Below are 144,179 nucleotides of genomic sequence, written 5' to 3'. Positions count from 1 at the left end.
AGAGCCAGACTCCATCTCAAAAAAATAAAACAAAACAAAACAAAAAATGTCATATAAGATGTGTCATTCTGAGCATAACTTTTCCTTACCTTCCTATCCAAGCAGATGGCAGGTTCTGGGTTCATTGTCTCAGGACGAGTGTTAAAGGAAGGAGAATACATTGTTGAATAAGGTTTATCCGTATTAAGATTATACTATGTGTCTTTGAATCAAATCCATCTTTGTGATAAAACAAAGAGCCTCTGAGGAAAACCAAAATGTTTTCCCTAGGGTTCAGTCCTGGGGCAGCCTAATTGGATTTGGGTGCAAAAAATGTAAAATGTTCTCTAACTTTAACCCTCATCAGCCTGACTTTGTACAACAGTTGTTAGGGTCTTCCTAGGCCGGTGGGTGGCTCCAATACTTAAAACCATAAAAATGGAGCTTCGGTGTATTCCATTGTTTCCTCAGTGGTGAGTTCTCTGAATTTGTTTTCTTCCTGCACTGTTGGGTGATCCTCTTTGCATGGAGACCCCCTGGCTGGACGGCCAGCCATGCCTGCTTGAGGGTCTCACTAAACGGAGAGGCACAGTGTTTTCCCAGCATTACGGATGAAAACGATGTGCTGCTGAGCAGAGGGCCCGGTGGCTGCTCTTCCAGACTTGGTATTCTTATCCTCGCTACTGCAGGAAACATGTTCTCTCCGGCCCATAATGGAGGGTGAGATGGAGACCTGTGTGTACGTGGAGATGCGTAGTCATCTGCCGGCTTGGCTGCTCCCCTGCCACACCCCAAGCCCTCCCTCTGCAAGTTGCCTCAGTAAGCCCCCTCCTGCTCCTGGATTCCACCACTTGCAGCGATGACAGGCTCTTTGGCAGGGGTCCCAACTTTTATGGTAGTATTCTCCCACGCTTGCTAGCAGCATTTTAGGCTGCAGTTTCCCTCTTCAATACGATCCCGTATGTTTTCGTTTTCTCAGAAATTTCTTAGTTTCAGATCCACCAAGCCTTCCCCTTCTTGTTTTAACTTTGCCAATGTATTTCTCTGTTCTTTGTTTGTTTTGTTTTTGTGACAGTCTTGCTCTGTTTTGCAGGCTGGAATGCAGTGGTGCAATCTCGGCTTACTGCAACCTCTGCCTCCCAGGTTCAAGCGATTCTCCTGCCGCAGCTTCCGGAGTAGCTGGGATTACAGTCATGAGCCACCACACCCGGCTAATTTTTTTTTTTTTTTTTTGGAGAGACGGGGTTTCACCACATTGGCCAGGCTGTCTCAAACTCCTGACCTCAAGTGATCCGCCAGCCTCAGCCTCCCAAAGTACTGGGATTACAGGCGTGAGCCACTCTGCACCTGGCCAAAAAGGGTATCATTTCTAAGATTCGGTGCAGGAGTAGGGGTAGGGAGGATCAATATGCTTAGTCCAGTAGATCATTAAAATGTGTTTTTAAAAAGTTTGTCCTCTTAAAAGAGGAAACTGCTTAGCAATACAGGCAATTGGTAAGAAACAGTGAAAGCAACAGCGAACATCTAACATTCACTATCTATGTGAGCTCTCTGCGAGTTAAATTTAAATCTCACCACTTTATGAGGTAGATACTATTAGTATCTTCACTTTATAGATGTGGAAATGGGACACGGGTTAAATAACTTGGCTAAGGTTACACCACTAGCATCAAGAAGAGCTAGAAGTTGGGTGGTCTGCCTCCAGAACCTGGTAGGTAGCCCCTATGCTGTGATGTGTGCTACAATGTAAACCCTCCAGGAATTTAGAAAATGGTTACAAAGGCCGGGTGCAGTGGCTCATGCCTGTAATCCCAGCACTCTGGGAGGCCGAGGTGGGTAGATCACCTGAGGTCAGGAGTTTGAGACCAGCCTGGCCAACATGGTGAAACCCTGTGCCTACCAAAAATCAAAAAAAAAAAAAAAAAAAAAAAAAAAAAATTAGCTGGGCATGGTGGCACACACCTGTGATCCAGCTACTCGGGAGGCTAAGCCAGGACAATCGCTTGAACCCAGGAGGTGGAGGTTGCAGTGAGCCGAGATCACACCACTGAACTCCAGCCTGGATGACACAGCAAGACTCCATCTCAAAGAAAGAAAAGAAAAATGGTTACAAAGTTAGCGTCCCAACTCTGAATAGTGTTTTGTTTGGCAAGGGTCTGAAACAAGGCAAATTGTGGCATGTCTGGGTAACAGGTGGATATGATGAACCAGTTTGGATCTGTGTTCCAGAACCTTGATTTTTATTTTCCATCTCTCCCTTACTACGCCTTTACTCCTACCCAGGTGATATGGATGAGCAAAAACTTGGTAGTCATCACTGACTCCACTCTGTCTTCCACACAACTCATCAGCAAACCTGCTTTTATTCCTTTAAAATATAGCCTGAGTCTCACCACTTTTTATATCTCCATGGTATCTGGGATCCAGAGATCACCGTGTCCGAATCAAAAAGTTGTCCCCAACTGCCTCTGAAACCCCAGGATGCTGAAGAACCCCAGACTGCTGCTCCAAAGGAATTCTCACATCCTGTGACCCTGCTGGCTGGCACAAGACCCACCAGAGCAACAGAAAACCACCCCCCACCCGACCTCTTTCTGTCTCCCAAATCTTTCCCTTCCGTGAACTCCACACTTCTCTCTTGGCTTGGAGATGAATTGGCTTCGATATATTTCTATGTCTCTCTTATCTCATTAGATTACCACTTCAGAGAGGGACTGTGCTCCAAGATTTTCCTGTTTCCAGTAGTACCTGGAATGCGGCATGTAACTGCCACTGGAACAAGGAAGTTTTCTAGAGGAAAAGCTGAAACCAAATGCGGAATTTCAGCATAACTATCTCATGACATAGCCGAAGTGAAATACAGAGATGTGAACACCAAGTTGTTTCTACCTAATACATTGGACATTTCTTAGCATCTGGGTTTTTAAATGTATATATTTTTGAAATCACTGTTTTAAGCACTGTTTTGATTTAGTTGATAATAAATTATTTAATTTAAATAATTACTAGGCCATTTAAATTAGTAAATGACAAACATCATTTGTAGTATGAAGTATAGCTCAAAACCATCTTCTTTTTCTTTTAATTCTTAGGGACTAACACCTCTGTCTTCACTGCTACACTCAGTTAATGTTTAGAGCCAATTCTTGCTTATGTTTTGGAAGTTGATGATTTAGACCCTCCCTGACAAAAATAAATCCACCTACACTTGGTTTAATCCTAGGAAGTTGTTTCAGTTGTAAACCCTTTCAGAAACAATCCTCAAATAGATGACATAAGTAAACCTAGCTTTCAGGAAAACATCTGTCCTATTTTGGGGAGGTTCCCAAATCTACACAAGTTCATTTACTTTTATGTCACAGTTGTATTTACATGATATTATACAATAAACTGATCTACCAAGAGAAAAAGATACTTCCAATATTAAATGCCAGACACACTATATATCAAGATAATTAATAAATACTAATGCTTTTACAAACAGATACGGAAATACTCAGGTTTATTCTTTGGTATTTTATTCTGTTGGCTGGTTTCTATGGTTGTAAACTGCCACAACGCTTCTCTTTCATAGTATTAGACATTCTATTTGCTTTTTTTAAATTTTGGGACAGAGTCTCGCTCTGCCACCCAGACTGGAGTGCAGTGGCGTGATCTTGGCTCACTGCAACCTCTGCCTCCTGGGTTCAAGCGATTCTACTGCCTCAGCCTCCCAAGTAGCTGGGACTACAGGCGCCACCACCACACTCGACTTAATTTTTGTATTTTTAGAAGAGATGGGGTTTCACTATGTTGGCCAGGATGGTCTCGAACTTCTGACCTCAAGTGATCCGCACCGCCCCCCAGCCCAGCCTCCCAAAATGCTGGGATTACAGGTGTGAGCCACCACGCCCAGCCTCTACTGGCTTTTGAAGTAAAAAAAAATTCCTGATTCTGCCCCCACTACACACACGCGCGCACGCACACACACACAGAGTACTGCCTCTAAATACAAAACTCCGCAGAATTACAGTTGAAAGATAAGTGTTTTATGGTCTTAATCTCTCACTCATAGAAACAGGTTTGGATTTGCTCTGTTCCCACCACCCTCTGCTAGAATTTACAAGCTTAACAGTTAATATCTGAATTACTGTGACTAACCGTGTGTATGGGCATAAACCCACAGATGAATTCAAATAATCTTCAAGAGACTGGAAGCAAAGCATACAGTATAAAGTTTCTTGTAAAAATAAACTGTAAATCTATCTTCATCCCTAAACTTTTCAGTAACTAAACACAAAGGGTGAAGTGAGATATAAGACCCCGGAAATCAGACAAAGGTCTATGAGTATCTTGAGCTCAGAATAACCCCAACATTAAAGTGTAGTAAACTTAATTATAAGCCTTCTTCTGCTGCACAGCATGGTAACACCTCCCTTATCTGGTGCTCCTTTTGCAATCTCAGATTATCTAGTATACAGTTAAAAATTATTTTTTTCTTAAAAAAGCCTTTCAAGAGGAAGAATACCTGTCACAAAGCATTTCATTTGTGTAAGAGGTAGGAGGCACCCTAATTAAGTCCACTGATGTACTGTGTACAGAAATGTTACATAATTGATTTAATAAGCTTGGTTGCCTTATTTTTTTCCTTGACCACTTTCCACTCTTCCTAATATACTGTAAGTCAGCAACTTGGAAACAAAATAAGTTAAGGGGTGCTAGAAACAAATACTCAGTTGTATGAAAAGGATCAAAAACACAATTCCAGAAAAATACAGGTCTGCAGCCACTTACGATGGGGGGGAAATAGTTTATGATGATAGTCCTAAATTACCAAGGAAAAATTAAAGTGTTTTAATATATTCTAAGAAAGCACACGTGTACGATCCATTTAATACTTTCATCAAATGATTAAAGTAAAACAAACATTAGTTCTTAGTAAGCTAAGCTTCATTGATCTAAAATATTTACCTACAGGATATGTTTTCTTCCTTGAGAATGCCATAAAATGAACAGACCTGTAATAAAATCAGAGCTCCTAATCTTCACTGAAAGAAAGGGCAATACAAGCTTATAGAGAAGAAATACGAATTTCAATTTCCCACCAATCGTATACATCATAAAGCATCCTGGGATCTAAAACACACACACCACTTAACAATAACGTTGTGTTGCTTGTTAACTTTGGTGCATTGATTAAAAGTTATCTGAAACTTAAGAATCTAGTCACATTCAATATAAATATCCTAGACTTTAGAAATCTGGATTATTTTGGCCAAAGTGTGGTGGCTCACGCCTGTAATCCCAGCACTTTTTTCGGGGGGGGGGGGGTGGTTGGAGGGGGGTTGTGGTGGTGATGGCTTGAGGCCAGGAGTTTGAGACCAGCGTGGCCAACATGGCAAAACCCCGTCTCTACAAAAAATATGAAAATTAGCCAGGCGTGGTGGTGCAGGCCTATAATCCCAGCTACTCAGAAGGCTGAGCGGCAGGGCGATAACTTGAGGCCAGGAGTTTGAGACCAGTGTGGCCAACACGGCAAAACCATGTTTCTACAAGAAATACAAAAATTAGCCAGGTGTGGTGACCTATGCCTGTAATCCCAGCTACGTAGGAGGCTGAGGTATGAGGATCGCTTGAACCTAGCAGTTGCAGTGAGCCGAGATCATACCACTGCACTCCAGCCTGGGCACAAAGCAAGTCTCAAAAAAAAAAAAAAAAAAAATCTGCATTGACAATGTCCCCAAAATCATATTAGAGCAGACATTTAGTGTCCACGGCCTAAACTTTTTAAAGTATATGATAAGATTATAATTAGGACAATTTGGGACACGACTAATATTTGAAAATACAGAACAGTACTTTTCTCTCTTCACAGTGTACCAAACAGAAATATTTTTTGTTTAAAATGTTTGCAAAAAGTAACATGCTATAATAATGAGTGGTAATAAATACATAATAAGAAGTCATAAAAATGTTCTGAAAATTTAAGTAGGACCTTGCCTTTAGATCAGTAGTAGTCTTAAATGTCAACAAAACCTTTTATGACTGTTTTTGTTAAAGATTTTGTAAAAATTCTACTTCCCAGATCACCAATCCTTTTACTACAGCTCAAAATTACAGGGCTGCATTGTAATATCTGTAACTACGGTTTCCATTTTATTTTGGAATGGAAACTTCTGCAAGTCTAACATTACACCAATGTCATCTTGCTTTACATCACCTTATTAGAATGTTAATGCACTTCAGAATGAAAGTGTGCCATATATTTTCATTTCAAAAACACCCACAAACTAAAATAGATATTTAAAATCTTTATTGTTTCATCATCAAAAGTTTTCTTTCCATAGAAGAATGGTAATGTTGTATCAGTGCATATTCTATGGAAAATTCATATCTCAAGTAACTAGCCTAGAAATCAGAGACAGCACTATGTCAAGCTAGTATACAAGGTCAAAGACACAATGCTGCCAACGCAATTAGTATATAGAAAGAATACGCAGCTGTTAGAAAAAGTCTATGGCCAAGTGGATAAAACAGTAGCAGTGCACTGCACTGACATCCAGAACAGAAAATAGGGAAGGACCAGAGAATGCACTTCCTGCAAAAAAAAGTCCAGTAGATCACAGGCACAAAGAGTTCCCAACTGTCTCACCAGCTCTCTAACTCATGTGTACCTGCACCTTCCTCTTGAAGTCTGAACATTATAATACCACAAGCCACTTTCAGCCTCCAGTGGGAAGGCTCCAGCCACACGCCGATATTTCGTCCTGCTTCCTGTCATCTCATATCTAAAAGTCATGGCTTAAGTTAGGCAATAAAACCTGTGGCTTTAGGCATCTTTAGTAAAAAAGCTGAACAAATCCCAAATTTATTCCCATTTTCTTGAGAAATAAACTTCATAAAACAACAGACAGCTGTCATGATTACTGAGTTTTGGCTGATGGCGAAATAATTTTTATGTAAGTATACTGAATAAACATACAAACAAATATCCTTAACAAAATACTGTCAGACCAACTTGAACGTTTTTATAACCCACTCCTGAAAAAAGTCCTGATAATTATTAGATGTAAACGACCACTATAAATTGATCATGCCTGGTTACTGGGAATTTTTTGGTCAGGTATGTTTCTGAAGCTGCTATATAGCTGGACTTGGCTACTTTGCATTAACTCACACAACAAATGCCTTTTATAAGGAAACAGCAGATCTATCATGATGAACTCAAAATCAAAACAGTTCAGAGGTATACAGGAGACTTGTCTTAAAAATACTTTTAAATTACATATGATATAACCTTAGAGAATAAGAACTACTATTACCATGGTCTAAATCTTAAACTGTTAATGCATGAATTATCTGTAAGACTAACAAGTTACTTGTTAATCATGGCAAGGCCTTGCAGGGGAGGGGGCACTCTGAATGTACGGCATAGCAATTATTTTCCAGGTAAGTAAACACTTCTAAGTGTTATTAAACTATATTTGAAAAGTTATTTTATGTAATATATACAACATACCAAATAAGTCAAAAGGAGGAAGCAGAGGAAGGTTTTCTGGCATATATGATGCAAACATACAACTGTCCCTCATCAGTAGTGGTTCCATGTATGTCCATTTTAACAGGGTAAAACATGAAAGGTTGATAGGAGATCACAAATTTCACTTATAAATAGAAACAGGATTCAAAAACTGGAATTTCAATGTCATTTCTTCCCACATTGCAACTCACTCTAACAATAATAAACATAAATAAAAACCCTATCTCAAAAATCTGTTTTTACACCCTTACCTTAAAGTTTAACATAAATTCTTCTAACAATTGAGAAGAAAAGCACTCCTCTGTAGCAATTCCATAAAATAATTTTCAATCCACAAAACATCTGTCTACCAGTAAAACCAACAACCCTTAACGGAGGGCATGGGCATTAACACTTGGCCCCTCTGAGGTATAAATGCAGCTATATTTGCACTGAGTATACAGTCTATAACGTATGCCAACCGTCTGTATGTCTGCATAACATTGGGAGTGATGTCATCCTGACTGATTGAAAACTTATTTTTATAATTTTTTCTAATAATGGAGGCTAAATAATTTTAAGAGAAAAGATGTACTTGACCAGTAATAGAGCCGGCGGAATTCTGAATTCCTAACCAATGCAAATGATTACATTAAAAAAGTGTTTAACATTGCATATTGATTCCAAAAAAAATCAACCTAACAGGAAAAACACATAAATATTTAAATTCAGCAGGACACCACAAAAAGCATACTATAGATAAGTGTGAAATCAGTCAAGCTTTTCCAAAAGAGAAAATCCTTTTAATCCTTCAGCAAGTCTCTGTGAAAATAGTATGCTTACAATAAAAGTGAGAAGGGAGCACCTAAAATACCCCCAAGAGGCTTGCTATACCATTCAGCATTAACTGCTCCATCTCCTGTGTGCGTGAATGGCCAACAAATGACAGGAAGTCCATTTGACAATAGTTCAGTAATTTCTTTTCACCACTGCTGCCAGCTGAAGTCGTCATTGCTTCCAAAGACCAAGAAAAAGCCTAGTATAGTTGCAAAGATGACTGTGTTTCCTGTGAGAACAAGTGCGCAAGCTCCCCACTCAATCTATGGAAATAAGATACACTCAGTCAACAGGCATGAAAAACGAAAGGAAAATGAAAAAAAAAATCAAGGCTCTAGTTGTATCCCAATTATGATCTAAAAGAAACATGGCTTGTAACAATAATTGTCACAGTGCTGAACACATACTTATAAATATATATAGTATAAATATATATAGTATAAATATATATAGTATAAATATATATAGCAAAAAAATACATAGTATAAATATATATAAATATATACAGTATAAATATATTTATAGTATAAAAGTGGTACTTTTATACTAGTATTTTCATTTACCTTTGGTTCCTTTAAAAAGAAAGTCATGAAATGACCATTCAAAAACAAGCTTGACTTCTGGGCTATGAAGAAGCAGCATAAAATTCTACAAGTTTCTGTTTATAAAGGAATGTGCTTACTCTTCCTTAATATAAAAATCTATCTAGAGTAGATTAAATTTTAGCATATCACAGATGGAAACACACCCATGTACATTCTTTTGAAGGGGTGGGAAAACAATTGCCTTCTCCATATGGCTGTCTTCTCTACCTCCCCAGAGATGAAGGCGCGTGGATCAGTGAGTTTGGGAGGAAGAACTGAGTACCCGTAGCCAGCCCCTTCCCCTCTTCAGTGCTTTTCTGCCTGCAGAGCACATGCATCTTCTCAGGTCTTCCATATTTTAGGTTTTACAGGATAGGCCTGGGTTGTTCAGCACTGGGGGAGTTGATATGCTCAACTCTGACAGTTAAGTATTAGCAAGCCAGACGGGTGCGGTGGCTCATGCCTGTAATCCCAGCACTTTAGGAGGCCGAGGCGGACGGATCACGAGGTCAGGAGATGGAGACCATTCTGGCTAACACGGTGAAATCTCGTCTGCACTAAAAACACAAAAAATATCAGCTGGGCGTGGTGGCGGGCACCTGTAGTCCCAGCTACTCGGAAGGCTGAGGCAGGAGAATGGCGTGAACCCGGGAGGCAGAGCTTGCAGTAAGCTGAGATCACGCCACTGCACTCCAGGCTGGGCGACAGAGCAAGACTCCATCTCAAAAAAAAAAAAAAAAAAAAAAGAAAAAAAAAAGTATTAGCAAGCCAACAGCTGCTGCAGATCCAAGCCACGTTCTCCAATATCACTTTTATTAGTTAACAAGAACAAACAATAAAGTGAGATTTTAATCTCTCTCTTCTAGGCTCTTATGTCTTTCACCTCTTTCCATGTCATTAACAAAAACTTTGCTTGAGAAAAATGTAACACATGTTCAATATAAAATCATTAATGGAAGAATATATTCACTTACCAGATGTGCTCTGGCAAATACAATAGGGAGTCCAAAAGCTGACACGACAATGCCCGTTGTAAGAAAGATGGCAAGTTCCTTACAAGCGTTACTCATAGCATCTGTATCATCCACTAATCTTCTTGCTATGCAGTATGGAATAGGTGAAAGGATGTAAAAAAATAGAACAAAGAGGGGCCAGTATTTGCTAGAAAAAGAAAAAAAAGTTAATGTAATTTTTGCTATGTCATTTTCCTACACACAAAATATGGTCTTTTTAAAAAATCAAGATTCAATCGCTTGACTTCTAATGGATGACACCCAACCTTAGCATAAAGCTGAAACAACCCTAAACTTCCCTTACAACACGAGGAACTCCCAAATTACAGAAATCAAAATACAGAAAAGAAACTAAAAGTAATTTTGAATACTTTCAGTCAGAATATGGAATTTATCACAATAAAAATAGATGGCTTTTACTCTACATCTAGTTAACTGTATTGTACCACAGTCATTTCCTGGTTTTGATAACTACGGTTATGTAAGATCTTATGACTCTGGCAGGCTGTGTGGAGGGTACAGGGGACCTCTGTGTATGATTTTCACAACTTCTTCAGAATCTAAAATTGTTTCAAAATAAAAAGTTAAAAAGAAATAGATGCCCTTAAAACTACCATAGAATAAAATAGGTATCATGGTGGAGATCTGATTATACAGAGGCTAATGATAGGCAGCTACTTATGTTTCCTAAATTTTTTTTTTTTTTTTGAGACAGAGTCTCGCTCTGCTGCCCAGGCTGGAGTGCAGTGGCATGATCTCGGCTCACTGCAACTTCTGCCTCCTGGGTTCAAGTGACTCTCCTGCCTCAGCCCCCCTGACTAGCTGGGATTACAGGCGTGCGCCACCATGCCCGGCTAATTTTTGTATTTTTAGTGGAGATGGAGTTTCACCATGTTGGCTAGGCTGGTCTTAAACTCCTGACCTCAGGTGATCCACCCACCTTGGCCTCCCAAAGTGCTAGGATTACAGGCATGAGCCACTGCGCCTGACCATTTCCTAAATATTTTAAGAAAAACAATTAAAAATTGAATATATGCTTAAGAAAAATAATTCAAACAGTACAAAAGCACAAAAAGTAAAGACTAAAAGTTCCAAATCTCCTCTTGCCCACTTTCCTATTGAGCTTCTCAGGGACCCTTCCACATTTCCACATAAACTTTAAAATATGAATGGGTCCCTGCAGTTTTCTAACAATATGTCTTGAACATATTTACATGTTAGCACTTACAGCTCTTCCTCATTCTTTTTAAGACTGCCTAGTATTTCCATTAAAAGATTTACTATAATTTAACCATTTTTCTTTTGAAGGACATTTAGGATGTTTTCAGAAGTTTTTTTGGCTCTTATAAATAAGGCATAAAACAACAAAACAAAAACAAAAACAAAAATATAAACAAGGCTGCTTGAACATCCATACTCTCCCCCACTAAATATATCTTTGTAAACATCTGCAAGTGGGTTTGTATGAGAAAGTCTAACAAGTGAAAGGGCTAACTCAAAGAATATATACTTTGAGAGCTACAAGCAAACTTATCTCCAAGAAAACTATCTATGTGTACTCCCCCCACAGCACAAAAGAGTGCCTGCTTGCCCTGTCTCTTGTCTTTGTCAATAGATTTTGTTTAGTTTTGAGTGAGGCTGGGGATATTTTTATGTGCTTATTAGCAATTTGTAGTTCTCTTTTTGTATTTATTTTTCTATTGAGTTGTTCATCTTTTTCTAATTTATCTAAATGTTAAAATGTTAACTTTGAGAAGTTCTTTCTATCCTAAGGAAAGAAATTTTTTTTTTTTTTTGGAAACAGAGTCTTGCTCTATCACCCAGGCTGGAGTGCAGTGGCGCGATCTTGGCTCACCGCAACCTCCATCTCCTGGGTTCAGGCGATTCTCCTGCCTCAGCCTCCCGAGTACCTGGGACTACAGGCATGCGTCACCACGCCTGGCTATTTTTTTTGTATTTTTAGTAGAGATGGGGTTTCACCATGTTAGCCAGGCTGGTCTCGAACTCCTGACCTCAGGCAATCCTCCCGCCTTGGTCTCCCAAAGTGCTGGGATTACAGGCGTGAGCCACCGCACCAGGCCGAAAAGTAATTGTTTACATCTCTTTTTTTTTTTTTTAGTTAATTGTGTTTTGACTGCTTATGGTATTTTTTTGCAAAAAGACATTTTAAATTTTCTTGTAATTAGTATTATCAATAGATGTTAAAAACTGAGCAGGAGGGCTGAGGTACTGTGTAGCTATCTTGCCACTGCAGACTCAGCAGCAGTGAAAGAGCAGGTAACAGCCAAAAATCTTATTTGCATCTTGGTGTCCTAAAATCTTTAGAAACAAACTTTAAGTGGTGATTTTTACAAAGGTATGTGTTTGGTAAGTGAACATTTCTCTGCATTACTTTTACAGTAGTAAAAAAACATTTTTTTAAGCTTTAAAAGTAGAAAAATTTTACCCTTAAATATTCAGAAAGACAAACATTTTACATACTTGTATATTGGAAGGGCACATCCAAGCATCAAAAACATCAGTCCGATTGCTCCTCCAAAGGACAAACTAATCAAAGCTGCAAAGCAAATAAAAAGTGCAACAGGAATATAAATTAAATATTATTTTTATTAATATCAGCAGCCTGAACATTATCTGTAACCTCAGAAGCAAAAATCCCTCAAACATATTAATAGCAAGTTGCCATCAGAAGTGTAAGTTATCTAGTCTTAGAATAAGTCTTCTGTGGTATCTTCAAGGCAAAATGAAGTGACACTGGCCTTTTTTTTTTTTTTTTTTTTTTTTTTGTGAGATGGAGTTTCACTCTTGTTGCCCAGGCTGGAGTCCAATGGCTTGATCTCGGCTCACCACAACCTCCACCTCCCAGGTTCAAGTGATTCTCCTGCCTCAGCCTCCTGAGTAAGCTGGGATTATAGGAATGCACTACCACATCCTGCTAATTTTCTATTTTTAGTAGAGATGGAGTTTCTCCATGTTGGTCAGGCTGGTCTCGAACTCCCGACCTCAGGTGATCCACCTGCCTTGGCCTCCCAAAGTGCTGGGATTACAGGCGTGAGCCACCACATCCAGCCAGTGACACCGATTTTTAAAGCTCTAACCTACTGCTAGTACCCCACCATATTCCCCAGACGCTGGTTCCCTTTCTAAAGAGTCAAAGTCCACAGGCTCAATGCTCTTCTGGGCATTAGAATTATATTTACTTCACAGATCACTACAGTTTTGAAAAGCAGTATGTGGAGAAACTCCACATGCTCAAGTTTACTGGACTTTAGAAACCTCATCCTATAGGAAAACCTCTTCTAATCAGCTCCTGTTTCTGGCACATACACTCTCAATGTGCATAAAACTGACCAGAAAAAATGCCCGAGAATATCTGTAGTTAATGATTTTAATCAATTAATTTTGTTGCAAATCTTTAAATAGTTTGCAAAAGTAGAGCTGGGTTTCCTTCCCTAATCTACATTAGAAAATCTGTAGGACAATGGGTTATAATCCTTCTGAGGTATCACTACTTTAACACGTTATTATAAGCAATAGATGCATTCTACAGGTGAAATATAGTTTCTAAAGCTACGCGCGCACACACAGACACACACACACACAGTAGTACATTTTAAGGTGCTCTCACATGTTAGTGAATAGAAACAACTTTCTTGAATAGGCATAGTTAACCAATGACCTAGACTAAAGCAAAGAAATAAATGATAGCCGAGTGCAGTGGCTCACGCCTGTAATCCCAGCACTTTGGGAGGCCAAGGTGGGCGGATCATGAGATTGGGGGTTTGAGACCAGCCTGGTCAGTATGGTGAAACCTTGTCTCTACTAAAAATACAAAAAATTAGCTGGGTGTGGTGGCACATGCCTGTAGTCCCAGCTACTTGGGAGGCTGAAGCAGGAGAATTGCTTGAACCCGGGAGGCGTAGGTTGCAGTGGGCCTAGACTGCGCCTTTGCATTCCAGCCTGTGTGACAGAGCAAGACTGCATCTCAAAAAAAAATAAATAAATAAGTAAATGATAAATTTATTTTGAGTTCTATATAACCTGTATTTCTACAGTTACAGTGGCTAAGAAAATAACTCGTTTTGTTGTTGTTAGGTCATTTTATTAAAATTCAAAAGTTAAAATTCGAAAGATTTGTAGAAGGTCTAAAAGTTACCAAAACAAAGGCTAACATAGAGAAACCAAAATGAACAGGAAACAAGTTAAACTTTGCCAAGTACTACTGACATACTCTGCACAACTAAAACGGTCATAATCAAGGACACCCCATGACATAGTGGCTTGGCAGATTTGGTTTTTGGTTAGATCGCTGATGCAGGTCATGGCAACCCCGAACACATCACTTAGTCCTGAATACCATTCTATTTCCAGCTACAGGAAAAGAATTGCATTTTTACTTTACAGCAAACGAGGCACTTCAAGTTTACAGGGGAATGCAATATAAACTGTAAGGAAAACACTGAATTTACCATTTGTTTTCTTCAGTTCCAAATTGGTTCTCATGACCGGGCCCTGCCCACCTCTCCTGTGACGTGTCACACCAGGCTACTACAGTGTCCCTGAACCCTCACTTCAGTTATACTGGCCCTCTTTCCTTTCCTGGAAATCAGCAGACTTGCTCACTCACGTGGCCTGTGCACACTTTGTCCCTTCTGCCTCAGACATTTTTTCATTCAAGAAATATTCACTGAGCACTAAATATGTGACAAGCACTAGGGATACAACAGTGAATGAGGCATGGTCCTTTCCCACTCCTCTCTACTTTCCTCCAACTTAACTCCTGCTTTTCCTTCAGATCTCAGCTCAACCAGTGAAGTGGTTTTTTTGCTGGTTTTTTTTTTTTTTTAGACTGAGTCTTGCGCTGTCGCCAGGATGGAGTGCAGTGGCGCGATCTTGACTCACTGCAACCTCTGCCTCCCAGGTTCAAGCCATCCTCCTGCCTCAGCCTCCTGAGTAACTGGGACTACAGCTGTGCACCACCATGCCTAGCTAATTTTTTTTTTTTTTTGGTATTTTTAGTAGAGACGGGGTTTCACCACATTGGCCAGGATGGTCTCCATCTCTTGACCTCACGATCTGCCCACCTTGGCCTCCCAAAGTGCTGGGATTATAGGCGTGAGCCACCGCACCTGGCCTCAGTGAAGTTTTTCCAAACCTCCTGATTAGACCAATTCCCTGTTATATTTATTTATTCATTCCTCTAACAAACATCTTTGGAGCACCTAACGTGTGTCAGATACTGTTCTTGCTACTGGAGACAGAGCAATGACAACAATCAAAGCTTTCACTCTCACGGAGCTTACGTTCTAGTGGGAGAAGAAAATGATTTTTAACAAGCAAGTGAATAAATGTCAAGTGATGACAAACGTCAGGTAGAGTAAGGGATGGGAGTGCTAGTCTAGATACAGTGGCCAGGGAAGGCATCTCTGATGAAGCACCACCTGAGCAAAGATCTGTATGAGGGGAGGGAGGAAATCATGTGGGTATTTGGGATGAGTATTCCTGGCAGAGACCCGTGTATGCTGAGGTCCTCTGTTCACTGAATGCCTCTCCTTTGCTCAATTATCAGCTGCGATTTCCTACTGGTTTGTATTTTGTCTTTCCTTCTCAACTGTCCATTTCATGAAAGGAGGGAGCAAGTTTTTCTGTTGTGATGATCGTGCCTGGCTCTTAACACTCAACAAATATTTGTGGAATGAATGTAGCAGAGTGGAAGCAGCATGGAACTGAGACTCAGGAGGGTCCAAGGCCCTAATAGTTACTAACTACTTGTCCAAGTAATTTATGAGTCTCAGTTCTTCCTTCTCTAAAATGACAGTTGGACTAGATCTTAAATGCAGATAATTTTCTGAACACTAAAGGTACTGTTAAGACAGCTAAGTCCATTACTATAAATACTACCTAGTAACACCTCATTCATTCAGAAGCCATTTATATGCAACTTAGAATCCTGGAGAAAACAAAGGCCACTAAAAAGAGACAAAATAGATGTTACAAAGCCCATATACTAAAGCCAACATTCTCTATAAACAGACCCTTAAGTTCTTATTTATACTAACTCATTTTCGTGACTCAATTGTTAGATGGGAATTCAGAGTAAAACACATTTTTATTTTAAAGAATCATCTATGCTCACTTATATATATTTTTCAATAGGTAATTCACATACCCAGAACAAAAATTAAGTGAAAAGGAACTTTCTCTTATCAAAAGTAATCACTATTACCTATATACCTTGTGACACAAAATTTTCTAAGTTTATTTTCCCACACTGAAACAAATGGGAATTAGGAGAAATAGTTGCATACGAGCAAGAATTGCCCTTTGAAAGGAGGGAGGAAACAACAAAAAAAATTTAAACCAGGCAGAAAAATCTCAAAAAGCATGTTCACGGTAATCTCTGCAAGAGGCAAGCCACCTTAGGACCATGAGGGCCTCTGAAGGTGGCTGTTCTGTGACAGAGAACAGTCATTCAAGTTTTTATCAAAAAAGAAGGCCTAAATTCTTCGATTACACTCTTACAAAGTTAATGAAAAATGATTCCTTAAAAAAAAAAAAACCAAGGGACTAAAATGAGATAAGGCTCTGGTATCAAAAAACAATTTTAAAAACATAAACCAAGATTGTCTTATTATAAGTGCTATGAATATGAATACTGGAATAACATTTGTTTGGGGGAATCAAGATACCTTGAGATAATACTTCTATTCCATTAAATACTAAATATGTGTGTGTGTGTGTGTGTGTGTATATATATATATTTTTTTGTTTGTTTTGAGACAGAGTCTCACTCTGTTGCCCAGGCTGGAGTGCAGTGGCGTAATCTTGGCTCACTGCAACCTCTGCCTCCCGGGTTCAAGCAATTCCCTGCCTCAGCCTCCTGAGTAGCTGGGATTACAGGTGCCTGCCACCATGCCCGGCTAATTTTTTTGTATTTTTAGTAGAGATGGGGTTTCACCATCTTGGACAGGTTGGTCTTGAACTCCTGACCTCATGATCCATCCGTCTTGGCCTCCCAAAGTGCTGGGATTACAGGTGTGAGCCACCGCGCCGGGATTAAATACTAAATTTTTTTTAAATATTCATAACACAGTTTGATGTGACATCTCATCTTCCAGTCATACCGAATAAGGTAGCCAATTAGAGGTTAAATAAATTGCTTAAAAGTGTTCTCAAAACTTGCAGTTTCTTCAATCTTATGAAATTGGCAACTAGGAAGATTTATATATACACTTCATCATTTGTATATAAGCTGTTTCTTAAATGACACATCAACAAGGCAAGAATTCATACAGTAATTGAGTGATGCAACATTTGGAAGACAAAGCTTAGATAAGTCTGGTTTCTACTCCCAAAGCCTCTAGGCTAGGGATGGAGCAGCCCAATTATCTAGCAAAACTCTCTAGAGACAAGAAGCTGATTCTGTGATTACAAAGAAATTAGAGTAGAAGGAGGGACCACTTCTCTAACCTGGGAGTTAACCAGAAAATCCAATATATCAAAAAGTAATAGACAAATGGCTCAAGAAATGCCTAATGGTCTCTAATTACAGCAACACTCCTTCCTAATATAAAGATATTAGGCCAAGAGAAAGAAACATACTGACTCATAACAACCAGAAAATCCTGCTGAAATCAAAAGTGCAGTTCACCTGAGGCGCCTTCATCAGTTTAATGCAGTATTTCCCTAGGTCTGGAGAAGTAAATTACAAAGCTATTTTCTTAAGAGACCCCCGCATTATTGACACTGAAGAAACAGGGAAGAACAGGGAAACGGGCAACATCCTAAAAACCACAGCAATTCACAATAACTGCCTTTCACATAAGGGTTTAGAGTCTATCATAGTTCAAAAGGAGATTACAAAGTATCCCAGTTGCTTAAATGACAAGGTTTTATATGGGAAGTGAAATGTTTTCAGACATTGAAAATAAACAAGAAACAGTAAGACTGTGACCCTGAAAAAAAAAACTCGATTAAGTTTTCCTTAGAGAAGAAAAAATACAAAGAAAACCACTGCTCCCAAAGTTACCTGCTTCCTGCCTGACTGCCCTTCTACAGAGCGGCAGGTCAAGAAATCAATGTAATTAGTTAAGCAGTAGCTGAAAACTTTGCTTCTCATCACACTGACAACAAAACTACCTAACAGTTGGAACAAATGCAACATTCCTCTTTTAAAAAGAAAATACATGAATAAGCCAGTAGTTTTTCATTAAGTTGTACCAGTATTTTATCTTCTTAAAAAAAGGAAAAAAAGAAAAATTTTGAAATTTGAAAAAGCCTCAGGGTGCAACTGCGGAGAGGGAAGAGAGCCAGGAGCACTTTGGGGTCGCCTACAGGATCAACTCTAGGGTCCAGACACCGCAGATGAAAATGCACCCGTTTCGGGAGCCTGTAAAGCCTCGGGCGCGGGCGGCCGGGGTGGACGTGGGGTCGAGGTTTCGGGCAGACCCGTGCAGCGCCCGCAGACCGCACTTGTGCCTTTCGGTGGGAAATGACTGGTTTTCCATCGCTGGCATCTCCAGCAGCCTCAGCCTCCTCAATCCCACGCTCTGCCTGCCTCTCTCTCGGATGCAAACTCCTGCAAAACGTGTGTGACCGTCCAAGTCGCGACGGGACTCCTCACTGACCGCCAACCACTTCATATTTTGTTCGGGGGGCGATGGGTGGGAGAGAGGCTGCCGAAATCGGCAGAAAGTGGGGGCTGCGGGGCGAAGCCGGGGTCGCAACCGTCCGTTGCCCGAGGGCGCCGCGCCCACCTCCGGGCCAAGCGCAGGGCCGGGGCGGGGGTCGCTTCCCCGGCGCAGGGACCCCACGCGCGCGCGCGGGCCCGGAGGGGAAGTGCGGGGGCCGCGTGGGACCCCCGGCCCATCTTCCCCCGACGGCCCCAGCCCTCCCGCGTCCTGCAACCCAGGCCCACCTTTGATGCCTGCCATGGCGGTGACGTCGCTCCTGGCTCCACGACCCGAGGCGGCGGCGGCGGCGGCGGCGGCGGCAGCAGCGGCAGCCGGGAGACCCAAGACGCGCTACGGCGGCCAGACAACACCCGGAAGTGCGCGACGCAGCACTTCCGCCGGCGGCTCGGGCTCGCGCGGGGGCGCGGGGGACGCGCCGGGCTGGGCTGTGGGGTCGACCCCCTGCCTCTCTTCTCCGCGGGTCTGCAGATCGCCGCCGGCCGAGGCTTGCCGCCGCCGCCCCGACTGGGAGAATGAGCAGGCGCCAGGTCTTGAATTCCTGTCAGGGCCGGTCTGGGGGCTCCCTGCTGAAGCCCCTGTCCCTGATCCCGCAACCTCCCGCGTGCTTGGGAAGGGGTCGCGGGTAGCGGCCGTCCTTTGGATGCACGTGTGATGGCTTTTGGCTTAATTTCACATTGTTTTGTTTGTTTTTTGAGACAGGGTCTCTTTCGCCCAGGCTGGAGTGTGATCACGGCTACTGCAGCCTCGATCTCCAGGGCTCAAGTAATTCTCTCACGTCGGCCTCGCAGTAACTGGGACCACAGACATGAGCCACCATGCCTGGCTTTTTTTTGTTTTGTTTTGTTTTTTGTAGAGACAGGGCGGGGTGTGAGACTCTCATCTTGTTGCCCAAGCTGGTCTCCTGAGCTCAAGGATCTGCCCTCCTCGGCCTCCCAAAGCGCTGGGATTACAGCTTGATACCCTACCTTGTTTTAACCTGATTGACTCTCTCTTAGCTGAGAGAGCGGGACAGACTCCATTTTGGTTTCTTCGCTTGAAGCACCTTGTCCCCCTCCCTTAAGGACATAACTGGTGCAAACTGACACCAAGCACATCCAGGAATGTGCTTACTGATAAGATACTGAGGCAAGCTGTACCAGCAGCTCCTGGGAACGCGCTCGGTTGATGGTACCCAAAGCCCCTGCGTTTATCTCTTTGTGATAATTTAAGCCCCATGCACCTGCAACTGTTTATTTTCCTGTAACTGTTTCTATAACCATTTATCTTTTAACTCTTTGCCTGTTCTGCTTCTGTAAAAATTGCTTCAGCTAGACTACCCCTTCCCTATTTAGACCAAGGTATAAAAAGAAATCTAGCCCCTTCTTCAGGGCCGAGAGAATTTTGAGCTGTAGTCGTCTCTCGGTCGCCGGCAATAAAGGACTCCTGAATTAGTCTCAAAGTGTGGCGTTTCTCTATAACTCGCTCGGTTACGACAACAGGTGTGAGCCACTGCGCACATTATTTTACTGCGCCTTTTCCTCTCTCCCTCCATCCCTCCATCCCCAGTCCCATAATTAAGGTTAGTTGGGTGGTCTGCACTTGGCTCCTTGGTTTCCTACACAGGACTAGGGTTCTGGTGAGGACCCACCTCCAGAGATAGGAGCAGCAGGGCTCAGTAAAGGGTGGATTTAATAGAAATCCAGTCCCTTGGGTGGCTGTCTTTCTGGTAGTAACAAGGCAAGGAAAAAAAAGTGAAAGCCCAGGTTCAACACCTTTATTTACACATCCTACAATTATTTATAGAACATTTACTATGTGTTAGGCACAGGGTTAGACGCTGAGATGTGCAAAACCAGGTACTGTTTGCAGACTGGTGAGGAAGACAGACACACAAAAAATGTAAAATTGCAATAATGATAATTGCTAGTAAAGGGGATCAGAATATGTCACTCTAAAATATGCCACTTTGAAGTCTGGTGTGGTGACTCAGGCATGTGATCCCAGCACTTTGGGAGGCTAAGACAGGAGGATCGCTTTGGCCCAGGAGTTCAAGACCAGCCCTGGCAACATAGTGAGACTCCATCTCTACAAAAACGAAAAAAAAATTAGCCAGGCTTGGTGTGTGCCTATAGTTCCAGCTACTTGGGAGGCTGAAGTAGGAGGATTGCTTGAGCCTAGGAGGTCGAGGCTGCAGTGAGCTCTGATTGTGCCACTGCCTGGGCAACAAAGCAAGACTCTGTTTCCAAACAAACAAACAAATAAATGTCAGGCCTCTGAGCCCAAGCTAAGCCATCATATCCCCTGTGACCTGCACGTACACATCCAGATGGCCGGTTCCTGCCTTAACTGATGACATTACCTTGTGAAATTCCTTCCCCTGGCTCATCCTGGCTCAAAAGCTTCCCCACTGAGCACCTGGTGACCCCAGCCCCTGCCTGCCAGAGAACAACCCCCTTTGACTGTAATTTTACTTTACCTACCCAAATCCTATAAAATGGCCCCACCCCTATCTCCCTTCGCTGACTCTCTTTTTGGACTCAGCCCACCTGCACCTAGGGGAAATAACCAGCCTTGTTGCTCACACAAAGCCTGTTTGATGGTCTCTTCACACGGACACGAGTGAAAATAAGCCTAAGGATTGTTTTGAGCTGAAAGCAAATAAGCAACAGGCATAGGAGGAGCTCTCTGCTCTCTCCTTTTCTACCCAAAGGCCGTGCTTAAGTTCCCTTTGTAAAGATAACATAAAGTTCCACTTTTTGTTTTGTTTTGTTTTTCTTTTGAGACGGAGTCTCGCTCTGTGGCCAGGCTGTAGTGCAGTGGCATGATCTCGGCTGACTGCAACTTCCGCTTCCCGGGTTCAAGCGATTCTCTTGCCTCAGCCTCCCAAGTAGCTGGGACTACAGGCACGCGCCACTACGCCCAGCTAACTTTCAGTCTTGCTCTGTCGCCCAGGCTGGAGTGCAGTGGTGTGATCTCAGCCCACTGCAACCTCTGCCTCTTGGTTCAAGTGATTTTCCTGCCTCAGCCTCCCAAGTAGCTGGGATTACAGTCGTGAGCCACAATGCCCGGCTAATTTTTGTATTTTTAGGTAGAGACAGGGTTTCACCATGTTGGCCAGGCTGGTCTTGAATTCCTGGCTTCAAGTGATCGGCCCACCTGGGCCTCCCAAAGTGCTGAAATTACAGGTGTGAGCCACTGCGCCTGGCCCCCAAAAAATGTGTAAACAAATTTTTCTACTTATAAATATTTACATTTCCGAGACCAGGGAGAGGATGCAACTCCTATGCCCCAGTAAACAGCATTTATTGGAGTCTGTCAAAACATTACTAAAATAGCCCTTATCTTTCATTAGTTTTCCCCCATATATTTACCTTCTTAAAATCTACTGCCCCTAGAAGTCCAAAACCTTTCCTTTGTCTACTTTTCCACAATGCATCACCCTTTGTTAAAATGATACATGCTCCCAGGCCTAATTACTTTTTGAGTTTTCACTTCTTTTCTGTGAAGCCTCCTTGTGCATGCAAAATAAATCTTTTTTTTCCCCTGGTAATCTGTACTTTGTTAGTTTAATTCACAGTTCTCAGCTTCTGAACCTAAGAGGGTAAAGAAAGTTTTTATCCTTTCCTACACTAGGAAAGATGGGTAAATAGTTCTCTGAAAACTTTTGATTGCGATCTGCCAGGGAAAATTTCCCTCAAGGAGAGACAACACAGTGATGAATAAATGTGTTAATAGAGAACGGAAAAGCCATCGCAGGTGGCGGGGTGTGTTGTGTGTGTGTGTTTGCGTGTGTTTGTGTGTGTGCGTTTGTGTTTGTGCGTGCATGTGTTTGTGTGTGCGTGTTTGTGTGTGTACGTGTTTGTGTGCGTGTTTGCGTGTGCATGGGTATTTGTGTGTGCGTGTGTGTGCGTCCTTGTGCGTGTTTGGGTGTTGTGTGTGTGCGTGTGTGCGTTTGTGTGTGCGTGCGTTTGTGTGCATGTCTGTGTATGCGTTTGTGCGTGCATGTGTGTTTGTGTGCGTGCGTGTCTGTGTTGTGGGCGTGTTTGTGTGTGCCTGCATGTGTGTGCGTGTTTGTGTGTATGTGCACGTTTGCGTGTGTATGCATGTTTGTGTGTGTGCGTGTGTGCATGCGTGTTTGTGTGTGTTTTGTGTGTTGTTTTTGTGTGTTTGTGTGTTTGCGTGCGCGCATGTATGTATGTGTGGTGGGGAGTTAGGAGCTTTGGCAGCAAATAGAGCAAGGAACTTGCTTGGTCCCTTGGAGAGAAGAGAGGTGGCCAATGGGGTTGGTCAAGGTTGGGGTGGGGCAGCATGCTTATATAGTAGGGACGTACACAAGCAGTTTTGGGTTTTCTCTCTGAGCAATAAAAATCTTTTGAAGGTTTTAAAAGGAAGTAGGTGGGGGTGAGCTACGTACGATTTGAATTTTTAACTTTTTTTCAGTCATCAGACTAACATAAAGTGGCATGTAAGACTGTGGAGTGAATGTTTAGAAGAGATATTTCCAATATACTTTAAAATGAGAGCAAATGGGAAGCTTGAGGCATTACCCACTTCGCTTCTCTCTACTATTTCTAGAGTTGAATTACAATTTAAACAACAACAACAACAACAACAACAAACAGGTCACTTCTTGAGTCTTAATGCACCAAATGAGTCTATGGGTGTTTTGTAGGAGAGTAGAATTTTTTTCTGTTCAAGTTAGAGCAGAAAGATCTACCATCTCTTTCCTGTATCATGAAAAAAGTTTCCATTTAAGGATGTGGTAACAAAACCACAAGGCACACTTGAACATATGCCATGGAAATACACGCTGTTTACACGGAATCTGTGAGCCACCAGCTCCTTTCCCTAAACTACTGAAGCAGGCATATGCATCCTTCTCCCCAGCCATCTTGAATGGATAGGTAGAATTCCTGGAGAAGTGAATAATTCCATCCCACGTGTCACCTACCACAACACCTTTTCTTGTTTTGTTCTGTGAACCCACAATATGTGAGACAGGTCTCAGTCAATTTAGAAAGTTTATTTTGCCAGGGTTGAAGACGCACCCTTGACACGCCTCAGTAGGTCTTGATGACCTGTGTCCAAAGTGGTTGGGGCACAGCTTGGTGTTATACATTTTAGGGAGACATGAGACATCAATAACTGTATATAAGGTGTACATTGGTTTGGTCTGCAAAGGCGGGACAACTCAAAGTGGGGAGGGGGTGTCCAGGTCATAGGTAGATAAGAGACAAATGGTTGCCTTATTTTGAGTTTCTTTTTCTTCCTTTCTTTTTTTTGAGACCAAGTCTCACTCTGTCACCCAGGCTGCAGGCTGGAGTACAGCGGCGCGATCTCGGCTCACTGCAACCTTCAACTTCTGGGCTCGAGCAATTCTCCTGCCTCAGCCTCCCGAATAGCTGAGATTACAGGTGCCCACCACCACACGTGGCTAATTTTTTTGTTCTTTTTTTTGAGGCTGGAGTGCTGTGGCACCATCCGTCTTCTGGGTTCAAGTGATTCTCCTGCTTCAGCTTCCCAAGTAGCTGGGATTACAGGCATGTGCCACCACACCTGGCTAATTTTCCTATTTTTAGTAGAGACGGGTTTAACCATGTTGGCCAGGCTGGTCTTGAACTCCTGAGCTCAAGTGATCCACTTGCCTCGGCCTCCCTAAGTGCTAGGATTATAGGCATGTGCCACCATGTCTGGCCTCTTCTGAGTTTCTGATTAGCCTTTCACTGAATACACAATTTACAGGTATAGTCACTTATGCTTTAGTCTGGGTTAGTGAAAAAACAGGGCAAAGGAAGCAATCAGATACGCATTTGTCTCACAGTGAGCAAAGGATGACTTTGAGTTCTCTCTGTCCTTTGTCCACAAGGAATATCCTTGTGGGCAAATTGTGAGGTAGGTATGTAGCTTTATTTTTTTCATTTATTTTTATTATTATTTTTATCTTTGTAGCTATCTTATGTGGGATAAGATAGCTACAAAGATAAATTTCCTTTTTTTTTTTTTGAGGCAGGGTTTTATCCTGTTGCCCAGGCTGCAGTGCAGCGGAGCAATCACAGTCATGGTAGCTTCCTGTCATGGCAGCCTCCACCTCCAGGGCTCAAGCTATCCTCCTGCCTCAGCCTCCCGAGTAGCTGGGACCACAGATATGTACCACCATGGCCCGCTAATTTTTTACTTTTTGTAGAGGCGGGGTTTTGCCATGTTGTCCAGGCTAGTTTTGAACCCTGGGACTCAAGAGATCCTCCCACTTTGGCCTCCCAAAGGGCTGGGATCACAGGTGTAAGCCACTACCCCCAGCCTGATTTGCTCTTTTCAGTACAAATGTGTTGGCATTACAGATGTCCTTGACAACATTCATGGGCAACTGGGATTACTCATCAGGTTACAGGAATCTATATTCTTTTCTTCCTTGGTCACAGAATCCTGAGAGATTGTGCTCCTTATCTTTCCCATGAGATTCAGTGTTTCCAGCACAAAAACACTCATCACTCTAAGGACCATTTTTGGTTTACTGGTCTAGGGACCAGTTGTGTCCGGAATTGGTGGGTTCTTGGTTTCACTGACTTCAAGAATGAAGCTGTGGACCCTCACGGTGAGTGTTACAGTTCTTAAAGACGGTGGGTCTGGAGTTTGTTCCTTCTGATGTTCGGACATGTCCGGAGTTTCTTCCTTCTGGTGGGTTCGTGGTCTCGCTGACTTCAGGAGTGAAGCCACAGACCTTCGCAGTGAGTGTTACAGCTCTTAAAGGTGGCGCGTCCAAAGCTATTCGTTCCTCCCGTCTGGAATTGTTTGTTCTTCCCAGTGGGTTCGTGGTCTCGCTGGCTTCAGGAATGAAGCCGCAGACCTTCGCTATGAGTGTTACAGCTCATAAAGGCAGCACAAATCCAAACAGTGAGCAGCAGCAGCATTTATTGCAAAAAGCAAAATAAGAAAGCTTCCACACCCAGGAAGGGGACCCCAGCGGATTGCCGCTACTGCTCTGGTGGCCTTCCTTTATTCCCTTATCTGGCCCCACCCACATCCTGCTGATTGGTCCATTTTACAGAGAGCTGATTGGTCCGTTTTGACAAAGTGCTGATTGGTGCATTTACAAACCTTTAGCTACACAGAGTGCTGATTGATGCGTTTACAATCCTTTAGCTAGACACAAAAGTTCTCCAAGTCCCCACCCGATTAGCTAGACACAGAGGCTGATTGTTGTGTTTACAAACCTTTAGCTAGACACAGAGTGCTGATTGGTGCATTTACAGCCCTTTAACTAGACAGAAAGCTCTCCAAGTCCCCACCGGTCCCAGAAGCCCAGCCAGCTTCACCTCTCACTGGCGCTCTTCGCGGGATTTTGCCGCACTTACCCCGGGTGCTCCAGCAGCCCAGAAGGAGCTTGTCCCAGACAACCAAGAGGAAAAGAGGGGAAGCGAGAAAGAGACGGAGACCCGCCATTCTGGCCAACGACCCTGCGAAGAGGGAATGGCGGTGCACGCACGGGACCCAGCCTCTGATCAAGCCCAGCAGGCGCCGGCCAGCTGCACTGAGTGCTGGGCCCGTGGAGCCCGCGCCCACCCGGAACCTGCGCCGGCCCGCGAGCGGTGAGCGCCGGGCGCAGCCCCCGGTTCCGCCCGCGCCTCTCCCTCCACACTTCTCCGGGAGCAGAGGGAGCCGGCTCCGGCCTCGGCCAGCCCCAGAGAGGGACCCCCACAGCGCAGCGGCAGGCTGAAGGGCTCCTCCAGCGCGGCCAGAGCGGACGTCCTGGCCGAGGAGGCGCCGAGAGTGAGCGAGGGCTGCTAGCACGTTGTCACCTCTCACAGTCACTTGAGACCTTAAAAACAGTGTGTCTAAATGTTGTATTTCAAGGACCACCTAAAGCAGAATACTTTGGGATGCCTTCCAAATTCTTGACTGCTACTCCCGACCTTCTGAATTTAGAACTCTTGTGGGTAAAGCCCGGAATCTGAAAAGTTAACAAGAATGTCAAACGATTCCTGTGCAAACTAAAGCAAAGCTTGAAAGTCATTGTCGGAAAAAAGGTAGAATGTCAGTTTTCTCCACCAGTTTTCCAAGGGAACCCTAAATGCTAGTTAATGTCATATCCTTTAAATGTTCTCTATTGTTATGTAATAGCTAATTAGTGTTACCTTTCAGTTTCAATACTTCTTATATGGATGGTTTTCCATTCTCCAAAGTTAAATGGTGGAGATGAGAATGTGGATGAGAGGAAGGGAATTCTTACTTTTTCAGCAGGTGCTATGTGCCTGGTGCTTTAGCATTCATCTCATTTAATCCTCTTCACAATTTTGTAAACTGAGAATTACTAACTCTTACAGGTTGATTCAGAGAAAGCTCAGAGAAAAAAAAATCTCTTTTTGGGTCAGGGTCTCACTCTGTCACCCAGGCTGGAGTGCAGTGGTGTGATTTCGGCTCATTATAACCTCTGCCTCCCAGGCTCAAGCTATCCTCCTGCCTCAGCCTCCCGAGTAGCTGGGACCACGGGCATGCACCACTATGCCTGGCTAATTTTTTTTTTTTTTTGTAGAGACAAGGTCTTCTTACGTTGCCCAGGCTGGTCTTGAACTCCTGGGCTCAAGTGATACACCCACCTCGGGCCTCCAGAAGTGCTGGGATTACAGGTGTTAGCCACCGCACCCAGCCCCTCCTGTATACTTTAAATAATCTCTAAATTATTTATAATACCTAATAACAATGTAAATACTATGTAAATAGTTGTTATACTGTATTGTTTACAGACACCAAAAAGTCAGTCACCAGAAAGACCATGTGATTAGAGTGTTAGAGGGTTGGAACTTTCAGCCCACCCACCAACCGACAGGAGAGGTGGGGGGCGGGTGGCTGGAGATTAAGCTCTATACAAACTCTTAGACAACAAGATTTCATGAGCTTCTAGGTTGCTGAATACAGGGAGGTGCTGGGAGGGTGGAGTGCCCAGCGAGGGCATGGAAGCCCCATGGCCTTCTTATCTTTGCCCTATCCATCTCTTCATCTGGCTGTTCATCTGTATCCTTTATAAATCCTTTACAATAAACTGGTAAACATAAAATATTTTCCTGGACTGAAGTCTGAATTGGGGCAGTCTTGTGGGAGACTGGGCCCTTAACTTGAATTGAGTTATAGGACATCGCGTTGATGTCCTTTAGAGTTGGTTGGTGTGTAGGGAAATACTCCCCCAGCCCCCCTTCTGGTCACAGAACTGCTCTGTGTTTTGTGCCAGTAGAAAGGAGAAAACAGTTTGTTTTTTCCTTTTACAGCCTCATCATTTAGCTCTCAGCTCAAATGGTAATTTCTCAGAGAATCTTTTCTGGGCCATCCTACTTGTTATAGCACTACCTGTCATATTGCTCTGTTTTCTTCTTCAAGGTACTTCTTATTATTTGAGATAGAGTCTTGCTCTGTTGCCCAGGCTGGAGTGCAGTGATGCAATCATGGCTTGCTGCAGCCTCAACCTCCAGGGCTCAAGTGATCCTCCCATCTCAGCCTCTTGAGTGGCTGGGACTACAGGCACATGCCACCACATCTGGCTATTTTTTTTTTTTTTTTGAGACGGAGTCTCACTCTGTCGCCCAGGCTGGAGTGCAGTGGTGCGATCTTGGCTCACTGCAAGCTCTGCCTCTCGGGTTCACGCCATTCTCCTGCCTCAGCCTCCCGAGTAGCTGGGACTTAGGCACCCGCCACCATGCCCAGCTAATTTTTTGTATTTTTAGTAGAGACGGGGTTTCACTGTGTTAGCCAAGATGGTCTCGATCTCCTGACCTCATGATCTGCCTACCTCGGCCTCCCAAAGTGCTGGGATTACAGGCGTGAGCCACTGCGCCTGGCCACATCTGGCTAATTTTTTAGAAACAATTTTTTGTGGAGATGGGGTCTTACTATGTTGCCCAGATTGGCCTCAAACTCCTGGTCTCAAGTGATCCTGAGCCTCGGCTTCCCAGAGTGCTGAGATTACAGGTGTGAGCCACCGTGCCTGGCCCAAAGCACTTATTTATTTGAAATGACATGATTTGTTGGCTACCTCTCCCACTAGAATGTTTATTATAACAACCTTTCATCTTTTGTTCATGACTGTCCAGAACTGTACATGGTACATGGTGGGAATCTAAAATAACAAACATTCTCTTGTTAAGGTAATTAGTGATTTCTACACTGCAAAATTCAGAGACCAAATTTTGCTTCAAGCTTTCAGCAACAGTGGACACTGTTGACCATTCTTTCTTTCTCTCAATTACCATATCCTATTGTCCTAGTTCTTCCTCCTTCTTCACCAGAGGTTACTTCTCAGATTCTTTCTAGAATCTTCTTCTGCTTGAGGTTCAAATGTTAGTGTTCCCATAGCCTGGGCCTCCTTTTTTGTGGTATCTCAATTCTCTCATGTTACTGTGTCTCTTCCCACATGTCTTAGCTCATTTTGTGTTGCTATAACAGAATACCTGAGACTGGGAAATTTATAAAGTATAGAGATTTATTTCTTATGGTTCTGGAGGCTGGGAAATCCTAGGTCCAGGGGCCTGCATCTGGTGGGGAGCTTCCTGCCGTGTCATTTCACGGTGGTAGGCAAAAGAGAAAGGGAGCTGAACTCATCCCTTTTGTCTGGAACCCACTCCCCAATAACTAACCCACTCCTGTGATAATAGCATTAAGAGCTCTGCCCTCATAACCTAATCACCCCTTAAGAGTCCCCCCTCTCAACACTATTGCATTGGGGATTAAGTTTCCAACACATGAGCTTTGGGGGACACATTCAAACAATAGCATCATGACATTAAATGCTATCTTTATATTTACAACATAACTACCAAATTTACCTTAGCAGACTTTTATAGTTTATCTATTTATTTGACACGTCTACCTGGATGCCTAATAGTCACCTCAAACTTAACATGTTGAGAATAGATTCTCTGTTATCTCTATTTCAGTCCTTGGTCCCACCATTGGTTGGTTCCATGCCGAGGCCCCACTGCTCTGCCATCTCTTATTCCACTCTTCCCCTAACTTACTTTGTTTCAGTTATGGCCTTGTTTGCCTCTTGTCCCCCAAATTTTGTTTTATTCACTGCTGTATCCCCAATACTGATAACAGTGCCTGGCAGGTACTGTTAGGTACTAATAGGTGCTCAATATAATAATCTGGTAAACATAAAGTGTTTTTTTGAGTTCTGTGAGCCATTCTAGCAAATTATGGAACTCAAGATGGGGGGTTATGAAAACCCCAATTTATTTGTTGAGAGGGAGTCTCTCTCCATGGTCCAGGTGCAGTGGGGCAGTCTTGACTCACTGCAACTTCCGCCTCCCAGGTTCAAGCGATTCTCTTGCCTCAGCCTCCCAAATAGCTGGGATTACAGGTGTGCGCCACCACGCCCAGCTATTTTTCCTATTTTTAGTAGAGTTGGGGTTTTGCCATGCTGGCCAGGCTGGTCTTGAAGTCCTGACCTCAGGCGATTCACCTGCCTTGGCCTTCCAAAATGCTGGGATTACAGGCATGAGCCACCACGCCTGGCCTGGAAACCCTAATTTATAGCTGGTTGGTCAGAAGCATAGGTCACAACCTGAGACTTGTGATTGATGTCTGAAGTTGGGGCCATCTTGTGGGACTGAACTCTTTATAGGATCTGGCCGAATGACTCTTCCTCAAAACACAAAGTTAGGGCTTTTGCATGCACTGTTCCCCGGATGGGAAGATGAGTCCCCTGATCTTTGTACGGCTAGTTCTTTCTCATCATTCAGGTCCCAAGCTTCAAAAACCACTTCCTCAGCAAGGCCCTCCCTGAAGTTGTGACCCCAGGCTCCATTATATCACCCTGTTTTTTCATCAATGTTATTACCTATCATTACCTATTATTTTTGTTGTTTAATTGGTATGTCGTTTGTTCTATTCTATTTCAATGAGTACAGGGATCTTGTCTGTACCCTCCATGCCTAAAACAGTGCCTGGTGCGTATTAGGTGTTCAACATATATTCATTGAATGAATGAATGAATGAATGAATGAAAGAAACCCAAGCCTGCCAGACCTCAAAAGTTCAGAGAACTGTTTTCTCTGGCTGGTTCTTCATTCAGACGTTATTTTCTCCTCCTGACATTTTATAGTCTTCCGGCCTCCATGCGCAAGGAACCATGTAAAGGTTCTGAGCCTTGAAACCAGACAATATATTTCCCGGCTACCTTTCGCTTGAATCTTCTCTGTATTTAGCAACTAGTCATAGAACACTGACCATGTACCAAGCGCTATGCTAAGTGCTGAACACACAGAGCTGAATAAAGCACAGAACTACCCTTGGTACAGTTATTGAGGTTTTAATAATACATAATTTGACTACATTTCTTAGATTTCGCGTCGTGACGTTTTCAGCCTCTCAAACTGCATCGCCTACGCACAGAAGCTTCCCGAATCTCAGACGAGACACAACAAAGCTGCGCGCCGCCCTCGCCCCGCCCGCGGGCGCGGCGGTGTCAGGCCCTCGGCCCCGCCCACACCGCGGCGCCACGCCTCCAACCCGCCTCCAGCCGTGCCTCCCCTGGACCTTGGCCCCGCCCACACCGCCTCGCCCCGCCCCAAGCCGCGCTGTGCTCCAGGGGCGGGGGCCCACGGCGGCCACTCACTGAGCCCCACGGGCCGCAGCGGCAGTGACGTAGGGTTGGCGCACGGATCCGTTGCGGCTGCGGCTCTGCAGTTGGGCCGTTCCTTCGCAGCCGCCAGGGGAGGCGGTGTAGCTGCGCAGCGTCGCGCGCGCTACCGCACCCAGGTTCGGCCCGCAGGCGTCTGGCAGCCCAGCGCCATCTTCATCGAGCGTCATGGCCGCATCCTGCGGGCCGGGAGCGGCCGGGTACTGCTTGCTCCTCGGCTTGCATTTGCTTCTGCTGACCGCGGGCCCTGCCCTGGGCTGGAACGACCCTGGTGAGTGCTGCCAGGGCCCTCAGGCGCTTCGTTCGCCCTTTTCCGCCGCCGTCAGCCGGTGCAGGCTCCCCTGCGTTTCCGTGCGCCGTCTCCCCGGAGCCTGGGTGCCCGGATTCCCCATGTCTGGCCTCTTTGCTGTTCGTGCTCTCCCTGGTTCCACTGCTCTTCCCAGGCGTCTTGGGAGGCGGGTAGGGACTGCTCGAGTGGGCGGGGCGGGACGGCTGGGGATCCTTAAGGTCCCCTTTCTCCCTGCCCCGGACTCCCGGAATTTGCCCATTGTCGTCTTTCTCATCTCTGAGTATAACTGGAGAGCTGGACACTCACCTGCGCATCTGCTTTGTTGTTATGGCTGTGTGATGTCATCGTGGCCGGCTGTTGTCGTGGCTGCCTGTTGCTATCGCCGGCCGTCGCCTGCCACTGGCAGTCTCTGAGTCACCCTTAGCGGACAGGGCTGCAGACCTCGCAGGTCTGTTAGCAGAATCGCAGATTGCATTCTTTTTTTTTTTTTTTTTGAGTCGGAGTCTCACACTGTCGCCCCGGCTGCACTGCAATGACGTGATCTCGGCTCACTGCAACCTCCGCCTCCCGGGTTCAAGAGATTCTCCTGCCTCGGCCTCACCGGTAGCTGGGATTACAGGTGCCCGCCACCATGCCTAGCTAATTTTTTGTATTTTTAGTAGAGACGGGGTTTTACTATGTTGGCGAGGCTGGTCTCGACCTCCTGACCTCGTGATCCACCCGCCTCATCCTCCCAAAGTGCTGGGATTACAGGCGTGAGCCACCGCGTTTTTATGAGAACCGCTGCCTCTTATCTGACGATTGCAGTGATGTACATCGCGCGGCACCAGCTCTTCCCATTGGCTTTCACCATAGAGAAGAATTTAAAAAATAATATTCTCGGTTTTTTTTTTTTTTTTTTTTTTTTTTGGTGATGGTACATGATAAGCGGGTTTTAGGAAAGAGGTTCTTTTATGTCAGTACAGTATTTAAATTGTCTAAAGAATTTTCATGGGATCAGTAATATTCCATGCAATTAATACGTATATGTCTATATACTTAGATACAGATTTTGACTTTTTCCATGTAATAAATGACGCATGCTGTTACATTGGAATTCTGTTAAAAAAAAAATTAAAACGACATCATTTTTGGTTTGCGAAGTAAAGATGGCATGGAAAGCATATTGCCTTTGTGATTTGGTGATTGGAAATGCCTGCATTGTCGAATTTAAGCAACAGGTTTATTTCTGTAATAGCCTATTCTTACATGCTGAAATGAGAGAGAAGGTGCTATTTGCAAGCACATCACGTTGAGTAGTCATTTGATGTGGACGTTTTATTACCAAAAATAAAAAGCCAAGTTGTATTTAAATGTCTGCACGTTTTTCTTTTGTATTTCTAGAAAGCTGTGTATGAGTGGGAGACTTGATCAGAATTACAAGTGAAAACCTAGAATGAAACTTTAATTTGTTGAACTTTGAATCAGTTCGTAAATAAATTTAATAAAGGAAGTTTACAGTTGAAGAGTCAGAAGAACTATAAAAACTATAAAAGAAGAACCAAATTTAAATTAAAGATGAACCACTTCCTGGTTTATCTACGCTGTAAAACTATTGTTCTGGAACACAAAGCACCACAATATTTTGCAGAGTAAACTCAATTGTTTTATGTAAATTCTACTTCAAAGTTTACTTTGAGGAACTTTTTTGTTTTGTTTTGTTTTTTTGAGACAGTTTCGCTCTTGTCGCCCAGGCTAGAGTGCAATGGCGCGATCTCGGCTCACCGCAACCTCTGCCTCCTGGGTTCAAGCGATTTTCCTGCCTCAGCCTCCCGAGTAGCTGGGATTACAGGCATGCACCACCATGCCCGGCAAATTTTGTATTTTTAGTAGAGACAGGGTTTCTCCATGTTGGTCAGGCTGGTCTTGAACTCCCAACCTCAGGTGATCCGCCCGCCTTGGCCTCCCAAAGTGCTGGGATTACAGGCGTGAGCCACCGCACCCGGCACTTTGAGGAACTTTTTAAATGAAGATACTTTATTGACATACTATTTATTAAGTCCTTTACTAAAGCATTAATCGGCTCCCTAATTTATCTTTTGTTTGACTTGGATGCCATTACTTTAGCTCACATTGAGCAGTAATTTGTCTGGAAAAAAAAATTAGCACCATTCTAAAGAGATTACCAGTGAATTTTCAAAATTCTTTATTGAATGTAATCTTAATTAAGTTACTCTTCCAGGTGTTGGGAATATAGCAGTGAACAAAACAGTGTCTTGCCTCCAAGGACTTTACCTCTATTGGGGAGAAATAGACAATAAACAGATAAACATGTAAATAGCATGCTATATTGTGAAAATTGGTATGCACCGTGTATGATAAACAGGGTAAGGAGGACATGGTGTGCGGGCAGAAGTGGAGACTTAAAAAACGTACATTGATCAGGGAAGTCACTGTTAGGGTGACATTTGACTGGAAACCTGAAGTGGGGAGGAGGAGTAAATGACCTGAAATTACTTATATCTTTAAAGGCTCATTTGGGCTGCTCTGTGGAAAACAGACCGAAGAGGGTAGGAGGGAAGCAGGGAAACCAGTGAATTAATATATATTGCTATCTATTTTAATATTGTACAGTAAGTTCTTAGAGTGGTGACCGCTTGGCCCAGGGCAGGAGCAGTAGAGAGCTGGTTAGAGTAGCTGGATTCTCTTGTCACCTGTTTGGAAGGTGGAGCTAACATGATCTTCTGAAGGATTAGATGTAGGAGTGAGAGGAGAGAAGATGAGAAATCCAAGGTTTTTGGCTTGAGCAGCTAGAAGCATGGAGTTAACCATTTCCTGAGATGTGGAAGAATGTGGGATGATCAGGTTTAGGGGAGTTTGGTTTTGTTTATCTTGTTTGAGACCTGCTGTGGATTTTGATTTATGAGTCTGGAGTTCAGGGAGCTCCTGTGTCCCTTGACTGATCTAACTAGTGGGGCGTGGGTATTAGAATTTTGTTCTTGGACCTTAAGAATCTCTAGGGAAGAAAGCTGGCTATAGGATTATGGTAATGCTATTCCATCTTAAAACTTTCAGTAATATTTATCATACCTCATCACCTGTTATGCTTCAAGTACTCTGCCAGATAATAAATTATATCTAAGCTTCACAACAAATTTCAAGGTTGATAATATTTTAATTTTGTAGGTGAGGAAACTTCTACACAGGTAAATTAAATGCCTTGGCCAAAGTCACAGCCAGTTAGTGACACCAACTTAGTTCAGTGTTCTTTGCATTATTGCAACTCTGTTACAATAAATTCAATTTATTATTTCTGTTATTTAGTTGATTAATACAGTCTGATTTTTCTAAACCATTGAACATTTTCATTGTCTTATTTTTTATGTATGAGGAGGTAGTAGTTTGTGTTTAATGTAGCATAGTTTATTTGAATATAGTTCTTGGAAATTTTAGATCTGTTGCCCATGTGGAATTAAATTTTTATATAGCTTTAGGTGGATTTTCTTGTGGCTGCATAGTCAATTATGCCAGTGCTATTTATTAAAGAAGACATCTTTTATCCACTAAATTAAAAAGACCACTTCATCTTACTGAATTCCCAAATGTATCTTGATTTATTTCTGATCTTTCTTTTGTTTCACAATTTCCTTGTCTCTGTTCCAATTCCCTACTATTTTGATTATAATCTTTTTTTTTTTTTTTTTTTGAGATGGAGTTTCACTCTTGTCGCCCAGGCTGGAGTGCAGTGGTAGCAATATCAGCTCACTGCAACCTCCACCTCCTGGATTCAAGTGATTCTCCTGCCTCAGCCTCCCAAATAGCTGGGACTACGGGCGTATGCCACCACATCCAGCTAATTTTTGTATTATTAGTAGAGATGGGGTTTCACCATGTTGTCCAGGCTGATCTCGAACTCCTGACCTTAGGTGATCTGCCCTCCTTGGCCTCCCAAAGTGCTGGGGTTACAGGTGTGAGCCACCGTGCCTGGCTGATGATAATAATTTTATAGTAACCTTTACTATCTGGTAACCTATGTGTTCTTTTTCAAAAAAAAATTGTCCACAGGACCTTTAACATAATTTCTTTCCCCAAAAAACCCTATTGGGTTCCTGGTTGGAAGTATATTTAGGTCTCTCTCTCTCTCTCTATTTTTTTATATAGATAGGGTATTGACCTTAAGTTTATTAGATTGATTAGATTCATATTAAATACTTGTGGGAAATACATCATAGGAGATGTTGTAACATCAGTTTGTTCCACCATTGGCAAACCCAGCCAGACTTTTTCCTTTAGAGTTTTTGAATATATTTCTCCATTTTCTTTTTCTATCCTGTTGAGATACCTGAGGCTTTTCTAAGTCTTATCTTTTCTATATGGCTTGTTTTCTCCCTATTCTTCTGGCAATTTGTAGAATCTTTTTTTGTCTTCAGTGTTCTAAAATTTACTTTTCGTGTGCCTTTGTGTGGTCTGTTTCTCAGGCCTGGGTATTTGTTGGGCCCTTTCAGTATGACAACTCAAGTCCTTCAGTGTAGGAACTTTTCTTGAATTACAGCCTGGAGTTTGTCTAATCAGATTCTCTTGTTCATTCTTTCAGAAGCCCTTGTTGGATTTTTGGACTTTCTGAACTGGTCCTGAACTGGTAATTTTCTTTCTTTTTTTTCCTCCTACTGTTTTTTTTCTTTCTTTCTTTCTTTTTTTTTTTTGAGACGGAGTCTAGCTCTGTCCCCCAGGCTGGAGTGCAGTGGCACCATCTTGGCTCACTGCAACCTCTGCTTCCCGGGTTCAAGCGATTCTCCTGTCTCATCTTCCTGAGTAGCTGGGATTACAGGTGCCCGCTACCATGCCTGGCTAATTTTTGTATTTTTAGTAGAGACGGGGTTTCACCATATTTGCCAGACTGGTCTCGAACTCCTGACCTTGTGATCTGCCTGCCTCGGCCACCCAAAGTGCTGGGATTACACGCGTGAGCCACTGTGCCCAGCCTTTCTCTCCTACTTTCTATCTTTTTGCTCTACTTTCTTTTTTCTTTTTCCTTTTTTTTCAGATGGAGCCTTGCTCTATTGCCAGGCTGGAGTGCAGTGGCACAATCTTGGCTCACTGCAACCTCTGCTTCCTGGGTTTAAGCAATTCTCCTGCCTCAGCCCCCTGAGTAGCTGGGACTACAGGCACACGCCACCATCCCCAGCTAATTTTTGTATTTTTAGTAGAGCCGGGGTTTCACCGTGTTCGCCAGGATGGTCTTGATCTCTTGACCTCGTGATCCGCCTGCCTCGGCCTCCCAAAGTGCTAGGATTACAGGCAGCCACCACGCCCGGCCTCTTTTTGCTCTACTTTCTAGAAGATTTTCTTTTAACAGTTCTGTCGTATGTATGTATTTATTTATTTATGTTTTGTGACAGGGTCTCACTCTATCACCCAGGCTGGAGTGCATGGCTCACTGCAGCCTCGACCTCCCCAGGCTCAGGTGATTCTCCCACCTCAGCCTTCTAAGTAGCTGGGACTGCAGGTGTGTGCCACCACACCTGGCTAATGTTATAATTTTTTTTGTAGAGACAGGGTTTTGCCATGTTGCTTAGGCTGGTCTTAAACTCTTGGGCCCAAGTGATCTGCTTGCCTTGGCCTCCCAAAGTGCTGGGATTACAGGCATGAGCCACTGCACCTGGCAGTTCTGTTGTTTTTAATCTTGGCTGTCCTGTTTTTAATTTCCAAAAGCTCTTGTTTTTTCTCTGAGTATCCCTTTTAAAAATGATTGTTTTATTAACGCAGTCTTTTTCTCTTATCTCTCTGAGGATATTACAGTGTTTTTAAAAAAGTTTTCTTCTTGTGCGTCATCTCTTTTTTCCTCCTGCTTCCTTTTGTTGTTGTTTTGTCCTGGTTGCTGTATTTCATGTTAGGGGCTGTTTTGTCTGTTTAATGTTACTGTAACACAATACCACAGACTGGGAAATTTATTAAAAAACTGAATTCATTTCTCACAGTTCTGGAGGCTGAGAAGTTCAATATTAAGGTGCTGGCATCTGGTGAGGGCCTTCTTGCTGCGTCATCCCATGGTGGAAGGCAGAAGGGAGAGAGAGAGAGAGGGGAAAGGGGCCTAACTCATCCTTTTATCAGGAGTCCACTCCTGCCATAACTAACCCAGTCCTGCAAGAACAGCATTAATCTATTCATGAGGGCAGAGCCCTCTTAAAGATTCCATCTTTCAACACTGTTGCATTGGGGATTAAGTTTCCAACATGTGAACTTTGGGGGACACATTCAAACCATAGCAGGGACTTTCCTCGTATTTTTAGTAATCCTTGGCTCCCTGCTCATGGTTAACTCTGGGGAACCAAAAAGCTCATTGGAAGCTATCAGTGTGCAGTTGCACTTTTGATTTTGAACTTCACAACAGGGTGACCTAGGTTGCTCTTTTTTGGAGGAAGTTCCTGATGTCAGTGTATTTAGGTACTTCTTCTTGGTTAGATTACCAAGGGAATGGTCATCCAGTCTCCCACACAGAACAAGGGGATGGCTGTTAGCATTTTGTGCACCATGTGGGGAAGGAGAACTGTGCTTTCAGCAGTCAGAGTGCACACAGTCACTTGGGTTCCCTGTTTGGTTGTTTTTGTCCCCATGCCCTTTACTATGCCAGATGGTCCCCAATGCAAATCCCTTCAGTTTTATCCTCTCCAGAGAATACATCTCCAGACAGTTTCCTTAGTGGGGAAGAGGGAGTTAGAACAGTGTGGAGTTGGGGAGAGGATCTGGGAATATGGCTTCCTCTCAAGTAGCTTTCACCCTGTAGTGTGTATTCCAGGCATCTCCCATTCCAGAGCCGCCATTTCCCGTTTTTTTTTTTTTTTTTTTTTTTTTTTTAGGGATTCTGTTATGTACATCAGGTTGATTCTCAGTTTCCCCCTTAGCTATTCTGGCATTTGTCTTTCACTTAGGTCTAGTCATCTACCACTAGTCCATTTACTTTCTCCTTCCAAAATTCTGCTGTCATCTCCTCTTTGGTTTTACCTGACCACAGTCATTCACATCATCAAAACAATGTATTATAGTTTTAGTAGAATTTTGGGAGGCTGCAAATTCTGCTAATCTGACAGGTTGAATATAGGGAATTGGGTACTCACAAAATGGTAGAAAGCGATGCCTATTACATCTGCCACATTGAAAAATAGATTGTTCATGTCAAGCTTCATGACAGCCAGGAAGCTGATTAGAGGATACTATCAGTTTGAAAACTCATGGTCTCCATGCCTGTGTTTACTAGCTGAAGGACAGAGCACTGTATAAGTCTAGGGTCTGCTTTCCAGATTTTGCTCGAGTCCCTCTGGTTGGCAGAACTGAAATTGCTTTTGGCAACTATAGCTGCAAGAGGTTTTGGGATTCCTTTTGCTTTGCAGGAAGGCATACCTGTTTGAGGGTGAAGTGGATGTTGACTGAGCCAATCCACAGCATCTTCCATCAATAATCCACAACATGATAAATAGGAAGACTTTGTCCTTATTTTCCAATAATGCATAGAAATTCATTTTTTTTTTTTTGAGATGGAGTTTCATTCTTGTTGCCTAGGCTGGAGTGCAATGGTGTGATCTTGGCTCACTGCAACCTCCTCCTCCCAGGTTCAAGCGATTCTCCTGCCTCACCCTCCTAAGTAGCTGGGATTACAGGCATGTGCCACCACTCCCGGCTAATTTTGTATATTTAGTAGAGATGGGGTTTCGCCGTGTTGGCTAGGCTGGTCTCGAACTCCTGAGCTCAGGTGATCCACCTGCCTCGGCCTCCCAAAGTGCTGGGATTACAGGTGTGAGCCACCACACCCAACCTAAAAATTTCATTTTTGCACATGAATGCCAGACATAATTTTATTGTTTTGACTCCTCCTTTCAAAGTCTCGTCAGTATGTTTTAAATTTTTTAGTTTGTGAAATAGTTTAAATAGTTTTGATTTTTAAAATTATGAAATACCTAAAGTATTTAAACATACAGAAGTGTACAATGAACCTACACGTAGTCATCACCCAGTTTTATTGAATCTTTATATTTTGCCATATTTGCTACAAATCCCCCACTCCCAGTAATAAAACATTAGGAATAGAGCTAAAATCTCTTTTCTTTCTCTCTCCCTAGACTAGATACTTATTTGAATTTGGTGTTAAATCCTTCCCATACATGTTTTCATGTTGTTATTATATACATATATAGACATTAACAGTATGTAGTACTGTTTTGCCTTTTTTAAAGGTTTATGTAAAGCTATCATACAAAACATTCTGCAACTTGTATTTTGTTTAAAATGTTTTTGCCATCTATCTAGTTTGATACATGAATTCTAGTTCACTCATTTTAACTGCTATGTAATATTCCACCGTAATAGGTCAGAATGTGTTAATTTCTTCACCTGTTGATGGACATTTAAAGCATTAAATGGCTTCAGGAACATGCTTATATTCTTGCCATTTTAATTAACCACTATTATTATTACACAGTAGTACAATGTTTCAGGTTAATGAACTTTTTGTTCTTTTGATTTAGCAAAAATGATGTACAACTTGTGCTGTAGAAGCATCTGGCCTGAAATGCAGGGAGATCTTAAAAGTGTGACCTGAATTTTGTTCAGAAGGCCTGAATGTTGTTGGGATAGTTTTGAGAAATATATTCATCCTCTCTTAGCCATCCTCAGAAGGCAAGAAAGGCATTTCCTATGACGAGAGTTTCGTTAGGATGAACCTTTCTTTCTCTGACACGATACTTACTTTGTGTTCCTCTGTTTTCTTGCTGTTTCAGACAGAATGTTGCTGCGGGATGTAAAAGCTCTTACCCTCCACTATGACCGCTATACCACCTCCCGCAGGCTGGATCCCATCCCACAGTTGAAATGTGTTGGAGGCACAGCTGGTTGTGATTCTTATACCCCAAAAGTCATACAGTGTCAGAACAAAGGCTGGGATGGGTATGATGTACAGGTAATATCCACTACAGTGATGGCAGTCTAAATGGGGTTTTTATTCAGTAAATTGTTTATTGGGACATTATTCAGTCTTTTGAGGGTGCCCCTACGGAAATCTCAGATCAGCCTAAAATATGTAAGTAAATCAATCACTCTTCCTGTGGAAGAAATAGCCTCCAAAAGAAATGAACCGATTTTAAAGCCTGAAAATACTCATTTTAGTTTTTGTATCGTGACCTCCTTCTAAGATATTTGTAAATTTTCACAACTTTTTATATACTTGAGGGTGAGGGATAGGGGATATCTTATGGTTGTCATTTTCCTGTCGTTCCTCAAAGAATACCAACCTACCCTTAAGACAAAGTTAAGATAATTAGGAATTATAGATCGTAAATAGTAGGGGTTCATATATCTCTATTGTGCTTCTAGCACTTGATTTTAAAATTGTCTTAGAACTGAGGGTGGTTACTTTTGAAAGGAAGCATTTCAGCAGGTTTCATTTATTGCCTTTGGGACGCTGGTGTTTTGTATACGAGCAGAGCATCTCCTTGAAGTTCCAAAACTGAATATGCTTTAGAGATAGATTTTATTAAATGAATTCAGTTTAAATCACTAGTTACATATTTCTACTTTGTATTCTGACTGCTTTCAAAAGGGATTTAAGACGACTGGTCACAAGGCAAGAAACTTGTGTTGACGATTTCCCCTCTCCATCAGAATGATATTCTTGTTTGATACAACCTTTATGCGTGGTCTTTGCAATTCAGAGAGGAAGTTGATGTGTACTGGGTGATACTTACTTCACAATATTTTCCCCCAGTACTGCTAAGTTGAATCATAGAATTCTCTGGATTATAGCAGAAGTCTCACTCCACTTTACTTACGACTTTTAGAGTCTTGATGGGAAAAAAAGGCAGTAATGGTGATGTCATTCATTAAACATGTATTAATTGCAGTATACAAAAATGAATAAGGTAGAATGAAGAAACTGTCTTACTAGTAGAAGAAGTAAGACAGGCACTCAGATTACATGTAGGTCCCAACACAACATTATAAAGTCACGTCTGGTTGGAGCCATTGGGACTTAAAGGATGAGACATTTGTGCTGTGTTAGGAAGGAATGATTACATTTTTAGAGAGGAAAGGCTAGAGAAGGGAATAGCATGAGCAAAGGAGTGTTGAGCATATCATACATTGGCTTATGTTTAGTAGCAGGAGAGAGGCCATTTAGTAGCAGGACAGAAACTCCTTCTATTCCAAGAGTTGAAATTTAAATACAGTACTTAGAAGCTACTTGTAAGTACGCACGATTAAGGAAGTGGTAGTTAACATGAAATACCAATACAAGTTTAGCTTGTTTTATTTACCTAAGTCAACAAACTTATGAATCTTCCTCCAAATAAAATTATTTTAAAAACAGTGTAGTAACAGCAACAAAAGAAAAACTGCATCTTATCCAAATGAAAAACTTTTGACTATCAAAGGACATCATCAAGAAAGTGAAAAGACAACCTACAGAATGGGAGGAAGCTTAGCAAATCATAATTGGTGAGGGACTTGTATTTAGAATATAAAATAACTCTTACAACTCAGTAAGAAAACAACCAAGTTAAAAATGGCAGAGCATCTGAATAGACATTTCTACAAGGAAGATATATAAGTAATAAATAAGCACATGAAAAGTGTTCCTTATTATTAGCCATCAGAGAAATGCAAATCAAAGCCACAGTAAGATACCACTTCACACTCAGTAGGAAGGCTATAATAAAAAAGATAACAAGGCTGGTGAGGATGTGGAGAAATTGGAACCCTCATACACTGCTGTTGGGAATGTGAAATGGTCCAGCTGCTTTGGAAAATTGGCAGTTCCTCAAAAGTTTAAATATAGAGTTACCATGTATGCCTCAGTCATTCCACTCCAAGGTATATACACCCAAGAGAATTGAAAACACATGTCCACACAAAAACTTGCATACAAATATACATAGCAGCATTATTCATAATAGCCAAAAAGTAGAAACAATTCAAATGTCCATTACTAATGAACGATAAATAAAAGGTGGTATATCCATGCAAAGAAATATTATTTAGCCATAAAAAAGTGAAATAGTAATACATGCTACAACGTGGATGAATCTTGAAAATGTTATGCTAAGTGAAAGAAGCCAGTCACAAAAGACCACGTATTGTATTATTACATTCCTGTGAACTGTCCATTTAGGGAAATACATATAGACAGAAAGTTGGTTGGGAAGTGTGTGGCGGGAGAATGGAGAGTGACTGCTAATGGGCACAAGATTTCTTTGGGGTGACGAAAATATTCTAAAATTGATTGTGGTGACAGTAGCACAACTGTGAATATACTAAAACCATTGAAATGGGTGAATTGTATGGTATGTGTGAATTATATTTCAATAAGGCTATTATAAATGAAGTAAAATAGTGTGAACTTTGAAAGAGGAAAATAATTTGTACAAAAATTTGCAGAAGGGCAACAGAACCAATTAAATCTACTTTAGCTTGTGTCTTTTTTCATTTTTTTTGAGACGGAGTCTCCCTCTGTCACCCAGTATGGAGTACAGTGCAGTGACATGATCTTGGCTCACTGCAACCTCTGCCACTGGGTTCAAGTCGTTCTCCTGCCTCAGCCTCTATTTTTGAAGTAGCTGGGATTACAGGCGCCTGCCACCATGCCCACCTCATTTTTGTATTTTTCGTAGAGATGGGGTTTTGCCATTTTGGCCAGGCTGTTCTTGAACTCCTGACCTCAGGTGATCTGCCCACCTTGGCCTCCCAAAGTGCTGGGATTACAAGCATGAACCACCGCGCCTGGCCTTTAGCTTGTATCTTAAGAGTTAAAGAAGCATATTGCTTTTTCTACCACAAAATATAGAATGTAGACCAAACTTGGGCATATATTTTTTTTATAAGGTGGACATTTTTGGGGCTAGCCTGGGTTCTTTTTGCATTTTTCTAAATATCTTTAAAAAATACAAGAGAATTACATAGAATTAGACCCTGGAAAGTTAGTCCATGGTTTTATAAAATTTGTGTAGAAAAGTTTTTTTCTCTGAAGGTTATGTAATATCTCTGTTGCTTTGTGTAGCTACCAGACATTCATATATGATGCTGTTTTGAGCCTTAACATCTTTTAAGAAATCTGGATTTTTAAAGAAAGCATCTTGAACAACAGTGGCAAAAAGTTGACATTTTGGCAGTTTGCTTAAATTTTATAAATTGTAGAATACTTAATATGTTCAGATGGATATATAACATGTATATGTAAAGAATAAAGAATAGTAATAAAACGAATACTCATATACGCAATATCCAGCATAAGAAGTAGAACACAGATACCACCATTATCTTTGAAGCCCCTCATTTTCCTTCCCTTAGACATGAATACTTACCATTGTGAATTTTGCGGATCATTCCCTTGCTTCATTTTGCAATTTTATGATGGATATATAGCCCAAGTAACATTTTTTTTTTCTTGAGACGGAGTCTTGCTCTGTTGCTCAGGCTAGAGTGCAATCACGATCTCAGCTCACTGCAACCTCCACCTCCCAGGTTCAAGTGATTCTCCTGCCTCAGCCTCCTTAGTAGCTGGGATTATAGGCGCCTGCCACTGCGCCTGGCTAATTTTTGTATTTTTAATAAAGATGGGGTTTCACCATCTTGGCCAGGCGGGTCTCGAACTCCTGACCGCGTGATCCACCCGCCTTGGCCTCCCAAAGTGCTGAGATTACAGGTGTGAGCCACTGCGCCCGGCCCCCAAGTAACATATATTAAATGAAAAAAATGTTTGTTTCTAATAGTCTGTTTCTATTTTTCTTCACAGTGGGAATGTAAGACGGATTTAGATATTGCATACAAATTTGGAAAAACTGTGGTGAGCTGTGAAGGCTATGAGTCCTCTGAAGACCAGTATGTACTAAGAGGTTCTTGTGGCTTGGAGTACAATTTAGATTATACAGAACTTGGCCTGCAGAAACTGAAGGAGTCTGGAAAGCAGCACGGCTTTGCCTCTTTCTCTGATTATTATTATAAGTGGTCCTCGGCGGATTCCTGTAACATGAGTGGATTGATTACCATCGTGGTACTCCTTGGGATCGCCTTTGTAGTCTATAAGCTGTTCCTGAGTGACGGGCAGTATTCTCCTCCACCGTACTCTGAGTATCCTCCATTTTCCCACCGTTACCAGAGATTCACCAACTCAGCAGGACCTCCTCCCCCAGGCTTTAAGTCTGAGTTCACAGGTATGTTTCCCTCGCAGTGGCCATAAATAGAGCGGGTGTGAGGTTAGTGCATCCTGTGCTTGGTTCTGAAATAGAAAATCGTTGCATTGGGAAACCAAAGGAGGTTTGTCTTCTCATTTTGTTTTTTACTTTCAACTTCTTTTACCTCTTCTGTTTGGCTCTCTCCCAAGGTATATTGTGGTTGCTATGTTAATGCCTGATTGGCCGGGCGTGGTGGCTCACGCCTGTAATCCCAGCACTTTGGGAGGCCGGGGTGGGCAGATCACTTGAGGTCGGGAGTTTGAGACTAGCCTGGCCAAGATGGTAAAATGCCGTTCTTACTAAAAATACAAAAATTAGCCGGGTGTTGTGGCGGGCACCTGTGATTCCAGCTGCTTGGGAGACTGAGGCATGAGAATCACTTGAACCCGGGAGGTGGAGGTTGCGGTGAGCCGAGATTGCGCCACTGCACTCCAGCCTGAGTGACAGAGCGAGACCCTGTCTCCAAAAAAAAAAAAAAAAAATGCCTGATTAAATTATAAATACTCTTAATCAGAGAAACTTGATCAACTTTGCTAATAATCATTTGCCCTGACCCCTGTCTCACACTATACATAAAAATTAATTCTTTAAGTATTATAAATCTCAACGTAAAAGGTAAAACAATTAAGTTTCCAGAATAAAACATAGGAGAATATTTGTTATGACCTTAGGATAGGGAAAGATTTCTTAAACAGAACATAAAAAGTACTAGCCACAAAAGAAAACATGGGTAAATTAGATTTTATTTAAATTAAGAACATCTAATCATCAAAAGGCACTATTAGGAGAGTGGAAAGGCAAGCTACAGACTGGGAAAAATTTACGAAACGTATTTCCGGCGTGTATATATATATATATAAAACATATTTCCGGTAGAACATAAAATGAACTCCTGTAAATCTGAGCAACAGGCAGACAGGCCCTCCAAAGAGGACTTGAATGCCCATTTTATAATAAGAGAAGACATCTACTTCACCACTACCCGGCCTTTTTGGCACCAGGGACCAGCTTTGTGGAAGACAATTTTTCCACGGACTAGGGGGGTTGGGGTGGGGTGGGGTGGGGAGAGAAGGTTTTGGGATGATTAAAGCATATTACATTTATTGTGTACTTTATTTATGTTGTTATTACATTGTAATATATAATGAAATAATTAACAACTCATGTAATGTAGAACCAGTGGGAGCCCTGAGCTTGTTTTCCTGCAACTGGATGGTCCCATCTGGGGGTGATGGGACACAGTGACAGATCATCAGGCATTAGATTCTCATAAGGAGCATGCAACCTAGATCCCTCGCATGTGCAGTTCACAGTAGGGTGTGTGCTCCTATGAGAATCTAATGCTGCTGCTGATCTGACAGGAGGCCGAGCTCAGGTAGTAATGTAAGTGATGGGGGAGTGGCTTTAAATAGAGATGAAGCTTCAGTCGCTTGCCTGCTGCTCACCTCCTGCTGTGTGGCTCAGTTCCTAACAGGCCATGGAGCAGTACTGGGGTCCCAACCCATGATTTATATGGTCAACAGAAATAAGAAAAGGTGCTTAGCATCATTAGTCTCCCGAGAAATGCAGATGAAAACCACAGGGAGATTATTTTTAGCCACCAGATAACCACCATAATGGCTAACGTTAAAAAGACAGAGTACCAAGTATGGGCAAGAATGTAGAGTGACTGGAACTTTCATACTTTGCCGGTAGGAGTTAAAATGGTAAAACAACCCAAACATGCATACCCAATTCTGTTCCTACATATATACCTGGGAGAAGTGAATGCATGGTGCACCAAGAAAGATGCACAGGAATGTTCATAGCAGTTTTATTTATAACTGCCAAAAAATGGAGGTGGAATATCCATAAACATTAGAATGGCACTGTGTAAATTTTTCACACGGTGGAAGACGCATGAGTTAAGAAAAAAACTGATAATGCAATGGTAGGATTGACTCCCATAGACATAATGATGTGCCGGACACAGAATACATACTTTGTGATCCTGTTTAGAAAAAGTTCATGAATGGACAGAATTAAAATATGGTAAGAGAAGTTAAAGTAGTGCTGATCTCTGACATAGATGGGAATCTATTAGGAGTTGTCATGAGGGAGCCTTCTGGGGTGCCAGAAATGGTTTATTGGTGTGGGTGGTGGTTACATGGATAGGTACATATGTACAAATCTGTTGTGCCACACGTGTAAGATTAGCACACTTTCTTATATATATGTATACATCAGTTAAAACTTCCTCTGAGCAGAAGATACTTTTTAGGTCCCTTTGAGATCTGACTTCCCAATTGACACAAATAAATATCTGGCTGCCTCCCCTTGGATTCCTCGGTTAGAGACTGAGGCACAGCTCTCAACTGGAGCTCTTAGAGACTCCACTTAGAGTTTGTACTGCAGAGAGAAAGTAACCCTGAAAAGTAGGGTGATTTTCTAGTAGCTGATTGAGCAGGGCAGATGTCATTTTATAGCAAGACCCTCCCCAGTCCCAAAATCTATCCCTCTCCTCCCATATCTATGGGAAATGCTCTCCCTCATTATAAACCAGTATTTTACAAATACCTTTTTGAATACAACTTGTTAATAACTTGATGCCTGAGTATTATTAATAATTCAGTACAGATGAAATAATTGAAATGTTACATTATCTTTGCTTTTGTAGACTGTCATGTTTAAGTGAGGATACATAATAAATCATTTTTATTTTAAGGACCGCAGAATACTGGCCATGGTGCAACTTCTGGTTTTGGCAGTGCTTTTACAGGACAACAAGGATATGAAAATTCAGGACCAGGGTTCTGGACAGGCTTGGGAACTGGTGGAATACTAGGATATTTGTTTGGCAGCAATAGGTAAGCTTTTTGCATTGATCTCACTTGCTCTTTAATTCAAGAGGCTTGTTTTGCTTACAATTTAACTGCATTTAGTTGTGCTAAGGAAAATAAATTGTGGTGACGTTAGCCTATTAAATAAGATTCTCTGGGAAGGGGGAAGGTACACTATATGTGTTTTGATCAGTATTGTGTATGTTATTTTCTTTCACTGTGTTTCTTCCTGTGTCACCCTCATAGATATTATGAGATAACAAAAAGACTGTTTAGTTGACATCTGAGAAAATAAGGCAGGAAAGAATACAGCATTTGGGGAACAGTTAGTCTGGTTTGGTAGGAGAATGATAAAAGTAAGGCTGGAAAGAGCTTGGGGCCAGATTTTGGAATATGAAGTATTAATGGTAGTTTAAGTTTAGATTTTATTCGAGTGCAAATTCAGAAAGAGCATTGACTCCCTGTCACTTTTCCCCCATAGCAGTGACCATAATAATGGCAGAAATATGAAACGGTTTTTATTTCATGTTAACTCTGATATACCAGAACATTCAGGAAAAAATACTTGATAAAGATATTTTTTTCTGACAGTTTAGGAACAGGAAGGTATTTAAAAATTATAGCCACAAGAAAAAAATGCCTAACCTACTTTTATCCCTTTAAAGAGCGGCAACACCCTTCTCAGACTCGTGGTACTACCCGTCCTATTCTCCCTCCTACCCTGGCACGTGGAATAGGGCTTACTCACCCCTTCGTGGAGGCTCGGGCAGCTATTCGGTATGTTCAAACTCAGACACGAAAACCAGAACTGCATCAGGTAAGAGCAAAAAATACAAGTTCCTTTTACCTAGGAGTAAAGTACAGAAATAGTTTGGGAACTTTAGAAGATGATTATCTGTTTAGCAACCATGGTTTTATTTGGTGTACCTACCAAAAATATTAATAGCACAGTTAACTGAGATCCCACTTTTAAACATTCTTTAAAAATCAAACAGGGATTTGATTTAGGCTTAGCTCTACCATAGACCAAGGTTTTAACTTGAACCTTACTGGGTGCTAGCTTCCCCATATATTTAATTCTGTGATCTCTAGAGATCCTTTAAGTTCTAAACTAGACTTTTCTAAGTAGAAGCTTAAACTTAAAATTCAATAACATTCAAAAAAGATATTGAGGTATACTTTAATTTTCAAAAATATGATTGTAATGTTTACTGGAATGCTCAGAGGATATTTTGTAAAAAGCAAAGATATAAAAAAACAAAGGAATAACTGGATTAAGCATCAAGCCTAATTGGGAGCTGCTGGGTAAGGAGGCCATGAGAGATTGCTCTGGAGTATCTTTGTCTTTCAGGAGAAGGAAGTTATAGAACAATGATTAATTCTTGAAATTGATAGAAAAATATATTTAAATATGTTTTAAAATGTGAGTAGAATTCTCATAATGCTGGTTTGGATATATATTGATACATTCAGTTAAAAAAACTGGTACTACCTCCTAAAATTGAACCTATGCATACTTCCAAAGGACAGAGCAGTTTTGCTCTCAGATATATCGCCACAGAAATGCATACACTTGTGTGCTGGCAGATAAGCACAAGACTGTTCATAGCATCCCTATTCATAATTGCCCAAAACTGGAAACAGCCCACGTATCCATCAGCAGTAAAATGGATGAATAAATTGAGTTATGTTTGCTGTATTGCAGTGGGTTACTGTGCAACTAAGAATAAGTAGTTGTGTGCAATAACATGGATAGATCTACCAAATATAAAGAAGCCAGACACAAAAGAATATATACACTATGATGATAGCAGTTACATTTTATAAAATACACATGCAAAAACAGGCAAAACTAATTTATGGTGTTAGAGTATGAGATAGTAGGTACTTCTGGGAAGAAAAAAAGGAGTTGGGAGAATATATAAAAATATGACTAGGTAAGGCCAGGCACGGTGGCTCACACCTGTAATCTCAGCACTTTGGGAAGCTGAGATGGGTGGATCACCTGAGGTCAGGAGTTCGAGACTAGCCTACCCAACATGGTGAAACCCCATGTCTGCTAAAAATACAAAAATTAGCTGGGTGTAGTGGCACATGCCTGTAATCCCAGCTATTTGGGAGGGTGAGGCAGGAGAATCGCTTGAACCCGGGAGGCAGAAGTTGCAGTGAGCCGAGATTGCACCATTGCACTCCAGCCTGGGCAACAAGAGCAAAACTCTGTCTCAAAAAAAAAAAAAAAAAAAAAAAAATATATATATATATATATATATATGGCTAGGTAAGACATCATGACAGAAAAATATTCATTCTCAGTGGAAAGAAGACTTGCACAAAATCATGACTATGAACTAGAAATGTATGGGAATTATATGAAAGAAAATCATAAAAACCAAATAATGTAAACCTGAAAATAATTGAGAGACTTTCTAGATAGGAAGACTTGTCATCCTGTAGCCTGTGTGTGTGTGCACAGTGTCTTAAGTAACGCTTAAGCATCTAAAGTCCGTAACCCTCCCCACATTACGTCTCTTACCACTGGAGTTGTGAGAGGTAGCAGGGCATGGCTTATGCGCCACTGGCCTCTGTCTTTTTGGCTTAGACTTTGAGTATTGCCTGTACCATGGTGGCCCCACTATAGAATGCATTCTGTTTTTTGGGGTCCTAACTGTCATTCCCAGCAACCATGTGTGAGTGTAGCAGGCTTGATGATTGGGAAGGTTGCTGTGGGAGGCGATGCACTGTCCTGCTTAGCCCAGTTCCACCTAGTGGCTCACTCTTTCCTTTCCTCCTATCTCATTCATTTGCTGACAATAAACATGTATGACTTGTAATTTTATAAGCAATTCTAATGCATTTTTAAAAACTAATGTAAATTTTACCCCTCTCATTCTAGGATATGGTGGTACCAGGAGACGATAAAGTAGAAAGTTGGAGTCAAACACTGGATGCAGAAATTTTGGATTTTTCATCACTTTCTCTTTAGAAAAAGTACTACCTGTTAACAATTGGGAAAAGGGGATATTCAAAAGTTCTGTGGTGTTATGTCCAGTGTAGCTTTTTGTATTCTATTATTTGAGGCTAAAAGTTGATGTGTGACAGAATAGTTATGTGTTGTATGTCAGTGTAACATGCAGATATATATTGCAGTTTTTGAAAGTGATCATTATTGTGGAATGCTAAAAATACATTAATTTCTAAAACCTGTGATGCCCTAAGAAGCATTAAGAATGAAGGTGTTGTACTAATAGAAACTAAGTACAGAAAATTTCAGTTTTAGGTGGTTGTAGCTGATGAGTTATTACCTCATAGAGACTATAATATTCTATTTGGTATTATATTATTTGATGTTTGCTGTTCTTCAAACATTTAAATCAAGCTTTGGACTAATTATGCTAATTTGTGAGTTCTGATCACTTTTGAGCTCTGAAGCTTTGAATCATTCAGTGGTGGAGATGGCCTTCTGGTAAGTGAATATTACCTTCTGTAGGAAAAGGTAGAAAATAAGCATCTAGAAGGTTGTTGTGAATGACTCTGTGCTGGCAAAAATGCTTGAAACCTCTATATTTCTTCCGTTCATAAGAGGAAAAGGTCAAATTTTTCAACAAAAGTCTTTTAATAACAAAAGCATGCAGTTCTCTGTGAAATCTCAAATATTGTTGTAATAGTCTGTTTCAATCTTAAAAAGAATCAATAAAAACAAACAAGGGGTTTAGTCTCATTCTTTCTATTAGCCTAGGCACAAATAAATGTTACTTTTTGTTTTTTTAAACCCTTTTTCCCAAAGGGGAAAGTTCATGCAGAAGTTCTGTCTCCCTAAACAGTAATTTTATGTGGTAGTCATACCTTAGTCTTTTGGTAAATGTTTTCAAAAAGTAATTTACAAATGGTGTGGAAGCCTCTGCCAAAAAATAGCTTTTGAAAAAAATAATTAAATCTCCAAGCCTCCCAACCCATCAGAGATTGCATGGTTACACTTAGTTAAGCTTCATAACCTCAAAGCCCCAGTTTTATATCTTATGTGTTTAATGATTTTTGCCATTTAAAACTGCAGTTACTTTTCACCAACCAATAGGAACCAATTTAAAACAAACCCTTATTAAGACTATTGCATAATAGAACTATCCTCTTTTCATCAGTAAAACAGTAGAAATTTTAACTGATAGAAGAAACACAGCTTTACTTTATGTATATTCCACTAAATCCTTACCCCATTTCTCCTTAGTAGCAGGATATGGAGTAAAAGAGAATGTAGTTTGTTGCTTTTTTTTTTTTTTTTTTTTTTTTGAGACAGAGTCTCGTTCTGTCACCAGGCTGGAGTGCAGTGGCATGATCTCGGCTCACTGCAACCTCCTCCTCCTGGGTTCAAGCAATTCTCCTGCCTCAGCCTCCTGAGTAGTTGGGATTACAGGCTCCTGTCACCAAGCCCAGCTAAGTTTTTGTATTTTTAGTAGAGATGGGGTTTCACTGTGTTGGCCAGGCTGGTCTCGAACTCCTGACCTCAGGTGTTCCACCTGCCTCAGCCTCCCAAAGTGCTGGGATTACACACGTGAGCCACCGCACCCGGCTTACTCAGATTGTTTTTGAACATAGTACTGCAGATCATTGGGATTGTAAGAAAATAATGAGTTAATGTAAAGAGAGTTGACTGTTCTTCCTGTAGGTGATAGCTTTAAAAAAAAAGAGTTGACTTGGTGGCTTTTAGATTACTCTGGGGAGCCCTAGTGGTGTTATTAATGAGGTTCTTTAGAGGGTCCCTGGAGGGAAGGGAGGAAAAGAGGCAGAGTATAGGTTTCAAGCCCCACCTGAGTGTTCCTCTTTTATCTGTTGTGTATTTGTACTTCCTTGTCATTTAAGAACTTTTTTTTTTTTTGGTAGAGATGGTGTTTCACTATGTTGCTCAGGCTAGTTTCGAACTCCTGGCCTCAAACAGTCCTCCCACCATGGCCTCCCCAAGTGCTGGGATTACAGGCATGAACCACTACTCCCGGCCCTTTGTTGTTTATGGAAAAGGTTCACATGTATCACTTCCCCAAATGTAAAACTTAGAATAATAAGATAGTACAGTCTAAGGCAGGAGGATTGCTTAAGTCCAGGAGTTCGAGATGAGCCTGGGCAACATAGCAAGATTTCATCTCTACAGATTATTATTTTAATTAGCTGGGCATGGTGGTATGCACCTGTAGTCCTGGCTACTCCAGAGGCTAAGGTGGGAGGATTACTTGAGCTCGGGAGATTAAGGCTGCAGTGAGCTGTGATTTTGCCATTGCATTCCAGCCTGGGCAAGAGGGTGAGACCTTGTCTCTTAAAAAAATAAGGTGAGAGCATTGATTGAGAAGCAGTGGGATCCTGAAAAGTGGAATGGGGACATAAGAAAGGATCCTGATGAAGCCAGTGAAATGGAACCCCTAAATTCTGCGTAGTATTTCTTGCTGGTAGAAGCAGCCCTTCTACTTCTGTCTGAGAAGGTTAATCCTACTTTGCCTGAAGGATCTGTAATGGTCTCTTCAGAGGTGTTCCTTACCAGGCATCACTCATCTGCCTCAGGGTCTGCCCTTGCTACCTGCTTTGCTCCTAGATGTACAACTAGACTCCAGTTCCAGTAGGCACCAAAGAGTGAGGTACAAATTATGATCCATGAGGAGGTACCCTGCACACCAAAAGGACTCCATGATTTTCCCAGTCTATACAGACAGAAATCTGGGGAATATGTGTGGGAATGGATCTTAGAGTGTAGGATATGGTGGTAGGACTGTAAAGTTGAGTCAGGACAACTTTATTGATATTGGCCCACTCAGCAGAGATTCTGGATTCAATATTTGAGAGGTTAGAAAGGACTCTTAACAGTTTAGTTGGTTTGCTGAACATGGACTCGAAGATGGCCTACACTAAAGTCAAAATGCCAGAACTGCCTCAGTGTACTGTGGAGGAAGGGATTCAAAGGCTCAGGGAGATTGGAATGTTAGGGTGGATTTATCATATAAGCCCCACCCACCCACCCTGGAGGAGTCAAGAGAACACACTTTTCACCATGATGGTGAGAAATAGATTTTTGAGAAGGAGGCCCACAAATTTGGTTTCTCTTCTTTGTAGGTCAGAATGTACAGTGGGAACTGCTACCATCAAACTGGGACCCCTAGAGGCAGTGGGGTTAATTTGATCCCAGGGTAGCAGGGGCCAAATGGTGACAATCAGCAAAGATAGTGTGGCATGGTTATGCTGTAATGGGCAGCAGAGTCAAAGCAGCCATCAGAATTGTTGGACTCAGGCCAGGAACACTGGCACATGCCTGTAATCCCAGAACTTTGGGAGGCAGAGGCAGGAGTATTGCTTGAGGCCAGGAGTTTGAGACCAGCCTGGGCAATATAGTGAGACTCTATCTCTACAAAAAATTTTATAAAACAAAAATTAACAAGAATTGTCTGACTCAGAGACCTATGGCATTGGCTGGTTGATCATTGTGTACCTATGGAAGAAATAGATGGCAGTCTACTAAATTCTTATTTGATTTATGTAAGTGGAAGAGTTCTAGGCTGAGTAAACGGAAGTCTTTTTTTTTTTTTTTTTTTTTTTTGAGACCAAGTCTCACTCTGTCACCCAGGCTGGAGAGAGCAGGGGCATGATGTTGGCTCACTGCAACCTCTGCCTCCCAGGTTCAAGCAATTCTCCTGCCTCACCCTCCCAAGTAGCTGGGATTACAGGCGCCTGCCACCATGCCTGGCTAATTTTTGTATTTTTAGTAGAGACAGGGTTTCACCAAGTTGGCCAGGCTGGTCTCAAACTCCTGACCTCAGGTGATCCGCCCGCCTCAGCCTCCCAAAGTGCTGGGATTATAGGTGTGAGCCACCGTGCCCAGCCAACAGAAGTCTATCTTAAGTCACCACAAGTGAGTCATAGCCTCTGAATCATTTCCTAGACTTGAGCTAGTTTATAGGTCCAGAATCCCTTCAATGAAGGAGAGGCTGGGTTCCCCTTGAGGAAGAACCCTACCACATTGCCAGGTTTATATTGTTTATCTTTCCCCCAGTGTTCCCTCAATGGACCCATGGCTATTTACTGGGGTAACTATGCACTGGGGAAAGGAAAAATAATCAGATAGTTTAGGGATTACTGGACACTGAATTGATGCTAATTCCAGGAGGCTCAAAACATTACTGTGGTCCACCAGTCAGAGTAAGAGCTTATAGAGTTTTAGCTCAGATCAATTTCACAGTGAGTCCCATGGGTCCCTTGAATGATCCTGTGATTATTACACAGGAATGGAACCTGCGTTCTAGAATGCAGGATTAGAATAGACATACTCAGCAACTAGCAGAATCTCTACAATGGGTCCCTGACCTGTGGAATGAAGGCTGTTATGGTGGCATAGGCCAAGTGAAAGTCACTAGAACTACCTCTACCTACAAAAATGATAAACCAATAGTGGCTGTGATATGGACACTTGATTAAAGGGGCTGAGAGGACTTGTGGGGAATCCCAATTGGAAGAACATCCAAGTTAGAGATGAAGGCGACTAGGGAGAGTTGGAGTGAGGAAATGGGGTGAAATGGAGGGACACAGAAAGTGCCTGAGCTCTGTGCCTCAGAATATGATCTTATTTGGAAATAGAGTCTATGTTAGTCCATTTGTGTTGCTATAAAGGAATACCGGAGACCAGGTAATTTATAAAGAAAAGAGGTTTAATTGGCTCACAATTGTGCAGGCTGTACAGGAAGCATGGTGCCGGCATCTGCTCCTGGTGATGCCTTGGGAAGCTTCCCATCATGGTGGAAGGTGCAGGGAACAGGTGCATCACATGGTGAGAGTGGGAGCAAGAGAGAGCGAGGGAGGGAGGTCCCAGATTGATTGATTGATTTTTTTTGAGACAGAGTCTCGCTCTGTCACCCAGGCTGGACTGCAGTGGTGTGATCTTGGCTCACTGCCTCACCTCACCTCTGCCTCGTGGGTTCAAGTGATTCTCCTGCATCAGCCTCCTGAGTACCTGGGATTACAGGTGTGTGCCACCACACCTGGCTAATTTTTGTATTTTTTTAAAATAGAGGCAGGGTTTTACCATGTTGGCTGAACTCCTGGCCTCAAGTGATCCTCCTGCCTTGGCCTCCCAAAGTGCTGGGATTACAGGTGTGAGCTACCTCACCTGGCCAGGTCCCAGACTTTTAAACAACCAGATATTGTGTGAACTAACTGAGCAAGAACTCATTCATCACCAGGGGGATGGTGCTAAACCATTCATGAGGGAATCCTCCTGTATGCTCCAAACACCTCCCACCAGGCCCCACCTGCAACATTGGGAATCACATTCAATGTGGGATTTGGAGGGGACAAACATCCAAACCATAGCAGGGTTACTGCAGATGAAATTACGATGAGGTTATACTGGAGTAGAGTGAACACCAATGATTCATGTCATTATAAAATGAGGAAATTTGGACACACACACACAAACAGAAATAATCATGTAATGTCTGGAGTTCTGCCAAAAGCCAATATATGCCAAAGATTACCAGCAAACCACCAGAAGCTAAGAGTCAGGCCTGGAACAGATCCTTCCTCAGCACATACAGAGGGAGCATGGCCCTGCTACCACCTGGATCTCAGACTCACAGACTCCAGAACTGTGAGATAGTAAGTTCTACCTTTCTGGAGGGATTACAGAGATTAATGCCACCATCAAGGACTTGAAGGATATAGGGCTGGTGCTTCCTACCACATCCCCATTCAACTCGCCTATTTGGCCTGTGCCGAAAACGGATAGAGAGTAATAATAGATTGTCATAAACTTACCCAGATGGTGACTCCAATTGCAACTGCTGTTCCAGATGTAGTTTCATCACTTGGGTACATGAACATATCTGGTAGTTGAAACACAAGTGCTCTGGCAAATGCTTTTCCTCCATACCTGTTAGTACACACCACCAGAAGCAGCTTGCTTTCAGCTGGCAGGGCCAGCAATACACCTTCACTTTTCAGTCCTATGTCATAATTTAGTCTGCAAGGACCTTGGTTACCTTTCCCTTCCACAAGACTTCACACTGGTCCATGACATTTATTATATTAAGCTGATTGGATCTGATGAGCAAGGAGAGCAACTACCAAGAAGTAGCAACTATTGTAGATGTATTGGTAAGGCATTGGTAAGGTATGTTAGAGGGTGGGAAACAAATCTGACAAAGATTCAGGGGCTTTCTACCTCAGGGAAATTTCTAGGAGTCCAGTAGTATGGGACATGTTGAAATATCTTTTCTAAGGCCAAGGATAAATCGTTACATCTGGCTCCAGATGAAAAAAATGATGCAATACCTAGTGGATCTTGCGGGCAACATATTCCTTATGTGGTATGCAACTCTAGTCCATTTACTGACTGATCGCAAAGCTGCTAGTTTTAACAGGAGCCTAGAACAAAAGAAGGCTCTGTGATAGGTCCAGGTTATTGGGCAAGCTCAAGAGTCATTTTAATATTCATTTTTTTTTTCTTTTTTCAGACATAGTCTTGCTCTGTTGCCCAGGCTTTAGTGCAGTGGTGTGATCTTGGCTCACTGCAAACTCTGCCTCCTGGGTTCAAGTGATTCACCTGCCTCAGTCTCCAGGGTAGCTAGGATTACAGGTGCCCATCACCATGCCTGGCTAATTTTTGTATTTTTAGTAGAGACGGGGTTTCACCATGTTGGCCAGGCTGGTCATGAACGCCTGAGTTCAAGTGATCCGCCCGTCTGTGCCTCCCAAAGTGCTGGGATTACAGGCATGAGCCACCACGCCTGGCCAGCAACCTAATTTTTCCTTGATAATTAGGATGAATTACCTGTTAGAGTGGCCCCTTACTTTGTCCATTTGTTCAGTAGCATGAGGAGCCCAAACTGTCCAAAGACAGTCTCAGGTTTCCAATTCATCGTGACAGTGTTTCCTGGTGGAAGCATTCCTTCCTTGTGCACTGGAACTTCCAAATCTACTATATCAGCACCACTTGTACACCTTCTCAGAGGCTCTTAACTGCCTCCTCCTTTCACGTGGTTGGTGTCACACCCACACCAGGTCACCCCTCCACTTTGAGATTTGAATAAGACGCCACATTGCAAGGTGTGGGATATGGTTTCCTGTGTGGCTGCCGGGAGCCCAGATGGTGCAACTCAGTTGTTTAGGGAATTAGCTCAATGGAATGAGCAATGACCAATGGGAAATAAATTCATATCTTTTCAGGGATTACTGCAAGATGTGTTTTCTTTTTGCAACTCTTCTGGAGAAGTCCTTTGTGCAGAGTGAACCTGCCTGCAAAGCGACCTACTGTGTGTCTGTAGCTCATTGTGAAGCAGTGCCGCAATCCATTGCATGCCATTGCATCACATCTTTATTTGTATCACTTTTTTCCCTCACCCTGTGTCTTTGGACATGCTTCTGTCCAAGTGCCAGAAATATTTTTCTTTTTTTTTGCTTGAGTTCTGCTTTCTAGAGGACTTGTGTTAAGACAATTGGTTGTGAAAGTTGTACAGGATGGAATTTTGGAATTGGACTGTTCAAGGAATCAGAAGAACTTGAACATCGACATCTTCCTAAGTCTTTCTTTCTGGCATACCAGCCCCTTCCTTCTTGCTGAAAGAGATTAGCCTTCCTTGTCTAGAGACCATGTAACGGCCTCACCTGAAGCAGATGCCTTGTAAGATAGCATTTTTTCTTAAAACTGAGTCCTGCCACATCTCTGCCTCCAGGCCAATAACCAGAGTCAGATCTCAACCTTGACAGGGAAAGACAGTCCCTGCTTTGGGAGGAAATAAGCCACACAGCAAAAGAATGATAACCTCTTGGAATTATAGCACTTGCCTTGGGAGGAAATAGGTCACATACTAAAAAAATCATGGTACCATACAGCTAATATATACCAGCGAGAGTAGGGATAAACCATGTGGGAATTCATCTGGAAGTTGTTGGGCTGTGTGAGGGGTGAAATATGGTGGAAAGAGAAGTCCTTTATGTTCACCTGTGAATTGGGATTCAATGTTCTGTCAAAGACATGAGCTACTGGTTCTAATAATCTTCTGGGATGGTTTCTTGATGGATGATGATGGTTTCCTGATTGGATGTGATGATGCCTACTGTAAGTGAGGTAGAGATGCCAGACTTTCTATGGTATAGTATTGAGCACAGTATCTGAAGTCTCAAGGAAGTGGGATGTTAGAATTTACTTATGAGACTGAATAATCCAACATTTGACTCCACTCTGAGGGTTCAGAGCATCACCCTTTACCAAGGTAGTAAGGAAGGTACTGGTGAGAGAGTCATTAGCATTTTTAAGAGCTCAATGATAGTTGTCCTCTGTAGGCAAAGGTTAATAGTGGGAAATGCTGTCATGGAAATGGACTTCCCAAGATTAACAGAGACAGTGGGTTTCCGAAGTGGCAAATTGCATCTCTTCATTGTCAGAGCCAACCAAGGTGGATGGAATTCCATACAGGGCAGCAAGTCAAGAGTAGCCTGATTTACAAATGGATCTGCATGATATGCTGATACCACCTGGAAGGACAGTGAAGGGAAGTGCCCTGAGGGGGTGGAATTTTGAGCTATGCATCTGAAATAAGAGATGGCAAGACATATGTATCTACACTTTTCAAAATAGACAGTGGTTTCTGGTTTGAATGGGTGACCAGGGGCTTGGAAAAATGAGATTGAAAAATTGACGATAAAGCTGGGCACGCTGGCTCATGCCTGTAATCCCAGCACTTTGGGAGGCCGAGGTGGGCGAATCATCTGAGGTCAGGCATTAGAGACTAGCCTGGCCAACATGGTAAAACCCCATCTCTACTAAAAATACAAAAATTAGGCTGGGCGCAGTGGCTCACGCCTGTAATCTCAGCACTTTGGGAGGCCGAGGCAGGCAAATCACAAAGTCAGGAGATCGAGACCATCCTGGCTAACACAGTGAAACCCTGTCTCTATTAAAAATACAAAAAATTAGCCAGGCATGGTGGCACACACCTGTAGTCCCAGCTACTCGAGAGGCTGAGGCAGAAGAATCACTTGAACCCAGGAGGCAGAGGTTGCAGTGAGATGAGATCGTGCCACTGCACTCCAGCCTGGGTGACAGAATGAGACTCTGTCTCAAAAAAAAAAAAAAAAAAAAAAAGAAAAATTGATAAGGATATCTGGGGGAAATGTAGATGTATGGTCCTCTCTTAACAAAAATGAGATTTTTTTTTTGTCCAATATACATGCTTACAACTACCTGAGTAGTAGAATATCACAGAAATTCTGGCATCTTCACCTTGCTTACTATAGGCATCATCACATCCAAGCAGGAAGTCATCATCCCTCAGGAAACCATCCACTCAGAGTATTAGGATCAGTAAGTAGTTCATGTCCCCGACAGAACGTTGCATCTTAAGTCACTTCATAAGATGACATTTTCTGTGGCTATTATTCAGCCTCTTTTTTTCAGCAAGCCCTATTCCTGTTTCATTGGCTCATAAACAAAGTGGCTAAGGTGGTAGGGATGAAAGTTATCCATCGATTCAGCAAAAGGGTCTTCCATTCACCAAAACCGATCAGGTTACAACCGCTGCTGAGTGCCCTATCTCCCAACGGCAGAGGCCAACACTGAACCCTGAATACGGTTCAATTCCCTGGGGAAATCAGCCCGCCATCTGGTGGCATGTTGATTACATGAGACCACTTCTATCATGAAAGGGGCAATGATTTGTTGTCACTGGAGTAGACACTTACTCTGGGTTTGGATTGGCCCTTCCCACTCGAAAGGCTGTTGTTGAAACCATGATATGTAGATTTACAGAATGCCTAATTGTGTATCACAATGTTTCACATTGTTTCTAAGTAAATCATTTTCTAGTGGATGAAGTGCAGGATGGGAATAATGCCCACATAATTTATAGGAGTTCCTGTCTTCCCTGGATCCAGGAATAGTAAATCTTCATGATTTTGCTAGCTCTGTGATGCCTTCGGGAAGATGTCTTTTCATATTTTGCTCAGTTTTGTTAGTTTCCGTGTGTGATAGGATTGGTTCAAATCATCTTGCCCTCACAAACCTAAAAGTGGAATTCCCTTACTGTAGATATTTGAAGACAGCTCTATTTTTTATTCAAGTTAAAAACCCAAAACACTCTCAATCATTTCTTACTTTACCTAGCTTTTGGATCCTCCACCATCTGGTCATCTACCTAGGTTTGATCATGTTTTTTTTTGTTGTTGTTGTTTTTTGTTTTTTAAATCCCCAGCACAATCTTTCCTTATTAAAGGAGAAAAGACACATTTCTTCCTTACATTAAAATATTCAAAATTATGAGTATTTATCAAGTTAAATTATATTTAATTAAATTATATAGATAAATCATTCACACCTATATATAAGTTAAAATAATATGCATATTTCATAATTGAAAAAAGAAAAGCAATGCAAGTTCTTTGTAAAACATTCAGACAGTTTAGAAGCATATAAAGAGAAAAGAAAGAGTCTGTATCTGGCTAGGCATGGTGGCACATGCCTGTAATCTCAGCTACTCAGGGGGCTGAGGTAGGAGGATCACTTGAGCCCAGGAGTCTGAGGCTGCAATGAGCTATGACCGTGTCAGTCACGACAGAGCAAGACCCTGTCTCCAAAAAGAAAAAAGTCTATATCTGCCCAACTCCCCACGGCCCCCTTAGTTTCATCCTCTCAGTGTGGTCTCTCTACCTAGAAATAATCTCTGTTAACATTTTTTGGTTATTATTATAGAAATTATACACAATGTCCAGATTTTTTCCCAAAGAATAAATCTATTCTTTTCACAACTGCATAGTATTCCATCATATGGATATATTATAATTTAATCTGACCATTCCTTTATCAATATCAATATACATTTACCACATTTTCAATTTTTTTCCCTATTTTCAACAATGCAATAATGAACATCCGAACATATCTTTTGTACATGAGTTTATGTTGTAGCTGCTCCAAACACTGGAGTCAGAGACTTTATTATAGTTTAGATCTTTAATGTACATGTGTTTAGATTTATAAGATATATTTCTAGAATAAGATTTATGCTTAAATGTGGCACCCAGACTGTAATTAAGATATGGGTGTCAGAGAAGCTGCCATTTAAACTTGGCCTTTGATCTTCCTGCATGGGAGGATAAAGTGAGTCATTCCGAAGCGGATCTTCTTTGTTCTTTGTGGTTCATAAGTAAAGATAGGGTAAGCAGACATCTATTGCTCTTGGGGAAATGTACAACAAAGCCTTTTAAAAAGGGCTTGATGAAGGCTGCTTTTTAAAATATGCAGAGATGAAAGTTTGCTTAAGCAGAAGTAAATTTTCATGGAAACCCAGGTGGCTACTGGAAGAGTATGCAATATCTCTCACACATCTCTTTTGGACTTCCTCATAAATAGTACCTTTTGGATGGTTAGAGGCAGCTCTTAGGGGAGAGAAGGATGAGTGAAGACTGGGAATTCTGGGTTATTACCCGATTCTACATAGTCTTGGGGAAAAGTGGGTTCTGGGTTAGCTTGTGGCTATGTCTGGAACTGGAATTGTCCTGGATCCACAAGGGCACAATGAGTGTGTTGGGAAGAATGACTGCATATGTGGTTTTAACCTGGAGAGCTATTACCTGGGAAGTGAGGGAGGAGGACACCACTGTGGCCTGCATAGGAATATGGACGGAAAAGAACAGTGGAAAAGAATATACCAGACTGGGAAAGACCAGTATTCATAATGTGGCAACAACAATGGTAGCTGAAAGTTAGGTCTGCTGGTGATGGATTGGATCCTCTGGATTGCTCTCCAGAAGGCATTTCAGAAATATGTTCATCCACTCTGGACAACATCCTGGGATTCTTGAATAAGTGGGCAGAAGAAGAGAAGTCCCTTGAAAGAAATTATACCTCCAACTTATCCAAAGTATTGGGATTCTGCTTGGTTTAGTTAAGTAAAATAAGAGATGCAACAATGTTTGTATCTTGATTAAATAAATTATACTGGTTGTTCCAGCATAATTATATGAAGTTCAATGGATATATTACTTTCTTTTGGATAAACATTTCATGATTGCAGCCTTTTGGGAAGCTACATCTCTCTACTACTTCATATTGAGCTTATGAAAGTGACAAAAAAAATGCCACTCTATTTCACTAACTACTATTTCACTGAATTACTAACAGGAAGTCTCTTACCGTTCCTCATTTGTGCAACTGGTTAAAAAAACAAAGCAAAACAAAGAACACCAAGTTCAGGAATTATCAGTTACACACATTAATCTTCATCCCCTTACTTGTCCCTATCTTTTATGGAAGACAATAAAATATTTGTGTAGTAGATATCACTACTAATTCTTATACTTACAATAATCCTGGCACCTTAACCAATACGGATTCAGGATTCTCACTTTTTTGAAAATTATGGATAACTTTGAAGAGCAATGCCAGATTTTATCTTCTCAGATATACAATTGTTCACGGTGTCTCCCAGTCAAAAGTTGTTAGAAAGCAACCAGTCATGGCCCAAAGAATACCCCAAATTTCGAATTGCGTTTCCCAGAATCATTGGTTGTCACTTTCCTTTTCTCTAAGTACATTTTCTCTTTCATCACTAGAGGGCAATAATGCTCCACTATACAAGTCAGAAATCTCATCGTGGACAGTAAAATCTCCTAATATTTAGTAGGTTGCTTATGCTGTTGTAAACCTGCTAGATAGATTATTTATTTCCTCCCAGATTGTCACCAGACCATAAAAGATTGCCCCTAGAACCCTTCCCCTTTTTACACAAGTATATTTCCCCTTTTTACACAAGATGTCTCTGACATACTATTAGAATCAATGTAGTCTGCTGTAACTGGTCTCACATTTTCAATCATATAGGACTTAACTCTTTTCCATACAGCAAAATATTTCCAGATTCTGATGACTTCTCATCTCTTCTGCTATTGTCACTCAGTTTCAAGCCACTATCATTTGTTGTCTTAGTGGGGTCTACCCTGACAACTTGCATCAGTTAGGATAGGTCGGGTTATGCTGCAGTAACAAACAAGACCAAAATCTCATTAGCTTAATCAATATGTAGCTCACACCAAGTGTCTAACGCAGGTTGGCAGGGACTTTGGCTCATGATGTTATTCAGGAATTCTGGCCAAGTGAAGCTTCCTATGGCATGCAGCAGTGGGAGAGGCATGTGGAGAATCACACGCTATACTTAAAGCTTCTGTCCAGAAATCACACACATCATTTCTGCTCACATTCCATTGGCCAAAACAAGTCCTATAGCTGTACTTAACTTTAATATGATAGGGAAGTACAATCCTAGTATAAGCCTGGAGATCAAAAACCATATGTATTTGGTGAACAGCAGTAAGGAAACCAAACCACTCTAATGATAATTTCACTTCCCCATTTCTGCCCTAGGACTTTGGATTTCCCTTATTCTGTTCTATTTTCTCCTATAACCCTTATCTTCTGACTTACTATATAATTTACTTTATTATTACTTTTCCTACCCCCTCTTTCTAGAATATAAATTCCACAAGGACAGGGATTTTTGTCTATCTTGTTCTATACTATGTCCATATTGTTCAGAACAGTGCCTGTCTCATACTAGGTATTCAACACATATTGAATGAATGAGTAACCAATTGATCATACATCAATTTTCTTTGCCTTATACAACAGCCCACCCTATATGTGGAATGATGACACAAATTAGAGAAATTGACACTGTGCTTTTTCAAAACCATGATATTTAGGCTGGGCATGGTGGCTCACAACTGTAATCCCAGCACTTTGGGAGGTTGAGGTGGGCGGATCATTTAAGGTCAGGAGTTCGAGACCAGCCTGGCCAACATGGTTGAAACCCTGTCTCTACTAAAAATACAAAAATTAGCCGGACGTGATGGTGGGCGCCTGTAATCCCAGCTACTCAGGAGGCTGAGGCAGGAGAATTGCTTGAACCTGGAAGGCAGAGGTTGCAATGAGCCGAGATCACGCCACTGCACTCCAGCTTGGGCAACAGAGTGAGACTCTATTTCAATAAAAAAAACAAAAACAAAAACAAAAACCCAAACCATGATATTTAGGAAAGTCTTTGCAAGTAGGATGTCTTACTGGGAGAATGAAGTCTTCTGAATTTGGGACCTCATAAAGCATCATGACAACAAGCAGATTGGGAATATTGTTTACTGTACTGTCTTTACTGTTGGATGCATAAGCATCATGGTAAACATAATGGTAAGTCAATTATTTTCTTTTCTTATTTAATTAATTACTTATTACTTATCACCTTTCACTTGATGATTTCTGGAAGCTGGTGTTGGAATGGCAGTGTCGTCCACCACATCCATGGCCACCATGTCCGGCTAAATTTTTTATTTTTAGTAGAGACAGAGTTTCACCATGTTGGCCAGGCTGGTCTTGAGCTCCTGACCTCAAGTGATTCGCCCACCTCAACCTCCTAATTAATAAGTAATTAATTAAATTAAATCAATTAGCTAATTAATTAATAAATAAGTTATTGCATTAATAATCAATTAATTAAATTGGTCTTGTTCTGTCACCCAGGCTGGAGTGCAGTGGTGGGTTCATAGCTTGCTGTAGCCCTGAACTTTTGGGCTCAAGCGATCCTCCCACCTCAGCCTCCAGAGTAGTTGGGACTACAGGTGTGTGCTACCACACCCAGCTAATATTTTTTTCATTTTTGGTAGAGATGGGTCCCACTATGTTGCCCAGGCTGGCCTCAAACTCCTGGCCTCAAGAGATCCTCTTGCCTCGGTCTCCTAAAGTGCTGGGATTAGAGGCATGAACCACTGTGCCTGGCCAATTATTTTAAATATATGCTGTTTCGGTCCCTGCAGAGGCAGATGGAAGCTTAAAAGCTGTCAGCAGTCAAGCATCAAAAAGTGGAGTCAGATTCCTCATTGCGTATACATTCTTATTATTAGTTCAGTACTGCCTAACTTGATATTTTAAATAACTCACAATTATTAGTTAGTTATTGGACTTCATGGAAATGAAAGGATCTGTTGTCATTTTCTGTAGGGAAAATGCCCGTGTGGCGGAGCAACAGGCAAGGATGCTTCTCAGATGACTTCCATCATTAAGTGTCTGTGATTCTGGGACATTGCCATTCCAACACCAGCTTCCAGAAGTCATCAAGTGAAAGGTGATTAAGAAATTGTTTTATCTCATTATTTCCCTTTCTTGCCTTACCCTGTAAGCCTGGTCATAAGAAAGAAGAAGAGGCTGGGCGCAGTGGCTCACACCTGTAATCTCAGCACTTTGGGAAGCCAAGGCAGGCAGATCATTTAAGGTCAGGAGTTCAAGATCAGCCTGGCCAACATAATGAAACCCATCTCTACTAAAAATACAAAAGTTAGCTGGGCGTGCTGGCACACACCTGTAATGCCAGCTACTCAGGAGGTTGAGACAAGGAGAATCACTTGAATCTGGGAGGTGAAGGTTGCAGTGAGCTGAGATCACAACACTGCACTCCAACCTGGACGACAGAGTGAGGCTGTGTTTCAAAAAAAAAAAACAAAACAAAAAACAAGAAGAATAGTCAAAGAATGGAGAGGTTTGATGGTTATTTTGATTTCAACGAAGTTATGGAAACCTCTTTTTCTTTTTTTTTTTCTTTGTTTTGAGATGGAGTCTTGCTCTGTCATCCAGACTGGAGTGCAGGGGTGCAATCTTGGCTCACTGCAACCTTGGCCTCCCAGGTTCAAGCAATTCTCCTGCCTCAGCCTCCTGAGTAGCTGGGATTACAGGCACCTGCCACCATGCTTGGCTAATTTTTGTATTTTTGGGGTTTCACCATGTTGGCCAGGCTGGTCTTGAACTCTTGACCTCATGATCCACCCACCTCGGCCTCCCAAAGTTCTGGGATTACATAGGCGTGAGCCACCACGCCTGGACGGAAACCTCTTTTTCTTAGGGAAAAAGAAAGTGAGGGGTGTATGTGTTTTCAAATTAAGACCAGGGTCCACTGGAATAAGTGCTAAGATATTAAATGGCCAGATTTCTTCAAATTAATGGACACCTTCCTTTACTAACTACTTATCTTCAGCAAGTGCAGATTGCATCAGAAATGCCCATTGACTAAAATTTTGAATCCCAAGAGAAGAAGCTCTTTAAAAATAGAATATCTCTTTTGCTTTTACTTAAAAGACTGTATGAGCATCATGAAAAGTATAAATTTCAATCTTCGTTTGTATAAGTAGATTTTGTTAGTGTTTTGAAAAAAATTATGTAAATTTCCTATCCTAAACTAGCTTTGGCCCATCTGATAGTCCCCTTTCTCCGTTTCCCCAGGTTACTATGTCCCTTACATATATTTGTGGCCTCAGGGGCAAGGTCCACAGCCAGGGGACCTTCTCTTCTGTCTCTACCACCTTCTATTCCTGTTTCCTTCTCTCTTCTTCCTGCCCTGGGTCACACTTTTTCTTCTCCTCTCATACTATGGTAGGTCAGGCTCTCAGGCAATTTAGATGGGTAGGACTGATAGCATAGCACAGGAGATGGAGAAAGGGAGAGGAGGCGGGGGTGGGCGGCTCACGCCTGCAATCCCAGCACTTTGGGAGGCTGAGGCAGGTGGATCACCCGAGGTCAGGAGTTGGAGACCAGCCCGGCCAACATGGTGAAACCCCATCTCTACGAAAAATACAAAAATTAGCCAGGCATGGTGGCGGGAGCCTGTAGTCCCAGCTGCTCGGGAGGCTGAGACAGCAGAATCGCTGGAACCCCGGAGGAGGAGGTTGCAGTGAGCCAAGATGGTGCCACTGCACTCCAGCCTAGGTGACAGAGAGAGACTCCATCTCAAAAAAAAAAAAAAAAAAAAAAAAAAGAGATTGAGAGAGAGAAAGGGAGAGGGAGGATGGAATAGTAAACTCTCCTGGCCACGCCCCTTTCTTCCCCACTAACAACCGCTGTTAGTGACTGGCTCCAGCAGTGAATGTGGTATCATCAATCCCTCAGTCTATTCTCATGGGTCCTAACTTGCCCTATTCCCATGCTTTCCTCCTCTGGGTTGATGATTTACTCTCAAAACTGCATTTGTGGGAGAGAATAAGAAGAAATAATAAGGAAACAGCAGAGGGTATCGAGACAGACGGTATCACCAGTACCCACAACCATGCCCTAGGCTAGGCAAGCCTGGTTCCCTGGTCTAGTTTGGTCAGAAGGTCAGATGTCCAACATCAATGACTTACTGTTTTCAAGCCTTAGGTCAGGGGTTTTGTTCCCTCCTGATATGAGGAAGAGAAAGAGGTGGACTTATAGCTGGTAGACAGCAGATGATGAAGCGGTGCATAACCCATAGCTAATCTTGGCTCTTTTTTTTTTTTTTTTTTTTAATGAGACGGTGTCTCGCTCTGTCGCCCAGGCTGCAGTGCAGTGGCGCAACCTCGGCTCACTGCAAGCTCCGCCTCCCGGGTTGACGCCGTTCTCCTGCCTCAGCCTCCCGAGTAGCTGGGGCTACAGGCACCCACCACCACGACCGGCTAATTTTTTGTATTTTTAGTAGAGACAGGGTTTCACCATGTTAGCCAGGATGGTCTTAATCTCCTGACCCCGTGATCCGCCCGCCATGGCCTCCCGAAGTGCTGGGATTACAGGCGTGAGCCACCGCGCCTGGCCTAGCTAATCGTAGCTCTTTAAAAACATATCTGCTTACTCTTGGGAGTAAGTTTCAGATGAGACTTTCATTTCTCGGGTATGCTGTAGGGGAAACAGGGTTGAGAATCTCTGTCCTACTTTACACTATATCCACCTCCCTTAAGTACATTCTTATTCAATTTCCTCCCCAGCTCAGTTGCTGGGATGTTTTCTTGAACTAGTGACATCAGTTACGATGGAAATTTTGAAAGGGTGGAACAAGGGTGGGTCTTCTGGACTCCAAGTGCTCTCTTCTGTGTGTCAGGCATCTGCAGAGACCAAAACAGGAAATTCAGCCTCAGTGCTCAATTATATATTTTCTTGTGAATAATTATTAATTTTAAAATTTATTACAAAATACATCAAATATGAGAAGAGCATGGAGAATAGTACATCAAATATCCTGCTATCTTATAGCTATTTCAGATCCCTATTTTTTTTTTTTTTGAGACAGAGTTTTTGCAACCTCCACCTCCTGAGCTCAAGCAATTCTCGTGTCTCAGCCTCTTGAATAGCTGGGATTGCAGGCAAGCCACCACTCCAGCTAATTTTTGTATTTTTAGTAGAGACGGAGTTTCACCATGTTGTCCAGGCTGGTCTCAAACTCCTGACCTCAAGTGATTGACCTGCCTTGGCCTCCCAAAGTGCTGGGATTTTGATATCCTTCACATGGACACTTAGTATAGGAAGCCATCTTTAATAACTTCCTTTCTGTGTTCTGCTCTTCCTCCTGTGCTTATCTTAAAACAGAGCCTTACAGGGTCATAATTTGGAGGAAGCACAGGTATGAGCCATTGTGCGCAGCCACATCAGATCCCTATTCTTGTTTTATTTATTTTTTGAGACGGAGTCTTGCTCTTGTCACCCAGGCTGGAGTGCAGTGGTGTGCTCTTGGCTCACTGCAACCTCTGCCTCCCGGGTTCAAGTGATTCTCCTGCCTGAGACTCCCAAGTAGCTGGGATTACAGGCGTGTGCCACCATGCCCAGCTAAGTTTTGCATTTTTAGTAGAGACGGGTTTCATAATGTTGGCCAGGCTGGTCTCGAACTCCTGACCTCAAGAGACCTGCTCGCCTTGGCCTCCGAAAGTGCTGGGATTACAGATGTGAGCCACCGTGCCCAGCCATATCAGATCCCTATTTTTGAAGAATCTAAGTCACTAGGTATAGTTACAGGCACTGTGTATCACTCCCCAAACTCATTAGTCTCTTTCTTTTCCCAGAGGTAACCACTATTCTAATTTTGGAGTTCATCATTCCCATGAATATTAAAAAAGTTTAATTACAGACAAATGCACGATTATGTGAAGAATAGTTTGAATATATTACAACTTTACATAAGTTTGTAAAGTTATGTTCATTCCTCTGGGTCATTCCTTTCAACTGCTTCATAATATTTCTCTATGGCTTTAACCCAATTATTGTATTTATTCTCTTACTGTTGGATAGTATTTAAAAAAATAAATAGATCTATGTTGAGATTATTTCAAAAATAGTGCATATTAACTGCCAGGCACTGTTCTAAACACTTGACAAGTACCGATTGATTTAATTCTCATAATAGGACTATGAGGAACTCAATATTATTTCTCCATTTTACAGATGGGAAACTGAGGCACAGAAGGAAGTTAAGTCACAGAGAGAGGTTATTTGCTCAAGGTCACAACGTTAGTAACTTGTGGGCCTACTTCCTAGAATTGAAATTTATGGATCACAGGCTATAGGCACTTTCCACCTTACTAGATATTGCACTCTACCAAGCAGTTGTGTAGATAGGAACTCTTGGAGAACAGAGCCAGAAGAAGCCCAGAACCGTGAGGAATAGTGGATTAGGAAACCATTCCCAGGATGTAAAACTAGGCCCTAAACTAGGAACATTCTCTGCCTCCAGAATAGGGTGTCTGGTATGGCCTGAATTATGTCTCCCCTCAAATTCATATGTTAAAGCTCTGTCCTTCAGTGTGACTATGCTTGGAGACAGTGCCTATGAGGAGGTAATAAGATTAGATGAGGTCATAAGAATGGGGCCCCAATCCAATAGGGCTGGTGTCCTTATAAGAAGAGGAAGAGACACCAGAGCTTTACAGCTGTCTGCAAACCAGAAGGAGCACCCTCACCAGGAATCAAGTTGGCTGGCACTGTGATCTTGGACTTCCCAGCCTCTAGAACTCTGAGAAATAAATTTCTATTGTTGTGATTGCTTTGGCAGCACATATACTAAAAATTGGAATGATACAGAGAAGATTAGCGTGGTGGCTGTGCAAGGATGGCATGCACATTTTTGAAGATATATATGTGTATATACACATATGTGTATATGTGTATATATACATATATGTATATGCATATATACACATATGCATACACACATATGTATATACACACATGTGTATATACATATATGTGTATATGTGCATATGTGTGTATATATACATGTATGTACATATGTGCACGTGTATATATATGTGTATATATACATATATGTATATATGTGTATATATACATATATGTATATATGTGTATATATACATATACATATATGTATATGTGTATATATACATATGTGTATATGTGTATATGTGTATATATACATATGTGTATATGTGTATATGTGTATATATACATATATGTATATGTGTATATATACATATATGTGTATGTGTGTATATATACATATGTGTATGTGTGTATATATACATATATGTGTATATGTGTATGTGTATATATACATATATGTGTATATGTGCATGTGTGTATATATACATATATGTGTGTATATACATATATGTGTATATGTGCATGTGTGTATATATACATATGTGTGTATATACATATATGTGTATATATACATATGTGTGTATATACATATATGTGTATATGTGTATGTGTGTATATATACATATATGTGTGTATGTGTGTATATATACATGTGTATATGTGTATGTGTGTATATATACATATATGTGTATATGTGTATATATACACATATACGTATATGTGTATATGTGTATATATACACATATACGTATATGTGTATATGTGTATATATACATATACGTATATGTGTATATGTGTATGTGTATATATACATATATGTGTATATGTGTATATATACATATATGTGTATATGTGTATATACACATATGTGTATATGTGTATATACACATATATGTGTATATGTGTATATACACATATATGTGTATATGTGTATATACACATATATGTGTATATGTGTATATACACATATATGTGTATATGTGTATATACACATATATGTGTATATGTGTATATACACATCCATGTATATACATATATATACACACATCCATATATATATATATGGAGTCTTGCTCTGTTTCCCAGGCTGGAGTGCAGTGGCACAATCTTGGCTCACTACAACCTCCATCTCCTGGGTTCAAGTGATCCTCCTGCCTCAGCCTCCTAAGTAGCTGGGACCACAGACATGTGCCACCACACCTGGCTAATTTTTTTTTGTATTTTTGGTAGAGATGGGGTTTCACCATATTGCCCAGGCTGGTCTTGAACTCTTGAGCTCAAGTGACCTGATTGCCTTGGCCTCCCAAGGTGCTGAGATTACAAGCGTGAGCCACTGCGCCTGGCCAACATTCCATATTTTAAAATGGACTCTGGGGACTCGAGAGAAAGGGTGGGAGGGAGCCGAGGGATAAAAGACTACACATTGGGTGCAGTGTACACTGCCTGAGTGATGGGTGCACCAAAATCTCAGAAATCACCACTAAAGAACTTTTCCATGCAACCAAACACCACCTGTTTCCCAAAAACTATTGAAAAATAAAAAAGAAGCTAGATGACAGACATAATGTGTTAACTATACTATTCTCTGTATTTTTGTGTAAATTCAAACTTTTTTATAATAAAAATTAAAGGCTGCTTAAAAATATTATATTGCTGAAGCCATCCCTTCTGTGTATTTTGTTATAGCAGTCCAAGTGGGTTAATCCAGGGTCTTAATCAAATTTGGCTATGGGTTGATGGTTACTATATGCCTTCCATTATTCCTTTTTGTTTTTGGAGGGGGGTGTCTATTGTGACTGTCCTATATCTGCCTCACCATTGTATGCTGGGTGCGTATGTGAGCAGATAACTTGTCTTTTTAGTACATGGGTCTCTGGATCCAGAGAAGTTGGACTTGAGAAGCATCATCTACATTTGAACCTTGCAGATCATGTTGTCTTGGACGTTGTCCCTGATGACATGATTGAGTGAGACTTCGGAGTCCTGACTGGGGATGAATGCCCCTTGCATGCGGGAGGGGTATCAATCATTGAGGTGGAGGGAAGACTGTGATAGAGATTGTTTTATATATGTGTGCATGTATATATATTATATATATGTATTTATTATTATTATTTTTTTGCCAAGTGTGGCTCTATCGCCCAGGCTGGGTGCCCAGGCTCTGTCGTCCAGGCCCAGTGGCACGATCTCAGTTCACTGCAACCTCTGCCTCCAAGGCTCAAGCCATCCTCCCACCTCAGCCTCCTGAGTAGCTGGGACTACAGGTGCGTGCCACCACACCTGGCTAATTTTTGTATCTTTTGTAGAGATGGGGTTTTGCCATGTTGTCTAGGCTGATCTCGAACTCCTGTGCTCAAGCCATCTAACTGCTTGGGCCTCCCAAAGTGTTGGAATTACAGGAGTGAGCCACTGTGCCTGGCTGAGAGTGTTATATATTAAAGGCCTCCAGTGAATTTCTCTTTTTAGTATCCAAACCCTTGCAGTCTTCCTGTCTTGATGCTGGAGTTGGCTATATGACTTTTTTTTTTTTTTTTTTTGAGATGGAGTTTCACTCTGTTGCACAGGCTGGAGTGCTATGGTGTGATCTTGGCTCACTGCAACCTCCACCTCCTGGGTTCAAGTGATTCTCCTGCCTGAGCCTCCCAGGTAGCTGGGATTACAGGCGCTTGCCACCAGGTCTGGCTAATTTTTGTATTTTTAGCAGAGACGGGGTTTCACCATGTTGGCCAGGCTGGTCTCGAACTACTGACCTCAAGCCATCTGCTTGCCTCGGCCTCCCAAAGTGTTGGGATTACAGGCGTGAGCCACCGTGCCCAGCCATGTGACTTTCTCTGGCTTACAGGGCATAAGCAAATAAGAGGCTAGCAGAGACTTGATAAGCACTTTGCATTGGGGATTCCCTTGTGGACATTTATGTTGCCATGTGAAAAAGGCCAGTTTAGCCGCCTTAAGGATATAAAATCAAATAGACAGAGGTCTAGCCATCCCAGCTGAGCCCAGTCCCTGCCAACAAATGTAGCCACATCAGGACATGCAGGTAAGGTCAACAGAATAACTGCCCAGCCATCATCCTACAGATTCAGGAGAAATAATAAATTGTTATGTCTTTAAGCCACTAAGTTTCAGCCTAGCTTGTAACATAGCAATATATAGCATATACGAAGTTTAGCTCCCCATTGTCATTTTTATTTTTTTCAATTATGATCAATGACATCTATGCATTTTTTCCTAAGCAGAACTTTAGCGGCATCTTATACATTTTGATGCATACTATTTTCTAATTTCCATTATACTTTTTTTTTGACTTAAGAGTTACTCAGACAGGGCGTGGTGGCTCCCACCTGTAATCTCAGCACTTTGAGAGGCCGAGGCGGGTGGATCACCTGAGGTCAGGAGTTCAAGACCAGACTGGCCTACATGGTGAAACCCCATCTCTACTAAAAATACAAAATTTAGCCTGGTGTGGTGGCGTGCACCTGTAGTCCCAGCTACTCGGGAGGCTGAGGCACAAGAATTGCTTGAACCTGGGTGGCAGAGGCTGCAGTGAGCCGAGATTGCACCACTGCGTTCCAGCATGGGCAACAGAGTGAGAACTCTGTCTCAATTAAAAAGTAAATTAAAAAATAAGAGTTATTTAGAAGCGTATTTTAACATTTCTTTATATAATTTTTTTGTTACTTTTTTGTTATTGGTTTCCAGTTTATTTGAATCTTGTTAGGATTGGCTTGTTAAAACTTTTTGAGATTTACTTTGAGACCAAATACATGTTCAAATACTCTAAAGTATTCTGTTTATGTTTTAATAGCACATGTACTTGCTGATTTTTGTCTGTGGTATATATATACACACACACACACTTTATATATTTTATATATGTTAATAAATAAATTGGGGAGGGGGGATAGCATTAGGAGATATACCTAATGTAAATGACGAGTTAATGGGTGCAGCACACCAACATGGCACATGTATACATATGTAACAAACCTGCATGTTGTGCACATGTATCCTAGAACTTAAAGTATAATAAAAAAATATAAAAAAAAAGAAAAAAAGGAAAATCAGAGAAAAAAATAAATTAGCTTGATACGGTATATATATGTGTTTGTGTATATAGACTATCTATATCTATATATCTATTATATTTATGTATTACAATCATTATTCTATAACTATTATAGTATATTATATAATCTGATATATAATATATTATATATATATATATATGTGTGTTTTCTTTTTCCGTCGCCCAGGGTGGAGTGCAGTGGCACAATGTCGGCTCACTGCGAACTCTGCCTCCCCGGTTGAAGCAATTCTCCTGCCTCAGCCTCCCAAGTAGAGTAGCTGGGATTACAGGCGCCTGCCACCATGCCTGGCCAATTTTTGTATTTTTAGTAGAGACGGGGTTTCACCACATTGGCCAGGCTGGTCTCGAACTCCTGACCTCAATTGATCTGCCCACCTTGGCCTCCCAAAGTGCTGGGATTACAGGCATCAGCCACCGTGCCCGACCTCTGTTTACTTTTTTTTTTTGTCCATTTGCTTTATTAACTATTGAGGTACTTTTGTTAAAATTTCCCAGTTTCACAATGGGTTTAAAAACTTTCCTTGTAATTTTACCCATGTTTACTTCATATTCTGATACTGTTATTAGTTGAGTACATGTTCAGAATTGTTATATGTTTTTGATGGTGTATCTTTCATCTACTTTTTCATAATAATTCTTTTGGACTTAAAGTCTTATTTAAAATATTAACATAGCTCTATCAGTAGTTTTGATGATATTTACTTGTAATATATTTTTACATCTTTAGTTGTAACTTTTCTGTATTCCACTGTGTCTCTAGTAAGCAGCTTATGCCTGCATTTTAATTTTTTAATTAAAACCTTTTTTTTGAAATGGAGTCTCGCTTTGTCACCTAGGCTGGAGTGCAGTGGCGTGATTTCAGCTCACTGCAACCTACGTCTCCTGGACTCAAGCGATTTTTGTGCCTTAGCCTTCCAAGTAGTTGGGATTACAGGTTTGCGCCACCACACCTGGCTAATTTTTGTATTTTTAATAGAGACGGTGTTTCACCATGTTGGCCAGGATTGTCTCGAACTCCTGACCTCAGGTGATCTCCCTGCCTCGGCCTCCCAAAGTGCTGGGATTACAGGCGTGAACCACCATACCCAGCCATACATGCATTCTGAAAGGCTGATGCTCTATTAATAATGAATTTTATCCATTTGCATTTATTGCAATTATTTACATGTTTAGATTTCTTCCTGTCCTCTTTTGTGCTTTCTATTTACTATGCTTTTTCTTTGCTCCTTTTTTGTCTTGCTTTAAGTGTGATTTTTTAAATTCACATTTTTCTTTTTAACTAACGACATCATGCATTCAATTTCTATTTCTTACATTTAACTTGCGTCTTGATTTAAGACAGGCTGAAATTGATCAGCATCACCAGCCTCCTCTAGAACTAGAAAATAATCTTTATTCTTGAAACAGTCCCAATAATAGGTTATTCATAGCTAATATTCTAGTTTCACAATGTTTTGTTTCCTCCACAAATTTGTTACTTTTTATTGTTTTATATGAGCAATGCTTATTTAGATTTACCCACATTTGACACATTTGCATCTTATTCCTTTCCTATGGGCTCCCTCCCTCCCTCCCTCTCTCTCTGTTCCCTCCCATTTTAGAGACAGGATCTCTCTCTGTGGCCCAAATTGGAGTGCAGTGGCGTGATCATGGTTCACTATAGCCCGGAATTCCTGGGCTGAAGCGGTCCTTTCATCTCAGCCTCCTGAGTAGCTGGGACTACAGGTGCATGCTGCCATGCCAGGGTAATTTTTAAATATTTCTGTAGAGACAGGGTCTTGCTGTGTTGCCCAGGCTGGTCTGGAACTCCTGGCCTCAAGCAATCCTCCTGCCCTAGCTTCCCAAGGTGCTGGGATTATAGGCGTGAGCCACTGCACTCAGCCCTCTTTTCCTTCTTCCTAAATTATGTCTTTTAGGATTCCTCTCAGCCAAAGTTTGACAGAGGTCAACTCTCTTATTCTTTGTTTGCTTTGAAATGTCTTTAGTTTGCCTTCATTCTTTAGTGATAGTTTATCTCCTTTATCTGCAGAGAATCCTAGATGATAATTATAATTTTACACTTTGAAGATATTGTGTTTTTGGTTTCTGTTGTTGTTAAGTCTGCTGTTTGTCATTCCTTTGTAGGTAATCTACTTTTTTTTTTGGTGTTTAAAATTTTCTTGTTGTCTTGGTGTTTTGCTGTTTATTATAATGTGACAAGGTATAGATTTATTTCTGTATTTCCCACTTGGTACTTTTTGTATTATACTTCCTGAATCTGAGGATTCATGTCTTTCATTAATTCTAGAAAATTCTCAGCCATTTGTTCTTTGAATATTACCTCTCTCACATCTCTTTGTTACTGCTGGAATTCCAATTAGATATATATTTATTTTCTCATTCTCTCTTCTGTGTCTCTTAAACTCTCTTGAACCCTTTCCGTGTTTTCTTTCTTTTGCATTCTGGGCAATTTCCTGAGCCCTATCATAGTCTACTCTTCTCTTTTCAGTTGTGTCTAAGCTGATGCCAAATTTGACTAACGGGTTTTCTGTTTCAGTGATTCCATTTTTCATTTCAGAAGTTTTTTTTTCCTTTCTATACTGTCTTCTATGTTTACTTTTCTCCTTTATGTTTTTAATTGTTTTATCATCTTCATTTGATTATTCAGGAACCTGAAGCTCTGAGAGTCTAATGAACTTTATTACATGCTTGTTATTTCTGCTGGCTCTTGCTCATGATGGATTATTAAGTACTGAGTTGTGTGATTGTATGTTATGAGTTCATCTTCAGCAGGGCTCTATTTGTAAGAATGGTGGTGAGTGTGTCCCTCCTGTGTGGTTTTCTTCTGCCAGGTGCTCCAGTGATGTAGCCATCCTAGGATCTATTTATGTGTTAATTTTTTGGCTTGGGGGTTCCTGGGTCCTCACATGGCATTGACCCATAATTGACTTTCCGATGAGGAAACTAATTTTTTTTCTTTTTTTTTCTTTTTCTATTCAGAGTCTAGGTAGGCCAGAAGAGACAACTTCTACATCATTTCGTTATGCTGGTAGAGAGATATTTTTCTAGTCCACTCTTCCTGTGCTGTATGTGGAGTCAGGGGAGGGAGGATGGGTGGGTCTTACTTCAGCTTCCTACTTGGCAGTCTCAAGGTCTTTCACTTTATCATTGGGTACATGTTAAAACCAAATTCCTAACGTTTCGCAAGTTGGAGATAAACCCGACCAATCCAGGTTAGTTGCCACATCAGCTCACTCGCATAATGCTCTGGTTTTCAGAAACCAAATCTTCATTGCTGAGCTCTGGGGATTTCTCTTACTTTCTTGTAAGCTTAACTATGCATTCAAATGTTTTTACTTTTTTTTTTTTTTTCCACAGAGTCTCACTCTGTCACCCAGGCTGGAGTGCAGTGGTGCAATCTCGGCTCACTGCAACCTCTGCCTCCCAGGTTCAAGTGATTCTCTTGCCTCAGCCTCCTGATTAGCTGGGATTACAGGCACGTACCACCATGCCTGGCTAATTTTTGTAGTTTTAGTAGAGATGGGGTGGCATGAGCCACCGCAGCTGGTTCCTATGCATTCAAATGGATGTTACATCTGGCATTCCTCTGTGTTAATGGTGGGAGAGTTTTCAAGACATTGAGTCTGTCCTCTTCATAAAATTAGAAATCTTCAGTATTCTAATCTATCAAAGGTCGTTGTCCATACCATACGATCATAGCCTAATTTCCATACATGGCACACACTTCCACAGGAGCATGCTGCATGTGCACATGTGTGCACCCACACAATACCTGTTTTGCATACAGCAGACTCACCCTTAGTGCCCATGTGCAACTTTATCCCTTATGGGATCTCAGTGGAAGAAGTAAAAGTTTCAATGCCTAGAAAAGTATATGGGGTCAGAGGGAGTCCCTTCATTATCAACAGAAACTTTTCGGGAAATACAGCACAGTGGTTAACGCCTGTGTATCAGACAAGCCTGTGTTGAATCTAGCCTTTGCCAGTCTGTGACCTTGAGAAGAGTACTCAACATTTTTTTTTTTTTTTTTTTGAGACAGGGTCTTGCTCTGTCACTGAGGCTGGAGTGCAGTAGTGCATTCTTGGCTCATTGCAGCCTCAATATCCCATGCTCAAGTGATCTCCTATTCAGTCTCCTAAGTAGATGGTACTACATGTGTGCACTAATTTTTAAAAACTAAAAACAAATAATAAAAAAAATGTTTTTATAGAAACATCTCACTATGTTGCCCAGGCTGGTCTTGAACTCCTGGCCTCAAGCGATCCTCTCACCTTGGCCTCTGGGATTACAGGCATGAGCCACTGTGCCCGGCCTTACTCAACTTCTTTATGCTCAGTTTTCACATCTGTGAAATGAGAGTGTTAAATGTTGTGAGGATTAAATGAATGATTCAATAATGTTAGTTATTACATTTATTATTATTATTCTTTATTTGTATGCTTAAAAAAACTCAATCCCTTTCCAAAAGACTCTGAGGGCCAGTATATTAAGTTGAACCACAAAATCGCTTTCATGCGTGTCCGTGTGAAGAGACCACCAAACAGGCTTTGTGTGAGCAATAAAGCTTTTAATCACCTGGGTGCAGGTGGGTTGAGTCCGAAAAGAGAGTCATCGAAGGGAGATAAGGGTGGGGCCGTTTTATAGGATTTGGGTAGATAAAGGAAAATTACAGTCAAAGGGGGGTTGTTCTCTGGTGGGCAGAAGTGGGGGTCACAAGGTGCTCAGTAGGGGAGCTTTTGAGCCAGTATGAGCCAGGAGAAGGAATTTCACAAGACAATGTCATCAGTTAAGGCAGGAACAGGCCATTTTCACTTCTTGTGTGGTGGAATGTCATCAGTTAAGGCAGGAACTGGCCATCGGGATGTGTACGTGCAGGTCACAGGGGATATGATGGCTTAGCTTGGGCTCAGAGGCCTGACAATCGCCATGTTTGTAGATAAAAAATTATTAGATTAGTAGTTTAGTAAGGCTCAATGTAATACTCACTTCAGAACAGGGATCCTATTTTGAAGTTGTTAGAGGAAGACACATTCAAAGGATGAGACTTTGATAATAGAAACACAGATTGGGGCTGGGTGCAGTGGCTCATGCCTGTGAGCACTTTGGGAGGCTGAGGCAGGAGGATCACCTGAGGTCAGGAGTTTGAGACCAGTTTGGCCAACATGGTTGAAACTCTGTCTCTACTAAAAATACAAAAATTAGCCGGGCATGGTGGTGGCCACCTGTAATCCCAGCTACTTGGAAGACTGAGGCAGGAGAATCACTTAAACCCAGGAGGTGATGATACAGGAGTTATTAAGAAATAATTTTTAGGCAGATAGTAAGGGTAAATGTTCTCAGTGGAAATTTTCCTGGAATAAGAAACAATCCCTGAACCATCTCTTCTCTAACAGAAATGGTGGCTTGAAGGGTTGGGCCAGCAAACTTTAATATGCACATGCAGGCCATTAGAAACTGGGTTCACTCAATATGGCGATTCCTGCCGTCTTTTCCTTGTCACCAGGTGTAGCAATTGTCATGGCCACCTCCAGATAACACCATGTGTTCAGAACATCATGGCGACCTGCATTTGTATGTTATGGGGCTAAGGTGGGAGGGCCAGGTTTTTCTCGGGTTATGTAAATGACACACCTGGTGGGCCCTATGGAAATCAGACACCACCTCCTCCGGCCTCTTCCTATAAGCAGCCGCAGCCACTTTTCCGCTGCACACGGAGTTTTCTCTTTGTTTGAATACCCCTCCCTCTGTCTCTATACGGGGGAGCTGTTTTCTTCTTCCTTCTTTCTTGCCTATGAAACTTTTCGATCCTTAAAACCACTCCACGTGTGTCCATTTTATTTAAACCGGCACGAGACCGAGGACCCTGGTATTCCTCCAGTCATTGGAGTGGTATCAGCAAGGTTGCAGTGAGCCGAGATCACCCCACTGCACCCCAGCCTGGGCGACAGAGTGCGACGCTGCTCAAAAAAAAAAAAAAAAAAAAAGTAACGAAGATTGGGACTCAGTCTCTGGGGTTAGGAAGGTCCCCAGGTGTTGAATTTGAATTCCCCATTGGACATTTCTTCGGTTTTATTATAATTTAGTCAGTTTTAGCATTGCCTAATTTAGATAAGTTTTGCCAGAAAGTTGCTGAAAAGTTATATATTTCAGGGTATTGAATAGGCCTATGTATTTGAAACAAAAATATCCCATTTTGGAAGTGATCATTAAGAATAGGAGACTTGGTAGTTAGCAGGAGGCTTTTAGATGGTCAGCTCATTAGCGAGCTCCTAAGGTGGCCTGCCGAGTGATTAGGAGAAAGAATTGAGGGTGGATTTGCATACTTCTGGATCTGATCTTCTTGTTAACACTGGATAGCTGATTAATAACTGTGAAGAAAATAAAGGTCCTGCCGGGTGGCCCGCAGGGAGCGATACATAATTAGAGGAAACCTCCCCTGCCAGACAGAGAGCTGCTGCTGCAGGGTTGATGAATAACCTTCTGAGGCCGGGAGTTGGAATTTAGCCGAATTCCTGTCACTTTCTCCTGTAATTTGACTGTGTGATTCGCTGACAAGAAAAAGTGGCCCTGCGGAGGTGAGCCCTCCCCACACCCTGCGGAGGTGAGCCCTCCCCACACCCGAGGCTCTCCAATGCTGCTGAAGCCTTTTGAATTCACTCGTCTTTGAACAGATCAGTCGTTAGGTAATCTCTCTGATTTCACTTTTGTGATTTAGGTAAATTAGAAAATTAGCAACAATTAAGTCAGCTATGGGAGAGGCTTGAGATATATGGCCTGTTATTTCACAAGAGATAGTTAACTACATTCTGTAGCACTTCCTATGATCTTTATGAGACTTGTTTACTCAGTTTCTCTGGTGGGCAGAATTTTTTTTTTTTTTTTTTTTTTTTTTGAGACAGTCTCGCTCTGTTGCCAGGCTGGAGTGCAATGGCGTGATCTCAGCTTACCGCAACCTCCGCCTCCCGGGTTCATGCCATTCTCCTGCCCCAGCCTCCTGAGTAGCTGGGACTACAGGCGCGTGCCACCACACCTGGCTAATTTTTGTATTTTTAGTAGAGACGGGGTTTCACTGTGTTGGCCAGGATGGTCTCGATCTCCTGACCTCATGATCTGCCTGCCTTGGCCTCCCAAGTTGCTGGGATTACAGGTGTGAGCCACCGCACCTGGCTGCAGAATTTAGTTTCTATTCCTACCCCAAAATCGAATTGGTGGCTGAATGTTGACCCGAAATGACAATGTAGTGTTAGAGCCTCTCCAAGGATGCCAGAACTCTCTGATGACAACGGATTACATCTCCCTCTTAATTTCTTCCTTAAAAACCATGTAAGTAATCCATGGTAGCTTCTTTTATTATATTGTATTTATTTATTTTTAGAGATGGGGGTCTCATTTTGTTGCCCAGGCTGGTCTCAAACTCCTGGACTCAAGTGATCCTCTGACCTCGGCCTCCCAAAGTGCTGAGATTACAGGCATGAGCCACCATGCCTGGCCCCATAATCACTTATGTAAAAGTAAAAGAAAACCCCCGGATCACCATATTCACACCTTGGTGCATGGCAAGGCCCTGAGTGAAAAGAGGATTGAATCTAGAGCAGAGATGGAGAAGTATGACTTTCATTATGGGAAAGGCATTTCTATGTAATAGAAGGAAAAAGAAGACTGTAGTTGAAGATGGAGAATTGGTGGTTAAAATACGAGGGATGATTTGGTACTTGATGGGTTCTGTATTCTTCATGAAGTGTGAGGAATGATCAATTGAGGCTACATGGAACAGGACGTCAGAGTTTTAGTGGAGTGGAGAGGTATGAAATCCTAATGGAGAATGGGAGAAGGGTTTAGTAGAGGAAATTTAAGAAAATTTCTGGGCATGGTTGAGTGTAAATTTGAGGTTGGTCACTATTAATTTGACCTGTTACCATTCTGCTTAACTGGGTGTTTTTCTCCAGTAATAACCAATGTTTCAAGTTCAAGGCATAGAGGAGGTAAGGTGGATATTGGATCTGTGCAGAGTTCAGGTTCTGCTGTGGAAGGAGAAGGTCAAGGAGCTGAAGGTATTTGTAAGACAGTAAATGCATTTGCTAGACTATGGAATTGTAGCTTGATGAGAAGGAATGTGCTGGGTAAAAAAAAGTAGAAATGTCATTGTTTTTGGGATGTTGATGAGGTCAAAGAAATGTGGGAGGAAATGGAGAAAGTGATGTCAAAGGAAAGAGGTTACAGTAGGAGACAGAGGTTTTTAAATTAGTGCCTTTTCTTTTTTTTAATATTTGTTTATTTAGTTTTTACACGGACAAGGTCTTACCTTGTTGCCCAGGTTGGTCTCGAACTGCTGGCATGAGCCATTGCACCTGGCGGTACCTTTTCTTTTTGCTTCATTTCTTTTTTCTTTTTCTGAGAAGCTCAGTGGAAGAGGAGGTATCTTCAGCTTGGGTGACTGGAAAGGCTTAATTGAGATGAGATTTAAGTTGGTTTTGGAAATATTTGCATGGGGAAAGAGACTGGAAGTTACGTGGAGCTGTAATTTTGGTGAACACATTATGCAAAGTGGAAACTCATGACACTTGTCTTTCCTTGCAACAAATAAACTTGCCCAGCCACTGCTGATGCCATTTTATTATTATCATTATTTTATAGAGACAGGGTCTCACTATGTTGTCCAAGCTGATCTCAAACTCCTGGACTCAAGTGATCCTCCCACCTCGGCCTCCCAAAGTGCTGGGATTCTAGGCATGAGCCACTGTACCCAGCCATAGCTATCTATTTTCTGTGCATCTGTTTATGTATTTGTTGAGAATTTATTATATTCTAGGGCTCATGATATATTCTTTACTTTCGTTAGCTCATTTAATCCTAAGGACTCTATAAGGCAGGCATTATTATCAACCCCATTTTTATATGCAAAACTGAGACTCAGAGGCTAAAATTTTTGCCCTCATTCAAATGGTTGGATTTGGATTTGGTTGGAGCTGGGTGTTAAATCTGGTTTATGGACTGTTATTCATAGGTTGAATAACATAATCCGATGGTACACAGACACACCTTAAATTGAGGTAAAATTCACATAACATACATTCCCCATTTTAACCATTTTAAGGTATGCCAATTTAGTGGCTTCTAGTACATACACAGATTGTGCTACTGCAACTACTAATTCTAAAACATTTCCTTGCTTCCTTCCTTCCCTCTCTCTCTTTCCTTCCTCTCTCCCCTGCCCTCCCTTCCCCTCCCCTCCCTCCCTCTCTTTCTTTTCTTTTCTCTTTCTTTCTTTCTTTTTCTTTCCTTCTTTCTTTCTTTTTCTTTCTTTCTCTTTTTCTTTCTTTTCTCTTTCTTTTTCTTTCCTTCCTTTTCTTTTTTCTTTCTCTCTCCCCTCCCTCCCCTCCCCTCCCTTCCTCCCTCCTTTCTTTCTCTTTCTTTCCTTCCTTCCTTCCTTTCTGTCTCTTTCTTCCATCTCTGTTTTTTCTCTTTCTTTTCTCCCTCTCTTCTTTCTTTTTAAAGACAGGATCTCACTGTTACCCAGGCTGGAGTGCAGTGGTGTGAAGTGAAGGCTCACTTCAGCTTCGACCTCCCAGGCTCAGGCCTTAGCCTCCTGACTAGGTGGGACCACAGGAATGCACCACTATGGCTGGCTAATTTTGGGAAACATAGAGAGACTTCATCTCTACCAGAAAAAAAAAAAATGTAGAACATTTTCAATACTCCAAAAAGAAACCCCATATTTATTAAGCAGTCACTTCCTTTGTACCCCTCCTACCAGACCCTGGTGATCACTAATTGGTTTTCTGTCTCTGTGGACTTCCATACTTTGGACATTTCATATAAATAGAATCATGTAATATGATAAGCCTTTCGTGTCTGGCTTCTTTCATTTGTTTTCAAGCTTTGTCTTGTTGTAGCAGGTAACACACTCTGTACATTTTAATGGCTGAATAGTAATCTGTGGTATGGATATACCACATTTTGTTTATCCATTCAACAGTTGATGAATATTTAGGTTGTTTCTACCTTTTGGCTATTGTGAATAATGCTGCTGTGAACATTTATGTGTAGTTTCTATTCGAACATTCGTGTTCAGTTCTCTTAGATATATACCTGGGAGTGGAATTGCTCGGTTGTGTGGTAGTTCTATGTTTAGCTTTTTGAGGAACAACCAAAGTGTTTTCTACAGTGGCTGCACCATTTACATTTTCACCAACAACATATCTACTCAAGTCCTTGTCTTTTCGAGTTGTAAGAATTCTTTTTCTTTTCTTTTCCTTTTTTTAGCTTCCATCCTTTTTTTTAAACTTCATAGTATATTTATTAGAATAAGAGATTAGATTTGTTAAACATCTTGGTTAAAATGGTTAAAAGGATTTTCATACAATATTAGGCACTGTACGTGTCGTTTATAGCAGCATTGGTACTTGGATATGGGGAAAGATAAATCTGACATTTTAATGCCTTGATCAATTTGTGACATTCAAAATAATTTCACCACTTAAGAGACAATCAAAACTTAAAGAGACATACCACTGAGTATCCCACACAGTATATTGAAAATAAATGTAGAAATACAACCGGAAGTCTACAGATCGTCACAGTAGACAGACTGGTGAAGCCCCAGCTATCATGGCAGTGAAGTGCTCTGGCTAGATTTGGATGTAAACTGCTGAATTCTACATGAAAAGCAAATAATAATAAAATAACACGATGTACACTTTCTGATGCTCATATTCACAGCAGCAAAGCATGCTTCACATGCACTGCCTGTGAAGGATCTCACAAAGCTCCCTCCTACTCAGAGAGAAAGTATGCCCAGCAAGAATAAAGTACCACCAAATGTGAAAGAATCCCGAAAATACAGGCAGACAGCCAGTCATGGAGCAAGAACAGCAGTGCAATTGTAAGAATGACTACCCACAGTCACCAGAATTTCACTGTAATTCAGCCTGGCACGGGTTTTGATCATCAACATACACACAAATAGCCCCAAGCACAAAGCCAATCCACTTACGGGAACAATAATAGTAATAAGAATAAAGACAGTAATATTAAAAATGACAAGAGTATAATCTTGGCACATGCTGTGTTCTTCATCCTTCGTCACAGGTGAAATGCACATCTAAACAGAGACAGGCATGGGAAGGAGGCCCAAAAGTGACATGGCAAACCACTGGGCAGGGGACTTGCTCTTTGCTGCTTCCCAAACACTTAGACGCCAGCAGCATGGGTTGGTGTGCTGGGCTGGTTAAGCCCGATGGTGGAGCAGAGCCAACCCGCAAAATCCACTTCCTCAGCATCAGATCTCTTGATAAAAGCATGAACCATGAGTTGCTTCAAATCTGCTCTCTCTACGGGGTTTTTAATTAGGCATTTATTCACAAAATCTTGAAATTCCAGACTGAACACTCCACTGGGCAGTTTTGGAGGAGGCTCGTTGACTATGTAATCCAACAACTCAAAAATTGCCACGGGAGGTCGGCTGTCCATTCCATATGAGCTAAGAGGCCTCCCTGGGGTCCTTGGCCTGGGTGGGGTCTCAGCCGCATCTCCCTCCACCTGGCACCCAAACATCAGCTCCAGCTCCTTGGCATCTGGAGAAGGGATGGGATACCTCCCAACCGCCATCTCTACCGGAGAGAGTCCCATGCTCCAGATGTCTGACTGCACAGAGTAATGAGTCCCCTGGAATCTTTCTGGCGACATGTAGGACCTTGGGCCCATGAAGGAGTTGGCCATGGAGTCGATGAGCTGCCCACTGACCCCAAAGTTACAGAGCTTGATCTCCCCACGGGACCTGACTATGATGTGGGAGGGCTGGACATCTATGTGCATGATCTTGTGCTTCTCCCTCAGATATGTCAGGCCTTTTATTACAGCAATGCTAACTTTTTCTAAAATTTGTTCAGGAATTCTTCCCGCTTTCTTCAGGACTTGATCCAGGGAATCTCCATCCATGTGCTACCTGCAGATACTGATCTCGCCTCTCACTGTAGAATGCACCACAGAAGCCCACGATGTACGGAGAGTTGCACTCATGAAGAACCTGCAGCTCCCTTATGATCTGGTTCCGGATTGCAGGTTTGATCTCCAGATGAATTAGCTTTCTGGCCACGACCAGGCCAGAAGGCTTGTGGGAAGCCTTGAACACCACACCGCCATTGCCAGCCCCCAACTCACTGATCTTCTCAAAGTCGTCATCCTTTAGTTCTCCCACCTTCTATTTCTGGGTAAGAAAGGCCTCAAGGTGCTTTCGCTGCTGCTCGTCAAGCTCTAGCTCTTCCAGCTTCTTCTGCAAGGCCTCCAAATTGGTTTCCGCAGAGCTGGTCCCGTTAACCACGGCTGGAGCCGTCGGGGGCTGGGGTCAGCTGGATGGGCGTCGGCGTCTTCTTGGGCATTTTGGACCCGACTAAGGCGCTTCCAACTCCGGGGGGAGGGCAACACCTCTCGCGTCCTCCCGCTGCGCTGCTCCGCGCCCGCTGTGCAGGACCAAGTCCGGGCCGCGTCTGCCTTCGGCGAGGCTGCCTTCGGAGGGTGAGCCCCTCGCGAGCCCGTCAGCGCCGAGGGGCCGGTAGCGGTCTTAGGGGACCCCCGCCTCAACAACCCGGGACTCAGCTCCCCACGCAGAGAGCCGAAGGGCTGCCCTGCAGGAGCGAGCAGGCTGAACATGCGGTTGGGCAGCCCGGGATTCCCTCCCTTTCTCCCTCAACCAACCAGTCCCTCCGGCTCGGGCGGCCCAGCTGCGCGCGCACTAGAGCCCAGCTCCAGCTCCTGCCGTGGAAAGTGCTGCCGCCGCAGCGCACCTAGCCGCTCGTCAAAGCGATCCTGGGAGGGAATGGAGGCCGGGGCAGGGCGAGGAAGGGGAAGAATTCTTTTTTCTGTTCTGGATACTAGGCCTTTACCAGATATATGTTTGCAAATATTTTCTCCCATTCTGTAGGTTATCATTTACGCTTTCTTGATAGTTTCCTTGATGTGCAAAAGCCCGTTATTTTGAAATTCAATTTGTCTATTTTTTCTTTTGTTGCTTGTGCTTTGGGTGTCATATTTAAGAAAACTAGTTAAAGGTCAAGAAGACATATACTTACGTTTTATTCTAAAAGTTTTATCATTTTTATTCTTACATTTAGGTCTTTGATCAATTTCAAATTAATTTTTACATATGGTGTAAGGTAGGGGTTTGATTTCATTGTTTTGCATGTGAATATTCAGTTGTCTCAACACCATTTGTTGAAGAGACGATTCTTTCCTCATTTAATGGCCTTGACAAACTTGTTGAAAACCAATTAGCTATAGAAGTAAGAATTTATTTCTGGACTCTCAGTTCTACTCTATTGATCTGTCTATCCTTATGCCAATACCACACTGTTGTGATTACTGTAGCTTTGTTGTAAGTTTTGAAATTGGGAACTGTGTGTTTTCCTACTTTGTTCTTCTTTTTCCATCTTTGTTTTAGGATATTCTCCATCTTTATCAATTCCCTATGAATTTTAGAATCAGCTCATCTATTTCTGCCAAAATGACAGAATTTGACAGAGATTGGATCAATATGTAGATCAATTTGGGGAACATTGCTGATATAGTTTGGATATTGTTCCCCCAGAATCTCATGTTGAATTGTAATCCCCAGTGCTGGAGGTGGGGCCAGGTGGAAGGTGACTGGATCATGGGAATGGATTTTTCATGACTGGCTTAGTGCTATCCCCTTGATGTTGTCCTTGCAGTAGTGAGTGAGTACTTGAAAGATCTGACTGTTTAAAAGTGTGTGACATCTTCCTCCACACACTCTCTTGCTCTTGCTCTTGCCATGTGATGTGCCTACTCTTGCTTCACCTTCTGCCATGAGTAAAAGCTCCCTGAGCCTTCCCAGAAGCTGAGCAGATGTGTAGCACTGTGCTTCCTGTACAGCCTGCAGAACCATGAGCCAATTAAGCCTCTTTTCTTTACAAATTACGCAGTCTCAGCTATTTCTTTATAGCAATCTAAGAATGGCCTAATACAATTGGCATCTTAATAATATTGTCTTCTAATCTATGATAGTGAAATGTTTTTCTATTTATTTAGGTCTTCTTTAATTTTTTTTCAGCAATGTTTTGTGGTTTTCAGTGTATAAGTCCTTGTCCTCCTTGGTGACATTTATTCCTAGATATTTTATTATTTTGGATGATATTGTAAGTGGAGTCATTTTCTTAATTTCCTTTTCAGAGTGTTCATTGCTGTTGTCTTGAAGCACAACTGATTTTTGTGTATTGTTCTTATATTCTGTCACTTTGCTGAATTCACTTATCTCTAAAAATTTTATTGTGTATTCCTTAGGGTTTTCTTTCTCTCTCTCTCTATAAGATCAGTTCATCTGAAAAAGGGTTACTTCTTCTTTTCAGATTTGGATGGCTTTAATTGTTTTACTTGCTTAATTGCCTGGGCTGGAACTTCCAGCACAATGTTAAACAGAAGTGGTGAGAGTGGACATCTGTGTCATTTTCCAGATCGCAGGGAAAAAAACCTTCACTATTTCATCAGTAAGTGTGATATTAGCTGTGGGTTTTTAATAGATGACCTTGATCAGGTTGAGGAAGTTCCCTTATAGTCCTAGTTTGTTGAAATTTTTTTTTCAATGAAAGAGTATTGGCTTTTGTCAAATACTTTTTATGCATGAAGAAGTTTTCATGTTTTTCTCTCCTTTGTTCTATTAATGTGGTGTATTACATGGATTTATTTCCATATGTTGAATCATCCTTGCATTCCTGGAATAAATCCAACTTGGTCATGGTGTGTAATCCTTTTACTATGCTACTAGATTCAATTTGGTAGTATTTTGTTGAGAATTTTCTCATCAGTCTTCATGAGATATATTGATCTGTAGTTTTGTTTTCTTCTAGTGTCTTTACCTGGCTTTGGCATCAGGGTGATACTGGCTTCATATAAAGAGTTAATAAGTGTTCTCTTCTATTTTTTGGAAGAGTTTGAGAAGATTGTTAATCCTTCTTTAGGCATTTGGGAGTATTCCCCAGTGAAGTCATTGGGTCTTAGAATTTTCTTTGTTGAAAATGTTTTGATTACTGATTCAATGTCATTACTTGCTATGGACCTATTAAAATTTTCTGCTTCTTCTTGAGTCACCTTTGGTACTTTGTGTAGGAATTTGTCCCTTTCTTTTTTTCTTTTTTGTTTGAGATGGAGTTTCACTCTTGTTGCCCAGGCTGGAGTGCAATGGTGCTATCTTGGCTCACCGCAACCTCCACCTCCTGGGTTCAAGCGATTCTCCTGCCTCAACCTCCTGAGTAGCTGGGATTACAGGCATGCACCACCTTGCCCAGCTAATTTTTTTTTTTTTTTTGTATTTTTAGGAGAGATGGCGTTTCTCCATGTTGGTCAGGCTGGTCTCAAGCTCCCGACCTCAGGTGATCCACCCGCCTTGGCCTCCCAATGTGCTGGCTAAACGTTTGTTAATTTTGCTTATGTTTTTAAAAAACCTTTTTGTTTTGTTGATTCTTTCTATTGTTTTTCTATATTCATTTATCTTTGTCTAATCTTTATTGTTTCCTTTCTTCTGATTCCTGAGTTTAGTTTGCTTTTCTTTTTCTAGTTTCTTAAAATAGGAGGTTAGGTAATTGATTTGACATCTTTTTTTATTTTTAAATGTAAGTGTTTAGAGTTATACATTTTCTTTAAGCACTGCTTTCACTGCGTCCCAAAACTTTTTTGTATGTTGTGTTTTTATTTTTATTCACCTCAAAGTATTTTCTAATTCCTTTTGTTACTTTCTCTTTCACCTGTTGGTTGTTTAAGAGTGTGTTATTTAATTTTCACATATTTGTCAATTTTCCAGATTTCCTTCTGCTATTGATTTCTAATTCATTCTGTGTGGTTGGAGAAGAAACTTTGTGTGATTTCAGTTTTTGAAAAGTCTTTGAGATTTGTTTTGTGGTTTAAATATAATCTATTCTGGAGTTGGTCCATATACACTTGAGAAGAATGCTAGGTATGAGAAGAGTGTCTACTGTTGGGTAGAGTGTTCTATAATAGAACTCTGTAGAGTTTGTTAGGTCTAGTTTGTTTACAGTGTCATTCAACTCTTGTATTTCCTTGTTGGTCTTTTTTCTAGTTGTTCCACCCACTACTGAAAGTGGAGTAGTGAAGTTTGTAATGATTATTATTGAATAATCTCTCCCTTCAATTCTGCCAATTTTTGCCTTATATATTTTGGGTCTCTGTTTTTAGGTACATATGTTTATAATTGTTTTATCTTCTTGATTGTATATAATCAGTATTGTTTTTTTAAAATTAATTAATTAATTTATTTTTATTGATCATTCTGGGTGTTTCTCGCAGCGGGGGATTTGGCAGGGTCATAAGACAATAGTGGAGGGAAGGTCAGCAGATAAACAAGTGAACAAAGGTCTCTGGTTTTCCTAGGCAGAGGACCCTGCGGCCTTCCGCAGTGTTTGTGTCCCTGGGTACTTGAGATTAGGGAGTGGTGATGACTCTTAACGAGCATGCTGCCTCCAAGCATCTGTTTAACAAAGCACATCTTGCACCGCCCTTAATCCATTTAACCCTGAGTGGACACAGCACATGTTTCAGAGAGCACAGGGTTGGGGGTAAGGTCATAGATCAACAGCATCCCAAGGCAGAAGAATTTTTCTTAGTACAGAACAAAATGAAGTCTCCCATGTCTACTTCTTTCTACACAGACACAGCAACAATCTGATTTCTCTATCTTTTCCCCACCTTTCCCCCTTTTCTATTCCACAAAACCGCCATAGTCATCATGGCCCGTTCTCAATGAGCTGTTGGGTACACCTCCCAGATGGGGTGGTGGCCGGGCAGAGGGGCTCCTCACTTCCCAGAAGGGGCGGCCGGGCAGAGGCACCCCCCACCTCCCGGACAGGGCGGCTGGCTGGGCGGAGGCTGACCCCCCACCTCCCTCCCGGACGGGGCGGCTGGCCGGGTGGGGGCTGACCCCCCACCTCCCTCCCGGACGGGGTGGCTGGCTGGGTGGGGGCTGACCCCCACCTCCCTCCCGGACGGGGTGGCTGCTGGATGGGGTGGCTGCTGGGCGGAGACACTCCTCACTTCCCAGACAGGGTGGCTGCCGGGCGGAGGGGCTCCTCACTTCTCAGACGGGGCGGCTGCCGGGCGGAGGGGCTCCTCACTTCTCAGATGGGGCGGCTGCCGGGCAGAGATGCTCCTCACCTCCCAGACGGGGTCGCGGCCGGGCAGAGGTGCTCCTCACATCCCAGACGGGGCAGCGGGGCAAAGGTGCTCCCCACATCTCAGACGATGGGCGGCCGGGCAGAGACGATCCTCACTCCCTAGATGGGATGGCGGCCGGGAAGAGATGCTCCTCACTTCCCAGACTGGGCAGCCAGGCAGAGGGGCTCCTCACATCCCAGACGATGGGTGTCCGGGCAGAGACGCTTCTCACTTCCCAGACGGGGTGGCAGCCGGGCAGAGGCTGTAATCTCGGCACTTTGGGAGGCCAAGGCAGGCGGCTGGGAGGTGGAGGTTGTAGCGAGCTGAGCTCACGCCACTGCACTCCAGCCTGGGCAACATTGAGCACTGAGTGAACGAGACTCCGTCTGCAATCCCGGCACCTCGGGAGGCCGAGGCTGGCGGATCACTCGCGGTTAGGAGCTGGAGACCAGCCCGGCCAACACAGCGAAACCCCATCTCCACCAAAAAAATACGAAAACCAGTCAGGCATGGCGGCACGCGCCTGCAGTCGCAGGCACTCGGCAGGCTGAGGCGGGAGAATCAGGCAGGGAGGTTGCAGTGAGCCGAGATGGCGGCAGTACAGTCCAGCCTCGGCTCGGCATCGGAGGGAGACCGTGGAAAGAGAGGGAGAGGGAGACCGTGGGGAGAGGGAGAGGGAGAGGGAGAGGGAGAGCTATAATCAGTATTGTATATATTATATAATTATGATTGTATAATATCCATTATTGTCTTTTGTAAACATTTTTATCTTACTATTTTGTTTGATATTAATATAGCCACTCAAGTTCTTTTTTGGCTAATGTTTGCTTGGAAAGTCTCTTCCTATTCTTTTACTTTCAACCTATTTGTGTTTGTGTGTGTGTATATGTGTGTTTTGAGATGGGGTCTCACTCTGTCATCCAGGCTCGAGTGCAGTGGCATGGTCTCAGCTCACTGCAACCTCCACCTCCCCAGGTTCAAGTGATTTTCCTACCTCAGCTTCTGGAGTAACTAGGACTACAGGTGTGTGCCACCATGCCCAGCTAATTTTTTTTTTTTGAGACTGGAGTCTTGCTCTGTCACCCAGGCTAGAGTGCAGTGTCACGACCTTGGCTCACTGCAACCTCCGCCTCCCGGGTTCAAGAGATTCTCCTGCCTCAGCCTCTTGAGTAGCTGGGATTACAGGCACTCACCACTACGCCTGGCTAATTTTTATATTTTTAGTAGACATGGGGTTTCACCATGTTGGTCAGGCTGGTCTTGAACTTCCGACCTTGTGATCTGCCCGCCTCAGCCTCCCAGAGTGCTGGGATTACAGGTGTGAGCCACCGTGCCTGGCTAATTTTTGTACTTTTTAGTAGAGACAGGGTTTTGCCATGTTGCCCAACTCCTGGCCTCAAGTGATTCACCCACCTTGGCCTTCATTGTAAGCATGAGCCATTGTGCCTGGCCTCAACCTATTTGTCTTTGGATTTAAAGTGAGTATTTTGTAGACAGCATATGGTTAGATTATTTTAAAAAATATATATTCTGCTAAATCTCTTCCCTTTACTCAGAGAATTTAATCTCTGAATTAATTTACGCTAATTAATTACTGATAAGGAAAGGCTTCTGCACTTTGCTATTGTTTTCTATATTTCACATTGTTTTTTTCCCTCAATTCCTCCATTATTGCCTCCTTTTATATTTAATAGATATCTTCTAGTGTACATTTTTTATTCCTTCTTATTTCTTTTACAATATACTTTTTAGTTTTTTTTCTTAGTGGTTACTCTGAGAATTACAGTTAACATCTTAATTTATAACAAACAAGTTCAAATTAATGCCAACTTATTTTCAATAATAGTCACAATTTTTGCTCTTATAAAACTCTATCCCATTTGTTGTTGTTACAAATCACATCTTTATACATTGTGAGCACATCAGTGAAGATTTATAAGTATTGTTTTATACAGTTGTTGTGTTTTATTGATTGATTGATTGACTTTTTGAGATGGGATCTCGCTCTGTTGCCCTGGCTGGGGCGCAGTGATGTGAACATGGCTCACTGCAGTCTCAGTCTCCTGGGTTCAAGTGATCCTCCTGCCTCAGTCTCTTGAGTAGCTGAGACCACAGGCACATGCCACTATGCCTGGTTAATTAAAAAAAAATTTGTAGAGATGGAGTCTATGTTGCCCAGTCTGACCTCAAAATCCTGGGCCCAAGCAATCCTTCTGCTTTGACCCCTCAAAGTGCTAGGATTAAATGTGTGAACCACCATACACAGCCCTAAACAGTTGTGTTTTAAACTATATAGGAAAAAAAGGAGTTACAAACTAAAAATAAACGAACACTGACTTATATTTACCTATGTTGTTAGGTAAATATTTACAGATGTTCATTATTTCTTTGGGTGGATTTGCATTGCTTGTGTTCCTTCTCATTTCAGCTGAAGGACTCCTCTCAGCATTTCTTATAGGTTAGGTCTACTAGCAATGGATTCTCTCAGTTTTTGTTTATCTGGGAATGTCTTAATTTCTTCTTTAGTTTTGAAAGATAGTTTTGTCAGATATAGAATTTTTGGTTAATAGCACTTTTAATTTATATTTCAGCTCTTTTAATATGTCATCCCACTGCCTCCTAACCTCCATGATTTCTGATGAGATACTAGCTCTTAGTTTTATTGAGGAATCTCTTCTACCTCAAAAGTTGCTTCTTTTGCTGTCCTCATGATTCTATCTTTGTCTTAGGCTTTTGACAGTTGATTGTAGTATGCCTTGTATAAACCTTTTGGGTTTAACCTGTTTGAAATTTTTTTAGGTTCTTGAATATACGTGTGTGTGTGTGTGTATGTGTGTGTATATATATAGTATATATACACAGTTTATATATGTACACAATTTGTGTATGTGCATATATATAACCTAGATAAATATACATATCTATTATGTATATATGTATGTATATATAATATATATACACACACATCACCCCTGCTTGGGTGATGTGTGCACCAAAATCTCAGAAATTACCACTAAAGAACGAATCCATTTAACCAAACACCACCTGTTTCACAAAAACCTATTGAAATAATAATAAAAAAAACTGTACTTCTGTACTTTAAGAATCAGTGCAGAAGGAATAAGTTAAATAGAATTATTTCCTATATTTTGGGCCATATACTTTGTTATTCTTTTCCTGGCTTGTAATGTTTTGTTGAAAACAGGACATTTTAAATACTGTCATGTGGCAACTCTGCTAATTACCTAGGGTGTTTTGTTGCTGTTATTGTAGCAGCTATGGTTTGCTTAGTGACTTTTCAGAATTAAATATATAAAGTCTGTTTTCTTTGTCATGTGTGGCTGTTGAAATCTCTTTATTGCTAGCTTAGTGGTCAGCCAGTGATTTTAAAGAGATTTCCTTAAATGCCTGGAACCAGAACAAAAATCTCCCAGTCTTTGGAGATGGGCTTTGTGTGTGTATTGGGGCATGCCTTCAACTTCTAGTCAGATGATTTACAACTCTATTTTAGCTTTCATTTCCTCCTGTGCAGAGCCTGATGATCAGCAAAGAGCTTTCTCAAAGCTTAGTGACATGGACAGGAGACAGGGAAATACTGGATAGAAGAGGGCGGTTCCCCAGCAAAGGCCCCACCTTCAAGCCTGAAGACCTGTGGTCCTACATGAGGACAGGCATTCCTGTTTTCACTCCCCAAAAGTTTCCTTTTGGCCTGCCATGCCCCCTATCCTGCACCCATATAAACCCTGAAACCCAGGCTCCAGAAGCCAACCAGCAAGCCAGCAGATCAACAGAGAGATGGATGGTGGAATGATGCAGCAGAGAAAGGGAGAAGCGGAGGAACATCTGAATGCTGGGTGGCCTCACTCCAGGGGAAGATCACCTTCCCACTCCATTCCCATTTCTAGCTCCCCATCCAGCCCACTGAAAGCCACCTCCACCACTCAATAAAACCTCACTTTCATCCTTTAAGTACATGTGTGACCAGACTTTTCTAGGACACTGAGCAAGAGCTTGGGATACAGAAAACTGTCACACTGGCCCTCTGTCCTTGCAAAAAGGCAGAGGGTCCATTGAGTTGGTTAACACTCAAGCTGTCTGTGGACAGCAAAGCTGAAAGAGCTTTGTAACACTGGGGTTGCAGGCACCTACCCCTAGACACTACCATGGGGCCAGAGCCTAAAGCACTTGCTGTGGCCTCTGCACCTGCCTGTCTGCATGCTCCCCCTCCTGCTAGGGGTTTGAGCAGCAGGGCTCAAACCTCTTGTGAGCCATGTACCTGTTGCGCATCCTGTGAGGGGGATCAGGGAACTCTCCCACTTCACTAGAGTTTTCTCAGGTCTTTTCTGAGTGTGTGTCCCGCTCTGGGCTTGTGTGTGGTCTTCTAGATTCCTAGAAATATGTGGGAGCTTTACAAAGCCCTTATTCTCCAAAGCATTTCATTCTTCAATCTTTCCGTCTAAGATTTTCAGTTTATCTATTGTTTATTCCAGCTTTTATTTCTTGCCCCAGGTGGCATCAGACAATAAATGTGCTTTTAAGTGTTTTTAACAATCACCCTCCATCCCCATCCCTCAGGTAGCTGAATTATGTGAAATGAAGGCAAGCTCTTTGAGGCAATCCCTCAGGGAACCACCAGAGAGGTCAAAACAACCAACCACAACCCATTGTGGTTGTGAATGAGATCCATTCTGTTCCCTCCACTACAAGGTACCTGTACTGGGCATGTGGACTGTTGTCTTCAAGGGCATCACCAAGCTGGGGAGTAGAAAATGGGTCCGGGGTAAGTTAAAATGCTACAAAGCTCTCTTCCCAAGATTTAGCTTTTTTTTTTTTTTTTTTTTTTTTGTTGACTAAGCAGTCCTTTGGTTACTATAAGCTGATAGATTCCAGAATTCTGAGGAAGTCGATTACCACAAATTTTGCCAGTTTATTCATTGCTTTTGTGGAGAGAGGGACTTTTCAATGTCTCTACAGTGCCATTTTCACTGACGTCATTCGGTAATTGAATTCTATAGTATATTGTCTCACTAATGAAACTAAATTAATGCCAGATGTTTACTTAGCCTGCAAAGTCAGAGTGTGGATTTGAATGATTTGGGGGATCTGTCACTGATCCATGATAGCTTTTCCTTATTATGCAGATCACAATCTAGAAAGGTACGTCTATTCTTTGAAAATAAGTTGCACACTTTTGAAATGTTTCATCCCTTTTCTAGATGGTTAGCACACTACAACTAAACCAGTGACACAGGCACATCATTAGTATGTGATGAATACTTCAGTTATCTTTAGGTGGTGTCCTTCCATGGGGCTAGCAAGAAATATTTTCAATGATAAGATTGGGGTACTTTAGTTGCTAATGAATGTCACCCATTTTGTGTTAATGTTTGCTAGCTTAATTTTCAGAATATGATATTTTCTGACTTTGTTTTAAAGTCTGTGTACTGGTTATCTTTCTAGTAGGGCCTGAAAGTATAAAAATATATCCTCTACTGTGACAGGAAAGAGGAGAACATGTAAGATAGCATTTTGATTGAGCATTTTCTTTTTCTGTGATTTATTCCCTTGATTTGAGGAAAGACTCACTAGTCATTACCTTCCAGGGAATTTCACCCAAAGAACAAACAACTTTGGCTGAAACAGGAGACTTCCAGAAGAAGGTACAGTTAGAGGTGAATGGTTGGCTCACTGGTGGCTAGCTGGATTTTTCTCATCTGATAAAAGCCTTAGCCTGGAAATTCAACTTTTATCCACTCTAAACGTCAAACAGATGTGGAAATGTTGGAGGACACTGAGTGAGCCCTTTGGGAGTTCATGCTGTGAGGGCAGACCTACCTCTTGGCAAATAATTCATGCTTGGGGAAGAAAAAGTCATGTGTTCATGTTTATTTCAAAGCCAGGGAGTCAAAGGGGCGAAGAAAAAGGAATTGTGAGCACAATTTGAGGTCTGTTCTTTGACTTCTTACTCGGTCTCAAAGTCTCATGACCAGATGCTGGATAGAGAGAGCGGCAACGGAAGGGCAAAAATCAGCAAACAAAAGGAATGATTTATCTGTATTAGTCTGTTTTCATGCTGCTGATAAAGACATATCTGAGACTGGGTAACTTATAAAGAAAAAGAGGTTTAATGGACTCACAGTTCCACTCATGTGGCTGTGGAGGCCTCACAATCATGGTGGAAATGTGAAAGGCACATCTTACGTGGTGGCAGGCAAGAGAGAAATGAGAGCCAAGTGAAAGGGGTTTCCCCTAATAAAACCATCAGATCTCGTGAGACTTATTCACTGCCACGAGAACAGTACGGGGGAAACTGCCCCCATGATTCAATTATCTCCTACCAGGCCCCTCCCACAACACGTGGGAATTATCAGAGCTACAATTCAAGATGAGATTTGAGTGGGGACACAGCCAAACCACATCATCGTTCAATCAGTAACTGTGGCAAGTTATATAGCCTCGTTGGGTCTCATTTCTCTCATTTGTGAAATGAAGGTGTGAAATTAAAACCCTTCCTAACTCTAACATTCTGCAATTCTATAATGCTATCCATGAATATACTTTTCTCGATTTCCTGGTTTTCTCTGGAGGAAATACCCTCCTCCAATCTGCTCCTGTACCCTCCACACCTGCCTTACTGGATGGACAGTCACCTGTTCCAGTGGGAGCAGGAGGCAGGAGCAGCCATCATGATGCCTCTCCTCATCTTGGTCCTCCCATAAATTATTCTTTTCTACCTGTCATTGTGGTGTTTATTTGAGGGAAAGTGCTAATCTGCCAGACTGAGATTTGAAAATAATTGGGTGTTTTTCATTGTACTTCTTTTTTTCCCCTGACTCTATTATTGAAAAATTATAAGATTTATCAGGATTCCATTAGGCTACAAATAACAGCAAACCCAACCAAAAATGATTTAAACAAAGAGAAATTTGTTTTTCTCAGTAAGGAACAGCGGTCTTGCTGTGTCGGCCAGGCTGGCATGCAGTGGCACAATCATAGCTCACTGCAGCCTCAACCTCCCAGGCTCAAGCAATCCTCCCACCTCAGCCTCCCAAGTAGCTGGGACCACAGGCATGCACCACCACAGCCAGCTAAATTATTTTATCTTTTGTAGAGACAAGTCTCACTGTGTTGCCCAGGCCGGTCTGGAACTTCTGAGCTCAAGCACTCCTCCCTTCTTGGCTTCCCACAGTGCTGGAACTACAGGAATGAGCCACTGTGTCCAGCCTCCTCTGTGTCTATTTTCTTTTCTTTTCTTTTCTTTTTTGAGACAGAGTCTTGCTCTGTCACCCAGGCTGGAGTGCAGTGGCATGATCTCGTCTCACTGCAACTTCCGCCTCCTGGGTTCTAAGCAATTCTTCTGCCTCAGCCTCTGGAGTATCTGGGATTACAGGCATGCACCACCACGCTCAGCTAATTTTGTATTTTTAGTAGAGGTGGGGTTTCACCATGTTGGCCAGGCTGGTCTTGAAATTCTGACCTTAGGTGATCCACCCTCCTCAGCCTCCCAAAGTGCTGGGATTACAGCCGTGAAGCACTGTGCCCGGCCTGTGTCTATTTTCTTGACTGTGTTCTCCTAGGACATCACCAATTAATACCCAGGTAGTTTCCTGTGCCATGAGCCTTCCACAGTCTTTGGAAAAAAAATATTTTTTTCAAGGATTGCTTCCTTCAGAGATCAAGATGGATTTGGACATAAACCTTAGGGTGTCTATATGTTTCATATGGGAAAGTTTCTGATCTCGCTTCTGCTTGGGCCTTTATCTCAATTCCAAAGCGAAGCAAGAAACTTGGTAGAATCCTAGTGTTCGCCAGCAAAATAATCTGTTTCTTGCTGCATAACTTCATTCTCTTCTAGTCCTACCCTGCTTGTTACAGATGGCAAAGTAGAGAAGAAAGCTATGGAATGTTTCCAACACAAAGAAATGATAAATGATTGAGATGATGGATATGCTAATTACTCTGATCTGATCACTATACATTCTATGTATCAAAACATCACTATGTACCTGTGAATATGTACTATTATTTGTCAATTAAAAAATTTGTATACTTAAAAAATGGCAAAGCTAAGACATAGAATAATGCTATGTATCAAAACATCACTATGTACCCCATGAATATGAACAATTATTTGTCAATTAAAAAATTTATATACTTAAAAAATGGCAAAGCTAAGACACAGAATGATGCTATGCCTCCATTATTTATGAGAAGAGATGGGATGGTATCTCCCAGCTTGTGAATTCACTGAGTTGGCTCAAAGTTCCATTTCTGCCTCTGTGCTTTCTTTGGCAGTGGGATCTATAGAGCCATGCCAGCTGGGATAGCTCCCAGCCTCCTCCTCCACCTCCCCTTGGCATCTGGACAAAAATTCCTGGTATATATACAACCATCTAGCTCTGGTAGTGATTTTACTGGCTGTGTGTTTATCCTGCAATTTAGTTTGCAGACCAGATAGCAATGGTATGCCTATAATTACCCAGATTGATTGATGCGTTGATCCATTTATTTAACAAACATTTGTCTAATGTCTATGTGCCAGGTATTAAGATAGGTGCTGGTGCAAGAATCCACCATGAAAATATCACCTTCATTTGAATACAGGTGAATTGTAATAGAGGTGAAAGGCAGATTCCTTGTTTATTTGCTTGAATTGTCCGGGAGATTGTGTGATTCAGCAATGCTGACTTGTCCAAATTTGGACTATCTAGATGATTGTAGCTAAACCAATAATAGGCCTAATCGCCACTTACCTGTTGGATGCTTTCCAACGTGTGGATATCAAGATGCCTTTCTGGGATGGACGATAGTAAGTAAACAAGGTGCTGTTACTGTTGACCAAAGTTCTTGAGAGATGGCTTTACATCTAGATACTGGGGCTGTCAGATACAACAGATGGCAAGATGTTGTCATAGACTGTCTGAGTCTAAAGTTGGGAAGGGATGAATCATTCTGACCTTGTCATTGGAATTTCCTTTTTTGTTTTTTTTTTTTTGAGACAGAGTCTCACTCTATTGCCCAGTTGGAGTGCAGTAGAGCAATCATGGCTCTCTGCAGCATCAACCTCCTGGGCTTACATGATCCTCCTGCCTCAGTCTCCCAAGTAGCTGGGACTACAGGCATGTGCTAACATGCCCAGCTAATTTTTGCATTTTTTGCAGAGACAAGAGTTTCTCTATGTTGCCTAGGCTGATCTTGAACTCCTGGGCTCAAGCAATCTTACTGCCTCTGCCTGGATTTTACTTTTAACCTTTCTAAACCTACAAACATTTCCTTTTCATCACCTATGGATTCTGCCTCAATAAAAAAGTTTTGCAATCTGATGATGGCAGTAAGTCTCTGCATTGTGAGAAGGTCTTATAGTGAGACTTTCTTTGCTGTTTTTGCAAGAAAGGCTTCAACATTGGAGTTCTTTGGAAAAGTGTGGTCTCTACTTTCTGGTATTATACTAAGTCATATCTAGTTTTCTTCTCCTTTCTGAACATGTGGGAGGATTATTCTTTCTTGTGACCTTATAGTAAGGCAGGGCCTTTTGATTAGTTCTTGTCAATGGGCCATGAGTGAAAGCAATATGTGTCATTTGAGGGCATTTGTCTGTTGCTGTGGGACACTCCATCGCTAAGATACATGTCTAGAAACAGACTTGCTAGATTGGATTTCAAGGTACGTCTCTGACTTTATTATAGAGTGTCCAATTTTGCTTTCCATAATGGGTGTGATAATTTACACTTTGACCAACATGATATGAGAGGCCTCATTTCTCCACATCATTGCCAAGTTTATAAGCCTTAAAACGCTTTGCAATCTAATGGTATAAAATCACCTGTTTTTTGGGGGTAAAATTTTGCATCTCCATGATTACTAGTGATATTGGTAATCCTTTCATATGTTTGTTTTTGTTTTTGTTTTTGTTTTTGTTTTGAGACAGAATCTCACTCTGTTACCCAGGCTGGAGAGCAGTGGTGTGATCTCGGTTCACTGCAACCTGTGCCTTCTGAGTTCAAGCCATTCTCCTGCCTCAGCCTCCTGAGCAGCTGGGACTACAGGTGTGTGTCACAATGCCCGGCTAATTTTTTGTATTTTTAGTAGAGACGGGGTTTCACCATGTTAGCCATGATGGTCTCAATTTCCTGACCTCGTGATCTGCCTGCCTTGGCCTCCCAAAGTACTGGGATTACAGGCGTGAGCCACCATGCCCGGCCCCTTTCATATGTTTACTGGCTATTTGGGCTACATTTTCTGTGAACTGTTTGTTTCTTTCTGTAGGGATCATGCTTCATTTATTGCTGCTCCAAGTATTTTCTCTACATCTTGGTAACTGTCCACATTCTGAATCCCACTTTCACAAGAATGATGGCAGCAAACTTGCATCCCCTGGCTCCTTTGCCGCTAGGGTGCAGCATATAATCTAGATCCTTTCACTCACATGAGCCCATGAAAGACTTGTGAGTGGTTGTCCTTAGGGTGAGTCACAGCAGTAGCTGCTGCAGATCAATTTTACCTTCTCTGGCCTGAAGCACAATGTACATTTACTTGTCACTTTCCAGAGTCTGATGTGAGAATTCCTTGTAATGCAGCCCTCCATGTGGTCACTCAGGGGCTCAAGGCTGTTTTCATCTTGTGGTTCTGCCCTTCTCTAGGTCCACAGAGTCCTCTCCATTCAGGCAGGGGAGGAAGCAAGAAAAGATGACTTGCAGGAGGCTTTTACTGGCTCTTCCTGGAAGTGATGCACTTTTCCTCTACCTACATTCTATTGGCTGGAACTCAGACAGTCACCACATTTAACAGTAAGGAAGTCTGGGAAATGTGATCTAGTCATGGGTTTTGGTGACTGCATAGTAGTTTCTGCTACATGCTGGAATTGATCTTCTAGCTAGCATGGGGACAGATGGCTGGTCCTTGGGAAAACTCTTTTTATGTTTTTGGAGAGAGGGTGTCTCACTGTGTTACCCAGGCTGGTCTTGAACTCCCAGCCTCAAGTGATTTTCCTGCCTTAGCCTCCCAAAGTGCTGGGACTACAAGTGTGTGCCATTCTGCCCAGCTAAAAGCTCTTTAATGTTCAATCTCTAGGGGCATAGAGAGTGAGCAGTGGGGACTAAGATAGTTCCTTACAAGCCCCCGCAACATAGCTGGGTGTTGTTTCTACCCATATGGTTCCAGCAACTGGCTTTCTAGCTCTCTCAGCAATTATGTGAATTGTCTAATATCCTTGACCAAGTTCCTACTCTGTTAAGTCTGTGTGGCTTTCATGGGCTGCAGCTAAGAAATCCGGGGTCATTTTATTTATTTTTGTCTGTTTTTGTTTTGGTCAATTGTATCTATCTTTGAGATTGGGCCTCAGGGACAATATCTCTACTGAAATAAGTAATGGTGTTTACTTCTGTCTGTGTAATAGCCCATAGAACAAGCCTAAGCTCACATGTGTACAAAAGCATATCTACAGCAAATCCATTCTGCAAGTTTCAGGCCCATGAAAACAAGGTATTTCTATGCAGTTTCTATGCAGTTGAGGCAGGACATTCTCATCTAATCTTTGACCAAAGAATAGTTTATTTGAAATCCCATTATTGCCACCAGTGATAAAGGTGTGGTGTCAAGAATGCAATCCCAACTCTAGGAGGGGAGTGGTCACCTATGTTTCCCTCCCTGTAGGGGAGGCCTTCAGGCTGGGCAGCAGGTTGTGACATATAGCTGGGAATCCAACTGTGTGCATTTGGATATTGACCAGAGAGAGAATCAAGACTGACTTAGAGATCATGATTGACAATTTATAGATTCCTGGGCTCAGGGAGTGATATGGTTTGGCTGTGTCCCCACCCAAATCTCATCTAGAATTGTAATAATCCCCACATGTCAAGGCTGGGGCCTGGTGGAGATAACTGAATCATGGGGGTGGTTTCCCCCATACTGTTCTTGTGGTAGTGAATAAATCTCACGAAATCTGTTGGTTTTATAAAGGGGAGTTCCCCGCACAAGCTCTCTTGCCTGCTGCCATGTAAGATGTGACTGCTCCTCCCTTGCTATCTGCCATAATTGTGAGGCCTCCCCTGCCATGTGGAACTGTGAGTCCCTTAAATCTCTTTCCCTTATAAATTACCCAGTTTCAGGTATGTCTTTATTAGCAGTGTGAGAACAGACTAGTACAGGGAAGGGCAAGTGTTGAAAGTTTCAGAGTGGAGTACAAGTTCCCTGATCACTGAGGCTCTTCAAAATCATCCACTTTTCAGTTCATACTAGATTGAAACCATATCTGAGGGTAACCCATTTAATAATGACATTATTTCACCCTTTCAGCTTCGGCAAGTCACTTAAATTTGTTGAATCTCAACTTCATCATATGTAAAAGTAAAGAGTATCTTCCTGTCCCCACTTCTGGGATCTCATTTCTCTAGCAGATTTGCACTGATTCTCATTATTCTTTGTTGCTTTCAGCATTCTCCACCAGATGGCTCCAGTCTCTCAGTGTAAACCCACGCCCACAGCTTCCTTTGGAGCCCGGCTTGCTTTTGTGGATTCCTCCCCTCTGCACACTCAACTTCTACTCTTCTCCAAGTTTTTAAACAAAACGCTTCATATGTTTGAAAGCATTTTCTTCCTCCTGTCTTCCATAGCACATTACTCTCCTCATTTCAACCATAGATCAACCATTTATTTTAACTCATTTTTGATGACACAAAGCTAGTCTGTACCATAACCCCTATTGTGGACTGTGGCCAGGGCTCACACTCCAATGCTGGCCCATTGGTGCAGTTAAAAATGGGATAGGAAATTCCTGCGAAAGTCAACGAACTGAGATTCTGGGCTCTTTTGTCTTGGTAGGTTCCTTACTCTACTTGACCTGCTGAAGCCATTAAATTTTTGGGGGCTGTAAAGAATATTAGGAAGGCAACTGGGATGAGTCTACTCATCCATATTTTTCTTTTTGTTTTTTTTTTAAGAGCTGGGGGGTCTTGCTGTATTGCCCAGGCTGATCTCAAACACCTGGCCTGTCGAGACCAGCTGGGTTGTGGAGACCCTAACCCAGTGGCACTAGAGGAATTAAAGATACACACACAGAAATATAGAGTGTGGAGTGGGAAATCAGGGGACTCACAGCCTTCAGAGCTGAGAGCCCTGAACAGAGTTTGATCCACATATTTATTGACAGCAAGCCAGTGATAAGCATTATTTCCATAGATTATAGATTAACTAAAAGTATTCCTTATGGGAAACAAAGGGATGGGCCGAAACAAAGGGATGGGCTCTGGCTAGTTATCTGCAGCAGGAACATGTCCTTAAGGCACAGATTGCTCATGCTATTGTTTGTGGCTTAGGAACGCCTTTAAGCAGTTTTCCTCCCTGGGTGGGCCAGGTGTTCCTTGCCTGGTAAGGTAAGGAACACACAACCCGGTAAACCCACAACCTTCAGTGAGGGTGTCATGGCTATCATGAACATGTCACAGTGCTGCAGAGATTTTGTTTATGGACAGTTTTGGGGCTAGTTTATGGCCAGATTTGGGGGCCTGTTCCCAACACTGGCCTCAAGTGATCCTCCTGCCTTGGCCTCCCCAAAGCGCTGGGATTACAGGCTTACAGACATGAGCTGCCACACCCTGCTGTGTATATTATTTTCATTTTTTTTTTTGAAACAGTCTCACTCTTACCCAGGCTGGAGTGCAGTGGCATGATCTCGGCTCATTGCAACCTCCACCTCCTGTGTTGGGGAAATTTTCCTCCCTTAGCCTCCTGAGTAGCTGGGATTACAAGTGTGAGCCACCATGCCTGGCTAATTTTTGTAATTTTAGTAGAGATGGGGTTTCGCCATGTTGGCCAGCCTGGTCTTGAACTCCTGGCCTCAAGCAATCCTCCTGCCTCAGCCTCCCAAAGTGCTGGGATCACAGGTGTGAGTCACCATGCCCGGCCTGTGTATATTATTTTCATTGCTCATTTGCTAGTTGGGTAGCAAACAAAAGTGAAAGCAACCTTAAGCCAAGTCTGAACGATCAGTCTGAAAATTATTGAATTCAGATCAGCTTTGTGATCTTGTCCAGCTCAGTCCCTTATCAACTGTATTCCTGCAAAATAATATTGACATCATAGAGATATCTGTATATATATGTGTGTATAATGGGTAATTGAAACATTAACCTGAGTTTTCTTCTTGCAGACTCAGCTAGAAAGAACCAAGGACACTTTTCCATTTTCCATCTCTGAGATATGCTGCTTTTGAAGATCTAGGGCCATTCAGCATGGGGTTTGTTGGCAAAAGAATGTTTGATAGTATAAGAAAAGGAGGAGGTTTCAGTCTTGGCATATTAAGTTACTCATTCAACAGATACTTGTCCCTAGCTTGTGCCAGGCACTTTTCTAGGCATTGGATATATACCAGCAAATAGGATTGGAAAGGATCCAGCTCTCATAGAATTTGTGTTCTTCTGAAGAACACAGTAAACCAACACATAGTCCACAAATCAGATTGCTTCAGCTAGTGATCAGTATTGTGAAGAAAATACGACAGGGCTGTGAGACATAGAGTGCCAGGAGGTGTTATTTAAGCTGAGGGCTGCAAGGGCCGGGGAGACAGTGGCTATATCCCCCAGGACTAGGAGGAGTGTGTGTTTCGTAAACAGTGCAGAGCTGACCTCCCTTGAATCCAACATCTCAGGGATGGAAAGACATCCAAAGGCAATGACTGCTGGGCTGTCTGAGTCCTGGTTATTAAGGGACATTCCTTTGTGGCTGAACTTGGCGTGGAGGGAATACAACTGCCTGCCATTGAACACATGCCGCACACACCCTGGACTAGGAGCAAGCAGTGCACGTCATCTTGGGGGCGATGAGCAGGTCCTCCTCCTTTGTTTTTTTGGATCATGTAAACCCTATGGGTTCTTATGCTTATGGGAAGGAGAAATAACTCCCCCAAATGACAGACATGAAACTTTTCATCACCTTTGGAAAGTAGGGTCTCATTAGATTCAATCTGACTAAAAAAATTAAGGAGGCGTTTCTTGTATCCCCAGTGTCACAGAGTGGCATGTTACACATATATTTTTGATAGTTGCCTGCCTTGTTTTTCCTATTAGAAAGTAGGTGCCTTAAGGTCAGGCACTTGACTTCATACACAGAAATTTCCAGTGATATAAATCTTAACATTTGGCTGGCTGTGGTGACTCATGCCTGTAATCCCAGCACTTGGGAAGCTGAGGTGGGAGGATCGCTTAAGGCTAGGAGTTTGAGACCAGCCTGGGCAACACAGTGAGACCTGTCTCTACAAAAAATAAAATAATTTAGCTGGCTGTGGTGGTGCACACCTGTGGTCCCAGCTACTTGGGAGGCTGAGGTGGGGGGATTGCTTGAGTCTGGGAGGTTGGGGCTGCAGTTAGCTATGATTGTGCCACTGCATGCCAGCCTGGCCAACACAGCAAGACCCTGTCTCTACCAAAAAAAAAAAAATTAGCTGGGTGTGGTGGTGTGCACTTGTGGTCCCATCTACTCAGGAGGCTGAGGTGGGAGGATGCTTGAGGTTAGGAGTTTCCAGTTACAGTGAGCTATGATTGCACCACTACACTCCAGCCTGGGTAACAGAGGAAGACCCTCTTTCTAGAATGTAAAAATTAAAACAAACCCCCAAACCTTAGCATTCAGTAGCCACTTCAGCACAATTCTGTTCTCTTTTTTAACCAAACAGACCTGTGTGAATGTGGGGAGAGCTGTGTGAAAATGGAGAAGCGCTGGCCTGCTCAGGGTGGGACGAGAAAATGGCTAGTTAAGGAGACTTGTTTTTCAGAACATGTGGAGTCCTCCTTTGCCATTACTTGGTGGTGATGATTTTCCTCCACGAGTTTTCTCCTGTCTGGGTCTCTCTCTTTACTTTGTGGCTGTGTGACCTGACAGGCTTCTGTGACTTAGAAAATGCAGGACCCTAGTCCTTGTGGGATGAGTGACAGATCCTGGATGGTTACGCCAAAGGCCTTGATGAAGCACCAGGAAGCAAGTTCCCAGGAGGTGCTGGCTCCAGAAAGGCCAGAAGGTGCCAAGAAACCTACAAGGAAAGTGACGTTGCCTCTGCTGTGAGCGCCTGCTGCATCTGCCAGTGAGGATGCTCACCACCTGTTTCTCTATGCTCCATGGATGGGGGCCGGGAGTGGGGGCCTGAGGACGAGAATGCAAATGTGAGCTTCCGACCAGGCCATGTTGCCAGGAGCCGGTCCACTGAGCTGTGTCCTCACTCTCTCCCTCTCAAACATCTTGGCTGCAACAAAAGGTGCTGTGTCAGAAGAGTCAATTGTGTGGCAGTCTCTTGACTGCACGCCAGTTTGCTGAGTGGGCAGGTGTTGTTATCTGTTGGAGCTAGTTGCTAGGGTTTGAACCCAAACCAGGAAAAGGGTGGGAGTGAAGCAGGGCAGAGTGGAGAGGGAGAGCAGCTGCAGGGTGGGGGTGGGCATCAGTCGGAAGAGCCTCCCCGTCCTGGCCTGGCCACACCTCTGGCACTGCAACCCGGAGGCCAGCCTCACCTCCCAGTCCTGACCTGCCTGCCCCTGACAGTCCAGACCTACTGTGCATGTCGCTGGGCTGCTGAGAAGCATCTTGGGGTATTTAGGCAAACTGTGCCCTGCCAGACCTTTTAGGTGTACATGGGGCATTTTCTTCCACCCACCTCTCCTTTTCTTTCTCTCTCTTTTTGGTGAGCTCCTCTTCCCCTAGAACCTATAGAAAAGAAACCTTGAACTCGAAGCCTGACCTGCTTCCTTGCTTTGGTCTGCTGCCTTCCCTCTTCCCTTCAACTCTGGGCTTTGTGCAGGGAGACAGTGACCCCATGAACGTGCGTTTCCTGCCTGACATCCTCTGTCCCATTGGGAAGTCACTCCCACTCATTGGAAGTCACTTAGCTCTATTCCCTCTTGTCTGCAAGTTTTCTTGGGCCCCCCACAGGGCTCAAAATATTTCTCTGACAAGGCTGCTGAGTGAATTGATAAGTGATTTGGAAACAGACAAGGCTAGGTGGCAAGGAAAAACACTACTCTCCCATCTGTCACCCTCTTCCTAAAAGGGTAAGTGTGGATGACTGTATTTTGGCTGCAGGGGGTGTGAGGACTCTTCCTATCTGACTTCCAGGAGAGATGGCATTCGCCCTGTGCCTTTGGGTCTCTGGGTCTCTATTTCTTTACTTGTAAAATGAAGAGGTTCGTAAAATGTAAAATGATGACCACAATCTCTTCCATCTTTAAATTGCATGGCTCTTTCCTTGCAGGTGGGATGGCAAGAGCTCATGTGTAGCTGGCTGTGGTTTAGGAGAGGTCACTAAGCTTTGCTGGGATCTAGGTGGGGGCAGCATATTTGGCCTGGGGAATAAGCGTTTCCAGCTCTGAGATTGATAGCCCTGGAGGCTAAGCCAGATTGATCAAGATGACAAGACACCAAAAGTGCCCTCTAATTAATTACCTCTTGTAGCAACTGAAAAATTCATATGAGTCTCACTAAGACAATTCATCTTTTCTTCCTTTTTCAGGTGTCTTTCAGTTATGGAAAAATACTTTGGGTAACATAGAGCAATTGGTTTTGCTAAGTGTGGTGCCTGGTGCAGTAATGGAACTGGCTAGCATAGAAAACAGATAGTTTTAAGTAGTTTTAGTTGTGATTTGGTTGTTGCAATGAAAGCTCCTGTAATCCATGGTAACTATTGTGCTATATCTTTGTGCTATTTTCTTGGCATCCTACCATCAAAATCACCTGGGATTTTTCTTTTTCTTTTTCTTTTTCTTTTTTTTTTTGAGGTGGAGTCTATAGCTCTGTTGCCCAGGCTGGAGTGCAGTGGCACGATCTTGGGTCACTGCAACCTCCACCTCCTGGGTTCAAGCGATTCTCCTGCCTCAGCTTCCCAAGTAGCTGGGATTACAGGCATGTACCACCATGCCTGGCTAATTTTTGTATTTTTAGTAGAGACAGAGTTTCACCATGTTGGCCAGGCTGGTCTTGAACTCCTGACCTCAAGTGATCCACCTCCTTGGCCTGCCAAAGTGGTGGGATTACAGGTGTGAGCCATCATGCCCGACCGGATTTTTCTTAAAAAGATCACAAACCTACTCCACAGGTACTAAATAAAAATATCTGGGAGTGAGGCTCAGGAATCTGTGCTTTAAATACGTTTTTCAGGTGCTCTTATGCATGCTAAAAAAAACACTGACTCAGAGCCTATGCCACATAATTTCCACTGTTATATGCCATGATGCTATTTATTTCTTTATTGTTTAAATGTGTGCCACCCTTGCCTTTCCTAACTTGACTGTAAGCTTTTGGAAGGCAACACACCAGCCACTTCTTTTTCTGTAGTGTCAGCACATATTGGTGCTATACACCTCTGAGGTTTACAGGATGTTCTGTGGATTTGTAACCCCACAGCTTGACACAGCTCAGGGATTTGGGCAGTAGCTGCCCATCTTTATTAGTGTGTTTTCACGCTGCTGATAAAGACATACCGGAGACTGGGTAATTCATAAAGAGAAAGATATTTAGTGGACTCACAGTTTCATATGGCTGGGGAGGCCTCACAGTCATGGTGGAAGGGGAAAGGCACGTCTTACATGGTGGTGGCAAGAGAGAATGGGAACCAAGTGAAAGGGGTTTCCACTTATAAAACCATCAGATCTCGTGAGACTTGTTCATTACCACGATAACAGTGTGGGAGAAACTGCCCCCATGATTCAATTATCTCCCACAGGGTTCCTCCCACAACACATGGGATTATGGGAGCTACAATTCAAGATGAGATTTGGGTGGGGACACAGCGAAACCATATCACCATCCTAGGGAGGAAGATGTGGTGAGGGCAGAGAAAGGTCAGGTTTGATTCTCTGGATGCATTTGCCTCTTTCCCCTCTTTTCCTGGAAAGCATTTGGTCTCTGGGATCCTTCCTCTCCCTGGAAGTTTGGGTAGTTTGGCACTGGATAAAGGGTCCATAAGGACTAGCTGGGCTCTGAGAATGGCATGGAGGAAGGCAGGGATGAAAATGACAAATACAAGTCATTGGGATCCCTAATGACTGTCTTGGTTCCTACAGGGAGGGTGATGTGGGGAGGTGAGGGATGCAGGACAATGCTGAGGCTCCAAGGAACCTCAGCCCTTGGGAAAAATTAGCCACATGGCTCCTGGATGCAGGTTTTTGCTTAAATGGTGCAACTTTACAAGGTTACATCTTCTTTCTGCACATGGCAGAGAGAGTGAGAGAGAGAAAGAGAGAGAGAAAGAGAGAGAACGCTAGAAGTTGCATTAATTTCTTGGTGAGGGAGAAAAGCCCAGCTGGATGGAGTGAGTAAGAGACAGACCTCTAGGGGCAGTGATTGTAGGGTAGGGTGGCAGGCTGTGGGGTGGTGGTGGTGGCTCAGAAGAACTTTAGTGGCTGTGTCAAGGAGGGAACCAGTGGTTATGGGGGTCTCTAAGCCCCAGTGGCGGTGGCACTGGGGGAGAAAATAGCTTGGCTCTGTGGCACTGGCTGGCTCCAGGAATTGGATCACTCAGCACCAGTTGCAGACACAGAGACTAGATGAGAGAATACCATGTGGGGAGTTCTAGGACAGTGGTTTATTTGGCCGGGCTGTGGCTTGCTGATGGGGAAAGCACACCCTACTGGGAAAAGAGAGGGCAAACATCAGAGTTTTTGGAGCCAGAGGAGTCAGTCAGTCTTCTCCTCCTCTTCCTCCTCCTCCTCTTCCTCTTCCTCTTCTCCTTCTCCTTCTCCTCCTTCTCTTCCTGCTCCTCCTCTTCCTCCTCCTGCTCTTCCTCCTCCTCCTCCTCCTTCTCCTTCTCCTCCCCCTCCATGAGATGAAATCTCACTATGTTGCCCAGGCTGCTCTCAAACTCCTGGATTCAAGCTATCCTCCCACATTTTCCTCCCAAACTCTTGGAATTATAGGCATGAGCCACCGCACCTGGCCAGTCCTCTACTTCTTACATGGCTGCACTCATCTACAAAGTGCATTGTATAATCCATCAGCTTTTGTAGGACAACTTCTTTCAATGCTTTAGGATTATTTCAGGAAGATTGTGCATGAAGGAGAATTCATTTGTGCCCCAGCATAAGCTAAGAAAGGGAGTGCATTACAACCAGAGCATATGAACTGCGAAGCCCCGTAAGATGGCCATAACATAGTCACTGAAGGTGCAAGGAATGAGAGAGCACAGGACTCCTTTAAGTTAGCCCCTCTACCCCCAAATTTTCTACTAAACCTCTAGCTCATATTATAATTAGTTGAAATCTTGAAACTGTATGAGACTATTTATATGATACCTATATTCAAGGAGTTTCAAGTTCTTTACTGCCATGTGTTTTATCCTTCCTAACTCTAAAGGATGGCCAGAGGGCAGAAATAGGATTCCTATTTATGTAAATAGGAAACTGTTGGTTAGAGGAGCCAGGAGACTTCTAAGGTATACAGCAAACTGAGGGTAGAAATAGGAATCTAACTGTGTGTGGTCCATAGTTGTTGGGGATGACAGGAGTCTTCTCCCAGTCTGCAGCCATGGAAACTTCAGTCAAGGTGGGTTTGCTTTTCAGTTCTCATATTTGCATCTTTTCTTGGTGTGCCTCAAAGATAAAGCCTGATATCTGAGGCCACTGGGGGCAATTAACCAAGTATCAGCAACCCAAGGTACTCAGAGAAGTTTTGCGGTGGTACAATCACATACATGATGTTTGCTTTTGACATCTGCTTCCATTCCCTTCTTTCCTCCTCTCCCTCTCTTAGGAGCTTAAGACCTGCCTTCTCAAGGTCTCCGCCCCCTGCTTTATCTTGCTGTCTGGAAGACAGATGCTACCTCTTGGGCCTTGAGGACAAGACTCCACCTCTGGGAGCAACAAGATAGAAGGAGCCTGGGCTCCTGTCACTGTGGAGCAACTGTGATGCTTGGGTCACTTCCCTGGATTTGTAGAAGCCACTGCCATTTTTTTTGGCTTGTTTGTTGGTCATTCCAAGCTAACTCCTAACAAATAGAATGAAATCTCACAGGAGCCTGTGTAGATGGCTTCTAAACCAGACCAACTGACATAGGACCCTGGAAGAGCTTCTCTCTGGTTGCCCACCCCTTTGCTCCCATCTCTCAAGCTGCTGTGGCTAGTGGCCAAGACAAACTTTTCTTCTCAAAGGTCAGTTCTTGGTCGAGTTTAGTCATTAAAATTAAAATATACATTGGACCAACCCTCTAATCATCAGTCTGGCACCGATGTTTGTAGAGTCAATAAATATGCTGCCATACATTTATTTCCTGTTCTCCCTCTTTTGGGTCACTTCTCTGGATTTGTAGATGTCACTGCCATTTTGTTTTTTTTGTTTTTTTGTTTTTGTTTGCAAGGGTGGAGGTTGTATGCTGATTACCGCAAGCTAACTCCTAACAAATAAAGTGCAATCTCACAGGAACTCGTGTAGATTGCTTCTAACCCAGGACAACTTACATGGGACCCTGGGAGAGTGCTCTTTCACTATTTCCGAGTATGTGGTTTCTTCCCGTCTGTGATGCTGATGTGTATGCAAACCCAAAGTGTCTGAAACAGGTCTCAATCAATTTAGAAAGTTTATTTTGCCAAGGTTAAAGACACACCCATGACACAGCCTCAGAAGGTTTTGACAACCTGTGTCCAAGGTGGTTTGGACACAGCTTGCTTTTACACATTTTAGGGAGACATGAGGCATCAATCAATATTTGTAAGATGTACATTGGTTCAGTCTGTTAAGGCGGCACAACTTGAAGTAGGGGCTTCCACGTAATAGGTAGATAAGAGACAAACAGTTGCATTCTTTTGAGTTTTTGATCAGCTCCTTCCTTCCCTCCTCTCTCTCTCTCCTTCTTTCCTTCCTTTCTTCCTTCCTTCCTTTCTTTCTTTCTTTCTTTTTCTTTCTTTCTTTTCTTCTTTTGAGATGTAGTCTCACTCTGTCTCCCAGGCTGGACTGCAGTGGCACAATCTCAGCTCACTGCAACCTCCACCTCCTGGGTTCAAGTGATTCTCCTGCCTCATCCTCCTGAGTAGCTGGGGTTATAGGCGCTTGCCACCACGCCCAGCAAATTTTTGTATTTTTGCTAGAGACTGGGTTTCACCATGTTGGCCAGGCTGGTCTTGAACTCTTGGCTTCAAGTAATCCACACGCCTTGGCCTCCAAAGTGCTGAGATTACAGGCGTGAGCCACCGAGCCCGGCTGACCAGCCTTTCACTGAATGAACAATTTAAGTGTCAGGGGTATGTGTAGAGGAATAGTCACTTATGCTTTAGTCTGGCTCAGTGAACCTGCATTTTTACATGAACAATAGGGCAGAGGAAGGCAATCAGATATGCATTTGTCTCAGGCGAGCAGGGGGATGACTTTCTGTCTGGCACCTGTGAAGATAAGCTGTCAATTTACATTGCCAGGGTGAAATTCAGCAGAACTGTTTTAGGGTAAAGATCTTGAGACCCACAAGGAATTTCCTTGTGGGCAAATTGTGAGCGAGGTATGTAGTTTTTTAAAAAGTCTTTGTAGCTATATTATTTTGGAATAAAATGGGAGGCAGGTTTGCCTGACGCAGTTCCCAGCGTGACATTTCCCTGTGGCTTAGTGATTTTGGGGTCCCAAGATTTATTTTCCTTTCACATGCAGAACCAAGAAAGGGTGTGTATGTGTAAATTGCATGACTTTATTCCCTGGTTGACCAGTAGGAGAAGCAACAAGTCAACATCCCCCAGAAGTCCAACTCATTCCTTAAGTACACAAATCAGATTCATCATGTTCGTTCTTTGTCCAAAGCACAAATTCCTTGGAACTTTTCTTTTGACCTTCCCCCTCAAGGATGGAGCCAATTAGTCTGCACGTAGAGTGGACTTACACTACAGTTTTCTTCTTTGGAATGTGTTTTTTTCTCACCCTAATGCAATTGCCAAAAGAAGGGCGATGGGCTCCCGGGTCAATTAGCAGTGGACATATGCAGTTCAGCCTTAGTTGGATCCCCTGCTGACTTTTGAGATGACAGATGCAAATTATTCAATAGTTCTCCTTTTTGTCTTTCCCTTTCTCCCATTCCTTGTCTCTTACTACAAGGTCTGGCTGCTCTGTTTTGTTTCTTCTAAATTTACTAATTTAACCCAATTTATCTCTGCTGGCTATCTTGAAGCCATTTTCTCTTCCTACAAAAAGGATTACCTTCTAAACTGTCTCTGATTAGCACTCATTTTTGGTCTTGAGGCAAGATACGGTTTGGCTTTTGTTCCCATACAAATCTCATCTTGAATTGTTATCCCCAGGTATTGAGGGAGGAACATGGTGGGAGGTGATTGGATCATGGGGGCGGTTTTCCCCAGGCTGTTCTTGTGAGAGTGAGTTCTTACGAGATCTGATGGTTTTATAAGTGTTTGGCAAGTTCCTCCTTTGCTTTTCTCTCTTTCCTGCTGCCTTGTGAAGAAGGTACCTTCTTCCCCTTTCCACCACGAATGTAAGTTTTCTCAGGCCTTCCCAGCCATGTGGAACTGTGAGTCAATTAAACCTCATTTGTTTATAAATCACCCAGTCTTGGGTAGTATCTTTATAGCAGTGTGAGAATGGATTAATACAGGGCACCTGCTCTTCCATTTCCCCCACCTCACCCCATTGCTAGCCACCTTCCAGAGTTAGGACACCAGTGAGCTTTCAATAGTGTCATTTAAGGGCAATAAAAACAACTTTGAAAAGATCTGCGTCCTTGTGTAAGACTGGAGAGAGCCCAGTAACAACCCTGTCTGTGATTCCTTTCTTTTAAAAGTTTGAGGCCAGGCGAGCTTGCTCACGCCTGTAATCCCAGCACTTTGAGAGGCCAAGGTGGGTGGATCACAAGGTCAGGAGTTCAAGACCAGCCTGGCCAAGATGGTGAAACCCCATCTGTACTAAAAATACAAAAATTAGCTGGGCGTGGTGGCAGGTGCCTGCACTCCCAGCTACTCGGGAGGCCGAGGCAGAGAATTGATTGAACCTGGGAAGCAGAGGTTGCAGTAAGCCGAGATTGTACCACTGCATTCCAGCCTGGGCGACAGAGGGAGACTCTGTCTCCAAAAAAAAAAAAAGAGTTTGGGTGTCAGAAGAGGAAAAGAGGACAAGGAGAAGGGGCTGCAATTGGAAGGTATGAGAGGCCACCCAGGACTCTGAATGCTGGTTCTGAAGTTGCATAATGGAATTCATTCCAGGCAAAAGAAAACAAAGCTCTATTTTCTCCTAAGTATAACCCATATCCAACTTTATACCATGAAGCTAAGGGCAACTCCAGCTCAGATACTCGACTCACTCTGCAGTGACTGTCTCATATTGCACTTGCCAGGATCTTAATGTTTTTTGTTGGCAAGTGGAATGCATATCCTTACATGCTGAACTATGACTATTTCACCAGGGGTTTATTTCTTTTATAATATGTTCAGCAATTTTTGTTGTTGTTGAGATAGAGTCTCGCTCTGTCACCCAGGCTGGAGTGCAGTAGTGCGATCTCAGCTCACTGCAACCTCTGCTTCTCCTGTTCAAGTGAATCTCCTGCCTCATCCTCCTGAGTAGCTGAGATTACAGGCACATGCCACCAGGCCTGGCTAATTTTTGTAGTTTTAGTAGAGATGGGGTTTCACCATGTTGGCCAGGCTGGTCTCGAACTCCTGACCTCAAGTGATTCGCCCGCCTCAGTCTCCCAAAGTGCTGGGATTACAGGCATGAGCCACCATGCCCAGCCAATATGTTCATCATTAGAAAGGCTATTCAGGCCGGGAGCGGTGGCTCACGCCTGTAATCCCAGCACTTTGGGAGGCTTTGGGAGGCTGAGGCTGGCGGATCACGAGGTCAGGAGATTGAGACCATCCTGGTTAACACGGTGAAACCCCGTCTCTACTAAAAACACACAAAAAATTTAGCAGGGCATGGTGGCGGGCGCCTGTAGTCCCAGCTGCTGGGGAGGCTGAGGCAGGACAATGGCGTGAACCCGGGAGGCGGAGCTTGCAGTGAGCCGAGATCACGCCACTGCACTCCAGCCTGGGCGACAGAGCGAGACTCTGTCTCAAAAAAAAAATAAAATAAAATAAAAAAGAAAGGCTATTCATTAATTTTGTGAATGTTTCCATTTTTCCTTATGTTTCTACTCTCGAATTGATTTGCATACAAATTTCAGTGAGGAAATCATTTATGAGAAGATTAATATTATTTGTCAAGATTGATTTATTTGTCCCTGACTGGCCTGTTTTAACAACATACCTTACCTTTCTTTGTTCTGCCTTTGAATGGTTTGGCTGTTTCTGAAACATTCTCTGGGCTATATCTTTATCCTCATGTCGTATATTTGGAGATATTCAGATAGTTGTGTCATTAATTTTGAATCGTATAGCCATGAGTATGGTGTGATTTCAAATCTGTTCTATGACTATTCCAGTGGCTTGAACCAAATCTTCAGTTAAAGACCAAAACCTGGCTAGGATTTTTATCTTTGTCACAAATCCTCAACTGGATGCTACAAACACTCTGTGAAAGCCCATTATAAAGCTGCTTTTTAGACAATCACTTTGTTCTAGCTACCGCTTGCCTGGTTTTGAGAACACTTCTGGGTCACCTGCTAATTTGCTGAGACCACAGAAACTTCTCCTGAGTACAAGAGGAGGACTAAGCACAGGTCTACTTGACTCCAGATTTCTTAATCTCTAAGGTGAGTTGCCATAAAAAATTTTGAACCATAAGAACTTTACAGCAAAAGAAAAACTAACACTAACAATTTCATCAACATAAAGCACCTCAAACTTACTTCCGATCTATGTGATTAAACTGTTGCTAAGAGGTGTGAATGTACAATTACATGTTCTGATATTTTTATTAAGACTCTTATTCCAAGTTATTCATGTCAACATTACATTCACATCCTTGATATTCATATAATTCATCTAACATTGTGTAATTCATATAACGTGGTTTTACTGATAGGCCATGATATTTCTTGTAATTCATTTGTTATTGTGTATTCATTATGTCTTATTTCCAATTAATAGGATTCTTGGCTTTAGCAACAAAAACCACAAAACGATCATTTGGCCTCAAGCCACAAGCTGAGAATTACTTAATGGCTTAGCTTTGAGTTGAGAAAGGGTCTTGTGGACCTGAGAACATTTTTCCAAGCTGGATACATGTTAGTAAGCAGTTTAAAGGCAGCCTTAAAAAAATTAAAAACAAAACAACAAAACAAAGAATATACAAATAACAAATAGCATCTCTTACTTTAACACAAAGTGACCAAATATTATTTGTATTTATTATTTTACATTCCAACCTAGTGTTTGTACATATCCATACAATGTACACATTTTACAACTTGTAATTACACTGTACATGCAATTTACAACCTGCTTTTTTCATTTTACATGAAACCACAAATAGAGGCTTTAAAATCATTATTTTAAGTGGCCGAATAATATAACAGTAAGAAGCTATTGCAAATAAAGCTGTGGTCTACTTTCCTATTTGTATCATTTAAAAAATTCTGTTGCATTATTTCCTGGAATCAGGATCAAAAGGTAACATATTTCATGATACCTAAACATATTATAATGTTGCTTCCCAATATACAATGATGAGTTTAGCAAATATCAATATACAAAGTATGACCGGGCGCAGTGGCTCACACCTGTAATCCCAGCCCTTTGGGAGGCCGAGGCAGGTGGATCACTTGGGGTCAGGAGTTCGAGACCAGTTTGGCTAACATGATAAAACCCTGACTCTACTAAAAATACAAAAATCAGCTGGGTGTGGTGGCAGGTGCCTGCAATCCCAACTATGCAGGAGGCTGAGGCAAGAGAATTGCTTGAACCTGGAAGGCGGAGGTTGTAGTGAGCTGAGATACTGCACTCCAGCTTGGGTGACAGAGCAAGACTCCATCTCAAAAGAAAAAAAAAAATATATATATACACACACATATATGTACATGTATGTGTATATATACACACACATACATGCATGTGTATATATACACACATATATACACACATATGTATATATGTATATACACACATATGTATATATGTATATATATATACACACGTATATGTATATACACATATATATGTATATGTATGTGTGTATATACACATATATGTATATGTATGTGTGTATATACACACATACATGTATATATACACACAAAGTATGAGTTTATCCGTTTTTTAACCATTTTGATAGCACTAGATGTTACCATCAAAACATATTCTGGAGCTTGCATGCTGGCAGGGGCCTGTAGTCCCAGCTAATGGGGAGCCTGAGGCAGGAGGATTGCTTGAGCCCAGGAGTTGGAAGCTACAGTGTGCTATGACTGCACCTGTGAATAGCCACTGCACTCCAGCCTGGGCAACACAGAGCTCGCATCAGTAAAAAACAGTCAATCCCCCAAACCCTCCAAAACTAAAACAACGTTTTCTAGGGTTAGTTTAATAGTTGTAAAATAACCCTGCTGCATGATCAGACATGGATATTATTGCTATCAGATAGTGAATAAATGACCCATGGCTGCCTTAAACAATCTTGTATTCAGTTGGAATAATTTGTCAAAAGAACAGCTTGCCTTTCTGTGTGTGGCCTAGACTGGTAACGGTAATGCAAAAAAACATTAAGATGCTGTAAGATGAACAATCCACTGTTTAGCAATGAGTATCTTCGTATTATTTTTATTTGGCTTGTGGGGTTGTGGAGGGAGTTAAGGCCTCTGACTGAACACTAGAGGGTAGTCCTGGCTACCGAATAGCTCTGCCCTTTCTTCCCATTCATGTTTCCTTAGTATTGTCTTGGGGAAACTGGCCGTGACACCAATGCACGTGGCTTAATACATGCTGCTTGATTGACTTTTTGGCATGATAGTTTCAGGCGATCCGAAATGCAAAGGGATGTTCAGCCCTTGGAGACTCATGTTCCCTTTCCTTTTCTTCCAGTAATGCACTACTTGGGTATTTTCAGGAACAAAAACATCAAAAGAGTTTTCAGTAGAGGATAGGCTGATGCTTACATAGAACCTCAGGCAGCTCTCTACGGAGGATTGTGCAGCAAACCGAGGCGGCAAGGATTGCTGAAGGGCACAGGAGCTGAGCTGCAGGCCTTGGCATTTGGGGATCTTAATGCTTTTGTGGATTGGAATGGAGGCTGGGCCGGGACGGGATCAAAAGTAGGCTGAGCAGGCCAGGCAGATATAGTCACATTGGCCTCTGGGAGGGATGGAAAGCAAAGGAGAAGGAAGCAGTCTTGAGCCCCCAGAGCCAGGACTGACCATCAGAAGAGAGGAGGCAACATGGCCCCGCTAAATAATTAGAACAAGAGTTTGTCCTAATTCTAGGTAGCCTGTTTTTCTGAGGAGCTCAGAAGATATGATCTCATTAGCCCTGAAAGTCAGGATAACTGACAGTTAACCTTCAGGATAACTTCCTCTGGTGCCATTTTGTCGCCCTGAGTAGGACATCAAGTTCCCAACAGCGGAGGGTCATGGGGCTGCACAGAAGCAGGCACCATGTTTAAGTCTCATGCAGTGAGTTGACCGTGGTGGTGTGGGGTCTCTCTTGGTCTGTCTGTGGGCTGAGGCGAGGCTCAAGAGCACCAGCCTCCCATAAACTCAGGTCTTCCCCAGAGCCTTGAAGCCTTTTCAGTGTTCGATCTGAATTTCTCTTGGATCTATCTTCAAACAAATTCAGGGTTTTCCTACATTAAAAACAAACAAAATCCCTTCAATCCCTCTCCCCTCCACCTGCCATACCCTGGAGCTAACTTTCTGTCTTTATCGTTCTCCCCAACATCAAGGAAGATGGAGCTTTATAACATTAAGAGATTTGAAACAATGATGATTGTCCTAGCTGTTGACATGAACTGTGGTTTAGTTTTGCAAAAGTTGGGCTCAAAACATTGAAAACAGCATTTGAAAACTATTTAATTACATATAAAAATTCTTCAGATATAAGTTCAGTGAAACAATCAGGAATAAACCTGCATGTAAAGTGTGATTCCAATTAAAAAACCCAAACCTCCCTAATATATGCAGAGAAAAAATGTCTGGAGGGAACTATCCCGAGATGTTGATAGTGTTTATCTCTGGGGGTGGGAGGATGGGAAATGTAAGTTTTCTTTATACTTCCTTAAAAACGTTTTGCAATAAATTGCTATGAGTTTTTATAATCAGAAAAGGGCTGTATCGTTATGAAGCTGTCTTGTCTCGTCCACTTCCTCCCACTGACTACGTCCTTAACTAACCCTTGCATTTCACTTCCCATTGAGACGTCTCTGCAGAAATGGTTCTCTCCAGGGTCACAAATGGTCACCTGCTTATTTCATGTAGTGTGTGTGTGTGTTTTTTTTTTTTCCTCCCTCAACTTCAACCTACCCCAGTGAAGATCATTTCTACCTTCTTCACTGTCTTCTAAACATTCCCAGCCGGGTGGCACACGGACCTAATTTTCACAATGTTCAAAACAGAACAAATACTCTTTATTTACCTATCTCAGTCTCTCCAGTTCTCCTTCCCAACCCAAATATCCTTCTCATTTTAAACTTTCTGGCTGGGTGCAGTGGCTCACGCCTATAATGCCAGCACTTTGGGAGGCTGAGGTGGGCAGATGACCTGAAGTCAGGAGTTCGAGACCAGCCTGGCCAACATAGTGAAAACCTGTCCCTACCAAAACTACAAAAGAATTAGCCAGCCATGGTGGCACACACCTGTAATCCCAGCTACTTGGGAGCCTGAGGCAGGAGAATCACTTGAACCTGGGAGGTGGAGGTTGCAGTGAGCCGAGATCGTGCCACTGCCCTCCAGCCTGGGTGACAGAGCGAGACTCCCTCTCAAAAAAATAAAAATAAATAAATAAATAAAATTTCTAATGTGTCATTACCTTGTTTACATAGACCTGGACCTGAAGTAGCAGGCCCAGTCTGACACCTCCCTCTTCCCTGTTTTCTTCCCCATCCACTCATTTGCCAAGTCCTCCGAATTCTACTTCTGTAGTTTCTCTTTCACCAAACCACCCGTTGTTTGTTCTCACTGTGTCTCTTCTAGCTCAGAAACTCCCTGTCTGATCTCTGGATCATGCCGAGTATCCTAACAGTTTTCTTTGCCTTTAGTCTTTCGCTTGCACCAATCATCAATCCACCCACTGCGGAGGACAACAGCCTGGCTCTGGGCGGATTTCTACTCTGTGCAGAAATCTCCATGGTCCTCATGGCCTGCTAAACCCCAAACAGGTTTCTTAGGTTTTCCTAGGCCTAACTATCTCTTTCAGTTTTGTTTCCTGCCGTCTCCAATCCAAGCGTGTCGGTCTAAGCAGAGCGCACACTGTTACCCTGAAAACAAATGTGAACCTGAAAGAGCTATTCCTTCGAGATGGATCCTGAGTGGCTAACTGGACCTATTTTATTGATTGATTGATTGATTGATTGATAGGGGTTTTGCTACACTGCATAGGCTGATCTTGAACTCCTGAGCTAAGGGAGTCTTCCCACCTCGGCATCCTAAAGTGCTGGTACTACAGGCCTAAGCCACTTTGCCCAGGCCTGGACCTATTTTAAATAAAGTCAGGCAGCCATTTGCTGACTACAGGTCACATGTGTACTCTGAGTTCCTCAAAAACCCACATTCCTACTTAACTTTAGGACTTTCAGAGTTCACCTGAATCAATCAATCAGAGCTCACCTGCCTTGGCCTTTCCGGGCTTAGTTTTATCAGCCTATCAGGGTTCAGCTGTATCTACCAATCAGAACTCACGTGTTGACCAGTCAGAACTAAGTAAGTTTGAATTCTGCATTTGGGTAAGTAGACCTGATTGGGAACCTGGGTGAGAAATTTGGCTATAAAACCTGAACTCTCGGCAGGGTGTGGTGGCTTACCCCTGTAATCCCAGGACTTTGGGAGGCTGAGCTGGGTGGATTACCTAAGGTCAGGAGTTCGAGACCAGCCTGGCCAACATGGAAAAACCCTGTCTCTACTAACAACACAAAAATTAGCTGGGCGCAGTGGCAGGTGCCTGCAATCCCAGCTGCTAGGGAGGCTGAGGCAGGAGAATCGCTTGAACCTGGGAGTCAGAGGTTGCAGTGAGCCTGGGTGACAGAGTGTGACTGTCTCAAAACAAACAAACAAACAGAAAAACAAAACCAAAAACCTGAACTCTCCCTTTGTTCTCTGGGTTGCACCTTCACTTTAAATGGAAGGCTACGTCTCTCCTGTTTGCAGACTATTCAATGGAATAATCTTTTTCCTCCAAATTCCTTTTCAGAGACCTTCTGTTCAAAATCCAAACATTCTCTACCAAATGCTTGCTTTCTTGTGCCATTCAGAGAATCACAGATTCAGAGGGGACCAGGGTTAACATGTTAAATTCCTTCTATCATTCTTTCTTGTCCAATGTCTTTTGAGTAAACTCCAGCTTGTTCATGACCCTTTAAAATTTGGTTCCTAGAACTAATTTCAGCATTCCGAGTTCAACATGCTTTTGTCTGGGAAGGGCATTGGAGATGAAGAGTTGATGGTGGAAACGGAGACTGATTATTCACAGAGACTTCCATTTGGCACTGAAGTAGCTTGCTTGACCGAGAGTATGAGACTGTGATCCCCAACAGAGGTGCAAGGATATAAAAACATGTCTAATAGTCTGAGGTGGCTCAGACGAGAAGAATGAGGTCTCTGAGAGGAACTCACTGTGAGAACAAGAAGAGATGAGCTCAAGCCACCTCAATGCCTGTGGAGCATTGGGTCCACAGGCTTGGAGGAGTAGATTCTACTGGTTATGGAATTCATTAGGACCTAGCCAGGCTGGGGTAGGTGGAGATGGTGGTGTGAGGCTGGTAATTCTGATTATGTGGATGTGAATTACATGGATGGTAACATTTGAAGACACTGGCATCTTTGCTGTGGGATACCCCATGCGTAGGGAGGGAATATTTTCTGTCTTATTTCATTAAACAGGTCACAGCACCATAAAAATGAGAGACTGGCTGTGGTGGAAATTTCCTTTGCAATTAGTACTGAAGTCATTGGTTATAGAATCTTGTCTCTTGGATTGAGTATAAAAGTTCCCATCCTTTCATGAAGAAGTGAGGAGAGGCCAGGTCTGGTGGCTCATGACTGTAATCCCAGCACTTTGAGTGGCTGAAACAGGAGGATCACTTGAGTCCTGGAGTTCAAAACCAGCTGGGGTGACATAATGAGACTCAGTCTCTACAAAAAATTAAAAAATTAGGCTAGGCGCAGTGGTTCACACATGTAACCCCAGTACTTTGGAAGGCTGAGGTGGGTGGATCACTTGAGGTCAGGAGTTCAAGACCAGCCTGGCCAACATGGTGAAACCCCGTCTCTACTAAAAATATAAATACAAAAATTAGCAATGTGTTGTGGCACGTGCCTGTAATTACAGCTACTCATGAGTCTGAGGCAGGAGAATTGCTGAACCCAGGAGGCGGAGGTTGCAGTGAGCCGAGATTGTGCTAGTGCACTCCAGCCTGGGCAACAGAGCAAGACTCTGTCTCTTAAAAAAAAAAAATTAGCTGGGTGTGGTGGTGCACATCTGTAGTCTCAACTACTACTCAGGAGGCTGAGGTGGGAGGATCACTTGAGCCCAGGAGTTTGAGGCTGCAGTGAGCTATGATGGTGCCACTGCACTCTAGCCTGGGTGACAGAGCAAGACCCTGTCTCTGAATTAAAAAAAAAAAAAAGTGAGAAGAAATCCAGAGTGAATTCTGGACACTTTTAAGCTCACCTGGAGACTCTTGGAGATATCCAGGGAAAGAAATTCTAGGAATAGGCTGGACTTCTTGTGATACAAACCTATGGAGATAAGGAACATTGAGATCTGGAGTGGTATTTCAAGGTGGTCCTCGTGTTCACTTACAGGCTGGTGAGGCCAGAGATACCAGTTACACAAGTAACATTCTCCCAAAAGATTGTGAGCTCTGTGAGTATAGGGTTATGTCTGACTTCTCATTATAGCAAACCTAATGCCTAACTCTTAATAGGCACTTCATCAAGGTTATGAAGGGATGAGTGAATGAATAATTAAATGAATAAGGAGTGTGATTGACATAGAACAGGAAATATGGTCAACTTTTAAAAATAATAATATTAATTATTTTATTAATTTGAGAGGGGTCTCACTGTGTTGTCCAGGCTGGTCTCAAGCTCCTTGCTCAAGCGATCCTTCCGCTTCAGCCTCCTGAGTAGCTGGGACTACAGGCCTGCACCACTGTGCCTGGCTGATCATCTGTATTTTAGAGTCTATCTTTCTATTCATGCAGCCCAAGACCACATGGGTGTTTGTGGGTGCTATGTTACATTCATTCATGATTGACCCTGATCTTGCTGTAGACTGGGGTTTTAAACTGAAGTGTGTTTGTGAAGCACTTTAAAAAACATATGGTTGTCTGGGTCTACTGAGTCAGAATCCCCAGTGCATGGGGCCCAGGCTTGTATATTCCACTGGGTTCATCCGGTTAAACCTCTGCTGTGGCCTGAAGCACCGACGTAGTTTTCAGAAGCATGGCTGCCACATCCTATTTCCTTCCTTTCTATGTTTTTGTAGTTAAATTTTTGAACTCCTGTTAAATTTTGTCTTGTCAGTTTTAGCTCATTGCACTAGCTCATCAACCTCTTTTTGATCATGCTTCTGTCATTTATTATATTAGCTATTTCCCCTTGGATTTGTGTCACATGCTAATTAGATAAAGTTGCCTTTTTTATCTTTATGCAAGTCATTGAAAAACATGGGGAACATAAAAGGGTTAGGATTGCAATGGACTCATCAATTAATACCCAGAAAGAAAATGAGCTTAAACATTTTTTTTAAACACAATTTCTTCCCACTTGCAAATGCAGTTTAGAGGAAAATAATGCTGGGACACAGTGTGGAGATTTAATCTGTATTTCCAGCTTTCCCAATAAATATTTCTATGACCTTGGGAAAGTCACTTACTCTTGGGTATTACTTTCTGTCTGAGGAAAACCATGGGGAGGAGAGATTAGTGCTTTGGGCTGACCCAAGTCCTCTCTTTCTGTGGTTTCCTCTCTGAACCTGCCTCAGTTCCATTTATTCCTTCTAGTACCTCAGCCTGACGTGGCCCCTGCTATCACTATGCCTGGCCAGCAGGACATAATTTCCCTGCTGTCAAGTCTGGTGTAGACAGATCACTTGTTCCTTCATACCAGCCTGGATAGGGTAGACATTTTTCAAAAGAACTTTTTTGATGGGGCGTGGGAAGGGAAGAACCCTAAGGAAATAGACAGGAAACTGTATGAACAGAGAAACGGGGGATATTATTCATGCAGTGAGGACTTGTGGAATTTCTATGATGTCAATCGCAATGTCAATTACTGTTTTGGGTCCTGGGAATACAGCAGTGAAACAAAGTTCCTGCCCTGATGGAGCTGACATTCTGTAGTTGGGAGAGAAAGCTAACACATCATCAGATACACCAGGTGGTATAACTGCTCCTGAGAAAACAAAGTCTGGTAAAGGAGATGGGAGTGTGGGTGGGCAGTGTTATTTTATGTAGGGTGTTGAAGGAAGTCCTCTTTAATTAGCTGACATGGGTGCAGCAATCTGGAGGACGTGAAGGGGTGCTGGGGACATAGTGAGATGGGCAGAGTGGGAACCTTGAGGACAGAGATTGCCCGTGTGGTCTATGAGCAGCAAGGAGGTAGGGGCAAGGGGAAGATGAAACCTGGAGGGAGGAGATGGAAGAGGTGGCAGAGGGCTGGGTTGCTTAGGCCCTTGTAGGGCTTTGGATTTCACGCTGAGTAAACTGAGATGCCATTGGAGAGTTTTTGAATAGAAAAGTGTCATCTGACTTAGGCCTCTAAGGGAGACCAGTTAGGGGGCCAGGGAACAGAGTGGAGGTGGAAAGGGGGTAAAATGGTTCAGATTGGGAATGAATTTGAACTTGGAAGTTCTGCCAGTGGGATGCACTGGTGGGTTTTATATAGGATGTGTGTGTATGTGTGTCTGCGGGAGGCAGGAAGGCAGAAAGAGAGAGAGAGAGAGAGAGAAAGAGAGAAAGAGAGAGGGAAACTCCAAGACTTTTTATCTGAGCAACTGGAATGATGGAGTTGCTATTTGTAGGAAGGTTTGGGAGTGAGCATGAATTTGATCTTAGACACATTAAGTTTGAGATGATTTTTCAATATTTGAAGGAGTCAGGGTTTGGTTTGGAAGACAGAAACCACTATGACTGTGTCAAGGAGAATCCGTATCTCCAAGGGGAGTGTTCTAAAATGAAACCTACACGCGCCCTGTCTCCTGAAATCTGTCCCAATCTCCACGTATTCATTCTGACTCATTATTTTTGCACAGAACATCCTTATTTACCATGTATTTACCACCCACCAAAGGCCGATCTTCCCTTTAGAGAAGCCTGACTTTGTTCAGCTGTGATTTTTTTTTTAATGAACTGGTCCCTATCACAAGCATTCCTGACAGAGGTTGGACCAATCTGATGGCTGATAGAAGACTTCTGGGCTTTTCCTTAATTCAAAACTGAAGTCTCTGCCTGCCTGCTAAACTCTCATTTTCTGTTAGAGGATTACTGCTACCGCTACCTCATTTGCAGAGTGGAGGTGACTAAGATACCATGAGCCTAAGCCGAGTATCTTTGCAGAGGTAATCACCTCCCCAGTTGCCCTGTGGTGACTCAGAAGAGTGCTCACATTTAGCTGGGCATGGTGGCTCATGCCGGTAGTCCCAGGAGGCTGAGGAGGGAGGATCCCTAAGCCCCAGAGATGGAGGTTGCTGTGAGCCGTGATAATGCCAACTACATGATCATAATCATAATTCTGATTATGTGATGTGAATTACACGAATGGTAATTACACTGGTAATTACACTGCACTCCAGCCTGGGTGACAGAGTGAGACTCTGTCTCAAAAATAAATAAATAAATAAATAAATAAATAAAAATAAAAATAAAAATGCTCCTTCATCCCTCCCCTGCCTCCCATTGTCACCAGAATCTGGACACTGCATGTTTCCAATAGAAAACTATTTTGAACAAGGTCTCAATAAGATAAGAATAGGGCCAGACATGGTGGCTCATGCCTGTAATCCGAGCACTTTGGGAGGCTGAGGTGGGCGGGTCACTTGAGGTCAGGAGTTTGAGATCAGCCTTGCCAACATGGTAAAACTCCGTCTCCACTAAAAAAAATACAAAAACTTAGCTGGGCGTGCCTTAGTCCCAGCTACCTGGGAGGCTGAGGTGGGAGAATCGCTTGAACCTGAGAGGTGGAGGTTGCAGTGAGCTAAGATTGTTCCACTTCACTCCAACTGGGGTGATGGAGTGTCTCAAAAAAAAAAGAATCGACAGATTCATATTTCATTCTATAAATGGGGGAGGGAATGAGCTGTCATTAGGATAGACAGCATCCCAGGATTTGAGTATCAAGGGTCATATAATCACACAAGCATTAAAGAAAAAAAGAGAAGGAAAAGAAAAAAGCAAAAAATAGAGAATATGATTTTTTACCTTGATTCTAAGGAGGACTCTGTAATTAGAATAAGATGATGCCTAAGACATCAAGTAAACCATTTCTCTGGCTCAGGTGAGGTTGGGATTCATAACATTTTACCTCCTACCCCTTTTGAGTTTTATTTGAGTTTTATTCCTTTAATTCTCTCTGAAGGTGTTAATGAACAGTGAATTGCTTAAGGGTACACTTGCTGACAAGGAAGAATAAAGGCAGGAAACCAATGACAACAGGGAGTTTCAAAAACTGTTAGGAGCAAATTATAAATGAAATCTTCTGTAGAACCTCAGATTAAATAGATTAAAGTGGGGCTGTTTTTCTCCGGCTCCTACTAACTCTCCCACTCCCGCCCTATCCCATTTGTTTATTTTTGCAACTGTTGTTGGCCTTTTCCTTGAAGTCCTCCAGAGAAGAAAGTTCTATATACCCTTAAGCCATGGATTATTAAGGGCTGAGAGATGACTGAGTAATCTTGGAGGTGTTTTTCTTCCTCTAGAAGGGTTTCCTCCAAGCCTAGGGCCTTTCACTGAGAAATCAAGAGCCAGGTAGAAAGAACCTGGGCTGAAGCTAAACATGGGTTTAGGATCTGTGGACCCCAAGCCATATGTTGCCAGTGCGAACTTGAGAGTGAGCATTTGAGGTTCCATTCACCTTGTGACTGAGAAGGCAGTGTAGGAGCATGCAAGTAACAGAAGGAAACAGAGGGGATATTTACACTACACCCCTGACCTTTGCAGAAAGCCTAGTCTTTTTCTTCCCCTAATTCTCCAGAGTTCTCTGTCTTTGCACCCACTCCATCTTAGACTCATCATTCTATTAATAATTGTTTTTTACTGTGAAAGTGCGCACATGGCTCCCAGATGGTGGTTTGAGCCTCACATCAACAGAGTGGCCTGACAGTGATGGCTTCAGCTTTGAGCAGAGAGGAGGGTGATGGGCTGTGACTCACTCTAGGAGTTTCCATCATCTGCGCTGGCCAGTCAGCCCATCCATTATCTGTGGTTTGTCTCATCCTGCCTAAGCCTATTAGCTCATCTCTTTTTGCCAACTTGACATTCGGTTCTCTTCCTTTGTTCGACTCCCTGGGACTGTCTGCCGCATTACCTTCTTATGTGCTCATTGTCCCATACGGTGTCATTTGCAGATAATAGTAACATGCCATTTACGAGCTCCTGGATCACTAATAAAAATATTAAATGAGTCAGAAGGTGACACCTCGCTTTTGCCATCTGCAGCATGTTGACATTTGTCATTACCTTTTAAGGCAGAAACCAGAGCCTGCAATCGTAGCAGTCTAAACTAGACCCACTCAAACTTGACTATCAGCATCACAGTGACAACACCCTCATTAGCCATCATCATCAGTCTCATTCACCCACAGTGGTGGCCTCTGGAGCACTCACGGAGCTGACCAGGGTGAAGAGAAGGGGAGCAAAGGGAGTTACGAGATCTGGGCGGATGGTGCCAGATCTGAGATTCAGTGGGTTTGGCTCTCTGGATACTTAGAGTCTGCAAGTAAATATCAGTGACATGTTGTCATGTTGTCACCAGGACAGCTTGGTGAAGGATGCACTGGCACAGGGCTAGCTCTGCTGGGTCATTTGAGATGCAAAGCAGATTATTTTTGGTTAGAATTATCTGGCTGCCCTGCCTACTGTGATGAATTGATACTTTAGCATATACATAATCCAGAGACTTATAGAATATTAGTTATCTTATTTCCAGGGCTGAACTATTAAATACGGATTTAAACATCCTTATTTGTCAACTCTGTGGTTTGACTTTTCTTTCTCTTTTGTTTTTAGACAAGGTCTCACTCTGTCTTCCAGGCTGGAGTGCAGTGGTGTGATCACAGCTCACTGCAGCTTTCACCTCCTGGGCCTAAGCAATCCTCCTACCACAGCCTCCCTAGTAGCTGGGACCACAGGCGTGTGCCATCACACTCAGCTAAGTTTTAATTTTTAAAGAAATAGAGATGGGATCTTACTATGTTACCTAGGCTCATCTCAAACTTCTGGGCTCAAGTGATTCTCCCACCTTGGCTTCCCAAAGTGGTAGGATTACAGATGTGAGCCTGGTTGACTTTTCTCTTTTGCATAAGTTATTCTGATTTTTTTAAAAATTTATTTTTGGTCTGGGTGCAGTGGCTCACATCTGTAATTCTAGTACTTTGGGAGGCCGAAGTGGGAGGATCTCTGGAGCCCAGGAGGTCGAGGCTGCGGTGAGCTGAGATTGCACCACTGCACTCCAGCCTGGGTGACAAAGCAAGACCCAGTCTCAAAAAAATATATATTTTTGGATCTTCTCATTAATTCACTACTTTCTTTAGTTATTAGCTTGACTTTATTTCTCAATAGGAAATTCTCTCTCTTTTTTTTTTTTCTGGAAAATTGAACTTACTCCCCCTGTGTGTTTAACTCTGAACTGTATACATTGGTAGAACACAATCTTACACGTTTCCACGTACCGTTCATTTTTGGTGTGTATTATTCTTTCCTCTATATAGGTTTGAGTGATCCTTTGAAAGTTCATGCTGCAGGTGTTATTTCTCAGGACAATTGAAATTTCACTTTGTAATTTTCTAGTTTGGTTTCTACACTTTTGATGGATTCCAGGGTGGGCTGTGAGTCTTTTCCTTTTTTTCACCAGAGAAGGAAATGAGACATTGACATAATGACAGAAATGTATGAGGCGAGATAATGGTGACATCATAGTGACAACGGCTGTGACAGTGATGCAGTCCCTGTCACGGAGAATTCTGGCAAGCCACGGTCATCGGGTGGTGTTGCACTGGGAAAGTGAAGCTAGAGAAATTCTGAAATCAAGGACTGGTTTGTGTGGAGCACTAGAACTTGGAATGTCTGTGCTGGGAATCTGAAAGCAGGAAAAGAGAATTTTGGAATCAGCAGCCATACACATCACACTTATCATTTCTTGGAACAGTTTCTTGGAAAAGGCAGTAACACAGGCAGGAAGAGGGTGAAAAATCAGCCTCTATGAACTTTTAACCATTTATTTAACCACAATTGATTGTGCCAGGCATTGAATTAAATGCTGTCCCTTCATTAATAATAATAATTTATTAAAAAGTGATGGTAATAATATTATTATTATGGAGAATAATAATTCGCAACAATCCTCCATCAATCCATTCAGCTTAGAGAGGTTAAGTAATGAAAGCTTTCCAAGGTCACACATAAGAGGAAGAGCTTGAATATGATCCTATTTGACTGCAGAGTTCAAGCTGTTACCATTAATTTAAATGTTAGAGATGCAGAGATGAATTAGATGATGTTGGCCCTCAGAGATCTTATCATCAAATGAGAAGGCAATGGAGTTCATGCAAGCACATTTTAAGAATAGTGTGATAAGAGTTATGATAGAAGCATGCACAGGGATTATTGGGGTACAAAGAGGTGCATATACAATTCTACATAACAGGGGCATTTTGCCACTGCTAATGGCAAAAACCGCAATTACTTTTGCACCAATCTAATAGAAGGAAGGGGAGATGAGCCAGGTCTTTAGAGATGGCTTGGCCAGAAATTGTCATCAGACCACCTTTCTAGACTTTCCTTTGACTCCGAAGTCACCAGGCAATCTTGGATTTGATTGCACTTTCAGGACGGTGCCTTTAATTCAACAAGTGTTTATCCAACACCTGCTCCACAAAACGCTCTTTGCTGGAAGTTGAGTGGGAATACATAGAAAAGAGAAGACTCAGCCTTGGCTCTGCAGTAGACAGCACCAGAGAAGGAGGAATGCAGATGTGCAAAGCTCAAGCAGTTCAGAGCAGAGGGAGGTGGGTGTGGGTGGGTCTCTTGGAAATCTCCGTGGTGAAGGCAGCTGCGGGGACCTGAGGCAAGAGTGAGAGGGGGTGAAATTGGGGAAGGGATGGTGCTCCTGGCTTGGGCACATGGCATGTGCAAAGGCCGGGAGCTGAGACGGACCATGCTGCTTTCAGAGGAGAGGTGAACTAGTCTGAGGCACAGGATTCTGCTGCTGGAAATGGGGGATGTCAGTGCGAGTAGGAGGGGAGAAGCCTGCTTCTGGAACTCCTTCCTGGTGTCAGGCCCAGGACGTTGTCCCTTCTCAACTGTGTTGCCTGCCAGCTGCCTGTGCTGCTGCAGAGCATGCTGCCTGCCCCAGTGGGGCTCTCACTTCTCCCCCAATCTCTGCCTGTGATTGACTGCCCTTCCCCCACCCACCCTACTGCCAGGTGGGGAGAGTCAGCTCCCTTTCACTCAGGTTGCCTGGTCACTGTCTTCTTAGCTAATTCCAGAGTGGCTTCAACTTCTTCTGGACTTGGTCCTTCTTATTCTTTTTTAGAGACAGGGTCTTGGCCAGGTGCGGTGGCTCACACCTGTAATCCCAGCACTTTGGGAGGCCGAGGCGGGTGGATCATGAGGTCAGAAGATTGAGACCATCATGGCCAACACGGTGAAACCCCGTCTCTACTAAAAATACAAAAAATTAGCCGGGTGTGGTGGCATGTACCTGTAGTCCCAGCTACTCGGGAGGGTAAGGCAGGAGAATCACTGGAACCTGGGAGGCAAAGGTTGCAGTGAGCCGAGATCGTGCCACTGCACCCCAGCCTGGGTGACCAAGCAAGACTCCATCTCAAAAAAAAAAAAAAAAAAAAAAAAAAAAAAAAAGACAGGGTCTTACTCTGTTACCCAGGCTTTGTAAATGACTTTTGAAGAAAGGAAACAGGAGGCAGTCTTGTTAGCAGTGTTGTGGGAAGTGGTTTTGTCTTCCTGATGGTCCAATCTTAGACGTTTAGGTCAATTTCCTAAGCACAAATTGAGTGCCCGTTATGGGTAACATCCTGTGCTGGCCACTCGGGGCAATGCCCAGGTGTATTAGTCAAGCCTCTGCTTTAACCTGCTGTAAGACAACAAACTAATCATGTTAATAGGGCAGTACAGCGAATAAGGGTGACACTCTAAAAGAAATGCACACATCCTAATCCCTGGAACTTGTGAATGTGACCGTATTTGGAAAAAAAAATTACTGCTGGAGTACAGTGGCGTGATCTCGGCTCACTGCGACCTCTGACTCCCAGGTTCAAGTGACTCTCCTGCCTCAGACTCCCGAGTAGCTGGGATTACAGCGAGCCACCATGCCTGGCTAATTTTTGTATTTTTAGTAGAGATGGGGTTTCACCATGTTGGCCAGTCTGGTCTCAAACTCCTGGCCTCAACTGATCCGTCCGCCTTGTCCTCCCAAAGTGCTGGGATTACAGGTGTGAGCCATGGTGCCTGGCTATAAAAAATCATTTAACATTTTAAATTGTCATAATTTGCCAGATGTGGTGATGTGTCCTGTAGTCACAGCTACTCAAGAGGCTTAGGTGGGAGGACTGCTTGAGCCTAGGAGTTAGAGGCCAGACTGGGCAACCTAGTGAGATCCTGTCTCTAAAAAATATTGTCAGAATTTAAAATTGTTTATTTACAGAATTGTAAGCATGTAGTGTATTCAAGAAAGATCTATTCCCATCCCAGCCTTAGCCTTGCTGTTGTCTCTGGTTCACCTTCCATCCTTAGGGATGGAAGCCACATTTTGCTTTCCTAGGTGCCAGGATCATTTTAAAGCTGACCCAGGCTCAGATCTTTGTCTATGAATATCTTTTCTCTGAGAGGAACTACCAACATTTTCTTTGTTTTCTTTTCTTTGTTTTTTAAATTTTTTTTTTTTGAGACAGAGTCTCGCTCTGCTACCCAGGCTGGAGTGCCGTGGTGTGATCTCGGCTCACTGCAACCTCTGCCTCCTGGGTTCAAATGATTCTCCTGCCCCAGCCTCCTGAGTAGCTGGGACTACAGGCACACACCACCATACTCAGCTAATTTTTGTATTTTTAGTAGAGATGGGGCTTCACCATGTTGGCCAGGCTGGTCTCAAACTTCTGACCTCAGGTGATTCACCCGCGTTGGCCTCCCAAAGTGCTGGGATTACGGGCATGAGCCACTGTGTCCAGCCTCTTTCTTTTCTCTTTTTGATTGTCATTTTTATTTTGTTGGGAATTTATATTTTTAATTTTTAATTTTAATGGGTACATAGTAGGTATATATATTTATGGGGTATATGAGATATTTTGATCCAGGCATGCAATATGTAATAATCACGTAAGGGTAAATGGGGTATCCATCACCTTAAGGCAGCAAACATTTTCTTGTTTGTGTTGTCTCTAGGTCAAGGCTGACTTCCTAGTCCAGAGGTGAATCTAAGAGCAGGTTCTTCCTTCTGACCTAGAGAGCAGAGATTCCAAGCACATCACTCCTTTGTGCCACCCAAGGTCCAGTGGGAGAGGGGAGGGATCCCTGCCCCCAGAGGGGAAGGGTCATGACTTTTACTGCCCAGGCTGGGGACAGGCGGCAGAGAGGAGGTGGGTGAGTGCTGCCCCTTGGCCTTTGTTGGGCCCTGACTAATGGGCCAGCTTCCTCTGGTCAGGGGAGGAACTGCATTCAGAGATGGGTACAGTAGGTGTAACAGCAATGGCATCAGCAGACAGTGGCCCTCCCACAACAGCCTGGCAGGGAGGCAAGCAGGCTCGTATGGGGTTAGCCCAGGAGTGCCCAAGATCCTATGGGGCGCCTCAGGCTATGTGTGCACCACCACATGCCAGTCCTTTCAGCGTGAGTCACCAAATCAACTGGACTCATAATTTATACTCAGCTTGGGCTGGGCACAGTGGCTCATGCCTGTAATCCCTGCACTTTGGGAGGCTGAGGGAGGTGGATCACCTGAGGTCAGGAGTTCGAGACCAGCCTGGCCAACATGGTGAAACCTCCGTCTCTACTAAAAATACAAAAATTAACTGGGTGTGGTGGCAGGCACCTGTAATCCCAGCTACTTGGGAGGCTGAGGCAGGAGAATTGCTTGAACCCGGGAGGCAGAGGTTGCAGTGAGCTGAGACTGTGCCATTGCACTCCAGCCTGGGCAACAAGAGCAAAATTCTGTCTCAAAAAAAAAAAAAAAAAAAAAAAAAGAAATTCACACTCAGCATCTGTGCCCAAACTCCATCAATTACTTTATGATAAATAAGTACATCATGCTGTTTATTAATGAGTGCCTGTGGTCTCCAGTAGTTTAGGGGATAGGCGTGTGGCCAAAGGAAGACACCTCATTACATGGTAGCTGTGGTTTGAATGGGGGTAACCCACAGTGCGGGGTTGGGAGGGTGGTTCCTGGACATAAACATCAATACGTCAAGGTAAACTCAGCCAGGAACGAAAAACGAGTCTACTGCCAAGTTCAAAGAGGCATGAATTGAGAGAGGATGATGTGGTGATGTTATTGCATGGTCTTTGAGCTTGTGGTCTGAACTTTCTTAGTAGACCATTTTATATTCTCTTGTCTAAAAAAATAAAATAAAATAAGTCAACATTTCCCAGGTGTTTGGCATCCTGCTAAATGCTTCACATGCATTATCTCCTTTAATCCTCTCATGAACCATATCAGTACTGTTCTCACTTGACAGATGAAGAAATTCCATGCTTACCCTGTACCTATGCATTCTTTATGCACCCGTTCCACTTGATGAAGCCCCAAAGACAACATCTTTGTGTTTGTGATTCCCGTGTGGACAGCCAGCAGGTCTGGCTGCTGGACCTCTGTGCTGTGGTGGTGAAGTGAGTGCAGACAGCAAAGCAAGCCACAGGGCAGCACCGGCTGCCGCAATCCTGCCGCAGGATCCTGGGGCTTCGGTTATATTGAGCTATGAGCACTTGCAGACAGATGTAGCTCTCAGTCCCCCTCTCCTCCCAAGCTCTGAGGGAACCCACGCTGAGTCTTCAGGGCCTGACATCTCAAGGATCTCCTGTCTGGGAAATAACAAAGTGGCTGCTCCTGGCCAAGCATGGTGGCCCACACCTATAATCCTAGCACTTTGGGATACTGAGGTGGGAGGATCACTTGAGGCCAGGTGTTTGAGATGAATCTGGGCAACATAGTGAGACCCCGTCTCTATGAAATTTAAAGAATTAGCTGGGCATGGTGGCATGCGCCTGCAGTCATAGCAACTTAGAAGGCTGAGGCAGGAGGATCACTTGAGCCCAGGAGTTCAAGTCTGCAGTGAGCTATGATGGCACCACTGCACTCCAGCCTGGGAGACAGAGTGAGACCTGTCTCTAAATGAACAATCAACAAACAAACAAAAACAAAGTGACTGTTCCTCCATCAAGGAGTCATGGTTAGTGGTTAGTATGAATATCTTGTATTCTCATCTCACTGCCACAAGTCACAATTTAGGGATCTCATTTACATTCAAGCATGATTACATATTCCCCATACGGGAAGAAGGGCAGACAAGGATGCTGAGCCTCAGAAATAAAAGGATCTGCCTCGTAGTTTACTGGCGAAGGAAGGAGTTTCTTCCCAGGTTTGACCACTTTTCACTCTACAAGTTCAATGTTTCTTAATCAACTTGGTTCAGATCAATACATGATGATTCAAGGTACTGTTGCAGTAAGATGCCATTTGTGTGCTCTTGGGAATGGTAGGGTGGGGTACAGGACATTGGGTGGAAGACAGGTTGAGAAAGACCCCTAGACAGCTAGCAGCCATCATCACCAAGAGAGATAGCAGAAAAACAAGTGGAAGCTTCAGTTGGGGTTATGCGAGAAGAGAGGTCAGCATTGGCACCAACCGGACCAGCGACACTCCTTCCATCTGCACACCTGGCTGTTAGCACAGAGAGTTAGAACCAGGACTCCAAGATGAAAAGAAGTTTGAGTGCTTCTTAAGAAATGAGCCAAGGACCTGGGCAGAGGGCAAGTCCAGGTTCAGAGTCCACTCAGACCTAACATCAGGGTAAACCCCACTTGCCCAGGCCACGTGTATTAGTCAGCGTTCTCTAGAGGGACAGAACTAATAGGATATATGTATATATGATGGGAGTTTATTAAGGAGAATTGACTCACACAATCACAAGGTAAAGTCCCACAACAGGCCATCTGCAAGTTGAATAACAAGGAAGCCAGTGGTGGAACTGTCTGAGTCCCAAAACCTCAAAAGTAGGGAAACCAACAGTGCAGCCTTCAGTCTGTGACCAAAGGCCTGAGAGCCCTTGGCAAACCACTGGTGTAAGTCTAAGAGTCCAAAGCTGAAGAGCTTAGAGTCTGATGTTCGAGGGCAGGAAGCATCCAATACAAGAGGAAGATGAGGGCCGGAAGACTCAGTAAGTCTGCTCTTCCATCTTCTTCTGCCTGCTTTATTCTAGCAGTGCTGGCAGCTGATTAGATGGTGCCCAACCAGATTGAGGGTGGGTCTGCCTCTCGAAGCCCACAGACTCAAATGTTAATCTCATTTGGCAGCATCCTCACAGACACACCCAGGAACAATACTTTGCATCCTTCAATCCAATCAAGTTGACATTCGATATTAACCATCTGACTGAGTGTCCTGGAAACAAATACTCTAAGTTCAGTAAATCTCTCTCTTTCTCCTTCTTTCCTTTTCTCCCCCTTGTCCTCTTTTTTCTTCTCTGCTCCCTCTGTTGTAGCATTTAAAAAAAAATAGTATTTAGTTCTTGGATAAACTTTTCAGAAGAGAAACTGTGCCATAGGTACCTGGACTAATTCATTTCCACACCTAAGGGGTGTGAACATCTGTGGTCTACGAAGAACATGGGTCTTCAACTCACCAGTGTGCAAAGTAAAAATCAAAGCAACCCTCTCACCTTACTTCTATCCCCCCACTAATAATGTTTAAAAAAATCTCAGATGGGCATGGTGGCTCATGTCTGTAATTCTAGCACTTTGGGAGCCCGAGATGGGGGAATCTCTTGAGCCCAGGAGTTCCAGACCAGCCTGGGCAACATGGTGAAACCCTGTCTCTACAAAAAATACAAAAATTAGTTGGGTGTGGTGGCACCTGCCTGTAGTCCCAGCTACTTGGGAGGCTGAGGTGGGAGGATCTCTTGAGTCAAGGAGGTTGAGGCTGCAGTGAGTCATGATCACACCACTGTACTCCATCCTGGGTGACAGAGCGAGACCCTGTCTCAAAAACAAACAGGTTGGCGCGGTGGCTCACGCCTGTAATCCCAGCACTTTGGGAGGCTGACACGGGCAGATCACGAGGTCAGGAGATGGAGACCATCCTGGCTAACACGGTGAAACCCCGTGTCTACTAAAAATACAAAAAATTAGCCAGGCTTGGTGGCAGGCGCCTGTAGTCCCAGCTACTTGGGAGGCTGAGGCAGGAGAATGGTGTGAACCCGTGAGGCGCAACTTGCAGTGAGCTGAGATCGCGCCACTGCACTCCAGCCTGGGGGACAGAGCGATATTCCATCTCAAAACAAAAAACAAAAAACAAAACAACAACAATAAACAAAACTCAACCTCAAACCATTTCATTAAAATTCATGAGAAAGTAGACATTGTATCAATGTTTCAGAAGTCATACATGTGATTAACTTATTCAAGCAACAAAAAGCAATCATATTACAAAACTATATTTAGCAATTCTCTCTCTCTCTCTCTCTCTCCCTCTCCCTCTCCCTCTCCTTCTCCCTCTCCCTCTCTCTTTTTGAGACAGGGACTTGCTATGTGGCCATGGCTGGTCTCAAACTCCTGGGCTCAGGTGATCCCCCTGCCTCAGCCTGTCTAGTAGCTGGGATTACAGGCAGGCACCACTGCACTCAGCTGGTTCTTTAATAAACACACCATGAATAGTGTTCTCTCAGGAGTCACTTCTAGAGACTCATGAGGTTACAGATCTTCTCTGAAGACTGTAGGACTTTGCAAGCATCAGGAGGCAGCCTGGATAGCGCCAGGCAAGAAAATGACCCATTGGAAAATGCTGAGTCCACATTTAATAACTAACATTTAAGGGGTGCCCACTATATGCCAAGCACTACACTATCATACTAACACATATAATTTTATTTAGTCATGAAACGGCATTGAGAGGCAGATATTAACAAAAAGGATCTGAGACTCATAGAAGGAATACAACCTGCCCAATTTGGCCCTGGCAAGTAAGTGGGAGCACTGGGCTTTGAAATGATGTCTTCTGAATTGAATTCCTGGGTTCTTCCTAGCCTACTGTCATTGCTTTGAATTCCTTGGACAAAATGACCCACAAAAGTACAAATCTTTACCTTCTCATTGCCTGTGTCAGCTATGGTGAAGAGAATAAATACAGGTGGGGAAGAGGCAAAAATCGGGTGCATTTGTAGATAGGTTGGTGCATGAAACAAACAGGAAGATATAAAGTCTTTTCTTCTTGGGTCATCAGACACTAATTAGGAGCAATGGATAACGATGCAAACCTATGAAGGCTTAATGCAGTTGCAAAGGGTTCACAATATGAAGCTTCAATGAAAGAGTGACTTTTTCCACAAACTTAATGGGGAATAGTTATTCAATACCTGGTACAAATGGTGAGGGCGAAGAAAGTTGTGATTTTTTTTTTTAAGAAAAAAATTTGTTTTGCTGGGAAGTCATGAAGAAGCAATGTCATCTCAGAGACCTAATAAGGCACGATGGTCCTGGACTTAATGGCTGTGGGAGCTGTTCATTCGTGACCTCAGGACCAGGCTGCTGCTTCCTGAGAGTTATTCCACCCTGGAGTTAAGACTCTGCTGTGCTAGGACCACTGTGAAACCACAACACACACCTAGTGGTTCTATTTTCATGGACTGAGAAAAGCAAGTTGGAGCCACTTCCTGAGCTGGCTGCCTTTGCCCAGAGTCTGTTCCCAGGGTGCGGCATGGGGGCTGTGACCCTGAGGTCCTGTCCTCTCCTTCTCCTAGTCCCAACCCAAACCGTGAACCAGAAAATGGAACCCTGGCCAGGCCTGGTCTGAGGGACCATGTTCACATTTGACATCTTTGTGACTCTGGCAGGTCACAGACCCATCCCTCTCTCCTTCCCCAGCCCCCTCAGAATCTCCAGGGTGCCCATGGCTGAGGTTTGGGTCCTCAGGATGGGGCAAGACTGGGGCAAGTGTGGTGGCCCATCAGTGAAAGAGCCTGAGGGAGGGTGATGGAGTTTGGATGTTGTCCTCTCTGAATCTCATGTTGAGTTGTAATCCCCAGTGTTGGAGAAGGGTCCTGGTGGGAGGTGATTGGATCATGGGGGTGGAATTCTCATGAATGATTTAGCACCATCTTCTTGGTTCTGTCCTCACAATAGTAAATGATTTCTCATGAGATCTGATTGTTTAAAAGTGTGTGGCACCCCCCACCATCTCTCTTGCTCCTGCTCTTGTCTTGTGACGTGCCTACTCCTGCCATAACTAAAAACTCCCTGAGGTTCCCCAGCAGTTGGGCAGATGCTGGTGCTATGCTTCTTGTACAGCCTGCAGAACCATTAGCCAATGAAACCTCTTTTCATTATATATTACCCAGCCTCAGTATTTCTTTAAAGCAATGCAAGAATGGCTTGACACAGAGAGCATAGCTGAAATTATTAGGAGAAAGTCAAAGACCAAAGTCATGAACACCAGCTTGAAAGTCAAATTAAGAGTTAAGCCATCCCCAGAATGTGGGACAAGGCTTGGAAGTGTGCAGAACTGGAGTGGAAGGAGAGACAGGTCAGGGTAAAGGAAGCAGACTCCAAGCTCTGTATGATTTCCCCACCTTGGAAATTCGTTGCTCTTCCTGACCCACCACAGGCGAGCCACCCTGGGCTTTCTTTCAATCCCTCACATATCCCAGGCTGGCTCTGCTCGCAGGACCTCTGCACCTGTTGTCCCAGCTGCCTGGAATGCCCTGTCCGATATTCTTCTTAGTACTTAGATATCAGCTCAGATGTGACCTCTCAGAGAAGTCTTTCTCATTCTCCCCAGATAAATGTAGTAACTTTATCTCCTAAGTCACAATTGCATTGCCCTAACTTCATAGTATCAATTACCGGTATTACAGTGCTGCATGTGTGTATGTATGGATGTAAGTGGTCTGTCTTCCCCAATGAGATGGAAATTCCAAGGGGGTGGAGACTTTGCTTTGTTCTATGCTATATCCCTAGCACCTAGAATAATGCCCGACACTTAGCAGGCACTCACTAGATATTGCTGAATGAATGGAGATCCTGGTTGATGGCTGGGACTGGTGTGGAAGTGTAAATGGCTGTCTGATTGGCTGCTCGCCATTGATCAAGGATCAAAGAAGTCTTTCTGCATAAATCTGGGGAAATCTGGGGAAGAAGGCGAGGACAAATTTTCATCTCATTTGGCTCAAAGTAAGAACCAGTCCCTGCTTCCATTGCAAAAGGGGAAGAGGAGCACTTGTCTGGGTGTAATCAGACCCTCGGGATGAACTGGGACTTGCTACGCTGGAACACCAAGTAGAAACATGGCCAGAGAAAACAGATTGTCTGAAAGCATCGTATGGAAGGCACTATGAAACTGAGACAGCCCTGTCTGAAATGTAGGAGCAGGGTTTGCACATAGGCTTATGTATTCGAATATGTGAGCTGCTATTACAAACTCCCAAACATATAATGACTCTAACACAGTAGAAGCTAATTTCTCCCTCACTGTCATCTCAAACAGGTGTTCCTGGTCAGCAGGCAGCTCTCTTTTAGACAGCAACTAAGGGATGCGGGCTCCTCCATCAAGGCTCCATCAGCTTGACATGCAACTCCTACGGTTCTCATTTTAGGCTGCCTGAAGCCAGGAGAAGAGGAAGGAAAGGGTGAAGAAGGTATACTAGCTTGCTAGTGGGCTCAGCCCAAAGGACACGTACCAATTCTGCTCCTGCTCCTCATTGTGGAGCAGGACAGTGTACCCCACTACACACCAGGAAGCAGGAAGTATAGTTTTGGCTAAGCAGTCACTTCCCCTCATAACGCCATGCCCTGGAAGGGGAAGCGTCTGTCGGGGCGGATGCTTAACCTCCCTCCCAGAGGTTTGCAGTGAGATTTTCTCAGGGATCACATTGCCCATTTACTACAGCATTAGTTTAAACTGGCTGTTCTATGGAGCAGAGCTGGTGGCCAGTGGGACTCATGACAAAGGCAGCCAGTGGAACACATGGATTATGCTTCTCAGTGGTTTGGCAGCTAGGGTTGTAGAGATTGGAGAGTGTGGGTGTGACAGGTGTGGCAATCTCCCACTGATGCCATCCCTGAACCTTCCATCTCTATCCCTTGGTTTAGCAGCCCAAACTAATCCGGTTCTAGGTCTAGCTTTCCCAGGTGCCTGGGACCATTTCCCTCGAGTGTCTCTGGCACTTGCAATCTCTGAGTGGGTAGGCCCATGGAGGTCAGTTTGCTCTCTGCTTCCTCTGTCCCTCAACCCAACCCCCTACCTGCCAGTGTTCTGAGAAGGGAGCAGACAGGATGTGCTATTCCACATCAGAAAAGTGGTTTTCCTCTCCCTAGTTCATCAACCAAATGCAGGAGAGGAAAGGATCAACATTAACATGGGCATCCGAACATGAACAGCAGTTGAAGAGATGTCAACTATGAATGTTGTGAACACATTTTCAATGACTCTATAGGAGTATGGGAAATGGCTTTAAGTTTTAGAAAAAAAATTGTTTATTTTCCATTTACTGAGTATCATTTTGTATTATACAAATAATCTATGGATGACAGTTTAATGCTGCTCCATGCAGTGCTAATTTGTTAGAGCACTATTTGTCTCTGGAGCATTTTCCTAAAATAGATGTGTGTGTGTATGTAAAATAATCAGTTGCAAGAAAAGTCATATAACTTGTGTTTTTTAATATAAAACTTCCATTCTCTGAATGTTTTTGAAGCTAGGAGCAACATTACAAGCTCTGAAAGAAACACCAAACTACAACTTTGAATCAATTCCTTGGACAAAATTAGATATGATGGGTTCCAATTCTAATTTATGGGAAGCCTTGGTAGGCTCTATGCTGAGGTGAGCCCTTTGAAAATTTTAGTGCAGGTTGCTCTACTGTGTGTCTCAGCTAGGTAAACATGAGACAGGTACCATCACTGTCACCAAAGATGATGATGAATCCAGATCCCCCTTAGAGACCAGCCTGGTGAGGCCAAGGTCCCTTTTAAAATTAAAATTAAAACTAAACATGCTCTGTTTCTTACCATCATGATTGCAGTTTCTTTCTTCATGTTTGCTGACATACAAGAAGCAGCAGCAAAAGTTTTTTAAGTAATTCCATTTTATAATTATATAGTTTTAACTTTACTTCCTGGGAAAGCAATTCTTTAACTGAAAAGCTCATAATAACCAAAAATATTAAAAACTGTGTTTGTTGTAGGAAACCATAGTCGTTTACTTTTCATTTTTTTTGAGACGGAGTCTCATTCTGTTGCCCAGGTTGGAGTGCAGTGGTGCGATCTTGGCTCACTGCAACCTCCACCTCCCGGGTTCAAGTGATTCTCCTGCCTCAGCCTCCCAAGTAGCGGGGGTTACAGGCACCCACCACCATGCCTGGCTAATTTTGGTATTTCTAGTAGAGACAGGGTTTCACCATGTTGGCCAGGCTGGTCTCGAACTCCTGACCTCAAGTGATCTGCCTGCCTCGGCCTCCCAAAGTGCTGTGATTACAGATGTGAGCCACTGCGCCCGGCCTGTGGTCATTTACTTAAACCACAAATTGTTTGTATAGAAAATTGAATTTGCTTACTTAAGCTGTGTATGAACTCCCCAGTCTCATGTTAATTAACCCACCACTCTCATAAATGAATTCACTAGCTTTATGTTAATTGACTTTCCATTGGATATACTGTGTCTATTCTCTTGTTAGTCAGAAAGCAACCAATTCTAATCTAGTTTTCTCCCTGTAGGACTGTTTGAAATAATGGGTGGCTCATGCAGATTTTGACCCAAATATAGTGCAGAGCTTCATTCTTCCATAATATCCTCTGGGACAGTAAAAGCTAACTCTTCAGATTATACTTTTTTCTCTATATACATTGATTTTTCTATTTCAGGGCAATGGTCAATAATGTACCACACTGCAAATATTTTCAAACAATGACTGCTTTATCATTCTGTCCCGAGTTGAGAGTATTTTGCAATGCATGTTGTTTACTCTGCCTGCCAATTATTTTGTGTTCTGGTGAATTGTCTTAACCCATAATAGTTCTCAAAGGTGTGTGAGTGATAGTGCTGGACCACC

The 144,179-nt window shown here is 42.8% G+C and overlaps 2 protein-coding genes, 1 non-coding gene and 1 pseudogene across 10 annotated transcripts; 2 read left to right on the top strand and 2 right to left on the bottom strand.

The window, feature by feature from the left end:
* Positions 1 to 6,256: 6,256 nt before the first annotated feature.
* On the bottom strand, positions 6,257 to 19,109 carry LEPROTL1 (leptin receptor overlapping transcript like 1). Of its 5 annotated transcripts, XR_010159470.1 has the most exons (5): positions 18,829 to 18,983; positions 12,393 to 12,468; positions 9,873 to 10,059; positions 9,063 to 9,455; positions 6,257 to 8,577 (listed from the first exon to the last, which is right to left on the bottom strand). XR_010159470.1 is itself a non-coding variant. In XM_528101.9 (4 exons), exons 1-4 carry the CDS (start codon positions 18,842 to 18,844, stop codon positions 8,461 to 8,463), a joined length of 396 nt encoding a protein of 131 aa, XP_528101.3. In that variant the 5' UTR covers positions 18,845 to 19,109; the 3' UTR covers positions 6,257 to 8,460. The 5 variants fall into 5 exon arrangements, 4 of the variants coding, with proteins under 4 accessions (XP_528101.3, XP_063673051.1, XP_016814787.1 ...); XM_528101.9 differs by lacking the exon at positions 9,063 to 9,455 and having other exon boundaries at positions 18,829 to 19,109; XM_063816981.1 differs by lacking the exons at positions 9,063 to 9,455; positions 18,829 to 18,983 and adding an exon at positions 18,132 to 18,739.
* An 11,984-nt stretch (positions 19,110 to 31,093) lies between these two features.
* Positions 31,094 to 51,220, top strand: SARAF (store-operated calcium entry associated regulatory factor). 4 transcript variants are annotated; one of them, XM_001167715.7, is made up of 6 exons: positions 31,094 to 31,482; positions 40,251 to 40,429; positions 44,255 to 44,672; positions 47,398 to 47,539; positions 48,178 to 48,329; positions 50,406 to 51,220. In XM_001167715.7, exons 1-6 carry the CDS (start codon positions 31,380 to 31,382, stop codon positions 50,429 to 50,431), a joined length of 1,020 nt encoding a protein of 339 aa, XP_001167715.1. In that variant the 5' UTR covers positions 31,094 to 31,379; the 3' UTR covers positions 50,432 to 51,220. The 4 variants fall into 4 exon arrangements, with proteins under 4 accessions (XP_001167715.1, XP_063673050.1, XP_009453407.1 ...); XM_009455132.4 differs by having other exon boundaries at positions 31,160 to 31,482; positions 40,255 to 40,429; XM_063816979.1 differs by lacking the exon at positions 31,094 to 31,482 and adding an exon at positions 36,073 to 36,118.
* Positions 51,221 to 70,322: 19,102 nt separating this feature from the next.
* On the top strand, positions 70,323 to 70,430 carry LOC112204250 (U6 spliceosomal RNA). The gene has a single exon (XR_002937826.1). It is a non-coding gene; the product is annotated as a U6 spliceosomal RNA (small nuclear RNA).
* Positions 70,431 to 85,562: 15,132 nt separating this feature from the next.
* LOC464091 (dual specificity mitogen-activated protein kinase kinase 1-like) lies at positions 85,563 to 86,885 on the bottom strand (annotated as a pseudogene).
* Positions 86,886 to 144,179: the final 57,294 nt, after the last annotated feature.

The sequence above is a fragment of the Pan troglodytes genome, chromosome 7 (assembly GCF_028858775.2).
Source record: "Pan troglodytes isolate AG18354 chromosome 7, NHGRI_mPanTro3-v2.0_pri, whole genome shotgun sequence".
NCBI lineage: Eukaryota > Metazoa > Chordata > Mammalia > Primates > Hominidae > Pan > Pan troglodytes.
Note: the sequence above shows the minus strand (reverse complement) of the source record. Positions and strands in the feature narration are given on the sequence as shown.

Coding starts and splice junctions, on each gene's coding strand:
- LEPROTL1 (XM_528101.9), bottom strand. Junction 10,060..12,392: donor TGTGCCCTTCCAATATACAA/GTATGTAAAATG, acceptor TTCTTTTTCTAG/CAAATACTGGCCCCTCTTTG. Junction 8,578..9,872: donor TATTTGCCAGAGCACATCTG/GTAAGTGAATAT, acceptor TTATTTCCATAG/ATTGAGTGGGGAGCTTGCGC.
- SARAF (XM_001167715.7), top strand. CDS start 31,380: ATGGCCGCATCCTGCGGGCCGGGAGCGGCCGGGTACTGCTTGCTCCTC. Junction 44,673..47,397: donor CTTTAAGTCTGAGTTCACAG/GTATGTTTCCCT, acceptor TTTTATTTTAAG/GACCGCAGAATACTGGCCAT. Junction 47,540..48,177: donor TATTTGTTTGGCAGCAATAG/GTAAGCTTTTTG, acceptor ATCCCTTTAAAG/AGCGGCAACACCCTTCTCAG.